The sequence below is a fragment of the Sylvia atricapilla genome, chromosome 3 (assembly GCF_009819655.1).
Source record: "Sylvia atricapilla isolate bSylAtr1 chromosome 3, bSylAtr1.pri, whole genome shotgun sequence".
Taxonomy (NCBI): Eukaryota; Metazoa; Chordata; class Aves; order Passeriformes; family Sylviidae; genus Sylvia; species Sylvia atricapilla.
This window is the reverse complement of record NC_089142.1, coordinates 44,963,714-45,107,892: the sequence shown is the minus strand read 5'-3', so window position 1 is coordinate 45,107,892 and position 144,179 is coordinate 44,963,714. Positions and strand designations below refer to the sequence as shown.

The window sequence follows — 144,179 nt, the reverse complement described above, 5'->3', positions numbered from 1 at the left end:
GAGCCCCTAAGGTAAAGACAAACCTCTTAGTCACAGCGACCTGTCCAGAGACCCACAAGCCTTCTCGGGATTTTATGTAGATCTGTTACAATTGATTGGTTCTGTACCCTTTCCCTCCGACCCTGGTGTCCCATAAAAACCCCTGGGTTTCCTCTGGTAGGCAGAGGTTCCTTGTCCCTGGATCCCTTTCGCTGGTACCCTCTCAATAAAGTACCACCTGCGGAAATTCCACACGAGATCTCTCTCACCACGGCTGGCTAAAAGAGGGGCTAACTCACAAGGGCATGAGCTAAGAGCACTGAGCTGAAATCACTGAAAGCTGAAATCACTGAGCTGAAAAATCACTGCTCTGCCCGATGCTGAGAAGCCCCTCTGCCAGCTGAGGAGCGCCCTGACCCCCCAAGGAGCTGTTTCTAGCGAGACATTCTTTGGGGTGGCTGTGGCTCTCTGGGTCCCAAGCGGCAGACCCCTCTACCAGCTGGAATAAGACATGGCAGCTGTGTGAGATAATGCTGCATAGAGACGTAAAAAACGTAGCATGTATAAAGCAAGGACCGCTCCTGAACACCATATATGAAATACAGGATGTTTAAGAAAAAAAGGAAAGCCATATATAAGGAAGGATAATGTTGGTAATCCAGAAAAGGTAGCTTTTGAACCAACAGTATGGCACAGGCTGGCATGGACATTTCCCACTGCAAATAGTGTTGACCATACTTCTCTTTTTGGAAGACAGGACGAATTAAAGTAGTGGGAATTCACGGTTTCACCATGCCAGAAGAATGCATATTTCAAGGTCAGGTTGTGAATGCTAGCCTTTTGCATACCACAGACTTTAAGATTTCCCCTGTGCCTTTTGAATCCAATTCATCTCCAACCTCAATCAGTCCTGTCTTGTGTATTTTTAGCTATGTTTCATCACTAACCCAACTCATATACTTTGAATAAATCACTGATGTGACACCATTTATTTTTATGTCATATGCTAATCCACACCCACTACAGTTCTGCAGTCATCAGTGATGCTGTTCCAAATTTTGTGCAGGACTGCCACCCAACTGATTAAAAACAGAATTCACAGATACCTTCTTAGGGCTAAGTCTGACAAAGCCCATTACTACTACTGCAGTGTCAGGAAGAAAATGCTGCTAACCTTTCTGTCCAGGGTATGGGGAGGCTGGATCCAGTAACACAAGCAGGCTTGCTGAGTGTCTGCCAAAAGAGCATTTTTCTGAATGACCTGATAGTCCGGGAGACGTTACACCTTCTTTATTCCAGATAGACACAAGAGCTAAGGAAAGGGAAAACATGTTAGCCATTTCCAAAGCAGCCATTTCCTCAGCAGCCATTTCCTCTCCTGCTTGTTTTACATAAACTGCTCTCTTAGTACTTCAGCAGCTTAATTAAAGAAAAGAGGAGTAAGGGAGGGCATTCTGTTATATTTGTATGCATTCTTATCATTGAAACATGACTAAATGCAGAGACTGAGGAAACATTTCATTTATTTGTGTTTAGTGAGTTGTATGCTCGGCTCTGCTCGGTAGAGCAGAGTGCTAGAGACTGCAGCCAAGTGCAAACAGGCTGGGAAAGAAATAGACACCAAACAAAACATATTTCTTTTTCCTTGGTAAATTTTTAATTACATGCCACCATGCTGCAAAGTACAGGTTCATGACTGAATTGATGGCAGGAAAGAGACCTTGTGGAAAGCTTTAAAGAAGAAATCCCCATGGCCTGGAAGTCTGTGATACTCTTTTTATACACCTGTACAAAGAGGAAAGGATTAAGCGTGCAAAAAAATTGAAGACTAAAGTAATTTTCTTTCATAATTTAATACACATATTTTTGCTTATTCTGCAAATTAAATCAATCTGCTGCCTTATATGATCTCTTGCACAGACACTAAACTTTCCAACATGATTGTCAATTTCTTGAATGCATATTGGTAAGTTACCTGGAAAATATCTGGAATAAAAGCAAAATTATCTATCAACAGGGAGTATGACAGAAAGAAGCCCAAGTGAGAATAAAAGGAAAATAGTAATAAATTCAGAAACACTTTTTTATTTCTTTCCCCATTTAGATTTAGAACAATAATGGAATTGGTCATTCTAGTCCTTAATATAGTGATACTAGGATGATGCTTTAGTTTTCAAAGGAGTTTTGTAAGAACAGAAATATGTTCTCACGATGTTTTGTGGTTGACTTTAGAATGATTCTTTAATGGACAAATGGAACTCCCCCAAACCTTCTTCCATTGCAAAAGCCTTATATTACCTAAAACCAAAACCACATGGATACAATTGAAAAATTAACTTTCCTTCTGCTGTAAGCAATCCATGCCCAGAAATCTACCTCCATCAGGGTCATTTCAGTGGGACATCTGCATTCAACTTAAAATATTTCTTGGCATCTGAAATGGTGTGATGGATACAAAGCAAATAATTGTACCCTGATATCTGATCGTTGCTCAGGATTGCCCATTCAATCGACACAGACAGGACTCACAAAGGGCAGCCAGTCTGTAGTGTCATAAGGGAAAATAAAGGGAAATAGGGTAACTGTTCTTATTTAGAAAGGACAGCCTTTGGCAGAGAGATTAACAGCATTATTTTAGACTAAAAACTGGGCAGAGGACTGACTGCTAGAGAGGAAGCTTAAACAGACAAGAAGAGCTCATCACATCATTACTATTAAAACAGAGATTTCATAGCTTATGAAACATTTATTCTAGATGGCCCCAGTATGACACAACCCTAACACAACCTCCCCCATCTAATGAATTATGAGAGCAGTCTATCAGCGGATGGTAAACACATGGTCTGGATGCAACCACTAGCTCAGGAAACTTCCAAAGCACCAAGTGTCAGAAGCTGAGCACTGTTCTGCTTTTAGTATTCCCTCCCTACAGATCCATCACTGCATTCCTTCAGTTGCAAGACCACAGAAATATTGATCTGGTCTCTGATGCTTCATCTCATGTAGTGTAAGATGTCAGAAAGAAAGGCTTTGACTTTTCAGTACAGAGTGCAAGGAGTAAGATATGCCCTTGCTTCCTCCTAACATCAGACTGGGGGTTTATCAGTCAAACAATCAGGTCAAAGAGAATCTATGCTGTGAGAATGTGATAAAAACACAAAGAGCACCTAGAAGACATAGCTCTTAATCTTTTAAAATCAGGTATCATTCCCTGCCTATGAAGTAAAGGAAAGAAAAGGGGAGGAGACAAAATAATACATGAAAGACACCATGTGCACGAATAAAGAATCACATGGGGCACAGCCAAAATAAACTCTAAGGTCTTAAAAAAACAGAGCTCTGTGTTATTATCATAAATGTTGCTCTCAGTTAACCAGTTTAGACATATAAAGAGCCTGTACAGAATAGCCATCAGCACACATATCAGATTATTTTTACCATGTACAAGGGGAAATAGAGAACAATAAAATATATTAAAAAGTGACTGTGTCAAACAAAACCAAGATTAAGCAAAATTCAGACTAAAGGTGCAGTTTTCTCCCAAAGGATAATTACCATTTGTAATCAAATGGTAGAAGAGGAATACTGAGAAACTGAGAATTGAGGAAACACTGAGGAACAAAGAGGAGTAATGGGGGCTGAAAGGAACAGTAAATACAATAAAAATGTGTACTTTTAACTGTAAATGACCTTTCACTCCAGGAATGGAGAGACAATCAAGTAATGGGAGTAATTCTGACAGGTCTGACAAAAGCTATTTTATGAGATAGAGGAATCTACATATTAACTACATTTAACACTGCATAACAGGAAAAGAGATCACTAACCTTTTTGCTGTTTCAGTCTGAATCTGAGCCTCTACTAGTTCATTCTGTAAAGAACTGTGAAGTTCATCACATCAAAAGAAGATGTAAAAACATCACCTCCAAGTACCACATTAAACAAGCTATATAGGTTTATATTAATGACTTACTTAACCATCTTCTCTAAAATGATGATAATTTTATGCTTACTGGTCTTACATATGCATCTGAGGCCTTGCTTTCTGTCATAACTTTCCACCCAGTTCTTGTAGTGGAAAATGACAATTTACCGCTATTTCTCAGGGATTTGTAAGTAAACCACCTCAGATAAGTATGTCCTCTTAGTCCTGTTACCCCTCAAAAAAATGCAGTCAAACATTGATCTGGACTGCCTATCTGTCTGCTCTAGATCACTTTTATAGCAATTGGTGAGTATTAATGAAATCTGATACAGAGGCTGAATTTTCAAGATACTAAGTTCCTACGGGTTTCAGGAAAAAAAAGGTAAGTGAAAAGTTTCAGTGTAATCTTACCCCCTATTAGTTACCAGGAAATATTTGTGTTTGTACATATGCATGTGCATAATTGAAGGAAAAGCTCAACCAGCAGTAGCTTAACTGTAATTTCTATTTTATGAGAAAACTGAGTACCCAAACAAGAAACAAAACTGCCAAGAAAAGAGACCTCCCTGCTTCGTGGAATTTTTGGCTGAAGAAGATTAATCTGTTTGTTAGTTTGGTCAAGAATGTTCCACATGTCAGATTATAGTTCAAAAAGTTATTATTTCAATGAAAAAGAGTTGTGACAGAAAATTATTTCCACCAAAGTAAGTTGAGAGGTCATGGCTCACACATCTTTAATATGTCCAGATTTTCAGCTGCTGAAAATAAATGCTGCTGACTTTTTGATACAGGCTCTGAATTTTTAAGAGGAAAGTTAGAGAAAGGGTTAAGACAAAAAAACCTGACTGAAATGTCATCTATCCTACACACCCAACTTTGCTATTGCAAGCAATCACATCCCACAAATCCTTTCCATAAATGAATCAAGCCTCACTTTAAAACTGTTAGTTTTTTTACTGTTTGCTCTTTCCCTTCCAGAACTTTGTTGTCTGATTCTTAGAAATCCCCTATTAATTTCAAGATTAAATTTATTCACAGTGATTAGATCCATTTGTTCTGCTGCCAAAATTGGCCTTTAGTTTAATAGCTTCCCTCCATTCTCTGTGCTTATCTTTCTGATGTACTTATGAAGAAAAATCTTATCTTCTCTCAGCCTTCATTTTTGCTAGGATAAACAATCCAATCTATTTCATTTGCTTTTGTAAAATGTGCCCCTTTCCCCCCCACCCAGCATGCCAGTATATCATTTTTGCCCCCATTCCAGGCTGAATTTATCTCACCTGAACACAAATCTCCAAATTATACTTCACAATGCAGGTAAAGCCTTACCAGAACCACATACAGACATCAATTTCCCCTCTATCTAAAAACTCATTGCCTGACTCACAGTAAGAAATAATGGCTTTCCTGCCCATCACAGTTGTGATATGTTGGCAGTTCACAATCAATCCTGTGGTTAGCTCTGCACCCAGTTTTTTCTCCTCCTCTGTTGCTTCCAAGTAATAAGCTCAAAGCCCACAGGAGAATTTTCTATTATTATGCATAACCTTAAGATTTGTGTTATTGATGCTTATCTCCTCTTTCCTGCTCTAATCCTTAGAACTGTGAGTTCTTCCTGCAAGGTATTCCATTTATTTTCCATATCAGTTTTATTTGCCAGCAGTGCAATGTCCTGGATTTAATAACACCTCCTTATGTTTTCTACTGACATCATTAATAAAAGTGTCAAGTAGTATGGAGCTGAACAAGAAGAATTTTCACCAATAACCTGCCTCCAAGACAGCAGTTCAACATTACCCTTTGCAGTCTCCCCATTACCCCAGTCCTTATCTTCTTTGTCTTCCAAATTGTCATCTCCTCCAGCTGATAACTCCATAAATGACATGACTTCCCTTGCCAATCGTATTTCATTATCATTGTAAAGATCAGCAGAGCTAGAGCAATTTTGATATTTTCCTACCTCTGGCGGTGAACAAAACTTGTACTTCTTGTGTTCCCCTTCTTATATTGCACTATCTTTCATAAAAAGGCTGTTAAAATATTTAAGTGTGTAAAACTCAGCAGAAAGAGGCATCTTTGTGGTTTTTTGATGAGTGAATTCCACCCGCTCCTTTTGACAGAATTTTGGTATTTTCACTAGGAAAGAATTTCTCCTGTCAAGTTTTGACGAGCAAGCACAACCTTAACTTTTGGAATTAAACCCATTTCCCCATCTCCACGTGCAGGCAAACAGCTCCCACAATGAAAATGCAGCCACTCTCCTTCTCTCCGCATTCTTTTCCAGTTATAGTAGGTGGCCCATTTAAAACAAGTCATCTTTTTCCCCTATAAACTGCACCTCTCTGGAATCACCACAGCAAAACAGCACTAACCTAGCTAGCCATGTCTTCTCTGTTGCCCCTTCATCAGACAACAGTGTGACAACGTGTGAGAAGGTCCAGGAGAATGGAGAAAGAATCCAGGATAAAGAACTGTTTTTCTCTGCCTGATTTTTCTCTTTGTCTGCTTCCATCTCTAATAGTGACAAAGCAATTTCTTGCTCCAACACAGGGTCTTCTATCAATACCTCAGCAAATAAGTGCTAATGAAGGGATAATAGAAAAGGAAGCAAAGAAACCATCTAGCTACAGATAACAAAGGCCTTTAAATACTTTAGGGGACCATTCAAAAATCAACCGTAAATTGTGACTGGATTTGTTTCTGACTTGCCACCCATGCAAGGCCAGAACTGTGCCCACTCTGACCTATTCTGGCCCCTAAAAATCTGCTGGCATTTTCTCTTTTGCTTTGAAGATAAAAGACACTGAATCTATAAACCTGGCTTTGCTCAAAACTTATTTTATCCATAGAAAAATGTTATTTTATCTATTTCTAAATGCAAGATATTTACCTTTTGAATCAAAATTCAGCAGGCTTTCATCTGTATATACCTCTCTAAAGTATAAATACCTCCGTATCCTAGTTCTCTTATTACTAGTTGTGTGATGAGTATTCCTCCTCCAAAGACAGTGCATATCCCAGCACATGCACCAGTATACCTATGATGCTCCCAAAACGGGGACAGCAAACACCTATGGTCTCCAGACCTGGACCCATTTTCTACTGATGATATATCTTCTAAAAGAGCAGCAACCTGAGAAAATAAAAATGATCAAAAGCTGCAGATTGTGGAAGCTGAAGAGACAATGGCCCATCATCTGTTGTGCTGTGGAAGTGGTGGCAGGAACAGCTCCTGGCTCTGTGCATGGAAAGATGTTCCTTCTCTGTGTCTGTCCCAGCCTGTACAACTGGGCCACCCTGCTCACTGCAGAGGGCAGATGTGGTCACTGCTATAGCTGAGTGGCTTCACACTTTGCTGCTTATGACCAGTGAATCACAGATCATAAGAAAATGTGAACACAGCCACACAGTTATTAGTAATAAGTGTTTAGATTTCGACACCAGCCATTCCCCACACTTTCACAACTACACTGAAAAAAGAGTTTGGAATGACAGCACCCCAAAGTTCAGTGTCAGAAGCTGTGCAACTTTATTCTATCCTCCTTACTCAGTACTTTAAAATGTGCTTTTGTAACTCTATGACTCCAGATGGGTGGGACAGGAAACTCATCTTTACACACTTCTTCACAGAGCTGCTACAAGAAGAACAGTAAAAAAACTTTCCTGTTTCCAGTGAGGACAGGAGAAGTAGCAAGCAACAACTAAGCTGACTAATTAAAAAAACCCTGACCTGCTAGAGACATCCATAGTCAGTAATTTCATTCACAATAATTAGAATTTATCAAAATTATACCCAACCAAATTTAGAGTCCTACACCAGGAAATGGTAGATAATATAGTAATGATTTGCTTCAACTATAACAATATTTGCTTTAATGTCAAGTCTTTATTTTTTCTTTGCAAACTATACACTCACACAAGCACAAAATCCAGACACTTATCATGACTTCACATCAGTATATTTTCCTTCTCATTAAGCTGATTGTTTCTACTTCCTGCCACTATGAGGTCAAGAGTACTATCTTTCTGTGGTCATTTGCAGGAAAAAAAATCTTGTTTTAAGGGTGGTTAGAACGTATCTTCACCAATCTTAAGCAGTAAATAAATAAATTAAGAATCACTTAGCTAGAATTTAACCAGGATGTGTAATTGAACTAGAAAGATCACACTGGGGCATTCTACTTGAAAGAGTTATTACTAACAAAAGCAAAATGGAACTTATGTCCCTTTGAATCCAAGAACTCTAGAAAGTTTCTGGGTTTTCCATAGTTAGCCACTTATCAACTATTAGCTGCAGTACTTATCTTTCTAGATTACCTCCTTTATTGTCTGGTTTTGGTCTGTAAATGCTGTGGAATTCTTGGTAGACACACTCAAGAGCTTTGGGGATTGAGTGCACGAAACTAAAGAGAAGGGTGAAACCCCAGCTAAATAAATATTCCTCAAAGTAGAATTTAAGAGCAACAAAGAAAGAACAAATAGGTCTCAAATAAGACTTTTATAAATTTTCTACATAAGAAACCTTGCAATAAGTTCATTTGCAAGAATAAACTGCAATGCTTTAGTGCACATCAGGCATCCAACATCAAATATGAAAATAGAACCAAAGCTGTAATCAAATGTAATTGTATTGAAACACATCTAAGTAGTCTCTTTTTTTAATGAAAACAGAAAATGTTTAACATTCTCTTTTGTTAGCTGACACGGTTTATTAACCATTATTTCACATCTACTATGATTATGCCTGCCCATCTAAACTGCCTGCACTTGGAAATAAACCCTCAGATAACCAACATGGAATCACAAGGTCTGTGGGGAGAGGAATGTGGGCAAGGGGCTCAAGATAGAAGCAGGAATGCAGAAGGGACCTGAGGCAAGGGCTCTTGGCTTGTGGGTGTGTAAGAGCTGCTCTGTGTCTGCTCTGCATAACCCACAGCATTGCACAGCTGCGGGATCGGGAGCAAGGGGCAGGCCTCTGTCCTGTAGGTGACTGTGGGTTCCATATGTGAAATCCCAGTGCAGACACATCCAGCCAGGCAGCTGTACTCAGATGAATAATGGGCTTGGCTAAAGGGCAGGGAAAATTGTACCACCAGGTCAAAATACTGGTGCAGTGACTCTTGAGGCCAAGCTAACCTCAGTAATTATTTCCATCATTACTGTTTAATATTTTGAACCTATAGGTATATTAATGCTCCAGAGCACAGCAAGATGCAATTACCAAATCCATTGTCATGAAAGGGCAGCATAAAGCTGGTGGAGGAGGAATCACTTTTTTTTTATTATTTCTGGGTAACTAAACATCATGAGACTTTTTATCTATTGCTTCATTCACCATAAGACTGCAATTTTTTCAGTCTTATGTTTGGATGCTGGATCCTAAATTTTTTAAAGTCAATGTGGTGGCTGGATGCTAGGTCCCCATGAAGCTGCTCTATCACTCCACTCCTCAGCAGAGCAGGAGAGTGAGACAATACAACAAAATTCTCATAGAGAGAGATAGGGACCAGTTTGTGACAGGCAAAAACAGACCTGACTTGGGGAAAATTAATATATTGACACTCAAAATCAGAGTACGGTAATGAACCACCCCCCTTCCACATCTTAAAACAGCTTCTTCCCACCCCTTCCTTCTTCCTAGGCTCTACTCCACTCCTGATTATCTCTACCTCCCCATACCAGCAGGGCAAGGGGACAGGGACTGGGAGCTGGAATGAGTTCATCACATGTTGTCTTTGCCACTCCTTCCTCTTCAGTGCCAGAATTTCAGTGCCAGAATGCTTTTCCCCTGAGTGGGGTACCTCCCACAGGAGACAGTCCTCCACAAACTTCTCCACCCCAAGTCCTTTCCCCAGACTGCAGCTCTTCTGCAACTGCTCCAGCCTGGGCCCTCCATGGGGTCACAAGTCCTGCCAGCAAACCCATTTCAGTGTGGGCTCCTCTCTCCATGAGGCCATAGATCCTGCCAGGAGCCTGCCCAGCACAGGCTTCCCACGGGCTCCCAGCCTCTTTCAGGCATCCACCTGCTCTGGTGTGGGGTCCCCCAGGGGCTGCAGGTGGATCTGTGCTCCACCATGGACCTCCACGGGTTGCAGAGGCACAGCTGCCTCACCATGGTCTGCACCAGGGGCTGTGGGGGAATCTCTGCTCTGGCACCTGGAGCACCTCCAGCCCCTCCTTCTCCACCAACCTTGTGTCTGCAGGGCTGCTTTTCCTCACTTTTCTCTCTGACTGTAATTGCTGTTGTACGGGGTTTTGTCTCCCTTCCTAAATCTGTTATCCCAGAGGCACTACCACTGCCACTGAGGGCCTCAGCACTGACCAGCAGTGGATCCATCTTGGAGCTGTATGACATTAGCTCTGTCGGACATGGGGGAAGCTTCTAGAAGCAAACAAGTCTTGTGGATCTATTCTTTCTTGGCCTCTACATAGAACTTACCAATAAACACAGTGACGTTAGCCAAAATTCACATATAGCTAGAAATCAAGGCAGAAATCAAGTATTCTTTTGTTAAACAGAAGCTAGAAAAAAAAAAATATATATATGTAAAATTTTCATGTCAATTATTTATGTACCTACTCTAGATGAATCATTAATACTAAAATTATTTTGAGTCTTTCGTATTGTTTCAGAACAAAATTTGAGATCCAGCGATACTGGCAACATTTTATTTTTATTGTGAGCAATGTGGAAGCAGTGGTGGCAACAGCAACAAAACAGGACCCTCGTATCAACACCCCAGCTTCTGTCTGTGGACTAGAGTCACATTACAAAGGTTCGATAATTAAGCTTCCCAACCTGCAGCCTCTGAAATGAAAGCTCAGAGAAAGGAAATACCCTGTGACAGGATACAGTGGAAAGCTGAGGCAGATTTTCAGACCTGAAGAAAAATGTGAGGACTTGAAATATTGTGCTTTAATTATTAGCCCAGGAATTCCCAGGTATCTGAAATTTTTCAAAGTGCACTACAAAGTACAAGCTTTGCTGATATTCTCTTTAAAGTCCCTTCTCTCTTACTCTAAACATGATTAGTTCCTTCTCCACTGCATTACAGAAAAAAAAATTAGATTATATTTTTTTTTTACCTTCCATGCCTCTCAAATACTATTTCTAGTTGTCTCAAACAGTAGCAGGTGGGGCTTCACCAAGACACATGAAGCTCTGCAATCTTTCCAATGCTTTGTTCCTTATGTAGAGGAAATTATAGCTTACTGCTCTTGAGCTTCAGGCCTTCTATTTACAAAACATCCATGGACTTCATTTTTGAAGTGCTGACCCACCATAACACTGTAAACCCATGGAGGCTTTGATCAAAGTTACCCATTACGGATTTTACCTACTTTCTCAAAAAGGCTACACTGTAAATTCAACCAACTTACTGGCTTACTATGTACCTCAGCAGTGGGGTGGAGTTGCAAACACATATGTTCATCTCTGTAGGTGTTAACATATATTGAAGCTCAAGATCAAACCCTGGATGTTTATGCGTGATGTAATTCATTGCTCAGGCCAAAGCGAATCTTTCCTCTGAGTCCAAACATTCCAATGAACTTCAAAGAAAAAAAAATTAAAAAGCTGAAGAGATACTCAGAAGCACATTTAGAAATGTTTATTTGCCCAAATATTCATTCTTTCTTGGGGAGAGATTTCTGAACATGGAGGTTGCTGCCTGTATCAAACTGCCAGTAACCCTGGGTAGCATCACATTTATGATACAGGATATTATTGGATACTTCATCAGAAGGCATAAGAATAGAACATAGAATAAACCACTCATGAGAGAAATTTCTTCCAAATCTTACAAAGTTAACATTTGGGGGTTTTCTACTGAAACATGAAGATTCTTATGATACACATTTTTCTTTTAAGAAGTAACAGGCAGTGTACTTACTGCTTTAAAAACACCTGCTTCTTTTCACAGCTAATCCATTTTCATATATTTGAAGAGCTCCATTTCCATCAGCCTGAAACCTGTTGACTCTTCCAAGACTTTCCATTACCACATTTGGCAATGTCTGTCACTGTTACTTTATATTTTTTGGAGAAACTCCGAATTAATTGAAGATGTACTTAAAGATGCATAAAGACAAGCCCTCTTTAGGTTCCTCTATCAAGAATGGCTGTTAAGTTCTTTCTAAATAAAAATTTTAATTACAAATGCCCACAGCTTAGAAAAAGAAATGTTCCAAGAATAACAGCACGTGTAAACTCTTGAGATAATTGTAGTACTATTTGGTCATATGGTAATTAGGAGGTTGAAAATAAAATATAGTACTCTTCCTTTTGGACATAGCAGTAATGTCACTATGCAATGATCTAGATCTGACTCTTTTGCATTAAACCTTAAATGGAAAAGCATTCACAGTACTTTCCATATTGAGACCAAAAGATTCTGCAAGAGGAAGATACAGAAAGGCTTAGGAGGTAGCCTCGTTGCTGAGAACGCAGAATTCGACACTCAGTTTTTCTGATTTAGACCTGCCTGACCTGAACTGTTTTGGGGAAGCTAAGAGAGTGCTTGAGCAATAAACCAATAGCGAGTTTTATATTGGCTAAACTAAGCTGCTGGACAAAGTGCTTTTGTTTCCTCATTCTTCTGCATGAACTCTGTCCCAGATGGAAAGAAAGCTAGCTAAAATTTCAGCTAAAAGTGAGACCTCGAGCAACATCTGTACATTTAATCCTGCCTAGATATCTGGGTTGTGAGAGCAGTTCCAGAATATATCCTTTGATGCTTTTCGAAGAGAATTATTGTATTGTTGCTGTAAAGGTTTCACTATTCTCTAGCTGGAGTTTTTCCTTTGTAAAATAAAGCAAGTTTCCTTGTGCAGAAGACCCACAATAAAAATGAAAGGGACATTCACAGAGGTAGCATAGTCATACAGAAATGGAAAGTGAAGTCTGTTGGGATGAGGGCCGAAGCTTAGTGAACGAGGCAATTAGACTTTTATATAGCTCTGTAACACCCATGAAAACGGTCGAATGGCCTTAGGAGATTTCCTAAACTACATGCTTTTTGTTTTAAAAGGTTTTCTATTTAAAGCCTCTTCAAGGGTACACAGGAGATTCCATAACACCCTCTACTATTCCTATTTTGAGAGACACCCTGTGTTGCTCCAGGACTGAGAACAAAACAGCTCAAGTGTGTGAAGATGACCTCAATTAGTGCCATTTCTCTCTGCTTCTGAAGTGGTTTATCTGCCCCTTTCTACTTCCTGACACTCACAGCATTGTCCTTGAGACTGCTGAGTCCCCTAGACAGAAATATACTTCAAGTTTCTCTGGGTCCATTCCTCTCAGCTTGTCCAATCTTCATCTTTCAACACTGAAATCATTGGGCAGAAACTCTATGGGCTATGGTATAATATAGTCACATCTCTGAATTCATAGAGAGGAAGGGGAGAGCCCTCAGGACATACAGCAGCCCTAGTGAATAACTGTAGGGGCATCCATCGATGGTAGGGAGAAGGTTCTCTTGAGACCTGAGACACTCTAGCATCAGGTGGTTTTATTGCAAGGGTCGTGGGTAAAAGGACTTTGCCTTCAGCCACCAGCCTCAGCTTGAACGGATGCCCCAAAGAGAGAGAAAGGGAGAGAGAGAGAGGAGGAGAGAGAGAGAGAGCAGGGAGCAGGAGGGTAAAAGGTAAGAGGTAGAAGCAAGAGGTAAGAGCACAAGGGTAAGAGAGGTAAGGGAGAGGTGCAAGCAAGAGAGCAAGGTCCTTGTTACAATACATTCTATCTTCTTTGGTGTTGAATATTCTAATTTACAGTAACCAACTGGCCCGAGATACAAAACCTACAAACTTTGCACACAGCCTATGAGAACTGCTATATTACCATATCGTTCTGTATTCTAAACTCTAAAGGCTACTTTCTTATCTATCTTTCCCTGATACCTTGTTGGGGCTATGCCCTTGGGTCCTTTGGTGCCCCTTTGTTTGCTGTCACTCAAGCCATCTCCAGTTAATCACAGTCTTCCTGCCTGCCATGCCTACATCTCAAAGCTAGCTTTCATTTCTATTTCACTCACAGGTTTTATATTTTTAGAATCTCTTGCCAGGCAATCATATCTGTAAGTTGTTCCTGTCTTATCTTTCCCAACAAATAACAATGCTACATGTTGCTTAATATACATTTTAGTGTTGGTTTGTTCATTGTCTTTCTTAACTACATAATAAAGCATAGCACTTTTTTCTCAGATTAAATACCAATTAAAAAAATAATTTATAGTAACTATAGAGTAAAATTTATAGAATATATATAGTTGCTGGCTCTAGCATCCTTATGTATGCACAACAGGAAATGTTGAAAGGGAATCTTACGCAACCCAAAGCAAACTGACTGCAAATCACTGTTTTCAGACCAAAAATCATCTGTACCTGACGTTTTTTCCAGGACAGCAGTTAGACAGGTCCAGAGGTCAAGCACCATAGCATATTGATCCACAGAGGCACATGCCCAGCCAAGGATTGGCTTGCTGCCACTGAATTGCTCACAAGTTACGTTGCCCAAGATGAACCAAAAAAAGGAGAAAACAAGCAGATGTCAGTATCACAGGGATTTCCACATGCCTACGGTCCCAGAGCTTGTGGCAATTCTGTTTATTTATAGCACAGGGTTGTGGTTTTTGCTTGCAGGGAACCCCAGGCCAGGAAAAGATTTCAAGTTCCATAAGTTTTGGTGCATCCCAAAGATTATTCTGCAGGGAAAGGAAAAAGTGCACCAGCCATTTGGTGCGAGCAAATCTCTTCCATCATCGTTTAACAAATATTCTTTGGGAGGTTCAAGTTTAGAAGACCCACATCAAGAAGCATAAAGTCAGAGAAAACACAAGAAATCTAGGAGAGGAAAGCAAGGAGAAGCTTAATTGTTCACAGCATCAAATCCTGTGGGTATCATCTTCACCCCTTCACCTTCACTCTCAGATCAATGAAAAGCAGCAGAGACTACTCAAAGATACATTTTACTAAGAGGTATAGCAGAACAGAGAGTAGATTAAGGGGGTAGACTTTTCAGAAAGATAAAGTACAGCTTAGTATCAGAAAAGTCAGTCTTCATAATTTAAAAATCACTGTGAATGGAGGAAAAAACAACACCACAAATGTTTCGATGCTATCAGTCCATCAGACACCCTTAAAGAACCAATGCTTTTGTTTTCTTGTTGTATTACTATTAAATTAGAGATATTTTTGACAATAAATGATAAATAAAGTAGAGTGAATCTGAGAAGTTTAGAGCTGTAGAGTTAAAAATCAGCCATGGGGTTTCCAAGCTTCTTCCTCTTTACCCATCTAGAAGTACAGCTGGTCTTATTTAGAAATCTGTAATAGTCTCACTTAACTCAGATCCCGCTGTTTAAGAAAAAGGAAGTCTGGAACATCAAATAATTTGTGGATTTTTATTTACAACTGAGAAAAGTTTTAAATAGTAGGAAGTTAAATATAGTTCTGTGGAAAAAGAAATCCAATACATTAATTAAAAGACATTCAGAAAAAAATTAACATTTTCCTTTTCCAACTCCCTGTGCCTAGAGGATGTGCTTGCTCATTGTATTACTGAATTACATCCGAAAATGTCCCTTCTCTGTTATTATTCCCTCCAGGGTGACTTTGTTGTCTATGACCCTAAAAAAGTGCAAAACTGTGACACTAACAATAAGTGACAACCAATTCCACATGTTCAGTTAGGTCTTTGTAGAGCATTAATCACCTAACTAACTGGAAGGATAAAGAAAGGTCCCAGAAATGCAGTCAGCACTTGGTCTTGCAGAAGTACAGCAACAATCCAAGTCATGGGCTTGGCCTACCTTGAAAAGAGCAAACCTAACTATCATAGGTCTTTCGGACCTGTGGATATCTTATGTTTATCTTTCTTAATATACTGGCTGGTCACAAGCAGCAGCTGCTCCCAATCTCCTTTGGGTCCTCTAAATTCACATCATATATTATGTAAAAACCTCACTGGTCTTATGTGTGAATATATCCATCCTCACCAGTGTGAGGGTTGTCATGGTTTTCCACCTCTGCAACCTCCATGAGCTGAGTGCTGTGGACTTATGGTCCAAAAAAGAGACACCCAGGAAACAGCAGCCAGCTCTGTAAAGATTTCAATTCTGTATAATTGACCTAAGAGTGGATCTGGCCTCTGAGCGCTGTGTTTCATCACTAGTAAAGAACAACTAAATAAAATATCACCAAAATATTACTTTTTTACAGGTAAGACCTACACCGTGGCTTCATTTATATTGTCACAGAGTAAGACATACTATAAGAATATTTTATTGTGGTTTTTCCTTCAGTCATACAAATTCACAAAAAGCACCAAGAAGGCATTAAAATGCAAAAGATTAGCTCTTGAACTAACATAGAACTTTTTCTTATTTTTTCTAATTTAGCTGAAGTTTGGAAAAAATGTCTTAAATTCTGATATTCAATGTCAGCATAATTTTAAAGCCTTCTTAACTAAGTTCCACTTGCAAGATTTGAAGATAAGCTCGAACAACACAAGGACTTCAGCACTAATTAAAAGGAACACTCATTGACTGGTGTCCCAAATTGCTGTAACACCAAAACTTGTCCAGTAGAATAGTTTAACAATGACCTTATTTTTCTAAAAAACCATCAGCATGTTTAAGTGAGGGCTCTCTACCTTGGCAGTGAGTCATCCGTTCAGTTGGTAACACCCCAGGCAAGAATCCAGTACTGCAGCCAGCAGAAGCCGTGTTCATTTTCAAAAGATTCTGTTCTTGACATGGAGTGCCACAAAGAGAATTACATACACACATCACTGGGTATACAATTACTGAAGTTAATCTTCCAGTATAAATGAGCACTTGTTATAGGGGTTTAACCATGGAAATTTTTTTAATGGTTCTCCATGTGAAAACCTAGCAAGCAAATGTGCAAGGTCCTGGTTTTCCACTGGTTTTGCTATTTCCTGGTGTGTAATGCACCTTTATTCTCCCTTCAGTGCCAAATAATGATGCACGATGTACTGCAGATTTCCTCTTTTCACTGCCTGTCCTAACATCTGCCTTGACAGGATCTCCCAGTGCTTCCCAAGTGCCTCAAATTCTATTCAAAGAAAGGATGGAGAAAAGAAAAAGCAATTTCCCTTAGTCATTGAAATCTTAGTAAAATTTACACATGTTGGGAAGAAGAGCTTTCCAGTTTCACAGGTCTATGCTGAATCAGAGTTTATTCTTTACCATAAAGTTTATGAGGTACCCCTGACAAATGTTCACCTAATTTGAACATCTTGTTGGATCAGCCCGGGCAGATTCCTTTCCTTTTTCTGATACAATTCTTTGCATTCTGTTCTTTCCTTATTCTTCTGAACACACTATCTGTTTCACTGCTCTTAATGAAGGGGGTGCAGAGTTTGCTAGAGGTTAAATCAAAGCCCTTTACAGAAGAATTAAATTTAACTTGATTGAGGTAAAAACTGAACAAATTCTGGGTTGACTTCACCATAGCAGATAGAAGAGGGTTTTGACTGTGTTTTTAAGCAACCTTATGGAGAACACTCACTGAAATATCTCCAATTTCAAGACCTTGACTATTTTTCTGGTGATTTTCTTGCTCTTAGTCCTAAACATTTCAGTCAAGACTACTGCACTTTTGCAAAAGGGGTGCATGACTACAAAGCTGGAGACCTTTTACAAAAAAAACCCAAAAAAAAAACAAAAGAAGAAATGATGACTTCTCCCTGTTGTGCTTGTTTAGGGAGTCATATTTTAAAGAGCCTAACCAAAACTTCTAAGTACTACTTATGACCATAAAAACTGTTAATACTCAGTTACGTATCTTGGCAGTAGATCAAATAACTGGATATTTGTGCGATTTTTTTTTTGCAAGTTTTGGGTTTTCTCCTCTTGTTCTGCTCAGCTTACTGGGCCTTAATAAATCCTTTGTGGATTATAAAGCAACACTTACGCACCAACATATATTTTATCTGTCTTCCAAGCTGAATCTCAAAGTGGAACAGAAAATGGTTTTAACGTAAAGTAATTCATTGTTTTGCAGGGCCTTCTGTCAGTGTAACTCATACCTCTGATCATCCCAAGCGGTCTGCCAGGGAGGGTACAACGTTGACTCAGTCTCAGTTTCTGATAGCCTGTGTGCTGAGTTGTCACATTGGCTCACAGCTTACAGCATGGAGGGATTCATAACACAGGTACCCCTCCAATCCTGAGCATTGAGATGATTGCGTATTTAAGAAACAATGCTATACGTTTTGTGTTTACAGCACGTGCTACCTACATGTTAGGTAGGTCTCAAGTAGGTTGCCAGTAAATTGGCTTTCCTGTTGTTCCAGTTCTTGGAAGATGGTCTGTGTAGCATATTAAAAAAACCCAAAACAAACAAAACACATTAGAGACTGTTGTTAAGGAAGTACTGTTGCATCTGCTTCTAAATTCACTGGCAAATAAATTGTAATCAGATTAGTAAATATTTATTTAAGCTTTAGTTGAAATTCAAGAGTATATATCCATATCCATGTATTAGTCCAGGGGAAAGACAGGCCCCTGTGCAATAATGTCTCTCTCGTTGTGAGAGCTCTCTGAAGTATTTCTCATCTAATCTCCAGATCAGTGATTACATACATGGAAGGTCAGAACTGATCTTTCCATCATTTCTTCTGCTACCAAAAAAAAAAAAAAAAGAGGAATGAAAACAAAGGTATATTATCTAGAATTCTGGACATTTTGTCCCAGCGCCTATTCTCTGGAAAGCTGATATTTCCCACTGAAAAACAAAAGTTTTCAAATTACTTTTTCTGACTTGAAAATTTGAAGATGCTGGAGCACTCTTTTCAACATTTATTTAGTGGAAAAATACAATTTTCTAGTTCCAAATAGCTTTCATTTAAGAGTTCTACTGAATGTATTTTTAAAGGATAAGTGTGATCATATTAGAAATAAAACTAAAGATAGCTTAAAAATATCATCAATTCCATGTCTGTCCCTCATATTTTGTTTATTTCCAAAGAAGTTTGGAAATAAGGATTCAGAAATAAGGAAAAGGATTTTTCATGTTTCCGGATGAAAGTGGTGTGGGTTATATTTTTGGTTGGTTGTTTTGATTTTTTGGTGGTTTTGTTTGTTTGGTTGGTGTTGGGTTTTTTGTTTCTTTGTTTTTTTAAAGGGGTTGCTTTGTTTTGTTTTGTTTTATTTTTTCTGGAGAGTGTATGGAATGTTTGAAGTCTTACATGAGTAAAAAATGGGGGCTGGAAGCCTACTTCCTTTTTGGTTATAGCCACAGTTCTTCTGCATTTGTGTTTACTTCTATGTGATTCTACGGAGAAAAACACACAAACAAGTTTTCAGTAAAAAAGAAATAAATATTAGTTCAAAATGCTGACAAAAACTCCTTGTAGAATACGATCATGCTTCTTCAGATTTTCTACATGAGAAGTTTTGGATGAGTATTAAGTAGCAGAAATTCTACAGCTCAAAAGACAAAATACTATATATCTTACATCAAGCCACTGATAACAGCATGAGATACTGATTAAGTTCAGGGTATTCCCCCACAAAAAATTGGAGACTCAAAGTTTGATAAGCCTAAGGAATTACATTTGTAGTTATTTTTTCAAATCCGTGAAGTAAATGTATGAATTATCTCACTTCGGTAACATACCCTCATAAGTCCTAAGGTCTACCTAAATCTAATAATACGTTTTTGAAGTCATTAGGAGTTACTTAAACAAGTATTTCCAAAAATTTTGTCAGAATGCCTTGGATTTTTCCAGAGCATTTATGCAGTATGATGAAGTCCCACACTTACAAAAGTTGTAAGCACATCAGCAGCACCTATCTAAGTGAATGTTTATCTGGCATAATGGACATTGTACTTCTATGTGCCTAAGTTTCTCAGGTTTGTTAAATACCACTGATAAATACAAGTTTTATTTTCTAAGGGCAAGACATAGGGTTGAGTGGAATTGGTTGCCCAGAATCCTTCAGATCATTCAGCAGTTGATCAGAACACAGCTGGAGAGATCCAGAGCACTGGATAGGGTACTCCTGGTGAAGAGCATGCTTTAGAAGATTCAGGTGGTACCTCACCTTGGTGTGTAGTGAGCATGTGGCTGAGAACTCAGGCCAGTGCCTCCTTTGGCATCATCTTCTGTGCTGAGATTTAGGCAGGCAGCCTTTAAGCAGCACTGATGGTCAGGCTGCTCTCCATGGATCTGAAATACATAAGGATCCTCAGGCACATTTGCTGGAACAAGTGAACAGTTGCATTTTCAGTTGGATGACAGCTCCCCTCTTAAAAAAAACTAACTCTGATCTCTGCAGAATTTTTTGTTTGTTTGTTTTTGTGGTTTTTTTTTTGTTTGTTTGTTTTTTTGTTACCATTAGCTCACAGACTCATGGGACATAAGAAAAGAAATGGACACGTAGGCCCTTCTCACCACTGCTCTGTGGGCAGTGGCTCTGATGTCTTCTAATCTGAGCAGCTGCAATCTGCCTTTATAACTATAACATAACTATAACTATAACTACCTTTTTCTAGACAGGAAAAATGTCATTACATTTTTTACTATCGAAGGAGATTTCTGAACCTCTCCAAAGCAAACAGTTTGGCTGTGTATGTTGTTTAAAAGAAGACTGGTGCTGCCTGCAGGACTGAAAGTCATGGAAACCTGCATGTATGGAATAATGGAAAAGGATGGCACTACTGCTTCTGTTAATATGTTGTTATCATTGTTTTTCCTTCTTTTGGGCTTGATTAAATATATACATACATAAATAGTTTTATGCATAGACTTTATAATAATAAGAAGAAAAGGGAAGAAAATTCCATACCAGATGAAATTCATAATCCAGACAGCAGTGAAATTATCCCAGCATATAACTCCACAATATTTGATTCCTTTTCAGTCCTTAGTGGTTTGTCCTTGGGCTGTATGAAAGCACTGTCCCTGTTTCAAAGACAGTGACAGTGACAAGGGACAAAAAAAGGAAATTTTCCAAAGAAATTCAGAACACCTGTTTCACTAAAACCTCAGAACAGCTATGGCTAGAGACATGTCTGAGCTCCTAGTTCATCCTCTTTCCTCCAGACATAAAAGCAAAACTAATTTCTGGGCTCCAAAAAGGTCATAGGAGCAGCATGAGGTAAAATCACAGTGTGAAACAAAGAAGTATCAGACTAGGCTGTAGGAAAGTTTTACTGTGACATATACATATCACCCCCAAACCAGCATATATTAAATACTCTATCCAACATTTTGTAAAATGAAATTAAATACTTGGTTTGGGGTTTTTATCTCACTTCTTTTGAGCACACTCAACACTGTAGTAAAATAATAGAAGAAGTACAACAAGCAAGAGAACACCTACACCTGCCTTGGTATCAATTCCAAGGCCTTCTCACAAACATCAGGAGTTACTCCACCAGTTGGAGTAACTGGCATTAGTTTAATTAATTAGTTTAATTAATTAGTTTAATTAATTAGTTTAATTCCAGTTGGAATTAAACTGGCATTAGTATCAATGTAAATGAGAAGATCACTGTGAGTCAGTAGTATTTATTAATTGTGGATCATTATGAACAGTGATTTACTTGGCATTGTCCATTTCATTGTCTCAGACAATCAAGTAGATAAGAAAAATTCTTATATCTTTTCTAACCAAATTTATTTGGATGGCATAAATTGAAATTCTTTTCAGTGTGCTGGAAGTTTTATAGCATTAATCTTGGCCTTGGTTTTTCTAATTACAGAAAATCCTGTTATTATATCTTTACAAATGGGTGCTTGTCAAATTTATCCTGCTCAACATGAGACATTCTAATGAAGCTTCTAATAGAAATGGCAAAGATAAACTCAGGACTACATTGGCAGTTCTGTAAATTTGTAAGTTGACATGAGTGTTATTGTCTCCAGGAATTCCTTCAAGCCAAGCAAGTCTTGACGACAAACTGTCAAGCAATGAATTCTTTACATAATCCTTGCAATGAATGATTATCTGTGAACAAAGTTCTTTGTCTTACTTAGTATGATTATCCTCACTTATCCTGTTCTCATTGATTCTAAAGGTCTAATTTCTTAAATTTGAGAAACTCTAGGTCCATCCATCTGTATTATTTAAAACAGCATGAAGTCAAATATTTTGAAAATATGTTTTCCATAATCAATAGCATTAATTGTACATCTCTGTTAAATATAATGGGAAGTATATGGACTAAGCATGATATGAAGCATTTCCCTTTAAAATTTTCACTCCAAAACAACAGACAATGCTGTCTGAAAAGCATGAGTGACACGAGGAAAAAAGTGGTGGCACATTTTTGGCTAGTAGCTAAAGTTTTGTTTTAAAAGAGAGAGACCTGGATAGCACCTTTTTTTCTTTGTGGAGAATCAAGTTCTATTGTTTCAATAACCTTGATTACTGTTTTAACGTTTAAATCAGTCACATCCCTTGCATTGCCCTCTAATAGGTACTCTTTCCCAACCCAGTTGTGGATTTAGTGTGCTTGACAAAAGATGTACATACAGTGCAAACCTGTTGCTTGCATGAGTCAGTCCAATGTTTGGAGTTTTTTCCTGAAGTTTTCATTAAATTATCAAATGTTTTCTGGTCTGGGTCTGCCTAAGGTAGGAAGACCTTCAGTATATTTTTGCATGTGGGGAATTTTCCTGAAAGAAAAATATGGTTATATTTTTTAACACAGAGTTGGTATCAGGCTTGGGACAGATTAATCAGCAGGAAACTGGGAATGTGTGAGACCAAATGGTCTCTCTCCTGCTCTGTTCCCATTCCCTTGCTCCTGTATTATCGCCATGCTTGATCCTGGCCAAGTGCATGTGGTCAAGGCCTTTTCATTAACACTTGGGCTGCCTCAGCTCCAGTAGTTGAGACCTTTCCTCTTCAAAAAACAGCAGCAAAGTGAGAAGATTTTCCAGTTTTTTCTTACCTTGCCACCAGGTCCCACTGGTGCAGGCATGAGTAGAGGGAGCCAAATGAAACATTGGGCTGTAGAAAAAAAAACTTCTGGGATGTAACCCTTCTGTGCAAAATTCAGCAGCTGTGAAGGACTAGTCAGTCCAAAGAACAATAAAGAAATAGGGAATCAAAGTCTATGTGCATCAAAAGGATAGCTTCACATTCAGAGGATTAGTCATAGAGCTTGCCTCACAGATACTGTAACTTCCCCAGATACCAGAGAAGTAGGTCCTACTTTTCATTCACTGCCCTCACCCAGAGTGAGGCCATGTGTGCTTTTCCCCCCCTCTACCAAATGTGGAGATTTCTTGCAGGTTCTGAGCCTCTGTAAGGCGATGTCCACAGATGCCACTTCCTCCTTTACAGGAGGAACTTGCTATCACACTTGCCCCCACACAAAGTAGGCATTTGCTCTCAGACCCCCAGGTGCTCAGCTGCTGGATGGCTTCTAGCAGCCAGGTCATGCCCTCATTTTTCCTCCCCTCCCTGCCATACACACATATTAACCCATTCTCTACTACCATTATCCTTCACTAAATACTAGGACACACTTCTTGTGGCCAAATCTACAACCCAGCCCTGCTACAGGCACATCCCTACATTATTTTTACAGAGGTGCAATCTCACGCTGTTTGTGCTGTACTGGGGCTGGGGAGCATAAGGAGCAGAGTACACTTTGGCATGCCACCAAACACTGCAGCTGGGAAGCTCCTGCTTAGCTGCAGAAGCAGGAGACTGAATTTTGAAAAAGGGGAAGGCTGGTGTCCAAACAGAAATCTGTTACAGAGGTCCTCTATCAAAGCTGACAACGCCAGCTAGATGTGTTAATCGTCAATTATCCATAATTTCTACCCTTCTAAGTATCTGGTGGAACTCCTCCCAGATATGATTGTAGCTCTGCTTCCAGTGGCATGAACAGAAGTGGCAGAATTTGACCACACAGGATGTGTTTCAAACACTTCTGCTGTGCATTGCTGGAGATCCTCCATCACTCTCACACCAAATACAGACAAAAGATTCACAAGCAAATGAGTCAGCACACCAGACCCCATCCTGCTGTGAGTCAAGATCAATTTAGAGCATCTGGCCTTTGCAGAACTGCTCCTGACTGCTTCTCCTTTATTTGAGAAAGTTCTCTGCTGCCCCCTCTCCAAGGTCAAAATGTGTAAGGATTTGCCTGTTACAGCATATGGAGGAAATACACCAGAATGAAAAGAATATGAAAGCGGTTTTTTTCCTAAGATTTAGGGAGGGGAGGGACTACCTCTCTCGTTTCCTGTTACCCCTCATCCTTAAGGAGTGATGATCAGAATCGAACATACTGTATTTGGTGAGCAAATCACTACAGAAAAAAACTATGAGAATGATCTTGGTTTTTTGTTGTCTCAGTGAGCAGCAAAGCCAGTTTTACTTCTGTTAGTGATGATGGCCCGTACCCAAGCTTTCCGGAAAAACTACCTGCTGTAGCAGGATTTGAAAGAATGGTTTCTTTGTGAAGTACCTGGCATGGGGAAAAGGTCTGAAAAAAGGGATCACAAAAGAAAACTTATTTCAATCCTAATTTTTTTAAAGGCCATAAACATCTAGCTTTTCTAAGACTATCATCAAAATCAAACCCATTACATTAGCTAAAATGCTGTAAAGCGAAATTCAGCTGTAAATCCTACAGATCCAGAAAATTTCTGGATTCTGAAATCCTGAATTCTGCAATTTAAGACAAGTCTTCTCTCAAATGCTTTGTGAGACTCACAAAAGGAATAGTGAATGTTAAATATTCACTATCAGTGAGAATATTAATACAATATTATATAGGGGCAGACCCTAGGTTACATAAAATTAATAGTAGCACAAAAGTAATTTAAAAACCACACATCTCACCTTGCAAGAGTTTTTTAATTGCCACCTCTATCAAAAGTATAATTTGAAGAACATAGTCATGTTTTAGCAGATATTAGCATCCACAAAATTTTCTTGATACAATTTCTAGCAAAGCATTACAGTAATTCCAAGGATATTAAGAACAGGAGTTTCCTAAGACTCTTTGTCAACTGATTTGAACAAATGGAATCTTGCTTAACACAGGAAAAAAAAATTTTAAAGGGAGGACAGGGGACCAAGAAGCCTTTAATAAAAATGTAAATTAAATATCAAACTCTATGTAAATTACATTTCTATTAATTTCCCAAGTATTTACTTTATTCTCTTTCTTACTGGTTGAGTGTCAACAATTTCTAATCCTTTACCGCTTCTCTACTAAACAGCTACCAGCCAACAAGGGTCCCAAATGAAGGCTTGCCCACAACTCAGACACATCCACAGTGTCATCTGTGGCTCTTTGACAAGCCCACTACCCCCTTTCTAGGCAGGGATTTTTCAAGCCTGAGCACAGAGATATTTGGATGAACTGCAGCAGTGGTTCTTTGGGAATAGAAACTTTGGAGGTCAGCAACATTTCTGGGCTTAAACAGCTTCACATGAGCTGGAGACACTACACGAGTAATAAAAGAAGAAAGAGAAGCACACCAAGGACTTTCCATTTGTCAAGAATGTGATTATTATATGAAAAGGGCACATAGGGGCACAATTCCTCCACAGCTTCAGAGAAGGTATTTCTTTCCAGTAAAACTGGGAGATGAGCTACAAGGTGTTCTTATTTTCATAGTGCTTCAGGCTCACCCAGGGGACGAGAGGCAGTAACCCCATGCTCTGACACCATATCAGTGTTAGTGGATGAGATATTTATATAGATCCAGCTCTACAGTAGCAGTTCACTCTTAACTGCATTAGTCTTCCTCTTGTTTTGGAGGCAGAACGCTCCTGTTATACCAGTTTTACAGATGAGGATACCAGACCTGTTCCAATTTCACTGGGAAAATGTGCCAAGGCCCCAGTACACTTGACCAGCCTGCCACACCTCGCAGCTCCTTCAAGCATCCACAGCAGGGGTGAATGAGCAGCTCTTGCTGGGTAGGTGCAGGTCAGCCCTGAAGGATACACACAGTGAATAGGATGCAATTAGGACAAATGAATGAGAGGTCTTAGAGGTGCCTCAGGCTCCCTATGGATGTAAAAGATACCTGATCTGTGAAGACACATTGCCCTTTTTCCAAGGAGGCTGGGTGGCAGGTAGCACATCCTCCAAATGTCCCAAAACAGCATTGTGCCCCACTGATTTGTACCTTATTATTAGAACATTTCTCCTTGTCTTTTGAGAAAAGGGCTGAACCTTGGTCACACTGCAAAAAGAGCTGTTCTGAGCATCCCTTTGACACAAATTCCAGGGCTGATTTCGACTTGATTTAGGTGAAATTCAGAGCTTTTGAATATGTATGCAAGTGTTTGAGCTGCCTTTTGAAATTGCTGAACTGGGAAACAGGGGAAAAATATCTCTATAGCACCTTAGCAATGAATCTGTAATGAATTTAAATGTACATACATGATATATAAACCTGAGGCAACCTTTCTCTAGAAATTTCAATTTCCCTGGAAGTGTCCAATAAATAAATTAAAATAACTTTAAATGAAATAGCTTTAATCTCTTTTATTACCTCCACAGATTCAGAATGAAGGTCCATCAGTTTATTTCGTTTTTTCTATTTCTGCAGTTTCATCAAAAGCTTTTGCTGTCAGGGATCTATTTTAGGATTGATCTGGTTGACATAAAAGTAACCACAAAACTTATAAATATTGCTATATGTTTTTATATAGGAGGCAATATATAGTAAAGCAAGAGCAACATATTCAGTTTGTGTTTCAGCAAATATAAATAGGGATTCTTGACTATGCAGAAATATTGTAGTTTGATAAGACCTGAATTATTTAAAAATCATTCCTCCATTTGTCAAAAGAAACATTTTAGGCTTTAATCACTAAATTATCTTGGTACATCCTGAAAACTAGTCGGGACTAACACAACTGAAAAAGGAAAGTTGCTCATAATTACCTTTAAATAATGAATCCTGTAGTCTCTCTTTCCAAAGTCCTGCATCTAACATCTAACATGCCCCAGCTCTCTGACTAAGAAACCTCTGCATCATAAACTAGAAATGTTCTCATCATCGGCTGCTTGCAGAAGATGCTTCTAAAGTTTTGCAGAACCTAAAGCACAAAAGGAGATGGTACTGATATCAATTTCCTAAGCTGGACATGAAATCTTAGAGTAAAGCAATACTGCACATTATCAGCCCAAAAAAAGAGGTGAAAATAAGTGGAGTGGTAAAGGGACAAAGGAGATATTCTGGTCCTGTGTTTCTTTTCTTTTCCAGCAGACTCAATGAAACTCCCTGCTGTTAATTCTGGTACCTCCAAATAGAAAACCAGGATTTTCAAAAACACTGTCTTCCAACAAAAATTAATAGCAAATTTCTTATCGGTGGCTTTGGTAAGAATAGCATTAGCCCAGAAGGTGCACTTTGAAAATCCTGTTCAAAAACTAAGAAGCCAAAAACTAAGTCAGCCTACATGGATGGCAGTGTACACCATTGCCTAGCTGGGTAAACGTGTCTGCCTGTGCTTATCTCTAATAGCTCAAATGCTAATTTAAGGAAAGTCTTACAGATCAGTTTATGCAATCAAACCTTTGTCCTTTTCAGCACAGCTGATCACCTGTGCTTATTCAAGGTGCAGTTTGAAAGGCAAGTCATGCATTTAAAAGCAGTCCGGTTTTTCTGTTTAACTGTTACACATCCCTTTTGGACCCTGGGCACACGGCGGAGATTTTAGTTTGGTTTTGCCTTTTGGATGACTATAAAAATGAAACTGAGAGTCTTCTTGCTGGTATCCCGAGAACTGTGGAGGCTGGTGAGATCCTGGGTGATGATGTGCTGCAGCCGACCTCTAGTGGAAGGACCACAGCCCAGGGATACACCAAACAAAGGCAGGAAAACTCGAGAAAAAGCACAGAAAACGCTAGTGAGAGCTGAGAGGACAAAGACACAGCCTCAGAACCCAGATACAGTAAATATGAATGTGAGCAGTTATTAGAGCTTAGGGGGTGTGAGTTGAGCCTTTCCGCTGCTTCCTGTCAAGAGCAAAAATAACACAGTCTTATTTTCTGTCATGCAAAACACTGACTTGTAATAAATGGAACTTTCTTCCATGCTTTTAAACTTTTTTTTTTTTTCTTCTACCGTTATGAAGTACATTTCGGTTACCAGGGAAAAGAGGTCCAATCCCATCAGTAAGTTATTGAGATTCTTAAGGTTATATATCAGAGTGAGACAGCAGAGGCTGGAACTGAGGTTTCAGCTCCTTGGTTTCAGTGTTGTGCCAGGGCAGAGTGAAACCATTGTGCCTGTGGTAGGACTCTGCAGAAAAACATAATCAGACCAGCTAGAGAACATCAACACTTCAAGCAACATGAGTGAAAAACGTCTGAAAGCAATGCTGTCAGTGCCCTTTACTTTTCATCCACACCATGATTTAATTCCCTGGGTTTTTTTATTCTGAAGCAAAGTCAGTCAGAGAATGAAATATGATGGCAGGGGAAACCCATGTTGTGTGGATTTTTGTTTTTTTCATATCTCTTTTAAGAAAGGGCCTTCTGCCAGACCCCCTCCAAAAAAACCAGCTGGTGGAGGTCAAGGCACCTCCAGTCCCTGGACTCCACCAGTCCTTGGAGGAGTGCCTGTCCCCTAGGGAAGGACATCAGTTAACAAATCCTTCTGCCTGAATAGAGTCCTGCTCAGGCGTGTACAACATTCTTCTCACACACACACCTCCCAAATCTTCACATGCCAGGAGAACTTCAAGTATGTTACTATTTCAGGGTTATCACTCCTCTGGTATCTGATTTTGGCATGGTGCTGCTATCACCAGCTTCTGAAACAAGGGTGTCCTGGGAATGGCTGAGCCTGGCCTGGTATCAGTGTTGAAGAGTCTGTTGGCATCATAACACCCATTTTTAGAAGAAAACTGTTTCTTCCTCCTTCTTTACATCCCTCAGGCTTGCTCAAGGCTTTGAAGGATACCAGTATCACTTCATCCTTGAAGAGCCAAAACTACTGTGTTCCTGTAAATTTTGTCATATTTTCTTCCCTTTTCTCAGCTGTTTGATGGGTATATTTAACACTGAGGGACTGGTTGCCTGGTTGCTTTTTGTTTTAGGCCAAATCATAACAACAGCAGTACTTTTTCTGCTACTACTTTTCCAGAAAGCTTTGAAGTCTACATAAGTATCAGCTGAGTCTTCTTTACGCAGTGTTGCTGAGTATTGCTTATATAGGCAATGATCCTAACAGGTAAGATAGAATTTGCTTAAGTTCAGAAAACTCTTGGGGTTTACTGGAACTACATGTAATAAAATTTTTATCTCACTGTTGCATCAATAAAGGGCCATCTGTGTTTCTGTTCCATGCTTTATTTCAGCTTTGTTTTTAATGTCTTGTCTAATCATTCTGTTGTTTCATCTATGACACTCAGATCTAGATAGCAGATGAACGACACTTATTATGGTAAGATGAAATGTTCCTCAAATATTAGATAACCAGATACTGAAGATCAAAATGAACCAGAGCACAGCTGAGTTGCTTTTAATACTAATAAGGGTCTATTCCAGAGTGACTTAGGTGAATTTTGTAATGTTTTAGGTCTTGTTCCCTTCTCGGTACATTATTAGCCCATTGTATCCAAGATCATGGATCATGTCTCCTTCTATCCTGCTCATATAAGAGAAACGTGGCAGGTTCAAGAGGCTGCATTTGGAATGAAGAGTTTAGCCCTGCTCTTCCTGCCCTGGTAGCACCATACTCCTGGGCCAGTGCTGCATTGTCACCCCAGGACCCCTTTGGACTAAGGAGTGAAAAATGGCTGCACCAGCACTGCCAGTTAGACCAGAGCTTGGTTAGACCACTAACTAAATACAACAGACCCCCAGGTAAATCTGTACCTTCCTTAGCACTGTTCCCAATTGTCACTGCTTGGGCAGTGCCACTCCAGCCAAGAGCTGTGCCTCTCTCCCTTATGCTGCTCCACAGGTACATGAGAGATTTTTGGTGGAGAAAGGAGACAGGGACAACAAGTCGCAGCATCTTTTCCTTCCTCCACCCTGGGCAGCCCACTCCTCACCTGCAAGGTCGAGGTATAGACCTGCCTAGTTCCCAGAAGAGAGGGGCTGTACTTTTTCAGAGACAATCCTGTGAACTGCTACAGTTCCACAGTGTTTCCACTCTGTGACAGCATGGGTTAAATCCTAGGTTTTAAACACTCTGCAACAGGAATGCTGCTTTGCTTGCTAAGTACCACTCACACAAGTATTTCTATGTAAACAACTCCCTCCCTTCCTTCAAAAAGAAAGAGAATTTGAGAATAACCACAAGCATATACTCCTAGATATCCAGTCCCAATAGTGAATCTTGCTGAGCAGCTAATTCTGATCATAAGCAGCCAGCTTAGAGTGAAAATCTAGAGACTCCTAGAAATGCTTCAGCATGAGTTTTTAAATGAGAGCCTTCTTCTCTTAGTTTATCCAGAAACAGGCCACCCACAAAAATATTTTAAATAATATTGTTGCAGAAAATTGGAACAGTGAATTTCATGGTTTGGCATAATTGAGACAATATCTTGGCTGCTCCATCAAGTTGATCCCACAAATATCCTTCTGAACTGCCTGTTTCTGCAATCCAAAACACAGTAAGTCCACAGGAGCAATCGCTGCAGATTCAGGGCTCTAGACTCTGGCATTTGAGCACCAGATTTCCAGGATTCCTGCTGACTTTGAAAGCCACACTCCAGATTTCTCAAGCATACAAACTAAGGATGACAACGTCTGCAGTGTTGATCTTTCTCAGAAAATACACATAAACAAATGCCTTATCTGTAGGACTGTGTTTTTAAAGGAAAGCTGATAATTCTTCGCAATTTCTTCTTAAAACTCATGAACAGGAAAGCACATCAGTATTAAAAATATCTGAATTCCTGTCTAAAGCACTTCTTAATTTTTCCCAGTTGTCTTGAAGCACATCAGGACATTTCTCATCAGCCACATTCCTTCTATGAGAAATAGGCAAGTGCTGGAGAACTGGAGTTAAGAACATATTAATTATTTTTCTTAGTAATTTAGAAAGAATATAAACTGTTCAGTAGCAAATTTAGTAACAAAATGAAACACAAAAGAGAAAAAGCAAAACTGTAGCTATCAATTATATACAATTCCAGAAGTTTATTCACTGTCAATGACACGTAGCACTGATAAAATAAAATTTTTGAAGAAATTGGATAAAATAAGTAAGTATTCAAAACTATTTTCAAAAGGTGATGATTAACCAAATATTCCCCAAGTCTGCAGGCTTCACTGATATGTCACAGTCCCTAGTAGTGTCCTGCTCTATCAAAACATCATCTAAGTGATAATACAGAAAAAAAGTCTCTCTAAGCTTTCTCCTTCTCATCCCAGATCTCTTCAAATCCAAGCAGCTCAATACTACCCACAATGCACACAGGGAGATCATTAATTACCTAAATAATTTTTATCATTGCAACATTTCCCTTCTAGTAAAATCAGTCTGCTGAAAGAATTCAAAGTCACATGTATGCAGCCCAGCTCATTGCTTATAAAGCTATAGATTTCTCACATTGAATTTGATCTTCTTCTGTTTAGTTTTTAAAATGCTTCGTAATTACACTTCACTGTTCAAAGAATGCTCATGTTACCTGGTGAAAACTACTTTCAGAGAGTGTAGGTGACATAATATAACTACTGGGTGTAAATCAATGATCTTCCTGCATCACTACATTCACTGGATTTTTCTTTCCTGTCAGGAACTTTTCTTTGCCACTGAAAACCTTGCAACCCTCTGAACTGCATTACTGTGTTGTTCCTTGATGTGACTGAATTGCTTCTGCTTACATATATAAAAGAGAGACTGTTACTTTTGCATTTCTGAATTTTCTATTCTGAATCCTAGCCTGAGAGTAATCTCGAAGGTTTATTTTCTTCCTAAGTGCTTACAAATGTTATTTCCAACCCAAAAAGGAAAAGGGAATTTCGGTCCCAATAGTGAATCTTGCTGAGCAGCTAATTCTGATCATAAATAGACAGCTGAGAGTGAAAGTCTAGAGACAAATTACCTTCAACGTCAATAGCTTTTCATTTGGGTGGGGGAAAAAGCCATTGCTGACACACTGTTTTTCATGAACAGCTGCTGTGTTAGATGTATGCATGATAGATCCTAGATTTGGTTCACTCCTGATAAAGGGGATAACACAGTCCAAAAACACTCCTGTGCATACAAAATCTCCTCCATCTTAGGTTGTGCAAATATTTACTCTGGACTAGCTGAGTAATTCTATCCACAAAAAAAAACCCCAAAAAACCACCTTGAATAAAATCAGAAATAAACAGCAAATCACACTTTCATAAACAATAGCAGCTTGACATAATAGGAACTTTAAAGAACATATATATCATCATTAACATCAGAGAGTAATATCAAAACAGCTAATCAGCCACCAAAAACCACTGTGCTATTGGACTTATCCATGAAGTGTACTTCCCTTAAGTTGACCCAGTGGAAGTATTACAGGTATAAAAAATCCAAACCAGTTTATACCAGGAAAATGGCAGAATTCAGATCACTGAACCTAGAGATCTGAAATCCACTTAAGAACTGAAAATAAAACTAACTTGCAACATAGATGTACTAGAACAGCACAAAACCATCAGGGAATTAAGACAACCTTGACACAGCCCATCTGGTCTGGCATAGATCCCTGTCTCTTCAAGAAATAGAAGAAGAGAAAAATTTCCTCTGATACAAGGGAACTGCAAATACTGGCACTTTCATGCCGGTTTTCAAGAAGGAGTTTCGTATTTGTTTTACTTTCAAATGTGCACAATGCAACCTGCTGGACCACTGAAAGCTCCTGGGTCCTCACAGTCAGCGGGAGCCTGACCTGGAGCAGCAGCAGTGCTATGGTGTGCTCCCTTCTCCGGGCTATTCCCAGCTCTCTAACTCCCTCTGCATGACAGCAGCCTGAATAACAAGGACGTTTGCTTCTGGCACATGCAAAAGGAACGTGCATTAAATACAAAAACAAACCACCCCCCCAAAAAACCAGCAATAAATAAAACAAACAAACAAAAAAAATCCCACCCCACACCTAAAGTGGTAAATAAAGAAAAATTATTAGGTATTGAATTTAATTGGGAGTTTTCACATAAATAAATGCTGCAGAACCAGGTACCACAGTACAACTCAGATGAAAGAGGGGTTATGCTGTGTTACTACAGTGAAAACAGGGCTATGACCCCTCCTATTCAGTCTTTACAGGAAGATTTCAAAAATCATGTTACTTTCTCTGGTTTTAATTTTCAGGCAAAGATCTAAGAGGTTTTTTCGAACCAGTGTCCATCTTATGTATCTGTCTGTAAGCCCTTCTTCAGTATCACCTCCCTTTCTTTTCTGAAACAAGATGCATCCTTTGGAATTCCAACAGAACAATAGGGGAAAAAATGTCCAGCAGGATGCTACACACAAGCTGGTATAATCCAAACATTTGTCAGGCTCAACACAGCTCAGACGGTAAATTTATGAGTAAGAAAGTTTAATTATATGAAAAGACTATATTAAAACAGCAGAATTTATTTAATTAGAAGACTGTTTTTGGCAAATTCTTGTCTTCCTTTTTTTTTTTTTTTTTTTTTTTTTTTTTTTTTTTTTTGTGGTCAAAGCCTTTAAAAAGTCCATCTGGATACTTGTCAATCCTATAATCACATATTACAATGCACAGCTATGCAGTGGAGTTCCTTACACAAGCATCCTTCAAAATTCTGTCACCTTCCTAGTACGCTTGTATCAGAGAAGAGGGAGCTGAGAAAACTTCTGGAGGAGAACTGGTTTTTAACTCTAATCAACACTGGTCACTAGGAAAAGAATTTTCAGCCAGAGGGTGGTCTCTCACTTGACCGAGCTCCCAGGGAAATGGTCACAGTAGCAAACCTGCCTGAGTTCAAGGAGCATCTGGAAGACACTCCTGCTCATTTGGTTTAGCTTTAGATAGCCCTGCAAGGAGCAGGGAATTAAAATCTTTGGTTCTTATGGCTCACTTAAACCCTGAGATATTCTAAGGTTCTATGATAAATATACTTACCAGAAGCATACATTACATAATTTTTATCTAGTAAAGTAAAATGAATGCATGAAAATTAAAACCACAGGTGAGAAACTGGGCCATTAAAAAAGGCCCCCTAGATCTCATCCAAAAGTAAAACATGGCAAACTGCTGGAACACTTCAGAGCCCTAAAAAGATGGGACCAGGATGGGCTTTATGATCTGTCTACTAATTTCACTGCTCTTGGGCAGGAAAAAGTAAATCTGTTCCCAAAAGGTATTTGTTTATCCTGTTCTTAAAAATGGATGGTCCTTATAGATAGTCAACAACCTCCTAGCCTAGATGTCAGTGTTTAGCTTACACTATCTGTGGAAAGCTTGAATTTTAGCCCAGTATTTTATGTCCTATTCATAAGTGCAAACAGAACTTTATTCCCTTCACCTTTACAGCAATGCCCCATGTTTCTTAAGACTTATAACCTACAGAAAACAAAGTGGAGACCTAAGTTCCTTTTTTTTCTCATGTGTCCTAGTCAAGTGCTCTTCACCTCTGCTTTTCCTCCACGTATTCTCCAAGTAGTCTACGGCTTCCTTGAAGTGTAATGCCAAACCTGGGTACATCATCTTAGCTTTCATCTCATCATTGCCAAGGACAGTCTCCTATGTAACCACTCTGCTTAAACATTGCAGCATTATGTCTGAAGCTGCTTCCTCTGTACTCCAAGGACACACTTGACCTGCCAGGAAGATCTAAAGTTTTGCTTACAATATACAACATGAAATTAATTTAGTTTATGTCTTGACATTCTTTTCCATTTCAACCATAATTCTGTGGTAAAAACACAGTGAAAAAGCTGGTATTCCTGGCTCCCATGCATGTATTCAGGTCTCAAAATCAAACAGTTGACACAATGGTCAAGAAAAAAAAAGAAAAAAAAGGTGCAGCTAACCCAAAAGTCAAGGCTGGGAAGCCCAAACTAAAGCAAAAAACACCAGCTAAATTAAAAATTGCTAAGGAAAATAAAGAGCAGGCAGTTCTTCAGCTGTATAAATAAGAAGGAAGTAAGAGAAATTATGCCACTACATAGCCAGTGGAGTTCAGATAAAAATAACACAGATAATGGCTGTAAAACTAATGACCAGGCATTTGGGGTAAGATTCATCTGATCTGCTTCAGCTGTTCCCTCAGAGTAAGACTTTCAGAAATGCTTGCTTCTCTCCTCTTATCCAAGACAGACTGTGGCACTCACATGGGAGCCCATGCAGACTTTCAGGTAAGCATCAGAGCCATGACCCAAGCAACTTGCAGAAGCTTCAACAGGCCCCAGCAGCGGATACAGTAGAGGCAGCCTCGGCCACTTCAGCACAGACAAGTAGAGGGAAACAAAACATGCTTCATCAAAAATAAGAGTGCTTTTTTTATTGTCCTCACTTCCTTGGCTTTTTTTCCTGCTATAAAATCATGATGTGTTTGTACAATATTCTTATTCTGGGAATGTATTTCAGTCCACATAAACATCTGCACTTAGTTACATTAGCCAGTATCCAAATCCAACAAGATCCTGCCCTGATTATTTAGCTCTGAGTGTTTTTGCCAACTTCCATTCCCAGAACACACTGGATTTATAGCTATGTCCAACCTCCAGCTTTGCTAGTTAGAAGATTGTAATGCACAGGCTCAACCTGAATGTCTTCTGTACTAGGAGAAAGTCCTTCCAGCAGGCTCAAGTAACAAGCCATTAAATTGTGCTAGCATACATTAGCAGCAGGAAAGTAAACTATTGTTGGCTGCAATTTGTTGGTCTGTATTTTTAATCATACTGTTTGACCTACATCTTTTGTCTGCTTTCCTTGATATCTAACCATAAAATACAGTCCTTGATTCAAATACCAATAAAACATGTTGTTTCTATTTTGCATAACTCAGCACAAAAGAATCCAGATCTCAAGTAAATAAACTGATAAGTCTTTTTTTTGGGATCACTGTGTGTTTTTGTCGGCTGCCCTGCAGAGCTAGATCCAAACCATTAATAAAAAAGAGATATATACAGTTTCATCTGAGAAGACAAACAAAAACATGCAGGATATAAATCAAAACAAGGATTTGCAAAAGAATAGAGTAAGCACTTACTAAGCCAAAAACATATTGTTCTTGTGAAGAAGCCTGCTCTGACCACTGCACTTTCTCCAAATGTACGTTTATGGAGTTCCAGGCCAGAACATTTTTGGAGCATAAAGACATGAAGCATTTAATCCCAGCAAAATTCACTGTGATCTGCCTAATTCTCATGGAGTTGAAGTTCACCACAGTTGTGCACAAGCTTACCTCCCCAGTACAGCTTCTAGACAATTATTCTCTGACGGGTATTTCTTTGAAAATTTATTTTACATGACTGGCAACTGCCTCAAACTGAATATGCTAATAGATAAATACACAACCTGACCTCCTACCCTACCCCTCTCTTCCAATCCGAAAACAAATTTTAAGCCTTTCTTCAAGCAAGAAAACTAGTTTTGGGTACACTTTCTTTGCATCTGATTTGGATCTCTCAGCTGATGCTGAAATGCATCTACTTTGCTTTGGTGTGTGAAAACACATGCACTACAGAAATAAAAGCTTAGGAAAGAAAAAGCAAAACAAGAATTATTAAAATGTATTTAAATCTTTTGAGTTGAAATATAGGTGATGTAACCAGCCAGTCAGTGTAAGCTATCGCATTATCAATTCCTATTTTCCCCTCTTAAATCCCAGCTCCTGGCTCTGAGCAAGAGCTTTTTCAGTTGCTGGCCCCACTGTGAAGCAGAGATGAGAAACGCTGAGACACCTGTAGGATCAGGGTCCTGTTTACCTTTCTCTCCAGCCACTCACCCCATAGAAAGGCAAACACAAGATTTTCTGGGACTAGACAGCCCCTGTCAGCACACACATTTTGAAGACTGACTATTCAATGCTCCCATCATTTAAAGACTGCCCCATCCAGTACCTGGTTGACAGACCCAAAGTTGTAGCCCTCCACGACAGCTCCTGCCCAAGTGTGAAGGCAGGACCCAGCTTCTCCAGCTCAAAAATAACACTCTCTCCCCAGGATTCTGTAGTCAACAAAAATACCAGGTCAAGGTACAGAGGGAGTCAGAGAGATTTATGTCCCCTATCCCTACCACTACCAGTGATTCCAGTATCCAGAAATGCACAAACCTATCTCAGAAAAGCTATCTGCACCATGAAAAAATACCATGCTTCAAATTTTATCTAAGCAGCTTTAAGCATACAACGTGCTTTCCTAAGCTAGAAGTAATCCATAAGTAAGAAGATTGGTAACAGGTACATGGCTGAAGGTCTCCTCTATGAGAGTCTCTTCCTCAGTCACTGTACTGTGCTAGAAGCAGGTTCTGTTAAAGAGAAGACAAGCATCAAGTGTTTGGCAGTGGCCCCTCCCATGCACGTATCAAGAACACTCCCATATTCTTGTGGCTAAACCAAGCCATGGGTTGTGCTTCCAGACCCCAGCTGCCCCTAATACTAAGGCTGCAAATACAGCTTATAAAGTAAGAATATTAATAATTATGAAAATATATATAAATAAAGAGACAATACCTCTTCTGCCTCATTCACAGTGATCTGAATCTTCAGTTATTAGAGAAAGGAAGACCTTTGTTTTTATTTGTACAGAAGCACTAGCACAAGTCACTCTGGAAAAGCAAGCTCTAAATATCTCCTTGGCAGCTGGGGAAAAAGATCACATACTATTTTAAGGGTAAAAAAAGTATAAAATTTTATTTGACAAGTTAACAAATAACAACATTTCATTAGTCCATTAAAACATTTTATTACAAGGAAGTGTAGTTGAGTTATAGCTACGCTACAGGAAAGCTAATTCTAAAGTGAACAAACTGACCTACTGGAGAGTAGGCAGTTTAGAATGTACATCTCTACTGTATCCAGTTTATTTTTAAAAGGTATTCTGTACAACTAAAAATTTAGTAGATGTCAGACAACTTCAAAACTTCTAACATAGCAAACTTCAGAACTATTCTTCTCAGATGACATAATCTTTTTTCAGAGATAGCTGAAGTTCCCTCACAGCTTTTAGCAGCTGAAGAGAACTTCTGCTTTTCTGCCCAGGACAAGACTTAGACATACTTTCCTCTACAGAGACTGCAATCTCCTTTGCTTCCTTTTGTTCACCACATTTTAGTTTGACATGAGTTTCCCCTTGCTTCAATTTCTGAGTTTTTCTCTTTAATTTCAGCACCTAGGGAAAAAAAAAATACTAATTAGTATGTTACATACTCCAAAGACCTATGGCTGTAGAGCTTACAGGACTTCTACTGGACTCCAAACTACAGATTACTAAGAGACATTAAAAAAAGAGAAAAGTTTAAACTTAGTAACCTTGCACAGTTGTCTCACTGTAACAGAAAACTGACCTTGCCCATACAGAAACCACCACAGAAAACTGACCTCACGCACACTCAACTGGCTGCTGAATCCATTGCTCCCTAACACACGAATGGCTTGCCTGAGAGAGCTGGAATATCATCTCTCAATAATCTATACTTACACCAGTCTCTTTCCATTTCAGATTGTACTACCCTAACAAAAAACCCAAACAACCAATAAACCTCTAAAATGTATCCTGTTAATTTTCATTTACTGGATCTGAGCAGCTTATTTTGAAGCCTCCTTAACAAAAATGGAAAACAGAATAAATAGGGTTAACTGCTAAAGAATGCTTTTTAAAATGTCAAATAATGAGTCTTGACTTGCACTTGGCATGAAAAGGTCACTTCCCAAAGATAAAATTAGGCTGGAAGAATTCCAGATGCCAGTTTACGCTTTAAGTCCATTTCTAAAAATAATTAACTTTAATTGCATTCTAGAACATATTATTAAACTGTGAAACACAGAGATTAGCATGGCACTTTTAGTATGGCAAGTTCTAGACAAAGAAATATGCATTGGAAATATTAAGATTGGCCTGTACAAAACACAAATGGAAATGTTGGTGTGCAGAAGCACCAGGAAAAAAATACAGGCCAATGAGTTAGAGGAATGGCCTGTATTGATAACCAGGGCATAACAGAGAGTAATCATACAGACACTACTATTTACAGCATGACCCTAAGGTGTGTGCTCTGACCAGGCTGTACCAGAGCATTGAGGACTTGCCAGAAGATCTGCACAGTGGTAAGAAAGAGGCAAAGGTGACAACACGGCTGCACCACATTGAATGTGCTACTCTTCATCCTCCCAAAATGAAGGCAAGCAGTGGCCATAGAGATACACAAAAGAAAGAAACAAAGGTGCAGTTGCTGTTCATAGTCTTAGGTTCCTGAGGATGAAGTCAGCAAGATTTTGAGGCAAGGAGTAACACCACAACTGTTGGGTCTTCAAGAACATAAGTTTTATCAAAGAAACCAGGTGACATTGCCAGGAGGGGCAGTGACGACTCAGCAGTCAATGCCCTTTGTCCATATTGCTAACATGCAAGTCTGACAAATCTGTTATGACATAATGCACCTCTATGCTTGCAATTACATGGACAATAAAAAGTGAGTAAAATCCATCAAAAATGAATATGAATAAAACTGGTGAGATTTAAATTAACTGCAACCTTTTCTTTTCATAAGGTCTTATGCTGAGGTTTGTTCTGTTTCCTGTATAAGCAATTTCTCAGGTATTTATCTTGGAACATAACATGAGAAAAAACAGAAAAAAATCAGACAGAACTATGGATTGAATGCCCAAATTGTATGCCCAAACCAAATTGCTACAAAAGACTTATTAGGCTGTTCAGCTACAGAAGAGGGATTTTATATGGGCATGTACAAAAAGTTCTTACCTATGGTTCTAAACTAAACACTGACAGAATGAGGATAGTTTAAGGGTTAAACAAAACTGAAAGGCTTGCCCAGCTATGATTTTGAAGAAGCTCTGGTCAACAGACCAGTTAATAAAAAATTGTCAATGTTTCAGTAATATAAAAGACACTTAATCTTGTCTGTACAGGAATTACAGCTTCCATTTTCTCGTTCCCCTGAGGGACAGGATATAAAAGAATGGAATTTCAACAGTTTGTCTTAACACGGTGAGCAGAAGTGACAGACAGTGCAACTCGGCTCTGTACTGCCGAACTGCCACGGGGCAGGAAGCTTTCCCACCAGCATATATTCCTAACTGCCAGTTGTAAGCATTTTTTCTTGATCAAATGAAGAAATTGGAGGCATAAAAATATGAGCCAATAGTCTAATTATAATCACCCATCCTGGTACATCTTCGCTTAAAACATTCCAGTGACATTCTAGCTGATGACAACAGGAGGCAGAGTTGTGGCAGCCTTTCAACAAGAATGTTAGTGCTAGAGAGTTTACATTTCATTCTTACAGTAGCCTGATGCTTTTTCAGCTTGGATATTTGTTTTCCTTTCATCTCCATTTGTTTTACAAGGCAATCCAGCTCCTGTACCAGGTCTTCACGAGTTTGGGAGTCTTGAGTATCCTGTATCTGCTTCAGAAGTTCTTGATGCTCACTATTAAAGACAAGAACAGCAATATAAGGATTCATGATATAGTCTCTAGGATTTCTTCCTGCAGGACTTCCTAGCCATTTTGTGCAGAATATAGAAATTTAGCATTATTTCCACTCTCACACAATACACATTAATCTGGAATATATTAACAGGAGAAATGGAAAAGGTTTTCCCATGAGTCTGATTTTCTCATTCCTAATTTTTAGCTCATGTCCATCTTACTTCTCCCTCTTCCCACAGGCATAACAACTAAACGTGTAATAGCATGCAAAATGAGATTTTTGAAAGTGAACAGCAACTATACAATACAACTTCCTGTCCAGTTTAGCACAGACTTTGAAGGCTTAGTGTAATACACAAAAGTATTTTTTAAACTAGTACATTCAAGTCAGAATTTTTCTGACAAATTATTCAAATTAAAATATTATACTCAAAAAGATTTACAGCAAAGTAGGCAGCTTAATTAAACTAACCAGACTAAGTAAAAGAAATTGTGTAGATCTCGATACCCAGATATCTGAAGAAGTTGAAGCCATTGACCTCCTCTTCGATAAGTAATCCCTTTACAAAGGTCAGAGCTTCTTTTCTGACTTCTGAGTAACTGCTTCTCCTTGACAGTTTAACTGAAGCAACTGGTTGTTGCTATTAAAAAAAAAACCCCAAACCTGTCCTTGAACTCCCATGAGTAAGCCAGACATTGCTTTTTGAACATGAGATCGCTTGCCAGTTTAAATTTTACCACATCAAGGATTTCAAATCAGTGTCAACATCCTAACTCTGTTCAAACCACAGCTCACTGTGTTGACATGTCTGCTACAACCAGCTACAGAGCTTTGGTCCACAGTCCCACAAGCCTGCCTTAATGGGAAAATGCCTAAGAACACAACAGGTTGTCATCCACATTTACTTGCATGGCTAGAAAGATACCTACACTCCCATCTGAAGTGTTAGCTTCTTCCACACCCTGCCCGTTTTCTGGCAGGAGACTGTCCCTCTTTCACAACCCCTTTACAGGACCAGCAAGTTCTCCTGCTATCAACAAGCAAAGGGTATGAGCACCAGACTGACTCAGCACAAAGTCTCAGCAGGTACACTGGTAAGAAAAGAGCAAAGAGTGAGTACAAAGGAACAGGAGAGTTGTTGTGACAGGACTGTTCATGTCAGAGCTGTACTAACCCATTCCACCACCCAGACTTACTGCATCCTGTGGGCCTACTCAATATCAGCACCATCTTTGCAGCCTTCCCCAGGAGAAGAAGTTTGGTTTACTCTGTACATCTCAGAATATGTTTAAAAAAGCAGAGGTTTGAAAGGCTTTTCATTTGCTGCAGCTGCTACTTCAGTAGCAGCTTGTTTAAATACAGGATGTGGAAGCAGAAAAACAAGACCAGTGAAAGACAAGGACAGAAAAGAATTTTTTGAATGAGAAAAATCCTACCAGTCAAGCCTGCTCAGGTCAGTCTGTCAACAAGTAGTGCTATAGCTAAAACAGGCTAGGCTCAGCTATAGCACCCCATCGCTTCTCAGGGCTACCGCTGAAGTCACACTCACAACACCAATGACAGGTACTCACCAGCTCATTTGGCCCAGCTCATCTTCTAAGGCCAACAGAAGGTCTGAAAAGCTTCTGGAGGCAGTGGGTGATATGGCACAAGAGGATATAGATTTTGAGAGTGCACTGTGTCCTGAAATCCCAGCTGTAGCTCCTCCTTGTCTTCGCAATGAGATACATGGATTGTGATGCTTCATGATGTGCAACACACTTTGTACGTTTGCAGCAACAGAATGGCTGGAGCTAACAGACTTAAAGAACAATTATCAGTGGCTTACAGAAGTAATTAACAACTACACAGCCTTACTCAAACTGTAGATGTCACTTCAGTGAGAAGTGGTTTTCACCTACCTTCCCAGCCACAAAAGGTAGTTCACCAGCCTTTACATGTAACTGTGAAAGCTGCGTTTTCTTCACTGCAGGATTTCTCTGCCATAAGAAAATGTAAGACAAGAAATTCCAATCTGCTGACTTAAGAGGACAAACTTTTTTTTAGTAAGTAAAATTCAGCTAAATGCATCGCCTCAGTTTTCTTCTGGTTTTTTTTTTTTTTTTTTAAATTCCCTCCTGTATGTGTAACAAGTAAAGCTTTCCAATAGCTGACACAAGTAAATTTTATTCCATATGCGTGTTGGAGATTGTTTAACAATTATACTAACATTACACGAATTGAACCTTGTTTACTTAAGTTTTCAAAACCATAATTGCAAAATTCTGACTGATATGTAATATATGTTGCAAAATAAATTCTCTTGTTTTCAGTAATCCCCCCAAAACACACCATCTTAAGATGCTGGGCTAAAACTCCTTTGGAAACTAATTTTGCCAGATAAACTGAAAAGCAGCTAAAACAGGACATAGGAGATGACAGCAAAACTTCAACAGAGGTAACCGTCAAGGGAATGTTTTTCAGTGATGTCCTACTAGCCCCAGTACCATTTTAATTAATGAAGGAAAGAAAAAAAAAAAATAAGGGAAAAGAGTTATTTAGAACTGTTTGTCACTTTAGAAGTGGAATAAAGTGCAGCAGACGAATCAAGTGCCTCTTACATCATCATTTTTCACAAATTTCAGTCTCTGTGTGGGTCAGATGCTACCAGCAACAGTATGGTAATAAAAATTTCCATATTACCTTCCTAAGTTTTTTGTTCTTCCCATTTTCCTTTTCAGGTTCATATTGAGATGTTACTGAAGACATCAAATTTCTGTTTATATCAAATCCTGTTTGAAGCTGTGGCAATAAGCAAAAAGAAAGCAGTCATTTAATGTAATATTAGAAGTATGAAATAGCAAGGTCTAATTAATTCTCTCTCTCATGCATGGATAAGAACCAATTAAGGGCACTATTAATTGTCCTGCTTGGAAGGCATAAGCAACTCTCAAAAACTGAACAGATTACTAGGAAAGCAGGGTATGAGGCAGATCTTGCAGCCCTGTCTTAGTATTCCTCGTTTTCATATTCAGCTGCAGCAGCAGCTGTATTTTTCCACTGTGACAACCAGCAACTGAGATAAGCCAATCCTGCCACATGCTGAGGATCTGATCATAAAATCCAAATTATATGAACACTTGGCTCTTACAATCTGGGCACAGAGAGAACTAAGCCTGCGTATGTTACATTGAGGTCAAACCTGCTGGACAATCCTTGTATTGCTCAGTGGTTCAAAGTTGCTATCAAGGCCCATGATAAACAGGATGATAATCATTCCCAATTAAACACAGGACAAGGACTTTGTTTTGGTACATGTGACAGTTCCAGCTAAGCAACTGGAGGTCCACCACTAAAGTGAGAATATTCCAGCTTCTACGTCATCAAGAGGAAGTGAACCACACCACACCCTGTGCTTCCCAGCCCAGATCCAATCCAATAGACCTAAATCCATCCTGCAGTGTATTAAGATGGTACTAACACTACTTTAGGACTCAGTTTACTGCATCTAAGTCCTTTCTTGAGCAAATGTTTAGACTATCTGCTCTGGAACAGGCATTCTTACCATGTTTCTCAGAAGACAAAATCTCTGTACTAGGCCTTTTGCTCTGCAACAGCAAGCACTCTAAGCAAGAAACCAAAAAAAAAACTACAGGTTTTCAACTACAGGTATCATTCTGCTGGATTCTGGAGGTGGTCAGACATCTGGGCTACAAATCTGCATGTTATTTAAAGCTTCCTGGATTGATGAAAACCCATCATCCTTGGAGGAGGTATAAGAGCTGACAGCAGTGATGAATCAGCTTGGTTTACGTTCTTCCAATATTACTCTTCAGCACTGCAGCCCCCACTCCACCCCAATGGAATTCCCCCACAACTGGCCTCTTTCAAGCTGGCTGCTACTCATGCACAAAGTGAAGTTTGGAACATGACTACCTTGCCCCTTTAACAAAAGGTTTCATCATTTTGCTCTCTTTGGCAAATACTCCTCTCTCAGATGGATGCTGGCCTAACAAACTGATTATAGCTTCACAGAATAATGAATTATACAAGATCTCATTTAATGAACAACATATCATTGATGAAAGTTTTTCCAAGTACAGCCCTATGTATTAGATTTCTACAGATCTTAACAAAAAAACACAATAACCACCCTCACTTGAAGTTCTGTATGTTACCACTTTCAAACTACTGAAAATTAGGTTAACCTAATTCAGTTACAGATTTTCTAAAAATTAATTTTCTACCTGGCTCACTTAGGACAGTGTTGATGCTGATGAACTACATCACCAATACAAACCCGAGCAGAATCTCTTTTCACTGAGATACGCAAAACACCTGGACAGCTTTCTAATATGTAGCTTATAACTAGGTAGTATTTCAGGAGTACTTCCTGGGTAATAAACATGAGGAGTTAAAATAATAAAGTAATAAAACAAGAAGGGCATTTTGAACAGAGGGAATAGCTTTCTTCAGTACTAAAAAATAAGATAAAATAAAATGCTTTCAGTCTACCTGAGCAGTTTTATCTTGTATTAGCTTACGCTGATGCTCTTCTTTACACAGCTTTTCTTCTAAGTGTTTGATCTTGTCCTGAATTTGAAGGCAAGAATGATTAGTCCCACTTCAATTTGTCATGCTGAATTGGAAGTCTGGAGGAGCTCACAGTTGTAACGTGGGGACAAAATTGGACTGTAGGAATTTTTCAAGTCCAGACTGAGAAAAGACTCATGCATTGAAGCCAAGGTGGCATTTAGTCAGGTATGCTTTAACAGAGGTAACTTTTGCAAAACTTAGTACTATTAATAGTATGCCACAAAATGACACCAAATGACTTTTGAGACTGTCATTCCATGCATGCTTACTTCAGCAATTCTCTGAGTAGCAGTAAGTTTAAGACACTCTTTTTCTAGCATTTCAAGCTTTTCAAGTTTTGCATGCAGTTCCAACCGGTTCTGATCTTCCTCCTTCTGAAGCTGAGCCTGGAAAAAATAAGCAAGAATGGAGCTGGCAACTGACTGAAATTGTTTCAGACAGCAAAAAACCACCAAACCACCCTGCGCCAGAGTAAAGGTGTTTAATTTGTTTAAATTCCATATTTTTTAAATTGCAAAGTGATGAAAAAATACCAGGCAGACAAAGACGACTTAAGCTTCCAGCAGCTTTTTTGTCTACCAAGTGTGCAAGTACTAGCATGGTTTTGCTCATTAGGAGTTCCACCCAGGGAGCTTTTCATACAATTCATTCAATGGTTGTCATCAGCCATACACTAAATTGCTTCTGTTTGCTAGCAGCTTAAGTAAAGCTGAGGAAACACAGTGGCCACAAAAGACCTCAGATCCTGCACATTTCTATACTTTTGAACTACATCATTACTTTGTTATTATGTTAAAGGGCTTCACCTGTTGTTCTAAAATCATTTTCTTTTCCAGTTCTGCACTGGAAACCATTTTTCTCATGTAATCCAGCTGTTTCTCCAGCAGGGAGCAGCGGGATTGTGCTGCATTTAACTGCATACTTGCATCTACAGAGAGAAACAAAACACTCAGAAACAAAACACAGCAAAGGGAGCTACACATTTAGCCAGACTGTCATTTCATTGGGAAATTCTCTGTCTTCAAAACAGGCAAGAACAGTTTTGTTAGTCTGAACAGGTCATGTGGTTAAAATGCATTTCATATATAAGACATGAAAATCAAAATGTTTTTTCAAAGCTAGTGCCTAATTTGAATTCCAAAGGCACAAGCACTGCAGTTACTTTGATTTGTATCAGCAGATACCTAACCATAATCTAAGAGAGGAGAATCTTCTCTTCCTCTATCTTTTCTCAAGTTAGCAGTGTTATGTAAGCAGCAGCTTGCTTATTGTAGGAGTTAAACATGCCACCTGAAACATGCTTAGTCTTTAAAATTCCTTTATGGCTTATGCAATACTCAGTTACTATATGTAAAAATATCTCAGCTTGATCCACAGTTATCAAGGTCCCATCCCTCCTCAGTTCTGAAGCAAAGAACGAAAGGGGGCTCCGATAATTAGCAGGTTTTCAAAGCAAAACACTCCCTGGAGCAACACTCCTCAGTGTTGCTGTGGCTATACCTTATCACTCAGAAGAAATACCTTTCCTCTGTTGCATCAGCTCCTGATGTGCTGTGTCCTTCTCATAGGATTTGTGCTCTAAGACCTTCTTGTACTGAGCAGCTGCTCTGGAGAGGCTGCACAGTTTATCTTCAGCCTGCGACTTCTCCAGCTCTAGACGGTGGATTTTTTCTTGCAGAGCTTTCAGGGCTGCCACTACAGCTAGTAAACAACACAACAGCTGCATCTTAAGTAATAGTATTTTAATGATGATTATCATTATTAGAAAACATTTCATGTTACAATATAATACCTTAATTATCTTCCTAGGATCACTCCTAAAATTAACTACCTTCCCCAGCTGTACACTAACATAATGTAGAACTTATATGGGAGAAAATAGACATGTTTCCTGCATAACTGAGGTATGAAGCTCTGGCCCTATGAGCAAAACTATTTTGACTCCAAATGGCAGCAAGCACAAAGGAATCATGGCTAATAGAATATAATAAACCCTGAGAACTCTCTTTAAATAGAAGCAGAGAACACAAGTATCCAAGTTTTGATGTAAGGCAACTGGTCTGGACAGATTAAAAAGAGAGAGAAACTAGATACAAAGGACAATTTAGCAAAGGATACATTGTTAAATACTTTATTGTTTCAAAAGGCAATGTTTCAATATCTAGTATCTTGTATTTGATGATTCTTTAAATCATAGAAACAAGTCTGAAAGATTTTGCTTTCAGTCTCAAATGTGTCAAATTATACCAAAAATACAAGCCGCAGTTTCAGCTACAAGAAAGTCTGCAAGCTCTCCCTAAAGCATACACACCTGTGGAAGCCTAAGACATGTTCTGTAACAAGTCAAGCTTATTTTCTGACATTTTATAACTGACAGTTTCTCTATTCCAAACTCTCTCATCAAAAGAATACCACCGAATATTGCTACCTCCTTAACGACTTTCACCATCTTATCACAGATCCATTAAAAAACCAAACCAAAACAAAAACCCAACCAAAACCACAAAAACACACCAAAAACCCCACAACTAAAAAAACCCAGTCAAACCAAACAAAACCACACAACAGCAAAAACCAAACAAACATCAAACAAACTAAAAAAAACCCAAAAAGCAAACACCAGAAAGCAGAAGGATAAAGTGGGACCACTTTTTCCATCTTTCTATTGGTATGCCAAACATTTCCTTAACCACTTAGCTACATAGCACTAAACTGATCACTCTAATCACAATCACAAAAAAAGCCCAAACTCTGTATGACATAAGATCAGTACAGAAATCACAGATTTTTCAGGTGAAGAAAAATGACCACTCATAGGCTGTGTCTGTGCAATGTAGCAAAGTTGTCCACGATAAATCCACGTATGAGTATCCTTAAGATTCCCCAGGCTCTCCAGATCTGTTAAGCCACTGAGCATTTTGCCTTGTTGAGCTCCAGGGAGCAGTCACCCATTAAGGCACATGACAACCGTATTTCATATGGACTAACTTTCATGCTAACTTTCCTGGTAGTCTGAATTGTTCAGAAGTTCTCCCAAGGAAACATACCACACAACCCTCCCCCCCCAAAAAAAACCCCAAACCAAAAAACCAACTCCTTAGAAGTGATTTTAAGCTGGAAGGAGTCAAATAGCACTATGCAAAGTCAGTTTCATGTCAGTGTACCATACTAATGATCTTTTTTTTTACTGTATTTGAAGTCATTAACTACTTCTACTGAGTTTGAAGCATTCTCCTTTGCTTTCAGAGGAAGTCTGACAATTTTAAGTTAAACAAATTTCAAAGCCAAAGTTTACAAGGATGTTAGAAGACTCACAGAGGTTTCCATTCTAGATGTATGACTTCAGGGAGACTACTCCCTCAGGACACATATACATCCTGTCTCAATGTCAGACTGATAACTGCAGCAAGTCATTGAACTCAGTCAAATAGGATGGGGAGTTTGCTCAAGAGATTTCACATGGAACAATTAGAAAGACCATTTTAAGGACATATTTTGGCTATACCTTGGTTATTTGGGAAAGAAGGCCTGTCACCAGCAGCAGCTGCCAACTTCTTTGATTTTGTATAAATAAAGGCAGCAGGAAGCATCCAATCTGGTGGCTGAAGAAAGCTTCCTATGAAACTGTTCTTTGATTCAGAATCCATAGCCTGTGGAAAGAGAGCCATTTAATGACATTATTTCTTTAACACTCTTTTTCGAAAGTACGTCGCTGGGCTGTCCCTGGCTCTGTTTACATCAAACCAGATCATGTATATCAAAACAATAATAGTAGTGATAATAACAACAACAATATTAATAATACCCACACCCCACCAGAAGAACCCTGTCTTTCAATGCAATTCCAAAGCAATGTCTTTCATAACACTAAACATAGCTTCCTTTAACCGACCAAATTTTTCAAAGGTTTTTCTAGGTGATTTCCAATAACTTATGCTGATTTTTGTCCTTTTAAAGTCCAAGTATTAAGAGCATTTTCTACTAACTGTTTTAAAGACTTCAGTGTCTTGACTTTAAGTGCTCCCTACAGAGCAAGCATTCCAGGTTTTACAGCCTGTTTCCATTTGCAGCCTCCTTAGTGCTCTTCTTGCCATCTTTTTGGACATAAACTCAAATTACATATGGTAAGTAATTTACCATTGTTACATAACAAAGATACAGTTCTCCACATTTAGTGCTGAGATAACAGGAGGATATTTAATATGCAATATCCCCAGTATTATCTCCATTATCAGGTGCATGTATTAAGTCCTGTTTCTTCACTTCCTTTCTGTTCCATCATTTCACATTCCTTGTATTATGAGAAGCACATTTGAAGACAGTTCACACCCTGTCAAATCGCAATTTTTCTGGGTACTCAAGACAGGGACAGTGAAATGTGCAGAAAGTGCTTTAGGCTAATACAACCTCTAGGAAGTTAAAGCAAGTTTGAAATCATCCTGCAGTTACCTATCAAAGTAGAATAAAGCATTTCACTTGATACATTGTAAGAAATGAAGAGCCTATACAGCTTCAGCTAATAGAAAAACAGCTTATTTGAAGGTTCAGCGATATAACAAATGATTGTGTATCACTTGTGTTTAAAATCCAAGGCATGCAACTGCAAGAGTCTTCCTGCTTGGGTAAGCCTATTTGCAGAGGTTAGACCCCAAGAAAATCAGCCAGAAGAGGTATCTGGTAACACGAGGAAGAAACAAACCAAGACTAGAGCCTGCTGATGAAGCACACCCCAGGAGAAACCATTCATACTGGGTGACAAACATTAAAAAGAGTTTTCAATAACAAAAGAAGTTTCTAGGAGCACTTACAACTCTTACAGTCTGTTCCAAAGATTCTATAAAAAACAAAAAAAAAATCATCTTCAGGCCACACTGTCTCTTCAAGGTATGCACTAAACTGAAGGCATGCAGAAATCCTTCTTTCTTCCTCCAAACTGTCATCACAGAGATGTCAACATGAGCATTTGTTCACCAGGGCTTGTTTGACTTGGGGACTCCCAACCATCACCACTTTTGTGTGCTAACACTCCCGAGGTCACAGCATTCAGAGCAGTCCCCCTGGACCCAAAGAGGAAATCTATCCCAGCTACCCTTGTGCCACAGGTCTTTTCCAAAGACTCCTCCTGCTGCCATCCTACTCAAGCCAGGCCACAAGCTCTCGGCACTGGGCTGGCAGCAGCAGACAGCCAGGTTCCCACCATCACTTGGAAGAGGTCCCATCTGGTGACCCCCACCACGTTTACGGCCACAAAAGCTGTTTACAGGCCTTTCTACCTCAGTAGGACTGGAAAAGACCATCCAGGGACACCTGACCTTAACAGCTGGCCAGGTCTATTGACCACGTCCAACAGCACAAGGGGCAATGGCAGTGAAAGGCACAAAGCAGGGAGCAGCAGAAACCTCAAAACATGGATGAGAAGGTCCTGTGGCCACAGAGGTGGTCAGGACGAAAACAAGACAGGAGTTGGTCCTGGCATGGCCTAGTGCATCAGCATGGAGTTCCAGTAATTAAGAGATAAGCAAGACTTAAAAATTTTCCAGCTGCTATTTAACGCTTTCACATTGGTGATGAAAAAGACGAGCAAAACAAGTCCATAAAGATGAGCATATGCACAGGACAGAAGTTTCCTACCACTGCTGTGAATAAAAAGCAACTCTGGAAACAGGAGAGGAAGAAGATGGTTTTTGCTCACACTATCCAACCTTCTGGCAGTCAGCGTAAGTGGAGACTCAGTTTTCCAACGTCTTCCAGTGGAACATGGCTCCCCTGCATGCCTGCACAGCTACACACCAATTACTTTCCTTATTACTTTCACATAAACAAGTTTTGCTGTTTCCAAGGAGATGGGCCTGCGGACAGTTGTAAGGAGGGCAGTGATCCGAAGCAAATAATGAATAAAAGAGGGAATAAATCAGCAGAAAATTTGAGTTTGTGGACAAGCTCAGTAATACAAAGGTGTGGGGGCATGAGGGACACCTACTTGGCAGAAAGGGAAATAAAACCCCTTTAGTTCTGCAAGTGAAACCAAAGGGAAGCGAAAGAGGCCAGCTCACCTGCCTGGGGGTGGTGATCCAGCTAATCCGGTGTGGGCTTCAGCACAAAACCCCACAACTTTGCCAGCACAGCAGGGGATAATAAACACCCTCCAGATGGAAGGGGGAGCTCCTCAAGCTGCTCCTAGAGCACAGGCTCAGCAAAGGGTGTGAAAGAAAACAGCAGAGGACCGAGACACCTGTGTTTGCAGAAACTTTGCTGCAGACACAGCTACAGACGCCTTTCTTTACCACAGCTTCCTCAGATACAGAGACTGTGTGGAGCAGCTGAGGGCATGGTTGCTATAGTGCTTTGAGGCTGTGTCAGCATTATTACTCTGGTAGAGGTGCTCTGGTGTAGCAAGTCCTAATGTCTCAGCAAGTAAATAGAGTTTATAGCAACCAAACTGTACAGGAGGAACGTCTACAACACTGCAGACCTCAGGCAAGGAGATGTGTGCCAGGAAAAGGACCAGGTCACTCAAGACCAGCAAGACATCACTAAACATCCTGGCCCCTTCCAGCCCACTGCAAAAAGAAACTTATCAGGAAATACTTAAGTAGTTTGACGTATGCTTGAACGTCAACTGCCCTACCACCAACTTTTCCCCCTCAAGTATTGAAGCTTCTATAAAACCATCAACAACCAGGTTTGCTTTTTAAAAAGTCTTATACAGCAAGCTTAAACCACTCTCTTGTTCCATGGTGCTGCTGCCATGGACACCTGGTACACAGCCCTAGTGAAGTACTTTAAAGCAGATATTGCTTCCCAAACAGCAATGTTTGTACTAATGTAACTCTACAAGGCTTAGGGGGATTCAGCACTTGAACAACACTTGTTAAAGCAGCCAGAATATCACTGTTTAGACAAGCCCTTGCTAGAGGAAAGCTGTGCACTCCTTTGAGGCTGGGCAAGAGCCAAGGGAGAAGTATGCATATTAAACAGAAGCTGACAAAATACCCTAGTTACATGCAGAGGGGAGGAGAAGAAGGAAGTGCCTGACTCCCACCCCAGCAGCCTACACTGCTGCAGTGAGCAGGGTGAAGCACTTGTGTTGTGCAGGTCATACCTGGAGTCAACACTGACCCTTTGGGTTTTTTAATGGGGAATGCCACAGCCTGTGTTGGTGGATGCAGTAGTGATGGTCAGATACTCTGTGTTATTTTACCCAGAAAATTACAAAGTAACTGCTTCCAACACTAGCTGCATCAAGCATGGGGTAACTTAGTTGTGCCCATGGCCTTACCATGGGTCACTTCCAACTCAGAATATTCTCTGATTAAACATCAGCCTGGGCAAGCTGATGTTTTTTCTCCAGATCTGAGCTAGAAGGCTCATGGGGCTCTCTGTTACACATTTGCAACCCTGTGCATGATGCCAGGCAGAGCACATTAGCTCTGTGACAGCACTGCATTAATGCAAATACTCTGCCCACCTCTTGCCTTGCTGCAGCTGGAGTGCTCAGCCCTGGAGTGTGAGCACGAGAAGGGCTGGTCCCTTCAGTGGGACCACTTCTGCCTCTTGGCTCCCCATCACATGCAGGCTAAGAGTGAGACTGCACAAAGTACACTGGGGAACAATCCCACCACCAGGTCCACTCCTGTGTATGTGATGTTCGTGCCTCAGAAGAGAGCAAGCAAACTGCAGTCTGGTACTAGGAGACAAACAGAGAATTTCCCGTTTCATCACAGTCATCTAAGTACTAATACAATTTACCTTTATATAATTTCTGTTTACTTTTGCTGAATATGGCCTGCAGTAAATGCCAGAGTACTGGATTGGGTTGCTGTAAAAATCAATTGACATTTTAGTTACTGCTGTCTGGCCCAAGCAAGTATACTAACAGTAGAGAATTACCGAACACAACTGAAATTCCAACTGACCACTTATGACTTCTTCATCATCCTCCTCTCCTTCTCTGTGTTTCTCCCCTCCAATGCAAGCCACTTCATTACAAAGTCTCAAAAAAATGTCTCCTGAAGTGAAAAGTCCAGGAACATTTTGACACACGTGCAATTATGTCTCATACTGTAAAGCAGCATATGGAAAAGCTTTTTCCACATGTAAACAATAGCAGACCCAGGGAATAATGCTCGCTTAAAAGTCTCCCAAAAGACACACCAAAAGAATAATGTGATAATGTAAGGGATACTTCCACTAAATTCTCTGATGTTTGCTATCTCACAAAGATACCAGGTCATTCAAATTGCTGTGAGATCAATCTTTCAGAACCATAGAAAGAGATGCTGTTAGAACACCTTCAAAGAGGAAAAAGAAAAAAGCAGATCAAAGCATTTTTCAGAAAGAAATACAAAGATATCTACCTTCTGGCCTGACCTACTGGGCATGCACAATTTATAGTGGGTTTTCTTTGATAACTGAAAACAAAGTCTTAGATGAACCAAAGGCTGATTCAGTGTTTATATGACATAAGAGAAGTTCTAAAGAACTGCCCCAACACAGGCTACACCGAGAAGCTCCCAAAATTCTGGCCACTGCCTTGTCTACTTGAGCCAAGCCGTGCTGGCTAATGGTTAAGCGAGAGGCCATTTCTGTGACACAGTCCAAACTGGTGTATTTTTTTCCCCTTTCACTTTCCTTTGAGAACTGGGAAAAAAGCTTGGTCAGCTGTACTAGCTATGCTGCAACACTTAGCCTTATTCCCAGCAGACAAAGAACAGCCCATCCACAGAGAAAAAAAAAGAAATAAATAATGTTGTGGGCAAACTGCATTGTTGTTTTGGGAACACCCAGTCTCCAGCATCCTGACACAACCACTTTAATCAGCCTGAAACACATGACAATGCTCAGGACATATCTAAGCAGCTGATACTCCCATGCCTCTTCTAATATAAGTGGGTTAGACATGAAATGGTGGCAGCTGCAAGACTAATAGGAAGTGAAACCTCACTGAATCAATAAAGCATTTCAGTGTGTTTTTAAAGTTTTGTGAAGTTCCACTTTAATTAAAGTTCAGAGCAAATGGCAAAAATTTATTAGAGAAATTAAGGAACCTCGGTGTGTTTTGAAAAACTGACACAGTCAAATCCGTGGGAGGCGGTTTGTTGTACAAACCGCGAGATACATACTGGCAGTCCCGGGACTGGATACAGAAAGGTTAAATTTCCAGTCTGTCCTTTGATATACTGTAGCAAAGTCCACCCCTTCCTGAATATCAAGTCTTGTGCAGAACTTTCATACAATCGTTTTACATTCTTAGAAGAAAAGGAAAAGAAATGGCATTTTCTGTTTTCTCATGACACCATATGTACTGTCAAGTAGGATAAATCCTGGCATTTTATTAAAAAAAACCAAACCAAAACAAAACAAACAAAACCCAAACCACAAACAATCCAACAAATGCCCCAAACTCCTAAGGTTTTTCACTGTGCCAGCATTTCACTTTTAAGCATTCACACTGATATTTCCCTAGATCCTGTTTGCTAGGGAAAAAAGAGAAGGGGAAAAAAAAAAAAAAAAAAAAGGAAGAAGAAAGAAAATTGAATGAGTTAAACAAGTATTTTGTGAACAAGGCAAAGAAGAAACAACCTGGTGGAGAAAAAAACCTGATTTTTTAACAACTTTTTGGGGAATAGATTCTAACATGGCAGTGCATCAAGCATGCAAACTTGGGTCAAAATGTTATTAGAGTTTTGCTGTTCTCTTCAATGAGTACAGCAGACCAAATTCCTCAACCAAAGCACATGATACACTCACAATCAACCCTTGGTGGGGAAATCAAGTTGGTGTAAATTGCTTTAACCTCTACGTGCAGATGATAACTGAACTTAGCATTTAGAGGAGAAAGACTGCAAATTCCTATCTAGTAATAATTGCTAACTAATACAGTGCTATCAAAATAATTACATTTATATATCTTCAATCAGTCCAAAGTAATTAAACAGAATCTTTTTGCAATAAGTATCCAACAAAACCCAAATACTATAAATGGTCACTAATATATTTCCTCACTTCCCCACAGTTCTGTTCCTCTTCTTTCATGTACCTTCTGTAACATCTGGGGTTTGTCCCTCATCTCCTCTCTCTTTATTGTATTTACATGATTCTGTAGCTTTGTTCCTTGCCCTTTGCCTTGCCCTGTGCCATTTGGTATTCTTTTTTTTTTTCCTACTCCCTCTTCTAGCATAAAAAGCTAGGATTTTTTCAAAGTAAAAATACCCATTTGCACCCCTATCCCCCAAGATTAACTATCAAGTTTCTTCCTTTTATACTTAAAATCCTGTTCCAAGAAATGCTGCTCGCTCATAGTACATGGACTGATGTGGAAATTGAAGGTGTTCCCCTCAGTAACTAGAAGAAGAATGTAAAAAGCTTCTTTTTCTGTCCACGGTTATTTCCTGCTGATGCCATCACACTGTCTTCCACATGTAGTTTCTTTAGTTTAGTGTGTCCTGATAGATTGGAAGGCAGGAAGAAATTACTGGCTTTGGCTAGAAACCCTTGGGAAAAAAAAAAAAAAAAAAAAAAGAAGAAGGTTTGCTGTTGTGCAAAGGGAAGGTTTTCAAGTGTAACTGACTTCAATATTAAAGACCGTATCTATGCACAGGCAGAATAATCAGATATTAGAAAGGCAGACAAAAAAAGGAAAAGGCATATTAGGGTAGGGCAGGGCAATTATAAGGGTGGGTTGAAATGGCAATCATAGTGAAGAAATGTAAGAAGGTCTCAAAATACTTAATGGTTTCATTGAAAGATGGTTTTGAACATTTCAGCTTGCCCTCTAGGCAGATGAAACACACTGATTGTGTCCCTACTGTTGCCTTGGAATTTATTTTTAAAGTAAACTTCTGTTTTTACCAATACTTTCTCAGGGAAAAGTGGAAGTCTCTTCATCCACTATCCTTTAACCTAGCCTGAAGATGGAGTAGGATTAGATTTTAGACAGATAACCACAAAAGCCTGACATGGATGAGCAGAGAAACACAAAGAGGGTAATCATTCATAGGACTTGACTCTTTCTACCAGCTACCACACCTACATTTTTTCATATATTCCTGTGCTACCGATAGCTAGAGACTTGGCAAGGAACAAAAACTCCATTCTGCATTTGTACATCAGGCAGCCTAAAAAACAGAATGAGGAAAAAAAAAGTTATCAAGGAAAAGAAGTTTCAATCCAGGCAAGAAATGACTTCCAAAATCATATTTTGTCTGAAATGGTTGTCTTTTAATATGCAGAAAAAATGAAAGCAGATCTGAGTTAGAGCAACTCCTCAATCTTATTTTGGAGACTTATTTTGTTGAAGAATGACTTTAAAAAAATATCGTCTGTTTACATGACTCAGAATAATCATAGTATTTCTAATATCCACATTGCACACCCTGAACAGGCACAATATTCTGCGTGCTAATGCCAAAAACTAGTTTGTATATCACATGGTATAATGAGTATTCAAAAATGCAGAAATGGTTTTATCAGTACTTCTGCCCTGAGTCGCCTGGGGAAACTTAAAACAGTCAAAGGCATTATTTGTTTCATATAATCTGTATATTTAAACTTACATGGCTTTGGAGATACCACAAAAAGCAAATCTGAGTACGATGCTACAAAATCCTGTGCAATGTTGCAGTAGAAAACTAACTACGATTGATGATAAAGTTTTTAATAGGCATTTCTTCCCTATTAACTACATGTAGTTTCTGAATATAAGGAAATTTAGTGCATCCCTAGGTTCTTGACTTCAATTCTTGCTGTTCCGTGTGACCTTAATAAATCAGAGGGTTGGGACTGATAAGGGACTGATGTTTCAGGATACTTGAGTCTTTCAGCCTCAGGGCTGAGTGTGGTAATGACAGGCTCACATTCCCTGCATGAAAAAGAAATGCAGGTATAGATCCAAAACAAGCAGCATGCTCCGTGAGAAGCTAACAAGAGCTCTAGTTCGGGGTAAGCAAACTCTGAAATTAGACGTGGGTGAAGTCCCACCCTGATGCTTGGCACCTTTATCTTTTTTGGACTCAGAATTTGGAATCCTCTTCTGGCAGCGAGGGCCAAAATCTGTTCTTTAAAACAATGAATAAAGAGTCCCTGTAGCTTTTCTGGTCTGTGACTTCAGTTCATGTGGCTGCTGGTCACAGCATTTTTCTTTGTGTTATTGCTGGAAAACACCAAGGTCGGTGTTAACAGCCTGCCAAAGGTGCTTAAAGGGCCTTTTGGGCTGTCAGCAGATATAAAATTCCCAATAAGCAATGCTCCTTTTCTTTCAAAGTGCAGCTGGAGGAAACAGTGTCCACCTTCACTGTGCTGGTACCCAGTGGTCAGAGCATTGGCCAGGAAGTGGGAGTTCCTGGGGAGCATTCATGCCTCATCCCTGACCACCATGCTACACTGGGAGGAGGAAGAGTAGGAAGGAAACAGGGAGTCACCACCTTTTCGTTTGAAGTTATGACCCTGTTCCAAAAAGCATGTAAGTCTTGAACAAGGACAAGGCAGCCGAGGCAAAAGACAGAGTAAAACAAGGAGATGTGTCTCTCATCTAGTTCTAACATCAAAATAGGGTCCTGGGGTTAATTTATGCATTTCTGTAGTAAGTAGTTCCTGGATAAAAACCAGCACTGGCTTGGGAAAAGTTATCAGAAACCAGGAATAAATGTCCACAGATCCTTGTGTCTCCTTCCTTCTAGTTCACACTAGTGCCATGCATCTGCCATCCCTCCCAACAGGGCATAAATTCAACAGCTGAGGTGATGAATGCTTCCCTTCCATTTTGCAATCCTCCTGAGCACCTGGGACACTCTCCCAGTAGTTAGGAGGTGTTGATGTAAATGCCTTCGAGCTAAAAGGCAATTCTTTAATCCCTGGGTTACCGTACTGAAGGTGAGCACTCTACCAAGTTCCACCAGGCACTGAAGCCATCTGTGGCTACAACAGGAGAGCTTGACTTGTTGGGCTTGGAGAGGTTCCACTCAGCAGGACCTCTCTTAGAGCTGCTCCACCTACTTCCTAGATCACAAATGGGAAAAAAGGAGAGACAGGTTCCAAGGTGCCCAGTTTGGGGCAATTCTGAACACAGAAACAGACTAACAAGAATTCAGGTGGCTGCTCAGAGGAGTTTTTCAGAACCGCACTTTTAGTTTACCCATACTGTTTTCCTAGTCCTCAGTGTTTCAGGTTACAGTTAAACAGTTAAGTGGAGTGTAGTCAGAGAGTTAGCAAAGTGCAGCAGGACTTTAAGTGGCCTGTAGTTCTGGCCTACTTCTAATTCATAGCCCAGCTCTTCTCAAAGCAACCCACTCTCCACCATAAATTATTCCACAGACATTCTGCACGGAAGATTTGGTCTCCTAAGAAGAAGCTGGTGTCTAATTTACCTAACCCTGCTGTATTTGTGACCTCCAAGGAGGCAGTGTTGCAGGGTTTGGGCACACATAATAGGGCAGAATACATTACATGTACAAACACATGCTAAAGGAGAAGAAAAAAAAAAAAAAAAAAAAAGGCCACATCTTCTCCCAAACAGAATGGTTTGGGCTTGACACCAAGCCTGAGCCTGGGTTCAAAGGCAGTAGAGGAGTAGCCTCTGGCATTTTGGTGTCTCTTTGCAAAACAGGAGTCATAGAACTTTGTTTTCTCAGAGGATAGCTGTGAAGAAAAATGCATTTTACTCTGGAGTGCCATTTATTGTGGCAGCATGCCAAAACACAGATCTAAAAAGGGAGAGTGAACTTTTTGAAGAGTCACCCCATGCTAGGTATTAAGCAATTGGAATGAAGTAAGCCTTAACAAAACCAGGTGTAAAGGAAATCAGTTGAAGGAATGTAATATAAAAAGCAGTTCCTTCTAGACTGCACAAGTTTTACTGTGGTATTATTCGCTCTCCAGTATTTGACTAAATGCATGCTGGAGTAAAGCACTCTCTTGTGACAAAGAAACCGGAATGAACGTTTAAAAGTAAATATAATATATTTTAGACCTTATATCTTAGAAAGGACATGAATACAATTACTAGATATTGTATTTTCAAAAATAATTCTGCTGTAGGATGTCATCTGCATATAGCTATAGAAGTCCTTATCTAGCTAAAAAAAAAAAGGAAGTTGATAAATCATGAAGGAAGGAAATACTGAGGTTTAAAACAGCCACAAATTTGTTTTTCTTCAGCTTATCATTTTGAAAACTCAACGGCTGTAATTCTGGATGAGTTGCCAGATTGTTTCCTTCATAATTCTGCCTCCCTCTTATCCATTCTTTAGGGATCAAAAACAAGCATATTAGCTTCAGTAAGTGAACACGCAAATCAAACAAACACATTCCCTTAACTTTGGGCTCTGATTAATTCCACTGGTAGCCTTTGACCTTGATTTCCACAATATCTTGCAGTGCATAAAGAAGCCTGACCTGGTATCAGAAAACTGCAGAGATTTGGTTTGGAAAAAAATTAAAGCCATCCTCATTGCTATTCCCTATGTGCTACATTAAAATCTATAAAACAAAGAGCTGAAATCTGAAGTTTAGGCCTTGGAGCCAGTTTCACAATCTGTTTCCTGTAGCCAGAGTTCATTTGGAGCCAGTGGAAAAAACAGCTTCTAAAAGATAAAAGGCAGTGCTGTGACTTCCAATCAGTCTTGGCATTCAGTGTGTGAATACAGTCGTACCAAAGTCTAAAACACCAAAGCTCCAGTTCTGATTCTGGTTCACTCTACTGATCTTGGATGTATGTAGACATTGTCAGAGACACCCAGCAACTCATGATGGGAAAAATAAAATCTAGCCAACTTCTGGAGATTAAAATTTAGATGGAAATAAAGCAAATAAATGTGACATGCCCATTCACAGGAAAATGGGAGACCATAATGAGCAACAACGGAATGAGATGGGAAGCTAAAGCAGTAACTAATGTAAAAACAAAACAAAACAACGTCTCCAACAACATAAAAGGCACGGACAGAACTAGTTTCTTTGAACCCATCAGTTATGGTGGGTGGAGGCCTCGAGTGCTTAGAGAAGTCAAGACTCACATTTATTACAGGTAGTGCTGATTTCAGCAGATACATTGTTCACGAGGGTGCCAAAGGCCTGGAGGAAGCAGCTGCATGAAGCAGTCCAGGCCTGTCCACCCTGCTGAACAATGGCAATGCAGAAAGGATTTTATGGGAAAAAACCAGACTGGTCTTCCTTCAAAGGTACAGGTAAATGCAAGTTTGAAAGAAACAGTTCCAGAAAACAAAGGGACGTCAGATGAAGAAATGAGATTCTTTACAAATAATAGAGCTGTCGATGGATAGTGTTGGTGAGCCAGCCCAGGCTCTGTTCCTTGATCCAGAAGTGGTTTCTGTGTCTTTCTGTGGCATAAGAGTAGCTCGTTCTGCATTTACCTTCAATTTTGACATCTGAATTTTAGAGTGGGAAATGCATATGTGAGAAGCTAAAAATAATTATGCAAGACCCTATGTAGGCCCGATGTCCTGTTTCTAATTTACTCTCAAGTATTCTTTTGCCTTTCTGTATACTCAAAATTTTAGTTTCATGACTGCTTCAATGTGACAGCTGCAAACAGTTCTGTCTTTGTTTTCTTCTGCTCTTGTCTGCCAAGAGGTGAACTGGATCAAGAAACTGACTTGGCTGAAAATTAAAATTTATCATAAACAGATTTTTTTTTCCTACAGGAAAAGCAAGGGAAACGGCAATACTAATCTCTTTAGTGGCAGATTACACTCAATCACAGAAAGGCTGAGCTTGGCAGGGACCTCTGGTGACCATCTGGTCGAAGCCCCCAATTCAAGCAGGGCCATCTAGAGACAGCTACCCCAGGCTGCCCCGTGTCCAGGCAGCTTTTGGATATCCCCAAGGATAGCAAATCCCTGGGCAACCTGTGCTAGCGCTTAGCCAGCCTTACAGTAAAAAATGTGCTTCCTGATGTTCAGAGGGAACCTCCCGTGTTTCAATTTGGGTCCCTTACCTCTGATACCGTCACTGGGCACCACCGAGAACACCCTGGCTCCATCCTCACTGCACCTTTCCTCCAGCCACATACGAGTTTAGGATATATACACGAGTGAGATTCCCACCCTCCCCCCAACCCTTCTCTTCTCCAGGTTCATCAGCCCCTACACAATTGGGATTAAAAAACAACAACAACAAAAACCCCAACACAACACCCTGGGATTAATTTGGATAAAAAAAACACCGCAGAACTGTTGCTCAGTGTGAATATTCCGGGGATTTCCCCCCGCCATCCCTCCTTTATCCCAAGTGACGACGGGACTGTGTTTCGCTAGCACCGACAGTTTTTCCCTTCCCGCTGACGCGCTCACGTAGGATACATCCCCTGCTCCGCCTCCGACACGCCTTCGCGGTCGCTTGAAATACACGCGTGCTTAAATGTTTGCCGGTACAAAACCTGAGACAAACCTGCTCGGGGACTGCTTCACCCCCGGCTGCTGCCAGCCTGCAAAATCCCCCCCAAACCCTACCAAACAGGATAACGGGAATACCGTGCGCGCAGCGGACGCTCTCCTTCCCCCTTCCCGGCAGGATCCTGGCCGTGCGCCGCGCTGCCTGCCGGGACACGTAGTCTTCCTCCACGAGGGCCGCAGGGGCGCCCTTTGACCGGACTACATATCCCCGCGGCCCCTCCCGGCACGGCCGCTCCCCTCTGCGATTGGGCCCCCCGGCCGCCAGCGCTGAAAGGCGATTGGCTGAGCGGCGTGTCTGTCATGCGGGCTCCCCATGCTGGGCAGGGCTATTTCCCCCCAACCCCGAGTAGGGGGACTGCCGGGGGTCGGTGGCGGCCCCGGCGGGGAGGGCTGAGGGGCCGCCCCGGGAGAGGCAGGGCCGGGGCCGCCCCTTCCCTCCATGCCCGGGGCAGGGAGGAGGAGCCGCCGGGGCCGCGGGGTGGTGGCCGCCCCTCTCCCCGCCGGGAAAGGCGAAGCCGCAGCGGCGCCGCTCGCTCGGCAGCCCCGGCGCGGGAGGGCGGCGGCGGCTGTCGGGGGCACGGGCCCGCGCTGCCCCCCATGCGGTGCGGGCAGCGGGCTCTGCGCTCGCCGCGGCCGCGCTCGTCGTCGTCTGTGTGGGCGGGCTGGCGGCTGCCGGGAGCCCGCCATGGGGCGGCCGCGCCGGGGCCGCTGAGGAGGAGGAGGAGGCGGCTGCGGCGGGGGAGCAGCGGCCGGGCGGCCCCATGGAGGAGCGGGAGGGCGAGGTGCGCTGGGACGGGCTGTGCAGCCGGGACGCCGCTGCCCGCGACGCCGCGCTGGACACCATCGGGCAAGCCGTGCTCCGCCGCGCAGAGAGCATCGCCTCCGGGGCGGCCGCCGACGGGCTGCCGGTGCCCGCCGCCCGCGACGGGCTGGGCGAGGCGCTGGCCCGCCTGCTCATGCTGTCCAAGAGGTGCCCCTTCCGCGACGTGAGGGAGAAGAGCCAGGCCATCCTCGGCGGGGTGCAGGTGAGCCGGGCAGACCGCCCCCTTCGCCTTTGGGACCCGGCCGGGGACTCTCCCGGCGCCGTCCCAACCAGGGCGCCTTCGGGTTTCGTCTGTGCGACGAGGTGGCCGTGTGATCCGCCCTGTCAAATTTATTCCTCCAATTAATACGTGCTAAGTGCTCTCCACCCTTACGGCTCTCTCCCCGAAGAAACATTTGGAAAAGCGTTATTAAAAGACGAGGGGGAGGGGCGGAAATATCTCACTGGAGGCGCTCAAAAAACACCTGGATGCGTTCCTGTGTCACCTGCTCTAGGTGACCCTGCTTTGGCAGTGAGGTTGGACTGGATGATTTCCAGAGGTCCCTTCCAACCCTAACTGTTCTGTGAAAAAGCACTAAGTCTTTCAGTGCAATCCAGCAGAGAGAATTTGGCAATGAATGGCTGGAAAGTTGGGGCATCCCCAAGGAAGCCCTAAAATGATAACTTTAACACTCTCGTTTCAGTCTGTATGACCAATGCTGTGGTGTTACCTGGTTAGCTTTAACAGAAAAGCGGGAAGGATTTGGGTATTAATATTAGTGTTGCCCCTTGAAAATATAAATTGGAAGTTTTGTAGCTTTTAAAAGGCGTATGAGCTTGTTGTTAAGGCAGAGCCTGTCAGAATGTTCTTCTTGTTGTTTATTGGTAAATAGTTTCTCCACTGGCATCGATAGGATCCAAACTATTTTTTTCTCATAGCTCATAGGCAGCCTAGCCAATAGAGGATTACATTTACTGACCTAATGCTAACAAAAATAAATTTTACCTTGTACTCTTCCACTCTTACAGTCTAATTATAGTTGCTTGCATTGCGATTGTCTTGCTCACCCCAGGTTTTTGCACAGGTCTTGGGATTCTGGTATCAGCGGGTCTGTCAGCACTGCTAAAAATTCTGCTTTTAGCTGCAGAGTAGGGAAAGGAAATTCGGGTATTTCTTTTAACCACAAGTGAATACATAGAGCTGTGCTTGGAGATAGCTGCCTGATCCTCACTACTGTGCCTTTTCTTCCTGGTCTTTGACAGGTTGAATATAGAGAAATCTGGGGAAACACAATAGTAATATATGAATGTATATATAATATAATAATGTATACATTATATACATAAATATGTGTAACATAAAATCCATATGTTATTATATATATAGAAACACATTCTGGGGTTTGGTTATTGGAGCTCAAAGAGTCTCTCTTTATTTTGTCTATCTTCTCGGTAGTGAGCAGTCTAATAAATACAGTGTAGCTTACTTCACCCAGTTTAGGCTGTGTGTGGAGGTTTTTCTCAAAGCTAATGGTTTCACATGGTCTAAGAGAAAAGCTTGACAGCTTGTGTTTAAAAACTGAAGCCAGTGAAACAATCAATGAGCTCAAACTTGATACTGAGTTGAAAACTTAATCTGGCATCTTCCGTGTTAAGGGTTCATATGAGGAGTGAGTCTGTTGCCAGTGAGAATGACGAGTTACTGCAACAGACTGCTAAGGGAACACTTGTTTTTGTCAGGTTCAGGATATCAGAATCTATTCAAAGGCCAAACAGATGGTGATCTCTCACCTAAATTTTGGGAGGAGGTCAGAATACAGGACCAGATGACTCCCTCCTAGGTTTTTTTTTTTTTAATTGAAGTTAGTGACCTGTTCAACTGTTAGTGGTTTAGAAACTTTATTATTAGCTTTTCTTTTAATTGAGCAAAAAAGTTCTGGCAGAAAACATCCATCTTCATACAGCAAATGCAAGTACAGATACTGTGGTCATTGCTGGCTTGATTAATCAACATTGGTGTGAAAGGTTTAATAGCTGTGAAACCAATTGTATACACACGAGGTGCAGTAAAAGTAAGTTAAGCAAAATAAAATCAAATAAAACATTATTTTAAGATGTTTTTTCAAGTTGCTTTTGTAAATTTTCCTTTTCAGGAGCATAGATCTATGAGAGAAGTATTCTGTATTTTGTGAATTTAGAGTGGTAAATCTCAGTTCTTGTGTCTGTACTCAAAAATGAAAGTTTTCATTGTAATCTTTGGATCCACATTTGTTGGAGAAATAATCCAGTGTGAGTATTCAGTTTTGGATGCTGAGGACTGTTGTCAGGCATGAAATGGTTTTCTGTTGATTAATGACCAAGAATAATATGGTTCAGATCTCTGCAGTGAAGATGGCAGATAAAGCAAACTATTAAATTAAATATTATCACCCCATAGAACTTAGGGTTTTCAGCAGTGCTTCCAAAGATAAATAACTTGGTAACATAAAAACGTGAAATCCCATTCAGAACAGGATCAGCACTTGTATTGCTTTATCTCCTTGTTTTGGGATCTGAAACAATACTAAAGTCCACAGCAATATGTACAGTTATGCTGTCTAAAGTTATTAAATTACATAGAGCCCAGGGAAAGAGGGGCAACTCTGAGCTCAATTCTCCTTTGAGCTGGGGCTCCCCTCATTCTCTCTACTTTGGAATGGTCAATCCCAGACTAGAAGTCTGAGCCTAAGCTCATATATTTCTTTTTATCCCTGCCCACCCCAGCTGCCTCAATGTGGAGAATTGTAATTTGTGCTTTATTTGTCTTTTGGATTTGCTTCCAGCATAAATTAGTGAGGAAATCAGAGATCAGAATTTTCCATGTAGTCTGGTTGCTATTTCTTTCTTTGAGTTAGTGCCCTCTTGTGTGTTGGGGCAGTCAGCAAATATTCAGGCATGAGCAATTGGTGCTCCTGGTGATTTTGCAGCTTTGTGTCTGGAGCAGGTTGGTAGAATGCATTATATGGCTGGTGTAAGCTGCAGGCTTGGCAGCAGCCTGTGTCAGCATGGCATCCCTCTATGCCTGCCTTTGTTATGTTTTGGGGTTTTTCTCCCCTGGATAAAAATTCCTCTGATACATGGTGGAATGTTAAGTATGCAGCTTTCTTCTTTGCTATTATTTATAACTAATATTGCTTGTATCAGAATCTGTAGAATTGATTATTGCTCAATCTAAATTCCCAATTTCAGGATACTGAGTTTTCTCATTGTAGGCTGTATATATTTATATATAATAACATGTACTTTTTAAACTGAGAGAATACATCTGTTTTCCCATTTAGAATAGGCAAGTTGTTTTTGTAAGGGTTATTATAAAGACAGTGTCAGCAAACTAGTCTCTTTTTTCTAATTTTTGCTTTTATTAATAAAAGAAAGTTCCTAAAGCCACCTTTGACCTCAAGAGATAATTTAAAAACTATTTAAAAGATACTTCAGTTGCAATGCTCTAACCAAGTGGAAACAGTTTCAATGTTTGCATTTGAAAATGTTTGATGAAGAGTTTTTTTAGGTAAAATCCCCAATATGTATCACAGGTTCTTGACAAATTCTTGCTCACGGAGTATTGTGCAGACATTTGTAGCATAGTGCCTGTGACCTTGCAGAGTAGTGCGTCATTCCACCCAGTGCTGGGTGTCTGCACACCAACACAAATATATTGGGAAAGACCAGCAGAGGAATGTCTAAACACATGCTCATTGAAAGTCTTCTGCCAGCCTCAGTTGGATCAATCAGATTTGTATGAGTGGAGTATAAGCACAAGGTGTCTGTCCGTAGCTGGGGAAGAATCGCTGAAAGGATGAGCTTTGATAATTAAAATCTCTTGTAGCCATTCAGTGGAGAAATCTCAGCAGAACATACTACTCTCCATGGGTGTGTAAATTTATTCTCTTCATAAACAAAGAGCATATACAGATGGAGGGCAGGTTCTGCAGGTGCAACAGGATGCTAGTCCACATAGGATAAAAGATGACAACAGAATAAAACTCATAAATGTCAAAAAGCATAGAATTTGACGTGCAGAGCTTGACTGGGCACAAATGTAAGGAAGAAAGAAACAATCTCAACCTCTTTGAGAAGCAGTCTAATGATAGCCAACACTTGCATTGAAGGGGGAAATTAATAATGAAAAAAGAACTCTGCTCTTTGTTGATCTTTTCATTGATGTAAACAAAAGAAACATATAGAAAGTGCACAAATACGTATGAATAAATCTAGGATGGTCAAAAACATAAGGAGGCGTAGCTAAAATGAATATTGGGAGAAAGCAAGAAATAAAAGATCCACAGATTAGTGGATTAACCGATAATGCTGAGGTGATTGAAATGTTTTCTGAAACAGTTAATCCGGCCTGTGTAGTCAATAGCCATGATAAAAGCATAAATAGTACCTTCCTAGGCTGGAGGATGGGGGGAAACCTGTAGGTTGCTTGGATAAGCAACAGATTCTCAATCTGGTAGGGCCTGATGAAATTAATTCCAAGGTGCTTAAAAAGGCAACTATCTAAAGCAATCTCATGTAGTGGATTGCAATTTCAAGGCAGTGGAGGGAAGTAGCAGATTCAGATTAATTGGTGCATGCTTCTTCAATGTGGGCTAAATGGGATGGGATGAAGAGGAAGCTGATGGATTTTAACTGTAACTCAAAGGAAAAATATTGCCCCAGTGTTGGAACACATTTTTAGTGCCTAGGAAAAGAAGTTGAGCAACAGCCAAAGCAGACTTAGCCAGGATAAATTCTTTTAAATCCAGCATTGCTACTCCTTCTGTGATGGAGCAACAGGCCTTGTGGTGCAGAGAGATTCTATTCTGTTATATTAATAGGTTGATATACTGGAGTCCTCAATGTTCACATGATAGCCTTATTAACAAGCTAGGGAATTGTGATCTATAAACTACATTTCAGTGAGTAAAATTAGCTGGAAAACCATCCCCAGGAGGCAAGCGAGGTCAGGTAACAAGTACTTGGTAAAGGCTCTGTAGGGTCCTGTCCAGCAAAGTCTTGATTAACAAATTTTTATGCTTTGTTGAATAGATTACAAGCTGAGAGGGAGAGTAAGAATACTGGAGAGCAGCTATATAATTTAAAGTTACTTTAGTGTGAGCTTGGATCATATCTTCTAGTCCTTGGGAGTTTTCTGTGAAGAAAGTTAGATGTACTTAGTGGTGGTGTGGTCAGCTAAAAGGACGTTTAAGGTAATATGTTCCCAGAGAAATGGGGATGAAAAGGGATGAGAAGCCTGCTGCAAAAACAAAGAAAACATGAACTAGAATGAGTGAACAACCCTCTGGATCTAAATTCCAGAAAAGCTTGGGTTGAACATTTGGAGAAAATTTCAATATTAGGATAGACTATCCAGTAATGTTCATCACTAGATCTAAACTGTTCTTAAACATCAGGCAGGAGCAAGGTGCTTATTTGATCTCTCCCTGGGAAAGGTAGAGCTGGATGATTTTTCCTTCCAGCCTCTTTTTCTGTGTTTTGTATTGGTAACTGCTTGGAGGGACTTCAAGAACCGTCTAAATCCTTTCCCTTTGATCTTCAAGACTGTATTTACCAGACAAATAGTACTCAGACCTGTGGTCTGAAACCTGTCTCATACGTAAAAGCATCAAGTGGGCTTGAGGGGGTGGTTTTGATTATGTCTTTGTTTTCTCAGGCCTCCTGCTTTAATGGAAAATGTATCAGAATTCCACAGTTTGCCAGAGGGCGTTATGGCACGGAGGAGAGGGGTCATGTCAGCGGCCAAATATATCTTCTTGTCTTAAAACCTTGAGGAGCTGATTGGGATCTAGGCCTGCTTGGCCGAGGACATGGAAGGGAATATCCTTTCTTTCCAAATCTTGGCAAAACACTTGTATAGTTTAAATTGTGGTAGGACAAATAAAGCCTCTGCCAGGGGAGGAGGTAGTAATTCTCCTGTGTACATCCATAAAGGATAAAATAGGAGTTACTTTTTTGCTTCATTGCTGTATTTGTTGTAGCAATGTGAATTCAGAAGAGAATTCACTCTTTGCTTTGTGAGTGCTCTATGTCCGACCTCTGTGGTACATGCTTTGTAAGAGTAATAAGGGTGAAAATTATGCTCATTGGGCTAAAAGGCTTATCCTTGATGAGTGGTGCTATGGAAGACTGGCTAAATTTCCAAATCTTTAATCTTATTTGGGGTTATCTTTGATAGATCACTTTATAATTTTGTCTAAAGTCTTTTTTAGCCTTCATGTACAACACAAATAGTTTTTTTAGTGAACTTTGAGATCTCTTGCTAGACAGATCTGTTAGGTTTAGGATTTTTGTCCAAGTTCATTTGACTCTGTCCTGCTGCATGATAGGGATGTTCCCCTGTGATGCTTACTGTTGGTCAGCCACCACAGAAAGGTTTCTCAGTTGAAATTTATAGTCTATTCAAGCTTAAGAATTTAAATATGGTATCTTCACTGCTGGTGGTGAATCTGATCCATCTGGAAGCTGACTAGTCCCTCTGCACAATAACAATGCCCAAATCGGTTCCTGTTTCTCATAGTGTTCCTGTATACAGTGAATTAAAACGTCCTTTTTTTGTGAGTTCTTCATAGCAAAAGCATGTTCTGTCTCTTCCAGCCATTGGATGGAATGGATTTAATTATTCATTGTAGGGTGCTCCCTTCAAAATCCACGTGTTGCTTTACCAGATCTTAAGTAAGGGGCTTTTTTGGTGGTGTTTAATACTCTTGCTTTTCTCAAATTGAGGAAGAATACTGAAGTAATGACATGATGCTTTAAAATGATTAGTCTTACTTACAGTGTCTGCTGCCTCTGCAGTATTTATTGTGAACATGTTCTTATGGTGGGTCTGTATCACATATGTGGGGTGAGGCTGGCTTGTGATGTTCATGGAGAAGAATTAATCTTGACACGTCAGGGAATCTTCTGAGCAGGGGTGTGAACATATTTTTTGAAGACTTAAATGCTCAATAACACTCAGATGGCCTTATCTGACTCTTCCCTCCTTCAGCCTATTTGCGTCCTTTCTTAAGGCTTCAGTCTGTTGAGAGAGGTGAAGGGAAATTTTCTCTTGCTGAGCTCATCAACTGCAAAATTGCCTGATCTTGGGAATGTCTTTAGTTGGGATAAGAATTTGCTTGAAAACAGTGGAGGTTCTCAAAATGATGCAAAGTGGAGCATCTAGGGGCACTTCTAATGCTGTTTCTGTGTTTGGAGCCTTTCCATCATTTTCCATGCTAGTGGTGTGCTGCTCTTTGTGTATGGAAATGAGCTTTGCTTAGTCAACTTTTTCTTACAATTGTTTGAAATTACTTGATCTGTAAATTTATGTGTTTATGTGATTCTGCTGAATTGATTCTCAGGACATGATAACTAGAATTTTTATTTTCAAAAGAAGTGAAGCATGAAGCACACATTTGGTAACATCTTGGTTGATACTTATTTTTTGTCTGCACTGAAGTGCTTTAACACTGAAGAAATCAAACACAAAGGTTACCTTATCTCTTGCTGTTTAGTAATGAGGTGAGCAATTATAGAATGTACATTTGTGGTTTAGTTAAAAGACATTTGTTTCCTTTATAGAAACCTTTTTTTGGTTTTTTTAATAGGAGCTAATACTTAGAGATCTGTAGAAACCAGAAATGCTTCAGCTTGAATGCATTTTGTAAATAGCAGCATCTGTTCTCCTGATCTAGCAGTCACTAAGTCACATGAGCTCATTTTTAGATTTTTTTTAAACTTTCTTTTGATTCTGCTTCTCTCCCTAGATGTAATTTTAGATGTTGGCTGTTTATTTCAGCTCATTCCTGGATATGGTCCTTTCCAATCTACACTCCTATTCTAGTGTCAGCTTAGGTTTCTGTCTGAAATTGTTTCTCTTTCTCTGACACTAATAGTGTATGGGTAGCAGTGATCCTTCTCCTCTTTCCACTGAACTTCCTAGGAGTTCTGCTCTAAGTTTCCAAAAAGCCAGTTTATTTGTAGTTTTTTTGCAATTTTTTGTCATGTAATTTATTTGTCCTGTTTATTATGTAAATAACTGTCTTTGTTTTGAACCGTTGGCATACATTTGGATACTTTTTGCTCACAAATGGGGTAGTTTTATGTATCTTGAAGAGATGTTCAAGCAAAAGGAAAAGCACTAAGATTTTGGAATGTTTTGTAAATTAGCATACAATATTAAGTAAAAAAAAAAGTATGGACTTCTAGGTTATGTAAAATAATGTTATTTTCTGTTAGCCTGACCAAAATATATTATCTTAAATAAAATTACATTGTCTTACTCTAACAAGTGCAAAGTGAGCACTGAAGAAATACTTGCTGTTTTGTCATCTTACACTTGACTTTTTTTTCAGGTCATGGTTTCTCCTTTAAAATAAACATAGTGGAAAAGTACTGAATATACCATTGTGGGCCAGAGAAAATAGTTTTGAAAGCTTGATTATGTTTTCCTGTGGATACTGAGTGTTTAAATTTCCAAAAATATGGTTTGCTGTCAGTACGGTTTTCTATTCCAGTAAATTGTTTACAGTTTAATGGGGATTGGAGGGTGGGAAAAGCTTAGGTCTCTCTTCAGAAATCAAGTCAAACTTGGAAATCTTCACTTGAAGCTTCATAAATGAATTAAATCCAGAAAGTTAAGTGGTGGCATTTTTTCTTGTTTGCTGCCTTCCTGATGTTTTCAGTGACTTTGACCTTTTTTTTTTTTTTTTTTTTTTTTTTTTTCTGGAAAGCTTACATTAAATTGCTGCCAAAAGTTGGTTTGGGAAGGTGAACTGGTTTAGTTCTATTTAAACCTAGTAAACAATTTACCATTTTCCTTACTTCAGCTTTATGTAGAAACCAAGCTTGTTCTTTCATGTAATTTTGGGTTAAAAGTTTCACCCAGTGTTGTGTTCTAGTGCAAGAATATTACCCAAAAATACACTGGGCTGGTGTTTTAAAAATAGAGGTGATGCTACTTATGTAATCTGATAATGTGTCCTTTCTGTGCAACTGCAAGAACTTACTTTCAATTCAGGCACTGTACTGTAGAAAAGCCCTGAAAACTGCTTCTGAAAAGACATGTTTTTGTTGTTTGTGGGTTTTTTTGTTGTTGTTGTTGTTTTGGTGGTTTTTTTTTTGTTGTTGTTTTTTTTTTTTTTCCCTGTAAATTAGTTAGAAATTGTAACCTTTTTCAGTATTCTATGCCTTCTGGAGTCAGTAATAAAGTTTTCTTGGTTTCAGGTCTTTCCTGGCAGGTTCTTTGCCTAAATAGCTGACTAGCTTTGTGGGCCTTAACTTTGAGAGTCAAAGTGTAACCACCTCTTCACCAAATTTCCCTCTCTGGAATATTCTTGGTTGCTATTGAATTGTTTTTAAGCAGTTTTCTTCTGAGAAAAATATTTTTGTCAAGGATTCCTTAACTCTTAGTGAGTAAACATGGAATAATATGACTTATTCAAAGGAGGTACAAACTTGAAAGTGCAAACTTATTTAAAGCTCTAAAGCCTTTCCTGTGTGCCTTTTGGGTTTTTTTTTTCTTTTGTTTTCTTTTTTGGGGGGGGAGAGGGATAGTGTTTGTTTTGGGAGGAGGAAAACCTCTTTTCTGAAAGATTTTTTTCCATTGCAGTTTGTTGCTGAGCCTGTTGCTGGTGTTTTGGTGCAACAAAGCTTTTAGCTTTAAATGCAGCCTGTTTGCCAACAGCACATTCCACTCGGATTAAACTGTTTTGATTTTCCATTTATTTAAATTTTAGTTCTAAACTAGTTTCACACTGATATCCATGTAGACAAAGGATTCCAGAAAGGAAAGCGTCTAAGAAAAACTCCCTGTGAATTTCAAGTCAGTGCTAAGTGCAAGCTTATGTCCCTTTAACAGTACTAAATATTTGGCAACTGCTGTGCACAAAACGTTTTCTGGAGCTCATCATGTTATAAGTCCTTACCAGGATAAGATTGCTTTTGATACTTTCTGTAACTTCCTTTGTGTCCATTCTGTGCTTCCTACTTGTGTTACAGAAAAGGTTTTGGAAACCTTATGCCTTCACCTAGATTACATTTTTTTAAGAGTTATGTTTGTAATGGTTGCTTATATTTACCTAGAAATAGATGTATAAATAGTGTTCTGTAAGAGAAGCTTAATTCTGACATTTTTATTGCTACTGTTCTGTTCCATGAGGCAGGAAAATAAACCAAATGGAAATGTTTTTGTCTGGCTTTTAAAAGGCATATTGGTATCTTGGCTTGTAGTGTTCTGCTTTTCTAGCTATTCAGAACATGGCAGCTCTGCTTGGCTGATACTGTCTATAATCTGTCAGAAGAGTGTGTGTAAATTTGGAATGTCAAATGTTGCTTCTTTTTCCTTCATTATTTGGTGTCAGGCCTTTCTGTTAAAGGATTCAAAGTTTTGAGTAAGGTTTTACTTAGCAATGAAATTTACTATATTATGAAATTTACTAATTTACTATAGCAATTAAAGCTATTTTTTAATGCAGAAGACACCATTTGTAATGCACAATGTAAAAATCTTGATTTTATAGTCTAAAGGTAGTAGTTAACTACTATGGTATGGACGTGTAGGTTATGCATTAAGTGAATGCCTGGGATTGAAGCATGGACTGTTTTGTGTTCTTTCTGCTTTTTAGGGTTTTCTGTATGTTTGTGTTCAGTGATAGAAGACTTGGGAAAGGTGCTGATTGTGTACACTCAGAATTCAGTGTGCAGATCATTCCCACTGATCAGGGAGTGGGAAATACGGCTGCTTCATGATGCAAAAATTAATTTTGTACTGGTAAGCTGTGGTGTGCTTCCCATATATGTGGCTTCCACCCATGTTCCTCCTCTCAGAGCCCAGGGTCTGTGGTGCAGTGTGTCACACATCTGCATGTTTAGGGGTCAGTACAGTACCTGGGTATCAGATCTCTGGGGTAGCGTAGCCACATGGCTCACAACTAATTCCTGGTAGCAATAAATCTTCATGCATGTGCATAAAAACATGCTAAGGCGATTGCAAAGTTCTGCTGGAAAGCTCACATGGAAGGTTCCCTGAAACAAATACTTCTAAAAAATACTTGGGAAGGTGTCCTGAGATCAAAAAAACTAAAGCATTTTGCAGAGAATAAAATCAGATTTTAATACTATCTTTTAAACCTCTTCTCAATTGTGTTGCGAAACTGAGAATTTTTCTAGATGCACACTCACGCAGACTCAGAAATTCCCTGTTTATGATGACTTCATGAATAAAAATGCCTTTTGAGGAATAAAATGTCTTAGAAGATATAATCTCAGAGTTGTCAGGGGTGCTGGTGTGGGAGGGCCAAAGCTTGAAGTTTTGGTGAAAATGTATGGCTTTAATACAAACTTATCCCAGATTATCCATTGCTAATATAACCTGTGTGGTGGTATGGTATGAGATTTTTCTTTTCTTATGTAGCTGTTTTAGACAGTTGTAAGGAGACATCTTCCTGATTCTGTAACAGAAGCAAACATATGAGTCCATCATCGTGTGTTTTCAAAACTTCAGCAGAAAAATGAATGCTAATCTTCTAAATATTTGCTCTATGGACTTGTTGAGGGTGGGGAACAAGTCCTGCTGCTGAGCCACGAGGTGCTGAAAGGAACCCCTTGCTTTCTAAACTCCTTCTCAGAGAGGGGTCCAGGTGTGGCTGGATCCAATCTTGGCCCCAGAATTCTTTCCTGCACAATATAAAAGCTAAAACTCCTGGCAGTGTATGTATAGGATAGCACAGTGCATTATTGCAAAGCAATTATATTAAAGCTGGCAAGAAGAAATAATTAGGTAGACATGGATGTAACTCACCATACCAATGCTCGTGGGCAGATCTCTCTCTTAACCTTGAGGAGTGTCCAGAAGGAATATGCCAGAGGAATCTAGCCTTATGAAAGTGGACTGGACTTTCATAGTATAAAGTTACCAGCTATATGTCCCTTGTCTGCCAGGTCAGCTTAGCAGCTTGTCTGCCAAATCTTTGCCTCACTACCAGGATACTGATTTGGGGTTAAATAGCCACACTGGTTGAGCATAGTTCAACACCCAAACCAGCACATGGCCTGAGCTCAGCCCACCACTGATAGCTTTGCAAATAGGACATTGCCCAAGTTGCTTGACCACATTCTGGGGTACAGTATTCTGCTACAGTACTTCTTGAATATTTGTTTGAAAATAAGAGTGGACAATCCAACTAACCAGGACTTGTAAAAAGCATTGAGCTTCTTTGTTGTCTAAAACTGCTAAGAAATGTAAGTGGAAATCAAATTAGAAAGGGCATGCGCTGTAAGTTTTTATTATGTATCTACAATAAAAGAGGCAATCTAACAAAGAAGGAACTCTGAATTCTTAAGCCAAGCATAATTAATTTTGAAATAGAATGAAGTGATTTTTCTAGGGATAGTATCATGTGAAATATCTTCTCCTTCAGTATGTAATAGAAGCCAGGGATAATATAATTTGATAGCCTCATTTGAGACTTGATTCCTTTATCTGGTGCAACGGTAGTTTCTGATGCTCATTGAAATCAAGCTCTCCATCTCCAAGAGACTAAGACAGGCTTCACATGGATAATAGAGTACTTTCTTTTCAAAATAACGTGATACTTCTTACATGGTTTGTGCTTCTGGATATTGGGCTCTCTTCGAGAAGTCTTGAAGCCTGAAGCTTCTAAATGGCAAGGGGAAGCTTCTTCTAAGAAGTTATTTGAGTTCTTAACAATTCTAAACATTATAGAATGATAAAGAATTGAAGCAGCATGCTGTACAATATTCTGTTGCAACAATATTCTGTTGTTGCTAATATTCTATTCTGTTGCTATAAATAGAAGAGAAACTGCTATTATGTCCTTGTGGCCATTGCTTTCCTTCACATATTGAATTAGATGGGATCATTACTCTTCACAGAGTCGGATTTGGAAATCTGGTAGCATCTGCAGGAGAGCATCCTAAAGGGAATGCTCTCATTATTGATACAAATTCTTATTTTCTAGAAGGATCTTAGAGTGATCTTCTTTATTTCTCTCTTGTAGTGGAAATGAAGTCCAGGAAATATGTGGGGCAGATTATTTCATAGAGAATGGAGTTTATTTTTTTACCGCCGGCTCTCTATTTGTATTGGGTTTGCATGGCAAGATTTTGGTTTTGGAGCAGCTACAGGGGTGACTTCAGTGAGAAGCTGCTGAAATTTCCCCTGTGTCTAATTGGCTCCAAGATGGGCCTGTCACTGTCCAAGGCTGAGCCCATCAGTGACAGTGGTGATACCTCTGGGATAATGTCTGTTAAGAAAGCGGGAAAAGCACTGGGCAATAGCAACTGCAGTGAGAGAAGGGAGGGGTATGTGAGAGAAGCAGCTCTGCAGACAAGGGCAGTGAAGAAGGAGGGAGAAGTGGTGTTTTAGGCCCTGGAGCTGAGATACCATTGCAACCCATGGTCCAGACCATGGTGAGGCAGGATGTCCCAATGGAGATCTGTGATGGAGCAAATCTCCACCTGCAGCTTGTGGAGGATCTCACACCAGAAGAGGTGGATGCCTGAGGAAGTCTGGGAGCCTGTGCTGTAGCAAGCTCCTGGCAGGACCTGTGGCCCTGTGGAGAATGGAGCTGTAGAGGGTTTGCTGGCAGGATTTGTGACCCTGAGGGGGATCCATGCTGGAGCAGTCTGTTCCTAAATGGCTGCACCCCACCGGCAGGGGCCCAAGCTGAGCAGTTCATGAAGAACTGCAGCCCTGAAGAGGGATGCACTTTGGAGAAGTTCATGGAGAACTGCCTCCAGTGGAGACAGACCCTTGGAGCAGGGGAGGAGGGAACAGCAGAGACAATGTAGTTGACCACAACCCCATTCCCTGTTCTACTGCATTGCCAGGGAGGAGGAAGTAGAAAAAATTGTGAGAGAAGTGAAGCCTGGGAAGAAGGTGGGTTGGGGGGGATAAGATGCTTGAAATTTTGGGTTTATTTCTCATTATCTTACTCTGATTTGTTTATAATTTAAATTAATTTCCCCAAATCGAGTATGTTTTGCCTGTGATGGTAACCGGTGAGTAAGTGATCTCTCCCTGTCCTCACCTTGGCCTACAAGGTTTTATGTTTTATATTTTGTATCCCTGTCTAGCTGAAGAAGGGAGGGATAGAGCAGCTTTGGTAGAGACCTGGCATGCAGCCAGGATCAACCCACCACAATATTGGAACTAGTTCTTTGGTGTATTTTCTTGAGAGTGAAATATAGAATTTGCTGGAATATTGGTGTTTATTTGGCTGTTACAAAGTTGATTGGTGTCTAAAAAACCCGTCCCTTTTTGTGAAAATGTGCTGCTTTTGACAAAGTGCTTGCAGGGCAAGGCTTCCTCAGTAATGACTGAAAGTCCCATGAAGAATAGGAAGAAAAATACACTTAGAATAGCCCAAAACTATGAGCATCCCAGTCTCTGGTTTGCCTCTCTCAGGTAAGTGACTTGTGGGCAGTTGAAGAGACAAAGTAGATCTTCTCAAGCATTAGGAGTTTCATATTTCATTTAAAGTCATAAAAAATCTTACAGCATTTGCCTTGGATGTATGAGTATTTCATTCAAGCATAAGTGGGATCTGTACTGAACTGGAGTTTGAAACTTGCTTTGCCTCATCTCAAAACTTAACTTGGCCCTAAAGGTCATTTTTATTGACAAGATGTCACATTGAGTAATAGGCACCTGAGGTCTTAAAACTTCATCAAGTTAGGAAAAACCCCACATTTTGTCCAGATCCTGTGAAATTTATTTAGCTCAATCCAACAGTGCTTTATATTAAACCCAAAGTAGTGAGGAAGCTTTGGAGGCCCTGTGAAGTTGGGGAAGGATTTAACCTGAGTAGTGGTAATCCAGTTAGATTAATGAGGCAAGTTGAACAGAAAGTTTGGTGAAGACTGAAATATGCTAAACATTAAGTATTTATCTTCTCTTTCTTTTTAGAACACTTGTAAATATGTTGACTTCAGAAACCTAGGATAAAATACATGCTTGTATGGCTTTTTAAAAGTTGAGCATCTGTGATCTTTTTTTTGAAGGGGGAAAGAGTATGTTGCTACAGAAATAGAACACTTTTTTTCGTTTTGTACCACAAGAGGAAAGCATTTTTTCTTTATTCAGATGAAACTTATTATGATAGTAAACACATCTGTTTAATTAGATTGTTGTGGTAGGATTGGGGTTTTTTTTTTCCATGATTTTTTCTGAAAATCTTAATTTTGAACGGAAGTATTTATTGTCTTAGCGGTAGTATTTTGGGCACTTACTGTCACATTTGGAGGGAACTGCTTTACTGAGGATACTTACATTAATACTATCACTTGATCTGAAAATTATAGATGAAAAATAAACGAGCAGGTACTACTTTAAAATTGTTGTGTACCACACACATTTTTCCTGAAAAAAATCACGACTGCCTGTTATTCCTGGGAGCAGCCGTATATTGCCAGAATGGCTGCTCCTGTGTGGTAGAGTGAAGCGTACATGTGCTCACAGGGTTGAGGCCCCTGTGCTGGTTGGTCTGTCCAGAAGCATCTGGAACATTGTTGCAGGATTCTATTTCAAAACTCTCTAAGTGTTTCTATTTGTAATAAACAATCACGTGTCTCTTCATCCAGGTTTCAGGTTTCCTGGAGTTTCGTGGCCCTAAGTGTGATCACTGTGCCAAGCTGACACTCGCACTTGGCTCTTAATCTGACAAGTTACACTGTGAGTGGAGGGATGCGCGAAGCAAGTTTTGGATAGGCCATGTGGAGCCTGGAAGCACAGTGTCTCTGTTTTTTTGTGGTGATGTACCTTTCAGCAGGGCCTGAGAGTTTAAATGTAATGTCATATCAATGCAGCTGCAGTATTTTCAGGACTAAATTGGCTCAGTGTGGGCTACCAGGTGTACCAGTTACCACAGCAGTAAATAGGCATTCTTCACTTGTATGTTCTTCAGAATTCCACATGGAATGAACTTAAGCTGGTGCACCTGCTCCAGGAAGATGTAATGAATTTGAAGGAACACTTGGGGGAGACTTCATGTCTCATGTTTTGTTGCCAGTTTTTTGTTTGTTTGGAGTGATATCAATATGAATTGAGATATATTACTCTAAAATTCTTGAAAAATGAAACTTTGTTCTTTTTGTCTCATTTCTGTTTGCAGAACAGTAACATGAAAACTTCTTGAGATGGGGCATATTTTTAGGTATTTTTTTGCTAGTGATGATATCTTGCTAGTTTTCTTTAGAAATAGTGTACTTGTTACTGACTTTAAGTAGTGATGATTGACAGTTATAGGAAAGGGAGAAGAAAAGCATTCATGAATAAGAAGTTTGTGATAGTAGGTGAATCAGCACTTTATATATTAATCATGAATACTCACCACTATATTCAAGTTTCATGCCTGTTTCTATTTTAATTCATGATTGTCACTATTTCAGTTTTGTAAGGCATTTTTCTGCACCTGAAACTTCCCTGATATTACCTCTGTATTGTTAATGAAGCCCTGGCATCAATGTCTTATAAAAATCAAAAAACAAAACTGAAAGAAGGAAAGAAGGCACTAACTGCAAGAAGTCACCTCTTCTGAACACAGGAGGCATACATTGCCATATATTAAAAAACATCCCAAAGCCAAAACAACAACAGAAAAAATGCCCTACCCAATTACAATGATGTTTTAATAACTGAAGGAGTTGGGGGTCAAAAAGCTGAGGTTTGTGAAGGAAATCAGTCCTGAGTATGTATGATGGTGTCTTCTGGCCATAGTTGCTAGCCATGGCATAGACTTTCCCTGATCTAACCAGAAAATACTAGTATAGGTACTAAGTGAAAATAATAGTCATAATCAGTCTATTTTCTTTTTCTGAAGGCTCCAGCAAGGGATCTATATGATGGACTTTAAGGGACATGAAATTATTAGAAAACTTTGGTGAATAACTCTTAACTTTAATTTTGAGTTTACCAGCTAAGAATTTTAAACTAGCACATGGCACCTAATCAGTTTTCTAAGAACGGATTCAACAAAAGAGTAGATTTTAGCTGAGAGGCGAGGGCTAACATTTAATTCTTTAGGACTTTTTAGTTCCTGTTAAACAAAATTAACCAATAAACAAGTTATCTCTGGAATAAAATAATATTTACTGCTGAACTGTATTATCTTGAGTAAAGTAATGTGTTGTGTGGTAGTGTTGATATTTGCCTTTTTTTTTTAATTTATTCCAAGCAGAGTAAAACTAATGCATTGTCAAGACTGAAATCTATTTAAATGCTGTCAATTGTCCACTATTATGAAGAGAGGTAGCGGAAAATAGAATGCTTTGGCAGTCCTCACTTGCTAAAATAAACTATTATGTGTTGTGTGACAGGAGTCACTGGTGTGTGCTTAAAGGGACCCTGCATGGTAAAACTTCCTGGCTGCGTTTTAGCTTTTATCCTGCTCTGTGGCAAGGCCTCATCCAGTGGGAAAGGTGCTCTACTTAATTCAGCCCTGGCTGTAGCAATGACCCAACAGACTGCTTGTGTCCCCAGAGATTGACTACCAGTGTCTAATGCATCAGAACATGTAAGAGCCTGTCAGATGGACGGGACAGCAACGAGAGGTCTCCAGAGTCCAGGGCAGCTCTGGAAACGTGCAGTTTTGCACAGGCCATGGGTGCAAGAGCTCTGCTTAAGGTGCCAGCCACAGCTCTAAGTGCGCCCGAGGAGAGAGAGCAGGAGAGAGGGAGAAAGAGCTAAGAGGGAGAGCAAAAGTGGGCTAAGTTCTTGTTATAATACATTATATCTCTTTCTGTGGTGAATATTCTAATTTACACTAATTAACTAGTACAAGACACAAATCCTATAGAATCTACATACAGCCTATAAGAACTACTACATGACCATACTGTGTTACATTTTAAACTCTAAAAGCTACTTTCTAGACTTTTCTCTTGCTGCATTGACCTTTGGATCCCTCAGCTAGTAGAAGGGTATTGTTCAATCAAGAGGGATTCTCCTTCACCTGGCTAGACCATTGTTCTTTGGTTATATAGTAACCAAGGCTCAGTATCCTACAACTCACAGCTGGCTTTCATTTCTACTTCGATTATAGGTTTCATATTTTCAGAATCTTTTGCCAAGCAATCATATTTATAAGGTTTCCCTGTTTCATCTTCCCCAACATCTCCCCCTTTCTGATGAACAATTAAGATACTAGGAATCATCCTATTTGTTATTTTTTGCACATACTGAAGTACACAGGGTATTGCTACTAAAACTACAATTATTACTATTAAAATAATCAAGCCTATTTTACAGAGTTCCTTTAGCCAAGGTGCAAAGCCTCAAACCATCAAACACATTGTCTAGCCAGGATGGGTTATCTGTTGTAATTTGGTTAGCCAAATCTCTTAAGTTTTGTAACAGTTTATGAATAGAAACAGAATGATCAAACAAGTTCATACAGCATAACATTATCAAAACCTTCTAGAAGAGGTGCTTCAACTGAACAGGTTGAAAAGGGTTTGTCAGGGCTCGTGTTGGATAAACAGATGGTGTCAGAGCCTGCAGACTTGGCTAAAGCAACCCAGATATTTGTCTTTGGTTGATCTACAGGTAAAGCTTCACTACAAAAACTAAAACAGAAGGGTAAAAACAACATGCATTCACGCAAATAAAAAAACTCCATTCTTTTCTTGAGCTGTTTCCGGTGGGCCATTTTCTCCTGCTGATTCTGCGCAGTTCAGATCTGGGTGTTTGTTTCCTGGCTTCCACTCGCAGGGTCGCTGGCTGGTGTGGAGCTTTGATGTATGATATGGCTTCACATTCTTTGCTGGAACCTGCTTGAGTCCTCCACTTGTGGAAACACATGAAAACTCTTTCCTCCATGTAATAAGGTTATATGGTCCTTCTATCTGTCCTGATTCTAAGTTTTTAATTAAAACTGTGGGGGGTGCTCTTTCAGTTTTGCCTTTTTGTTGTTCAAGAAATGTCTCTAAATGGGGGGATCAGGCTCTTCTGCAGAGCTGTTAAAAATTATAAACATACAAGGCTTTATTCAACCTTCTTTGAGGTGTAGCCTGAGCTTTTCCCGCTTTCTGATGATCTAAAATGCGTTTGAGTTTGATGTGTTCTTTCTGTCATTCCTTGACTCGTGGGAGAATAGAGAATGCCAAATGTGTGGTGAACACCCCAGTCATTTAAAAATGCAGCTAATTCTTGTGAAACATATGAAGGACCATTATCAGTTTTAATTTCTTGGCTAATCAGATTATAAGTTTTTTTCTCTTTCATCTTCCCCAACAAGATAGGTGGTATTTTTAGCGAAAGAAGGGGACTGGAGCTTGTGGTGTCCTAGATGCAAATACTCTTCAAATTCACTCCCTTATTACATGTATGCAACTGAAAGAGTTAGCTTGTATCTTGGAGGTATTTTCAAGTGCAATGCTCTACTGTTTTTTATACTTTGTTACTACAGTTCCTTACTGTTTCTTACAGCCTCCTACAGGGAAATGGTAGCTCAGCCACTTGGGATACATTTAGGTCCTGATTGCGACAGAGTTTACTATGCAGTATTTTCATTGACAGGTTTGTCCCTGCTTTATCATTGATATATCATTCACAATAAAAATAAAAGAGGTGGGGTTCTGCAACAGATGACACTATAGGAAAAGGTAACCCTAACAGGAAAATGTTCTCCCTACAGCAGAATGAAAACTTAAAAATGGAAATAATCTGAGTAGACTCAACTTCTGGTAGTTGCTGGCATCAGAAAGCTTTGCTTTTCAAACCTAATGTTTTTATAGTACAGCTGGTTGGGGTTTTTGGTTTGGTTTTTTTGCTTGGTTGGCTTTTGGGGGTTTGCTTGCTTGTTTTGTTTTAAATGGAATGAGATACCTTCAGATTTCTGCACTTACAGCCACCAACATGGGGGTTCCTCTGTCCTGTATTATACCTATTTGTCAAGACAAAGGTTCTGGTTTTCACTAAGTCACTGAAAGACAACAATGCAGTCTAAAGACAGGAGCTGAGTTCAGGAAGCTGGTGTTTATGATCCAACTCAGAGCTTCAAAACTCAGGATCCTTCTAACCCTGTAACTGAAGTCAGTGAGCATCTGGGCAGAACTTCATCATATATTCAGCCTTACTTAAGGGTGTTTCAGGTCAGGAAGTGGGCAGTAGTTCCACGCCTGTGCTCAAGTAAGCTCACTCTAGATCCAGAAGTTAAATGTTTCCTTCTTTCTCCTCTCAGGGCTTGCAGAACATGGTGTTCTTGGAGCATGTTTACTGAAGACCTATCAGATGGGCTTTGCACAAAACAAACTAGAGTTACCCCTCCCACAGCCAAGTAATAGCTTAGTGGTTAGAGCATTCCCGAAGAGTGAGGACTCTGGGTTCAGCACCTTTTTTCCCTGAGGTGGTTCAAAGTCATGCCCTTTACATGCCTGGGCTCCCAAGATGAGACAATTGAACTAGCTTTTGCTCTCATTTCTGGGCCTGTGAGCAACTTAAGAATTGCATGTAAAGCAGGACTAATGCAGTTAGAAGTGCTGGCTGTGTTGCCATCATTAAACATCTTAACTTTTTTAGAGAGGCGGTGAAATCACCTTGGTCCCATTTATGACTTGGACTTGGCCTCTATCTTGTTTAAGTGATCTTGCTGCTGAGGTGAGAGTACCAGTCTCTGGGCTTGAGGTTGTGGTCATGAATAGATGTAGTTGCCTTTTTGTGGTGGGCAGAAAGCTCTAGCACAGTGAGATGAGACTGATAAGGCACTCCTGTCCTTGGTGCTTCCTGTTGGTTAACTTAGGTGACTTCCAACTTGACCTACACGTTTTGTGTATGCTAGTTAAGGTGCATTACCCTCCTCAGTTTCTGTATAACTGTGGAAAAAATAACTTTTGTGTTCCTGGGTAATAGAGTGAAATGTGATCTTTGCTAAGAGATTCAGACACTTGAAGAGTGTTGTCTTCAACATCGTTGGACTTGTCTGCACAGTATTTGTTGTATTTGTAAATTTGACCTTCCACTAAAGTGGTACTTCCCTGAAATACTATTTAGAGGCTTCTACACTAGATAATTAAACTGTCTTTGTTATGTTCCTGTGGTGAGAATGCATGTGAAACTTCCAGCTCACAAGCATCTGAAAAGGCAGTTGAAAGGGGAGATGTTTTGTCATTTATTTCTTACACACATTTATGGCACACCGTCTGTCCTAATGCATAAGGACAATTATCCCCTTGTGCTGGTAAGCATAATTTTCTTCAATGAGGGTTCTTCCTGAAGGCTTGAGGATGTTTCTCTCACTTCCTAGATCTCCAGACTTGTTCTAATTCATATGCCCTCACACTCGAGGGCACTGTAGGTTCATTCTTCCTTTATAACTGACTGGTGCTAGAAGCTCTTGGTGGAGGTTTGAAGCAAAACTGGGTGTCTCTTGGTATTTTTTATGAGTTTTCTATTTATCTTAAGTTTTGGAGAAAAATGTTCTCATCTAGAAGTTTCCATTAAGGGAAAGGAAGAACAGTTCTTTAAAATACCAATGGGTGTTTGTATAAGACTTCATAGAACAGTTTGGCACCTAGAAAGGAAATAATTGGTCTCTAGTGGATTTGCAATTTGCTTTCAAAATCCAAGTGCGGTGAGATGTGAGTAATCTGCACTACTGCAGCTAAGTGGCTGAAATAGGGTTACAGAACCAGCAGGACAGTCTGGTGGAAGAGCAAAACTGATGTCAACAAGTATTGTACACTGGGTTGAGTTTAACAGAGAGTGAAGCTGAAGTTCTTGAAGAGAGCTGTGTATTCTTGTTGCTATTTAAGTTTTCCCATGTCAAGGTTTTTTATTTGACTGTATTATGCAGGAACTAGATCATTAGCATTAAAAGAACCTGAAGTTCTTCCAAGTTTATATTCAGGCCAAATGAAGTAAGCCTCAAGCAAACATGCAACTAGATGACATAATAGCGTATATTAAATGTGCAGAGGCCTTTTTATTTCCCCATCTCCTAATTATATCGAACAATAGGAGATGAAATACATGTCTCTTTAGTGACACTGTGCTTCAACTTTTTTCAAACATAGGTATATGTGTGAATCTTGCTCCTAGTGGATGGCCATGAGCATTTTGAAATGCCAGAGGTTTCATGAACAGTACCATGAAAATCTGCAACCTGAAGAGCATCTGAGTGTTTATTTGTGACTGAACTCACAGAGTATACACTAACACTTCCCTTCACACTCAGGCCTTCTGATTTTAGGGTAACTTCCCATGATTGCACGTGAACTAAATTACCGTTAACTTTGGAGTAGCTCATTCATAAAAACCGACTTGTGTGACTTGCTGTGTAAAACACATTAAAGGGGAGCATGCTGTCAGTGGCAGTGGCTGAAGTGACAAGATTTAACTCACAAGATGGTGGTAAAGTGATTGCAGTTGTATGAACATATTAGGATAAAAGCTCTTATTAATGTTTACTTTTCCTTCTGTGTTAAAGCATGCCTGCATGCTAAAACATATAGTCCAGGATCTTCAAAACGTCTTCTTAAAGAATTTTGGAAAGGAAGGAAATGTAGCAAATGCCAAACATCAAGTGGTGCTGTAGACAATTACTGGTTTAATCTATTGGCAGTAGATTAAAGAAGGTGGCTGATGATGGTTAGTTCTTCCTTGTTTTCCCACAAGACTGGGTTAATAGTTTTCCCCCTACCTTCCCCAAGTGACATGAATTAGTTATACGATACCTGGGGTGACTGTTTAGTGACCTCCTAGTTGTAAAAACTTCCATGAACATCAGAAGCCTAGAGTTATAAATATGGAACTTCAAAATAGCTCTGTGGAGTTTTCTTTGTTTGGTTCACTGTTGTTTCTGGAATAGCTAGCATAAAACCAAAGGCAGGCCCATTGTCAGGTTAACAGACTTCCTTTTTGGCGATTCCTTCCCTCTTCTGTGAAGTTTTAATCTTCAGAATATCAAACAGAGAAACAAGCAACAAAACCGAAGGAAAACAAAACCCAGATAGTTTTCCTTTTAACATTAAGTTATCAATGGCCTTGAAAAGATGGAGTCAGCCCTTTTATTGTAGATCATTACACTTTGGGTGTGGAACCAGGGAAAGTAGCAGTTTGTGCAAAATGGAAGCTGGTAAGGCTTGTGTAATGGTCTGCTTGATTTCTCCCTGCTGGAAATCTGTGAATGCCCCCAGCCTGAAAGGTGGGCATTTATTAATTTAATCTATCCCACAGTGACTTAATTCTTGTGGATTCCTTATGCATTACTAGACCCAGCTGGTTTGGAAAGGGGTGATTTATAGAGGCTTTAATGAGTGTAGTTACATCTGTACCTGGATGAGAGTTCAGGAATAGCACTGAGCTCCTACAGTTTACATTGTCCAGCTGCTAGTTTGTGAGTTTTACTTTTTACTTTTTAGAAGAACCACTCTTAAGCTGAAGGGAGAAACAAGTGCTGAACTCTGGCATTAGGCTTTCATGGAATGAGGACACAGTCCAAGCTCAAATAATACCATTTCTTCTAGTGATTTCTTGCTTCTTGGAGTAGAAGAATTTAAGATGTGGTTTTCAGCAGATTACAGTCTAGCAGGTTGCACATCTGGCTCAAGGTATCTTGGAGGACAGGCTTTTGGGCTCACTGCTTCAGGTGAGTTTGGTGAAAGGCAGAGCCTTGTGTAGCAGTGCTGGGAGCAGAGCAGGGGTTGTAATGGCTGCTGCTTGCTTGCTTCTCTGGAGACAGAGCTGAAACAAGAGATGGAGTCTAGTTAGTGTTTCTGGGGTGGGAAAGAGAGAAGTACAGGTTAGTGAGGGACAGCAACACAGTTGCTTGTGAAGTTAGGAAGACTTTTCTGATGCATGTTCAGTGTTATCTCCCATTCACTGTTACCCTCTGGAAAAGGAAAATTCTGTGATCCATGAAGGTTCTGAGAAAATAAAGCTTTGAGAATATTTTCAAAGCAAAGCAGCATTTTTCAGTAAGAGCTATGTGTGAGTGTTTATATGAGGCAGTAGGAAGAAGTATTAGGAGAAAGCATAGCTAATAGTAACACAAAAAATATTGCTTTGGAATGCATGCACCTCTGGCTGATTGTTTAGTGGTCTTGTCCTTGAAAAGTGCCCTGTGAAATACGAAGATTTCTGTAGAAAGAGTTTTAGAAACTTTTTTGCCTGTTTTAACCTTCCAACAGTCTAATTACCAAATGGCAGGGAGATAAAAGTTCATTGAGCATCAGACTATTGAGACAACCAAGTACTGAATCATAACCCTAATGCCTGTTTTGTGCCAACTGCCAAATAAAATCATGTTATTGGAATGAAGTGCCTATATCCTGCTAGGGCACAAGAATACTTGGCAGTTAGCAGCCAGTCACTTCGCTAAACTCTACAGGCCAGGGATTGTAAGGAAAGAGCGGAACTTGCAAATATTAGATTGGCAGAATTTTCAAATTAAAGCAACATGAATGGTAAAATACATTCAATAGATGTCTTTAGTCCCAGGCTAATAAAGATTTTTGACTCTAATGTTTTTGTGGAAATTCTCTATGTTCATGTTAATTAAATGTGCAGGGTATTATTGTTGTAGCTCTTATTACACTTACTCTGCATTATCAAACTCATCCCTGTTTTCCCTATTAATTTCCTTTGAGGTGGACCATCTCTGGTCTCTGAACTTCAGATTCCATTTTCAGTCTCAGCTGTCTGGGCATAGATCATATTCATGTCTGATGACTGTAATTCAGTTAGTGTATCCTAAACTGAACTCCTTTCAGCTTTTCCCTTCCCTGTTCTGTCATCGTCATCTCATTGCTCTTGCTTCCTACTTTGCCACCATCTTACTCTTTTCCGATAGTGTCACAAGATGCCAACTTTCCTGTTGCGTTGTGAAATTAAAAATTTGTTTTTAAAGACCTGTTCATTTCCACTGGTGCTTACTACATGAAGGTATTGATTTCTGTATTGACTGTACAGACAGGACCTGCCCAACTTTGTGTGCCCGTAAGGCACATACCTTGCTGGGACTGTATCAATAACAGCCCTTCCAGATTGCACATTCTTGCATCATGCAGCGTGCGGGGCTGCAGGACGCATCCCGCTGACGCACGGCCGCATAACAGAAGAAGGTACTGCTGGGGCAGGACATGGGGGTGGGGAGGTGAGGAAATAAAGCAAATTAACTTCAACTGTTTGAAATCCCAAATGAAAGAAAAACTGTCAGCTTGGAGGAGGTCACAATTGAGTGTTGCAGCTCCTTGACAGAGTGCGACAGTTTAGGATTATCTGCATAAATCTAAGATGCTGCTGAAAGCAGGTAAGTGAAGTAGAATCTTTCCGCTTTGTTTGGGGTTTGTTTTCATTACTTTAACATGTTTTTTTCATGCTAGTTGTGCAGAGGCTTTTTTGCACTATTTTTCCAGTTCTTACTGGTGAACCTAAAGAAAATGCCTTGGTAGCATGACTTAACCGTATGTTGTGTTACCATTTGGATAATATTCAACATGTCTACTTTAGGTCTGTGACTACTGAAAATTACAATTCCTGTCCTGAAATCCTTCTTAAAGGTGTTAAGTGTCCCTAATAGCCCTAAAACTTATTTAAATATTAAAATCTTCTTTAAAATGAAACTTATGAAATAATAGAAACTGTACAGAGAGTTCTCAAATAATGTTGATTTCTTCCTAAGAGATTAACACTGGGATTGTGGCTATTTTGTTGTTTGGTCATTTCATTTGCGAAGTTTTACGTGGACTCTATAGACTTGTCAGCTTTAAAATCTGCTAATCAAAAGATATTGTAGTTAGCCTTTAAGATAAAATCTTAACTTCTGAAGCCTTTGCCTACTTGGTGTCATATTCACATTCATGTGTCCTGCTGTTGAAAGGCACTTTCAACAAGTTGTCTTATTGCAAGGAGAGGACAGAAATATAATCGAGACTTTGATCTCTCAAGAACTTGGCTCATGAGTGTTCTCTCTGACTCCTTACTAAGAAATCTTCCTCTGGCATTTCTCCTCAAAAGGTACCTTCTGCTGCTTTAGCAATATTGGAATGGGTTTAAGAGTTCTAGGATAATGGCCTGGGAGATGAGTTCTGTTCCTGGCCTTGCCACTCTCTGATTTGCTGTGTGATCTTGGATGAGTTATAGCCTCATTTCAGTTTGCTTATCTGTAAAATGTAAATAATGCTCATTGAACTTCACAATAGTTTTGAGTTATGTGAAAAGCTGATAAAATGAATTTATAGAAGGATATTTAGTTGAAGTTGAAATGCTTTCTGCTAACATTTATATACCATTGCACTTTAGAAAACTTCAATGGCATGACATATTAATGTGAAGAAAATCATCCATAGACAGAGTATGGTGGAAATTATTTAAGAGACATTGTCATTTCTTGTGAGACTTGACAAGGCAACCTAGAGTGCTGCTATTTGCAATTTCATTTTATTGCTATTTCACTTCAATTTTCATTTACTTTAATTCAAAAGTGGCTAAACATGTTCAGACTTCCAAAGAAACTGAATTTAAGGTGGGGGAGAGAAACAGTAATAGGAAAAGAACCATGTTATGATCTTTGCATCTACACGTGTTAGCATTCTCCTTCCTTATAATCTTAAAACATTTCGGTTTGGGGGTAGGGTAGACATTTTTATCAAGACATGAAACTTTGTTTTGCTGGCATTTGAAATGTAGCTAGCTTTGGAAAGTGAGGAAGCTGTTCACCAGAACACAGCAGTGCTGCACGGTGTGTCAGGAGACAAAGAACAACAGAGTGAAAGTATAAGTGAAAGCAGCATTTGGCCGCACCAGAATCTGACCAGTCAAGAAGGGTGTTTATAACCAAAGGAAAAAACACCTCAAACCATGGCTTGTCTTAGTGTGTTTACCCAGTCTTTTTAGCTTAAAACCAGTAATGGGGTTTATTGAAAACATTCCTTTAAAACCGTGCCAGGCTGGATTTGCATTCCTTGCATTAGTGCAACCTCAGCACAGTTACAAGATAAGTAAGGCTTACAGGTTCGGCTTTTGTATATTTGAGTTGCATATTCTAATAAACATTCTCTGTTTGCATATTACTGCTGCCATCTTACAAGTTGTATTGCAAAGTGGAGCTAGGCAGGAGGACAGAATGTGGAGAACACCATCATCTTGAAACCAGTTATGGCTGCAAAGTAGACCTTGTAAAAACTGTAAGATTGAACTATGGTTGTACCATATCTTTTCTGGAAGACAGATACAAAATAATAGTAAATTTCTGCCACCTTTTGCAGAAGTTGCAGTGTTCAGTTTGAGAAAGGTTTGTCCTCCCTAGCTCATGTTTTCACTTATAGAAATGTTTTTCTTATGAAATTCACATGTACTTAATGTAGGGTGCCAGGATGATCACTGCAGCGGTTTAAAATAGAAAAGCAGATGGAACAAATAGGAAGATTTACCGCACAGCTTGATCTCTTCCCCTGAAGCAGCCATTCATCATCAGCGCCGCCGAGACAAACTGCCAAACGAGTTTCCCTTCAAGGCTGTGATTGGGCTCGGAGAGGTGGCAGAGCTGCACGACAGCCTCGGGATTGGCTGGGCGGGAACACACCTCTGGAATCTGTTTCTTTCCGAAAAATAAGATAAAATCTTTTACATTTCGCCTAGAGATCTTTTATCTTGCATTTAATATCCAAATAAGCTAGAACAAACACGGTTAACCTCTTTGGAACAGATGCAGTACTTTAGATGGGTGCAATGAATTCAAGTTTTTGGGGTTTTATTTGGTGGTGTTTTTTTGATTTGTTCCTCATTTTGTCCTGAGAAAATTATGCCTCTGTGAGTTGTCTAGATCTGTTGTTTGCATTTTTCTGGGTGACTGTATATCATATTCGAGAACTTTCTTGCATTTTAACTAGAGCTGAAAGTTATTTTCACATTTTATAATGTATTGACTTCAGCTTATACTGAAGGCAGTTATTCTTTTAAAGCTGTTTTTATGTCTGCACAGTAAAATGTTTACACTTGCAGTACTGTCTTTCATTATTTTTGTAAATAACAAGTTGCTATCATATTTTAGTCTGATCATATTTTAGTGAGCTGTGGCTTCTTTTTTATTATGTTAATCAGTTTAAACAGATCTGGAATTTTCTTGGATTTTTTTTTAAGTTAAAGACTTTAACTATTTTGATGCCCTATGTAAAATAACTCCAGATCACAACTGAATGAGAGATTTGATCATCTGGAGTGAATGTTCCAGCTGAGTAAGTATCTGGCATAACTGAATACATTAGAACTCATTAACCTACTTCCTCTCTCTCTCAAAAAAAAAAAAAAAAAAAAAAAAAAAGTAGAAAATTAAATGGAAAACACATATGACTTTTGTTGTAGTTCAACTGGGATGCATACAGAAGCAGAAGGCTGTGAAAGGCTAGTTTGTGAAGCAGGAACTTGTGGTTGTTATCAAGTAACGACGATTTGGAGAAGCACCAAACACAGGAATATTGACTGTAGGAGTTATTGCCTTCAGAAGAAGAGGCAAAGGAGAATGAGAATGGAAATGGATGAGAGGGAAGATTAAAGGCAAGAGAGGCTGGCTTCCAGAAAGCTCTTAAAACCCATGTTCAGTTTTTTTCCTCCTCCCTGAATAATTGATTTTGCTTCTGTTATATTTAAATATGGATAAAGGCAGTAGTTAGTAATATTTAAATTGCCAATCAGCTTTTGAAAAAGCATTTATTTTCCTGATCTATACAGAATTAACTGTTGAGATTTTTGAAAGACTAGCTGTGATATCTTACTGATGTTGCTTAACTAATATTAAACATTGCCTTCTTAAATCTTTGCCTCCTCAATGATGGTTTTATAAGCTTTCAAATTATCCTATTAAAATTCCTTGCTCTTTGGAGCAAAGTGAGGAGGAAATAACACGTGCACTTACAGAGGAAGTACCAGCAAAAAATACTTGAAATTCCCCAATACACAAGTCTCTTCAATTGTTTGTTTAAAACCTTAACCCAGAAAAGTGACTGAGAAAAGCTTTCCTCAGAAGCTTAAAAAAAGAAAAATATGGAATTCAACAGCTGCAAATGGAGGAGTGGGACGGTAATGGTATTGTTGTTTACTAATGTTTTTTGTTAGTTACCAGCTAGATAGCAAGCAAAAGTAACTTCTTCTCTAAAGAAAACTCTCTTCCTGTTGGATAGGAATGGGAGAGCTAGTAGCCTCATTCCTTTTATGCTCACTTTCTATCTGTTAATCAGAATATTTTCAAATTAGGGTAATTAATGGAGCTGTGTGAAGGAGAGAATCTTGTTCAGTGCTGCAGAGATTTTTGAAGACTTGCTTTAAGAAAGAGCTGCTCTGGCTGCTTCCCTTTTGTAAGCTGTAGGAAGTCCTGAAAATAACCTTTTATATTTGTGCCTTAGGGCTGATACAACAGTTTAGGGTTTCTTTGGCTTACCAGATTATGTTTGCATATCCTGAGACTTGTGAGACTGAAGGATGAACCTATGCTTTCAGATCTAAATTTGAAAGGGACTTTCATTATTATATTAATATAGTCTTCTGTATTGCATATGAAAATGTTGAACTGTGCTCTCCCCTTTACATAAATGTTGTTGCTGTTTAGTCACTTTACTGGAACAAAAGATGCATCTCTTCCCTTTCTCCATAGGCGTAAAAGAGCTAGCAAGGCAATTCTGAGTTCTTGTTTTGTTATCTTAATTGACAGTCTCTTAACCTCCTTAAAATATTTGCTGAGACTAAGTTGGTTAGCAAAATGGAGAGCTGGTAGCAGAGCGCTTCAAAAAGTGTGATTGGATAGCAGATGACATTTCAGACTGACAACTGCAAGATATGCAAGTAAGGGAAGCAAATTATCATTTTACGGGCTGTGCTCTGTGTGCTTACTATTCAGAAAACAATGAAATTACAACAGAGTTGTCTGTTCATATTAGAAAATTTTAATTTCTATTAGAGAATGGGAGCAGTATTTTGCTGTTTCCCCCTTACATGAAAGAATAAAAGGCTTTCAATGTCCTTGTTGGGTGGTAGTTTGCAAGCAAAATGAGATTACTTATTTTTTAATTATTTTTCTTAAGTAAGAGACAGCTAACCTTTGAAACTTTGTTTCTGTAGGCTAGTATGTCTCCCAGTAGCTTATACTGGTTCAGACAACTACACTGAAACTGGGAGAGGTTTTTGGAAGGGTGTTAAAATGCTCTGCCCAATTCTGGCTCTCTCTGGGTGGCAGGTTGCTGGAGGCAGGCAAGGAGTGCCTTAAAAAGGCAAGTGGGCTGTGAGACTTCTACCTTACCCTCTTTTCTGGACCTCTGGTATGGTTGCTGTCATTGTTAGCACTAACCAAAGGGATGACTTTGTCCCAAAACCAGGAGTATCCTTCCCTCAAAGACACAGTGTGCCATACTGTTGGGAGAGGATTGCACTTGCAAGTAGAAAGAAGGCAGCCAAGTGTCCAAGATGTAAATGAGGAGACAGAGTGAGGCACCTGTGTCACAGGCTGCACCTTGCTGAAGGTGTCCCCAGGAGGGTTGTTAGTGGCCATGTGCTTTTTCTGTCTTCTGCTCAATACATGAAATGAGAAATGGGCAACAAAAAGCAAACTCTGGGGTGGCTGGGATAGCTGTGGCTGTTCAGGAGAAGTGTTTCCCCCCGTGTTTTGAGTCCTCATGTGTGGAGGACTATAAATAAAAAGAGGAAGGGTGAAGTAAAAAATGTCAAAATTATATTTTAAGGAATTGATAGGAGATTTGGCTTCTGTTTCCCTCTCAAATCCAGAAAGTCTGGACCAGTATGTGTCTGCAGAGGTGAATATGTTACTCAAATAACATTTTACAATTCTTGGAAAAATCAGTAAAGTAAGAAGTTAGTTTTAGCAATTTAGAAACAGTGAGTGATAGATATCTGGAGATACTGATCGGAAAGAGTTCAGCATTGGTGTGTTTGTTGTTTATTCAGAGAGCTTGTCACCTCACAGTGACCTAAAGAGTGTCACATCTCTTGTTTTGACAACTAAACTTTGTAATTTTTTTTCTTTTCAATTTGTAGAGTAGTCCTGGATTTTGTCAGATCACCAGTTGTTTCCAATACTTAAAAGAAGCATCAGGCTTAGCATTGTAAAAGGAGTCCTTAGATGGCAAAAGACTGAAACCCCAAGGCTGTGATTGAAAACATAGTGGGGTCTTTGGAAGCATAATGTTATTTACTTTGCAGGTGAGTGTTTCTGGATTATGAATTAAGTGTCCATGGGGAAACAAGTATGTTCAAAGACATTCCCAACTGTTCTCTTCTCCTGTAAGTGTAAAAAAACCACACTGAGCTTGCTCCTTCTAATTTGATAAGTAAATCGAAAGTTAGAAGAAAGTATTACACATCGTAGTATTCCTCTTCCTGGAAGAAGAGTTAGAGAGGAATATGAATTCCTATTAAGTCAATTTCATGATACTTTGCATACTGCTGTAAGGTACTGTGCTGGTAATGGCCAAAGAGGATCCTACACAAAGCATAACTGAAAGTCTGTGCAGAAGTGGTTTAACATCATTGTGTGAGTCAAGTCAATATGGAATTAACTGTTGGCATGAGATTTATAGTTCCAGTTGCTCACCATTCCAATAATAACAAAAAGTTCCCAAGAAATACGCTTCTGAGTTTGCTCATGTATGTATGTTAGTTGCAAGGAAATCAGGAATTATTTAATTTTTTTTTACTGTAGCTTAAGAAAATTATTTTAGGTCATTTATTTTAATGTAGATCAAGATGATAAAATGGTGGGGTGGTTTGGTTTTGAAGCTGCTGAGTCTGCAGCTGGGGAAGTTCTGTTCCTCAGTCTGATCTGCAGATCCATTCTTGGCTCCTAGCAACTCGCAAAACAGCGAGACTTACAGAAATAGACTGCAGGTTTTGTTTACTGCCCTTAGGCTCTTCGGCCTGTAAGATCCATGTACTACAGATCTGGTTTATTTTTCATTTAAGATTCTTACCTTTAAAGGTTTGTATAACCTGGGCAATACATATATGACTAAAATGCGTCATGAATTGACAACTTCTGTAGCATCTCATGACACTAACTTTATTAAATATAATGGAAATGGCCTATTGTGTAACACTGCACCCAGGCAAAGCCAAGTAAATGTTTAACAGTAGTTACAGTGGTTTTTAGGAATGTGTTTGTGTTGCTTTTAAATGGCCTTATTCCTATTCTGCTTTAAAACAAGTGTTTATATGTGTACATACATACATACATACGTACATACATACATACATAAATACATATATGTATGAGAAGCCTTGTGCTCTTGTCTTGCCTTTGCATTTGTCTTTTTATTTTTTCATAGAATAATCTTGGAAAAACTAGCATGGAGAGTTACTGAGAATAAAGCAAAATAAATTTCTTTTAGAGCAAAGGAGATGAGCTTTTGCTAGTGGTGTTCCTTCTTATCACCTCAGGTTAGTGAAGAGGAAAGATGGAATGATAGAAGAGACAGAAGGCAACCTCATTCAGGAGAGCACCAATCTATTGTTTAGTGAAACCTAAAAGGAAGTTGCTGCAATTGAGGTGGTAAACTAACTCAACAAGAACAGCAGATGGGGGAAGGCAAGTACAGATGTTTGGCTAGGAAAATGGAAAAGCTCAGAGAAGAACTGATTAATTCCTTGTGCTAAGAGGATGCAGGAGTTTACAAACAGTAAAGATAAATTTTAGAGGAAAAATTTCAAAATCCCCCTGTGTATAAGTTTCTTCTTTTAGTTCTTAAAGAAAAACATGAAGTTGGTTTGGTGTGTGTTTTTGGGTTTTTTTGGGGGTTTTTTTTTGTTTTTGTTTGTTTGGTTGGTTGGTTGATTGGCTTTTTTTTGGTTTTTGTTTTGTTTTGTTTGTTTGTTTGTTGGTTTGTTTTTTTTTAATTTAGATTTATTTTGGATGATAAAGGTCAAAATTTTATTCTTGAATGCTGGAAATGTTTAACTTCAATTATGCTTACTTGTCCAGGATCTTTCATCATGCAGCCCAGGGAATAGGCAGAGCACAAACATTTAATGAATTCTGGAATTTACTTACATGTTTCCTGGAGGAAGTAGGAACATCTCTCTTGTGTTGACAAAAAAAAATCAAATCTTGAAGTAGTGACTTCAGACTTACTGTGAACTTTGTACCAATTTCAAAGCTCAACCAAAGTAATACCTCCATCAGCTGGTGCTAGTTGTTTCTCACAATGAAAAATCTTAATTTATGAAATGAAGGTAAAAGCATTCACTTGTTCAGACTGTATTTTGTAACAGCATGTGCACACCTCTGAGCAGGTGAGACCTGACAGTAGAAATGTGGCAGTTTAGTAGTGTGGTGTGAAGTGTTCATATAAGCATAGGTACGGGCTTGTGTGCAAATACAGCTGGTGGTAATCTCTGCTGTTATGTGTCAGTTATTCATAATACTGTGGACAGTCTGACTGAGGGGGATGAGCAGGGGGCAGTAATTCCTGAACACATCAGCAGTCTGTACAATGCTGTGACTATATGTGCCTTAACAGTGGTTGCTTTGGCAGGAGAATCTTCAGCATTAGAAACTGGCTTGGTGGCTATTAGAATTAAATTCCCTTTATTGTGGGGCACTTCCATGATATCCTTTTATCTTGTGCTTCTTGTTAAAATAAATTATAAGCCTGCTGTGATAAATGGCTTAGCAGGAAACACCTTGGTACCCTCAGTGCTTTAAAATAAGAGGTGAAAAATTTCTTTGCCAAAAGGAAGCCGATAAATAATTGCCTTCCCACACAGAGGGATTGGACTGAGTTATACCATTCTGTTTCAAGTGGAAACTAAGGCAAAACTTGCCTTGAACAGTTTGTTCAATCATTGTAAAAGCTCTAGATATTGTGGCTGAATCTCCCTCCTCTCTGTCTTTACTTCTGAAGACAGGTGTCTATAATCTCTATCCAACAACTGAAGGAAAAGAATGAACTGCCACAAAGTAAATGTACTTAAGAGTGACTAATTTAATGTTTGAGGTAGTAAGTCAAAGCTGGATAGGACACTGAATATGGTTTGGTTTGGGAGGAAGATGTGCATGGGTCAGTAGTTTGGTTTGTTGGTTTATAGATCAAATGAGATATGGAAATCACATCAAGATGAGTTTAAGTATTTTTGGACCTCCTACAACTTTTATTTTTTTCTGTTCCATAATGCTACTTCTCAGAAATATTTGTCAGTCTAAAATTTCCACAGTAGAAACTATTCTTCATTTTATCCACAGCTATAAACTGTAGCAATAGAAGTGCTTTTGTGTTGTCATTACTATGACTTAATTTAAGAGTTTTATAGCTATACCCTACCCATATATCTTTCTAAACTAGTATTGGTTTGTATTACTGAGACATTACCATGTGTAAAACCTCCATATATATGCTCTAACTTTTCCTTAGAAAGAGTTGTTAGGACCTTTTCTTTGAGAGAGTCTATCCATTTTTTTGCAGCAGATCTTCTGATATTTGACAGGAGAACTTGAACTACACAGGAGGTATTTTCTTTTTTCCCATGGCTATCACTCAGATTTGTCAAGCCTATAAGTGTTAAAAAGAAAGACTTGCTTTTGTGCAGTTACAAGCATCTGAAAACTTTGCAGCAGTTGCAGGCATTGCTTAGGAGTTGAAGGAAGCTCTCAGATCAGTAGTGAGAGTGGAGGTGTAAGAGTAAAACTAGGCTCTGTCCTCAAATCTGCAGTCTAGTCCTGCAGACATGGTAGATTTTCCCTTTCTTTGAAGTTGCAGGGGCACTGTGGGGGAAATAGAACTGTTGCTGTTCACTGGAATTTCTGGACTCCCAACAGTCTGCTAAGTGTAAAGAAACTTCAACCTGTGTGTGAAGTTACCCCCGTACCCTGGGGCACCAGCAGCATTATGCCACAGTGCCAAAGTTTGCAGGCTTGAAGCTTAGTGGAAGTTTATGCAGGTGCTGTTTGTGTTCAAAATCATTCATGCAACCTGCATTCTTCCCCCAAGTGTTGACATTCTTTTCAATTGCATAGAAAATGCAATCCTTACCACAGTCACTGGCCAGTTCTTAAAATATAAACTCAAAATTCAGTCAAATTTACCACTTTCCCATGTCCAACTTTATATCATCTAAACTTTTTGATATAGGATATTCTGTGAATCAGGGACTACCAAGAGTTGAAAAAGGGAAGTTCTTGTGTTTGGAACACATTGTCTCAGATCTCTGGTGGAGCTCTGTTTCATTGTTGTAGTCTCTTTATGCTTTCCTCTTAAGTTCTGGAAATGCTGAAACTGCAGAAGGCAACAGTGTGGTTCTGAGCAACTGTACAGCAAGTTCTATTTTAATCACTTTCATCAACTTTATCCTACAGTGAAACCTCTGTACTGTGGTCTTGTCATCATGGGGGGAGGAGGGGCAATTTAATTTGTAATTAAGCCCTATTCTAATGCCTAATTTACATATGGAAATCATAAAAATAAAGACGTTAATTATTTCCTAGGACTTTCAGAGCCTTATGAATCAATAAATACTTTAGTGAATAGTTTTGTACCAGCAATTAAAATACAAGTTTATTAGTACTGTTTCTTTGCCCATGGGTTTAGGGCATGGAGAAAAATACAGAAAATGTTAGTTTGGTTCCCAGAATAACAGCATCACAATATGAATTTGATGTTTGAAGTAGAAAATTCAAACCTGATTCTGGAGGACTGAGTATTTAATCTCCCAGGAATTTTTCCACTGGCTAGTTAAGGTAGTTTGACTAAGAAATAAGTATACAGTGTTGGCATTGGTAAAAAAATAAACCTATATCCTGTGTGTTTTGCCAAGTTGAGAGTTGTTTTTCCTAGGTGGGTGCACATGTTCTTAGCTTTCATGTGGAAATTAAGTATTTCAAAAACACTGTTGACTGAAACAGACACCTCCTGGTTTGCTTGTTCAGCTGACAGATGCCTTCCTTTAATACATGTACAGTCTGGCTCACTATGGAGGTACTGCTAATGTGTCCCTTGGGTAATAAATAAGAAAGAATTTCAGATTTCATTTCTGGCTTAAAGACAAACAAAAATGTTTGCAACATTTAATTTGAGCTCAATAAATATGCAATAATATTAAATATCTACATTAAATGCGGTTCTTCAAAATAGAGAATGCTTCTGTTTTAATGTAATGGGCTGTACTGTCCTTTAGGCTTTTGCTTTAGTCATACTGTATTGTTCTTCTGCATAGGAAGTACTGTTTATAAGATATATGATGTGTAATTCCAGTGTTTTGAACGTTTAAATTTGTATTTTTAGATGTTTTGATAATCTTGGAAGTTTTAGAAGATCATAATATTAACTGGCCAGATGTTTAAGTGGCTATAAAGTACCCAACATTGCAAGGAGGAGCCAAACCTACCTTACAATGCAGAAAAAAAATCCCCCATCTCCTAAACAAACAGTTTGTCTCAGTACACTTTGTGGAGCATTTTATCTCTCAAAATGTTTCCCGTGTTTGTTAGATGGCTCAGCTCCAGAAGAGCTTTAACATAGTCAGCCTGCCCTTTCCTTGTATGCTTTGCCGATGATGTTTTCCTGCTCATCATTATTCAGGTCTGTAATGGGTGGCATATTAAAATTACTTCTTCCCTGCATATCCCTGATACATGTATTTTTTTCTTCCTATATCTCAGTTCTTTCATGTTCTGTTGCTTCCATATCATGTAGAACAAGGCTTTATCTTTCTGTCCCAGGAACTCAAAATTGCATTCAGACAGAAATAGGACTTTGGGACTGAGCTGCTCTAGAACTGTTTTTTAAGGGGCACCTTTCGGTATCACCCTCTATTCCATGGGTGCCTGGACATACTATTCAATCAAGCATTCCTTGATTCATAATAATCTGAAAGTCCTAGGAAATGTTTAACATACTTACTTATTTAATATACTGATCTGAGGATATAGAGTATGAGTGTATCCTGTATTTCTTTTAACTTAACATTCTGACATGTCTTCCAACACGGCAAAAATGTCTTAAGGTTCTCCTGTTCTGAGTGAGTATCTTGGTTTGGCTCCTCTGGAATCCTGTATGTGTCAGTACATAATAAATCTATATCATTATTAATTTTTTAAGAATCCTTTCTACATTAATGTCTTAATAAAAAACAAACAAACAAAACCCAAAAACCCAAACAACAACAACAACCAAAAAAAACAAACAAACAAAAAAAGAAAACAAAACCTACAACAACAAAAAAACCCAACAGAAAACCCAACTGATTATATTTAACTTAGGTTCTGTTTTCCAACCACTTTATAATTTACTCTGACATACAAAAATTCATGATTACTATTTATTTGGGACAACATTGTGATGGAAAGATTGAGACCTTAAGCCTGGGAATTGTAAGTTATAAACATGTCAAATATGCTATTTTGCTATTACAGAAAAGATCTGGCCTGAACTGGCAGTATTAAATTTTCTTCAGCAGACAGGTAGCATGAATTAGTTACATTGCTGAAGTCTTCTGCTGAGCATCCAGTAGCAGCCTTGACAGTATTTTGGAGTGAGCCTTGATGCATTGCTGGCCAAAGGGAGAATTTGTTCTAGCAATGGTTGTTAAGATGGACTGGAGGTTAAATTGTTATGACAGTTACCACACTCGGAAACATAATCTATTATTGGAAATTTTTTTTCCTGGTTGTTACTGTAGGGAAGCAAAAGATTCCTGGAACAACTTTAATAAAATGTAAACAAAGATTGTATGTAATGTACAGGGTAGGTTTAAACATGGATTAATCAGTACAGCAATAACAATAAAACGCTTGCTTTTCATAATGTCCCAGACTTTGGAACTGCTTTGTCAGGCAAGTCTGAGCCTGGAGGGACAGCAGGAAGCCTGAGGTACAATTAACTTGAAACATGTCAGGTGGCCCAGGCTATGGGAGCAGATGAGTTTTATTTCTCTGTGCATATATTTCAAGCCCAGAGCCTTTTCAAGAGGCAACTCACCGTTTCTTCCCTGATGGATAACAGTCATCTCCCTTCTGATACGTTGATTTTTTTTCTCCTTGTATCTTTCCTTTCCCTAGAGCTCTTTGAGTTTTCTACTTGCCAAGTTTTAAAGCTCCTTTCTTCCTTTATGGAATTCAAGGAGTTATTTTTCTATGGCTGTTGCCTTTGAGGTACCTGAAAGAGTATTCTTTTTGCCTGTTATTGCATCAGGTCACTTTTGTGTTCAGTCCCTTCTGCTGCAAAATGCACAGACTAGCAGGCATCTCATAGAAGCTGAGAGAAGGAAGTGTTCAGACTTCCAGGCCAGGATAGAGAATCATGATAATCAGTCTTGTGTGTGTAGGTCAGAGAATTTTGTTTCTCTCCCAGAAGCTGAATATAAGGTAAATTTATGAAAAGATATCTAAATTTGCTTAAAAATTGAAGCAATGATGTCCATTTCTTGTGGTAAAAGCTTTTAGAGTAATTTTCTTGCTGCTAGGAAGTGATCGTCTGTAAGACACATTTGTGTCGTGTCCATTTCTACTCATTGCAGTTTTCTGTGAGTTAATTTATGAATCTGTAAAAAAAATCTTATTTTTGTCCCAATCTTTTTTTCATCTTAGACATCTTAATGAGTCTTAAAGGTGTGTATATAAAAAAATATATATGTGTATATGCAAAAATATCGAGTAATCTCTCAACTTCTGTTAATTTGCCTAAAGTGAGGTTTTAAGGTGTGTACTAATAGGCTTGTTTTCTTTACCAAATCAACAGGAGCCTTAAAAATCCTTCCAGTATTTTCAAGTAAATTCTGACACTGGGAAAGTCATCATAAACAATCAGATTGCCATAGTGTATGCAGGAAAGGGGGTTGTTTGTTTTACCTGGTATTTCTGCTTTTATGTATTTTAGCTCAAATTAGCCTGCTAGGCAGCTGAACCACAGTAACAAATACACAGTGGAGCCCAAGCTGCAGTTCCCAATGTTCTTTCTGGAGACAGTGCTTTCCAAATTACTTTCCCAAGTGTGCATGTTGATTATTTTCTTTGTCCTTATGTGTGGGACAGCTAAGTTAAAAATGTGTTTTCACAGAACCACAGAATGGGGAAGGTAGGGAAGGTGCTTAAGAGAGCTGTTGGGTCTGTTGAGATGCCCCAGGGAAGAAACAATTACTGTATCTAGGCTGTGTATGAGAATTTTATCTGACTGTTTTAAAGACTACCAGCAGCATGAGCCTTCCCTTGTTCAAACTTATGATCTGTTGGGGAAGGCAAGATAGAAAAGTTTCAGGATCTGTCCTCTATATGCACGTCAAACTGATTTTTGCTTTTTACCTCATTGCATATTATTGTCTAGACACCTACAAATTGACGAAGCAATTTCACCCCCCCTTTTTTTTTTTTTTTTTTTAGGAATTGAAATTCAGCTGGCTGAACTGGTTCCTTTTTTGTTTCCTTCTTTAAATGAAAGCATTGTTTCTTGTTTCTCTAGTTTTTGGTACTTTGCCCATCCTCCATAAAATCTTGAAAACAACACTAGCCATTTCAGTCAATTCTGTATATATTTAAGGTGAAATGTAAGTAATTTTTTAATTGGCGAAGCTTCCTTCTCTCTAGACTGACTTTCTGTCTTCTGTGTTGATGTTGAGCTTTGAGGGTTAAAAAAAAGAAATTCAGATGCTTTTGTATGAGTTATGTTGCCTTTTTGTTATTTTCCATTCACTTATTATCTCATCCCAGAATTTCAAAATTTTTGGTATTAATAGATTTGCGAGGTTTTGACAACTTTTTCAAATTCAGGACCATGAAAGTCTGTGTTCCATGATGTAGCCATATGACCTTCTTTGCTTGTGTTACAACAACCTATTAGGTCTTAATTGCATATGCTAGTGGAAATAAAAGCTGTAAAATAATTCAAGTTATTTGTGATCATTAACAAAACAGACAAAATACAATAAGCAAGCAAGAATAATGTTGCTTCTAAGTGGAATATGAACAGAAGATCCAGACAAGGCTTTCTAAGAAAATTTTAGATTACCTTTACCTTCATAGTTGAACTCTTTAACTGGATATCAGATGGGTTGTACTAATGTTTTTCTGGAGGAGCAGAAATGTCCACACTTCTTTTTTATTTACCTTGACTTATTATTTAGGTCCAATGAAAGAGCAGGAAGTCAGCCATGGCCATAGGTGTGTCCGGTTTCCTTGTCAGGAAAATCCTTTTATTTAAAAAATACATGTTATGTTCACACATGCTCACAGATTTCATTATGGTTAGCACAAAAACTTAAAAGACTTAAAAATCTTAAAAGATTTCTGAAATGCAAGCTTTTTAGACACTCTTATAAAAGAAAGTATTGTCAATTTATGACTGGCATTTAAATAAGGTAGCGGTCCCTTTATTTATTAAATAGCATTGAATTATTTCCTAAAGCAATTTTTACAATCAGAATAATTATAGAAATATTTCAAGATAATTAATGATTTAGATTTTTTTTGTTTATTCAGGCACATTTAAGAAGGTGAATCCTGAAATTTCAGGTTTTGAAAATCAGCTTTTCTTGGTAATGGATTTTGACATTTTTTGTCTATTAAGCTGAAAATGAATGTTGAAAGTGAGTATAAAAGTTCCATTATAAAGGAATGATTGCATCATGTTAATTTAAACTATCAATAAAACTGTATATATATTTAACTCTCTGAGGTATGACTATATTTTGCCTGTAATCTTTGCAATGTACTTCTATTTATTAAGTAAAAAAGAACATATCTTTTCCTAACAAAAGACGAGTGAAGCCTTAAACACTGAGGAAGTGTTTCCTTCCTCACTCATTTTCTGTAAATCCCCTTCTCAGCCAGAATTAGATCCTTTTACAGATAGTCTTTATTGTAATTTTCTCCTTTTGCTTGCCCAGATGAGTATTATTCTCTAGTATTATTCTCTAGTGTGGCCTAACACTGGCCCAGAGGACCAAAGAGTCTGGAGGAAAGTGCCCATCAACAAGGCTGACACGTAAGCTGGGGACACTTGTACTCACATGCCTTTGACACAGCTGGGTACACCTGGTCTGGGGAGGCAGGACCTGAGCAAAAACAAAAGCCTGGAATTCTGCTTGTGATCGTTAGGCAGGTTTGCAAAAAAGATGATATTCCTGGAAACAGGCTGATGAGCAGGGCCTGTCAGATGTTAAAGCACAGTTGCAAAAGGAATGAGTCATGCCTGCTGGGCTGTATCCACTGTAATTTATGGCCAGAGCTGAACTTGCTGAAAATTGCAGTGGAGCTGTGCTAGTTCTCTAGAGTCTCGGGTAAACAAACCTGAATTTCTAAGCCTGTCAAATAAAACTTCCTTTACCTCTCCCATTTTTTTTTTTGAAGAGGGAAGAGCAGCACATCACACAGGCTTTCTTGGCTCCTTTAAAGACTACTGCAGGTTTATTTAAACTTCTGTGCTAGACTCTTTGAGCAATGAAGCATATGTTTTTACAATAACATAACCAATGTCTCCATTGGTTGTTTTGAATTGATTACCTCCAACTGAGATTTTGAAAAAGTATATGCATTAAAGTATTCTTAGTAGATAAGTATTTGTCATAGGAGGTATATCCAAAGATTAATTACAGAGTATACCAAAATTTACTGGTTTGTGCTCTTATCACACAGACTGTACAACAAGAAGGTTTCTTTGTTTTTGAGGTTTACAATTTGTCAGTTCTGTAACTTCCTCATTGTACTTGAAGATACCTGAAGCAGAGAGAGCCATTTCCCCTTCATGCTTTTATTATATATCTCTTTAAAACTATATTACTACAGTTCAGGTAAAAATTCTGGTTTAGAAGGTGTATTACCATATTTGAGAAATAAAGGAAGCTGTTTCTTCAATATATAGACTTTTTGGATGTCCAGATAACAGCTGAGTGAGTGATTCTTAGGGAAGGACAGAAAAGAAACTAATTTATATTCTTTGTTTGAAATTAGCATTTCAACAATAAATTGACATCAGTAATCCAGCAGAATCTTTGGGGTCCAGTTACACAAAACTGTATGCTAATTTTGAATTACAAGTAAACAACATGCAGATATTGGGATTATGCATATTTAAATTTGCTGTTTTGGAAGCTAAGCTTTTCATAAGTTTCTTTTCTGAAGCAGAAAAGGGACAGAGTTTGAAGCCTTGCTTGATTCAGCTAGAATTGATAGCATCAAGTGCAACTACTTAAGCTTCAAACCTGTAGTTTTTATGTTTAAAGCCCAGATTTACCTGCACCTATGTCATATAGGGCTTTTGTTACCCTAGTGAATTTATGAGGATGAAGGACTGGAACTGAAATTCTGTCTTTATTACAATATACTCCTACACTCTCTTATCAGATCATAAAGTGCTTAGACTTTCACAAGGAAACCACAGCAGTAGGTGTTCCCAAGCTGATTTGACAGTACAGCAAGAACAATGTTTGCATAGTTTTGTCAGTAGTCTGTTTTGCAAATGCTGTTCCATACATAACCATCAGTAAAGTGTAAGCTGGTTTGAGTCCTGGTGTAAATAAATGTACCCTGGATTATACATCTTCTTTTTCATTTGGTTTTATCTCTTTCTTGTTTAAGCAATTTATAAACAGTGTTTAAATAGGTATGGACATATCTTGTGGCAGTTAAACCAAACCCATTTTAAATAATCAGTAGCAGTTTACCTACAAATACTGCATACAACAAAGACCATGGAAAGACTGCTCTCTCAACAGATCTTGTCTCCTCTCACAGTACAGCTATCTGCTAAGCATATCTGCAGGCATATTCACTGCTTTTGAATCCTGTTGGGTCAGTGAACTCTCCAGCAGAGTAAGAATGAATTGTCCAGGATTGAGCAGCATCAGCAAAGCCATTTTAGCTGCTTGAAATCTGATACCACTTCTAGTTTTGTATGCTTGTTAATGATGTGAACAGAGTGAAATTACAGGTATGCATCTGGGATATAACTTGAACTTCATTATAGTTGAATGTCTTCCAGGAAGTATTAGACCTGTTTCTCATTTTAAGAGGCTGAGTTTATTAGCTCTGAAATGGTGAAAACAGTATCACAGTTATATGGTTTCTGCACTGAAGCTGGCTTGTGTTCAGACACCTGCTTGCACTGATGGTCTGTAGAGGTGCACTTTAGACTTTTGGACCTGGATGAATTTGCATGCTCAGCTGTACAACTGTAGAAAACTGGTTTTAAAAAAGCTTTGTTTATGGACTAAGTATATTTTCTATGGAATCATTCAGATATAGTGTAAGGGCAAACAAATAATGCAGATGGAACCCAACTAGATTTTTAAGCAGAAAAGAACTCTTTGAGTCAGTTCTAGGAAAATAATTGCCTCTTTTAATGGTAAGGTAAGCTTTCAGTTTCAGATAAGTACAGTGCTTGAGTAAATAAGATCAATGTATTTAAAGATGACAATAACCAATAATAAGTATCAGGTATTTGTAGAGAGGGATTTCACATTGAATTTGATCACATATGTAGGCTCTTTCTCCTTCATGGACTGGTATACTAATGCATATTTTAATTCAATAAGCAATGGGTCTTAGTCTTTTTCCACAGATATTAATTTATTGTTATTATGTTGTGGCAGTTCTCAGACATCATAATCATTGACTGTTTCCACTGCAGTAACTGTTGTAGCAGGATGTTTTCTTTTTGCTGCTGTCCAATGAGATTGTAAATTTTAAAGCAGGAGAAAGTGTCTAAGACTTTTCATAGGAAATTATTCCATACAGACTGAAGTGCCTGATTGTTGCCTCAAACTGAGCCATAATGCTGACTAAGAAGCCAGTTTAACAGAGAAGAAAACCTAGCACTGATTGACAAATGAAGAAATAGACATTGACAAATATAGAAATGGGGCTGGTGTGCATGACTACAGGCAAAATATTTTTCTTTATGGAGTTCTTGAAAGGAGACCAGGAGTCTTAGGTTACATGTAGGATAAAAGAAAAGGGGGATTGGGTGTTGAGACCTACAGTTTTCCAGCCATCTTCTTTCCCTGTCTGTACTGTGCCATTGTATACACCCATATGCAAATGTTCACAAATTAGGGTAGTCCAAAGCTCCAGTGGAGGGAAAGGTGCTCCTTGCAGCTACAGCACTGTCTTTCAGAGCTGCACTCAGCATTGCTTCCTCCTTTTTTTCCTGTAGGATTGATTTTTGTAGTCGCATACATTTAAAGTGTCCTCGAGCCGTTTTCCCTTCTGTCCTGAATTTCCTTTGTTGTAGCATTAGAAATACCCTTTCACATTGACTTAGTAAAACTCCTGCAAAATCCTACTGTTATCAATCTATTACCTACATCTTACACTGGCTGGGGTCTTGGAGTTCTGTACTTCTATTTCACCTCTACCCATGAAAATTTGAAAAGAGCTTCCATACATTCCTTCTTTTTATCACCTCTGACTAGATTTTTTGAAATCTGACCATCATGCACTTGAGGGAAGTTTCGTGTGGAGACCCATTGGTCCTGCTTTGGTGTGAATTTTTGTAAGTATACCAAGGGTTCTCAAACAAGACTTACTAAACCGCTGTGTGTTTTTGTTTGCCTTTATGTGGGCCTTGAGAGGCTTGCTGATAATCATCACTGTTCTTTGATGTGATGACATCTGTTGCGTGAGGAAGAAAAAATATATGGGCCTTCCAGGATGTAGGACAGGATTGCTTTCTGTTGGCAGAGTTCATGTGAGCAGGGAATGGATATATAATTGTAGTAAATTACCAGTGAAAGAAACAAGAGGAGAGTGCAGGTGGAAAGTTCTGTCAGAGCTTAAGCCACTGCCAAGGAAGGCCAGAGAGGGACCTGCCACTGGGCCAGCCAGGTAATGGAGAGGATTGTCCCCCTTCACTCTGGGCTGGTGCAGCCTCACCTCGAGTCCTGTGTGCAGTTTTGGGCACCACAATACAAGAAGGCTATAAAGCTATTAGAGAGCATCCAGAGGAGGGCCATGAGGGTGGTGAAGGATCTGGAGGGGAAGCCTTATGAGGAACTGAGATCACTTGGCTTGTTCAGTATGGAGGAGACAGCAGTACATCAGCAACTACTTGTTTTCTTCAGTAACAAGGGTTGCACAGAACAAGTAGAAAATTTTGTGCCTATCTTCTGAGGCAAAGATGAAGTAACAAACTTGCTGTCCAAGGTCATTACTCATCTTGTCTCTGAAGAACCTCTCCCTGATAGAGTAACAAATAGTGAGGCTGCTGGAGAAGAACAAATAGTTCTTAAAAATTAGCAAGATCTGGTGTTAAAGTGGGGTTGAATATAGACGGCATCTAAGCCTTTTGAACCACCCTTGCCAATGGTTTACTGCAACCTGTTTTATTATAGAGTAGGAATAGACCTCTCTTAATCCCCAATCCTCTGCAAATCATTGTTTTAAGGTGCAGTAAGATTGTGTACTACTACTCTTCCTGGAAGCTTCATTCTTCTGCTCTGAAAAGTGTATCACAAAACAGTTTTTCTTGAGAAATTTTCAATCACCCTATTCTTTATCCTTGTCCCTCAGTCACAAATCCACTGTAGCCATAAAAGAATTGAGAACAACAAAGAACAACGATGCTTTGAGCCACACTTAAGTTAAAATACCTGCTGTCACTTCTGTTCTGTCATGCACTATATTTGATGCTGTGTGCTTCTTGAGTTTGTTTTGCTTTATATCTGTATGAAAAGACAATTAAGTACTTGAGTCACACTGCAAGAACATAATAAAAGTCTTTCTTAGCAATACGTTCTTTCAGAACTGGTGGTGTGTTAAATTATTCAGCAGTAAAAGAAGATAAATTATTTTTTCTGTAACACTGAAGAGTCATTCTATGTTCACAGATTCATTCAGATAATGGTACCAGGTAAAATATAGTTCTTAATAATAAGGTTACTTGAGCACTCCTTTACTTAAGGACTCATGACACTTCTGTCAGGTTAGGTAAACATTTGTCAGGATGGCAAAGCTCCAGTTGATTCTGCTGAAACAGGAGGTTGGTCTTGAATAGGCTTTCAGGGGTCCCATCTGTCCTTTTTCCACAGCTGGCATACTTTCATAATTTCCTTGTGACTGTTTCTGAAGTGTTCTGCATGGTGTGCTGTACAAATTTCTTTCAGATTTCAAGGTATGTTTCTCTTAGTGGTCATGAAGATTAAAACATTGAGGAATATGTAATAATTTTCTGCCATTTGTCCATCAGCTTATGCACACATCAGGTAAGCCAGGCAGAGTTCAATAACTATATATTGAAAATAAATAGCTACTCATTTTACAAAGTTGCATCAAAAAAGGTCAAAGCTGTTGGCTAAACCTCTTTATCATACCATTTTTCTTTGAAATTCCACTTAATGCAGAGTATATATCTCTAAAATATGTTGTCTAACCACTGTTTCTTCTCCTGGTCTGATAATTGTAGCAGTGGAGGCTTTAAGGAAAGAATTATTTGCTGTTTTAATGGTGAGGAAAAAAACAACTAAAACCATTTAGCAAACATTTTAAACTTGTTCTGTCTTTTTTGGATAAAAATAGTGTTGTAGCTGTTATAACAGCAAATGAGACTTGTGGGGAGAGATGCTTGCTTTTCTTAGATGAGCTCATACAATTGATAAAAGTAGATAAGCTTCTAAGCCTGATCTGAAGTAGGGCTTGCCCCCTGTAGTTTTCCAACTGCTTTAGTTGATATAATGAAATACATTATATAAAAATAGACTTTATTTTCTTAGAAGATTCTTTGGCAAATATTTTGCAAACCAGAGATTTCATGTAGAGTGACCTTCATATTTACTCTGATGGAATTTCTATTCTTTAACACTGCTCCATATAAAATAGAATTCTGTTTTTAAGTATTAATAATGGAAGATGTAGTATAGAGGAGATTAAATGCTGGTAAATAGGATTTACCCTTTTCTAATCTGGACATAACTGAGGTTTAGCTGTTTCTCCATGAGACAGTTGAATCTCCCCATTCTTGGTTTTTAATGGTAGACCTTGTGAATAACCAAAGACTTTATTTTCCTACCAGTTTGCCAACAAGTAAGTAACATCTGTTGATTTAAGGAAGAAGATAACGGATATTTATAGCTTCTTTCAAAGAGTTTGGACTTTTATCTTTCAATATTTAAAATCAGTTTCACTGTCATGTCCAGGAAGCTCTAAAAAGTACTTTTCCAAAATGCATTAATGGGGAGAAGTGGTCTTAATTCCACAAATGCATTGTGCATGTTCTCAAACAGGCCACTGGAAGTGCCATCAGTTCTTGAGTATAACAGCAGAATATTTCCTAATGGTAGTAGATGTTCAGAAAGGAAGATTGCTGGATTTGGAAAGGAAGATTTGCTGTTTAGAAAAGTTAATCTTCAGAATATGGTATGCTAAATTACCACAATAGCAAACCCCACTTCTTTGAAGGAATTCTTGGTCTAATTTTTCTTCATGAAAAATTGGGGAAAGGAACTTCCAAAAGCCCTATTTATGTGTTTCCAGGTAACAGACTAAAAACTCTTCATGTAATAACCTTAAGCATGCTCAGAAGCCTGTCATATTTCTGTGGCTGAGCCATGTTTACACAAGCTGCCTAGGTGAGATCACTTGCTTTGCAGTGTGATTGGTACGTGCCATGTTGTTAGCAGCTCTGGCTATTCATAAATGCCCAAATAACATCATGAGGTTACAATGAAGGAGCCAAACTGCACGTTTTTAGCTCATAATCCTCTTAAGTACGTGCATTGAGGCAGGGGACCTGTGACTGATACTGCTGATGTTTTAATGAGGCAGCTGCCTGACTACATTCAGATGCAAGGTGGTTTTTCAGTTTTTTAAGGATCACCTCATCTTTCACAGCCCTTACAGACTGTCAATCCAGTCCTTTTTAGTGTCATACTAAGATGGTAGGAACCCTAACAAATAGGGAGACTTGGCTATCTTACCTATTCTGACTTTGCAGCCCAAAAAGAAGAAAGCACCAAGAAGCCCTCCTTTTTTTTTTTTTTTTTCAGTAGAAACTACATAAAAGGGTGATGAGCTTTAAGGAGGAATTGGTGTTAGTAAGTTTATTTCTGTATCCTAAATGAGGGTTCCTTGGGTATGTCACCCAGAGGAAGGACTGGCCCATGAAAACATGGCTGCAAAATGAATAGTCACAAATGTATTTTGAATGACAATGTACTTCTTACTCTTAAGGATATAAAACCATGCTTATTAAATGAAAAAGTGTATTGCCTACAGGATTTTTACACAAGTTTATACAAACACGGCTGATTGAATAAAAGCTCATCGAATCTCCCTAAGGCAATTGTATATTGATGTTCTTCATTTCCACCCTAGATTTGCATGGAGGCAATGTATTTACAAGTATTTGTGGCTTGTTTGTTTGTTTCTTAAATATTACTTCTCAGTGGAATAGCTTTCCCCTTCTGCAAGTAATATTCTGGTTATGTTTATGTAATGGTTTTTGTGATGCCTTGGAAAAAACCAGGCTGATATATATTACAGATAAGTAATTGGAATATGTTTACATCATGTTTTGTGGTGCAGCATTGGACACACCTGAACTAGCTCTGACAGGCTGGTACAATGAGGTGAAGGACTGTGCCAGGAGATAACCTCAGGTCCCAGAAGCTGCCCAGCTTTGCTCGCAAGCACTGCACTCCTTTTAAGAGCCCTGCACTGAAAGGGCAATGCTGCTTCCAGAGCTGGCGTGTTGAGCAGCTCTCTTTGGTGCTGTGTCATGGCTAAATAGTCCTTGTTCAAATCAATGGCCCGGATTCTTACAGAGCTTTTTCATAAAGCTCTTATTGTATCCTGGACAAGACCAAAGGAAGCAAATCAAATGTTAGGCTATGTTACAGGCAAGAGAAACCAAGACAAGACGTGGCATTGTACATTTTCACCTTAAATGCTCTTTGGCTTTGGCCGTTTTTCAAAAGGCGCGTCAGAAATAGGCAACTTACGTTACCAGAATAGGCTGGATTCTGGATAGGATGAGAAGATGAGAAAGGATAGGGGAGGGATTAAGGACTGAAAAGAGCTAGTTTTGTGTTCCTTTCTGTAGTCGTATTCTAAGAAGTGATACATAAATGAAAAGCCATAGTAAGTCTTGGGTAAAGCAGAATATTGTAGGATATTCTGGAGGCAAGAGGAAAAAACTCTTAAAAACAAGTTCTCATCTCCTTCCTCCTCCTCCCAGAAATCCCCACTTGCCAGTCTCCATTGTCAATATTTACACTGGTTTATACTGAAGATGTACAGTTATAGAAGTCTTAACAGAGAATAGCAAGATCAATTACATGAAGGAAGGAAAGACCTAATCATTATAGCATGCCTGGACAGACTCTTGCAATTTATGTGTCTCTTTGGTCTCTGCTAAATGTAACTGGTTGGATGGTAAGAGATGATTTTGAGTATACAGTTTGGAAAAACAGAGAGGAGGAGAGTGAAGGGACAGTAGAGCTCAAAGCACTGTACAAGCATTAAATAGCCCTAATGCAAAGCCCACCTCACCAGCATAAGGCAGCCTGTTTTACCCCTGCTGAGTGCCAGGAGACTGAGATAAGGTTAATCACTATGTACAGAATTCAAGGGCACAGTTTCTTTTTGCTTTCTTATCTGTATAGAGTTTTCAATTGACTTTTAATCCTTCTTACACAAGCTTTTTAAATCCCATCAACACTGTTTATAAATGGAGATTTCTTTAATAACTCAGCCTTACCCAAGCAGACAGTTTTCAAATTGCTGCTGAATGCTGTTGTATTCATTAAATCTCTTGCCAGCTGGCCACTGTTTCTTGTCATCTGAAAGGCTTTGAATCCCTCTTTGCTTTGGAACTTGACTGGTTTTGTTAAACTGTGTTAACAGGTACTCTTGCATCATTTTCACTGGCCTGTAGTGTTAATTACAAAGTCGATGATAATTTGATGTCTCTGAAAATCTGTGTGATAATTAAATGCTCTGTGGAACTCTGATTTATTGAATTTGCTCTGAAGATGAAAAATAAAAGCATCTCAATTTTCTTTTTCAGATGCTACAGATTTAATAACATACAAGGTTGTCGTTAATGCTGCAGATTTTAGAAGGAAATTGTAATAAAGTCCATAGAGTAATATGAAGGCTAGTTTTTGTCTGTAACTACTGCTGTATAAACTGCTGATGTAACCAGCTGGAATTGTCCCAAGTTTGGGTAAGTGTTTGTCCAGAGAGAGAAAACAAATACAGTAACCACAGTGGAAGGGATAGATAGGCTACCATTTTATTTTCACATCAGATTTGTGTGTTTCTCTTTGCTAGCAGCTGTGCTTAATAATAAAACTTGGAAGTTCAATTCTACAAATTGAATCCATCTGAACAGATTATACAGTAAAGTCCTCAGACCATTGGGAAGGATTTAGTTGCATTTTGGTCAGAGACTCAGGTAAACTCATGTTTTCCATAAAGTCCCTGCCCTATCTTAAACTTCCACAGTTTGAAACTTAAATGAAGTTGAATAACATCAAATCTCACCCCCTAAAAGCTGCTTTTAGCCTTTTAATCTTTAGAGAGATGTTTTCCACTAGTTGCTGATGGACTACCCAGCAATTTGCAAGGCTGCTATCCTGGGTGAGGCCCCATACTAAGGGGGGCTGTCCCTAACCCCAGCAAGTAGAGGGATGCCTTTCCCTAGGAGTCCTTGGTTCTGGATGCTCGTTCTTGCTCTCTCCACCTAAGCCTCTGGTTTGCCATCCTTCATGTCCACAAACTGCCTTTTCTGGCTTTGCTCTCCCCCTGTCCTTAATGATCAGTGGATCCAGCTGTCAGGCACTGGGGAGGAGTGCAGCCAACATGTTTTCTTCTACTTTTACCTGTGTACATGGAGAGTTTTCAACCTCTACCTTCCTAGTTCTTCCAAGGCAGAAGTAGGTTGTGGTGTGATGCTAGCTGAGACAAAACCTGTATTTATTGAACTTGTGCAAGTTTCAGCTTCATAACAAGCTCAAATTTAGATAAATTCTCCTGGACTTTGTTATTCCTGGGGCAGACCAGACATTTTCAATGTTCAAGTGACTTTGCTAAAGACACATCAGCAAAGTAGTAACGAGCTCTTGCAGAGCTAGAATTTTTTTTATTTTTTTTTTAATAGCAGCAACCTGCAACAGATCAGAGATGACTCTTCCATAACGTGAAAGAAAGTCTTTGCAGGTGGAAGTTTAGTGGAAAACTGGGGGGCTGCTTTGGTTTTGGGGCATTGTCCTGACACCTTAGTACTTTGCTTTATCTCCTTCTAGTTCTCATGTCGTTGAAAATCTGAGCTACTTTGGGAAGCTGTAAGGTCAGGAGAGACTGAAAACTATAAAAGCAGCAGAAAACTGGCTTTTGTGTTCTGAAGCCTCATTTTGTTGAAGGGGCCACCTATCAGGGAAGAACATGATGTACAAGCCTTACTGCCATGTAAGAGAGCCACACACAGGTCGATATCATCTCAATGTGAAGAGTTCTTATATCTACATTAGAATAATATTTAAATGGATTTCCATTATACAAAATAGGTCACCAACCCAGGGTTCTGTTGAAATGTCTTTCACTGTGCACTCTTCTGAGTTGCCTAGCTGTGCTTGGCTGTACTAGTCAGTTTGGAAAAATACTGGGCAAAGGAAACAGTTGGAGAACTATTTCACAGTATGGAACAGACGTGCCGATTCTTGGAAATGCCACTTAGAAGTTAATTGAAAACCTTTGAAGCTTTTTTTCCTGGGTCTTTCTCCACCTACTTTTCACATAATTGCAACTCTGCTTTAATAAGTTTTCAAGTTGGTTCAAGGGCATCTAAAATGGAACATTTGGATTGATGTAAACTGTTGTTTGTAAGCAGCAAACTGTGGAGGTCAAGCACCCTTCTACCACAGGAACCATAGGCTTTCCAGGGTGATGTACAAATACACTTCTGTAATGGCTGAGGTTGTTACCAGAATAAAAATATGTGCTGTCTCTTCAGGCACTTTGCTTAAAATCTTCAAAACTAATTTGTTGATTCTTGTCCTCTTCATGTTCCTTTCACAATGTTCTGTTAGTTACAAGCTTTCTGAGCAGCTGCCCACTCCCTTTGCCCCCTGAGACTACTGGGAACATGGGCTAAAGGTTGTAGACAGTCTGATGAGGAAGTTCATATTAGAGTCAAACGCAGCTGGGGAGCTTCTCCAACAGTTGGTGGAAGTTTTGTATGGTGAGAGGAAGAAAATATTTAGGGAGACACTGGTATAAAACATACGGGAAAAATGGGTGCAGCTGTATTCCTTCAGATCTGATGGTGACCAAAATAGCAGGATAAATGCCAATAACATTTAGTTGGTACTTTTCTAGTCAACAGAGGAGACAGGAAATAAATTGGCTTTTAGAGGCTTTATTTACTATTTGAAAACTATAATGTAAGTGTTGTTGCTCTAGTCTGTCAACAAACTTGATGAAAAAACCAGTTACTATCTTGTATTTTATAAAAACCTTTTAACCATACTTAGTTAAGAATTTAATGGGATACTTAAATGCAAAATTCAATTCCTTTAAAATAGACAACTTCGATCAAGGAAGTTGTCTTCCAACTTCTAAAAAGGAGTGGAAAAGGCATTTACTTGCCAAGTTCAGACTTCTGTTTCTACCGCAGCTTTTTGATATTCTTGACTTTTAAATAGACTGCAGTCTTTCCCATGCTCTAGGTGCTTGGAATTGAATGTTTTTAGCTACTGTTGACTGAGGATTGTTAGCCAGTAACTCTCAATGTGAGGCTGATTGCTTTAAGACTGGCTTGGATACCTCTGTGTCCAATGTTCCTTAACATTGTACTTTTACAAAAAAGTTTTGCATAGTGACTTGTTTGTGGTTGTTCTCTCTTTTTTTAATAGCCACATAAATGTCAAGAAGCTGGCACGCAAGGCAGCATAGCAGGGTTGTAGGATAACTGTGTCCAGTACCTTTCTGTCATTCTTGTACCCAGATACCTTCTTAACTTAAACTCTCTCTTGGCCAGTATTCTTATGATTCCTCTATACTCAGACCTGGGTTTGTGCCATCTATCCCATACATGCTGGTTACTTATTACCGGGCAGGCCTGTCAGTGCCTGAGGATGTAGTGTCACTCTCTTGGGAAACTTGTGGCTGCTAAGGCTTTTTCAAAACAAAGGATCATTTGTTGATATGCAGAGCAACAATTCAGAGTCAAGAATATTGAGCCAAAAATCTAAATGTGTGTTTTGTTTTATGTGAACCTCTGTCTTGTTATGAGGCAGAGCAGGCAGTTGTGGGTTGGCTTTTTTCATCAGTGAGTACCCATGCAGAGAGCTAGTCTGTTTTTAGGACTTCATAAATAGGGCTGCCATCACCCACACACATTCCTGTCCCTTCTACCCCTGCCATCCCCTCCCCTCCTAGAAGGTGGCATAGACAAGGGAAAAAAGGAATTTGGTCATTTGGGGCTTCTGGTAGCTGGTTACAGTCTGTAAAATGATGGCTGCATGCATACGCACAAGTGTCTGATGTTTTTGGAGCAGGTTCAGACGTGTTACACAAATGATACTTAGGAGATCACTGGCAGTACCCGCTGAACTAAGATGGTTTTGGATGCACTGCAGTTACGTTTCATGTTTTTTGCAAAATTTGTTGATTTAATATCATTTATGCTGCCCACCTGGGCTGTGCCTACATTGCCATGCAGAAACATGCTAACCCTATCCTGTAATTTCTTTTATGGAGTTTCTCCCTGAGAACCAGCTCCCCAGCTTGCCTCTAACTAATTTCTTCTTCCCTCTGCTTTCAGAGTGTTTGAGGTTCAGAGCCGTTAGGAGAATTTGTCCAGTTGCTGTATCATGAGAAACCGGGCAAAGTCCTTCACTCCTAACATACTTGCTGTACAGGGGTTATCTTTCTTTCCTGTTCAGGTCAGCTTAGGTGTGGTCAGATGATTAATTTTGGTACAAGACCATTTCCCTCAGCCAGGGCAATGTGTTGCCAGAAACAACCTGAAATCTCAAGTGACTCCAGTTTAAAACATTCCCTCCCAGCAATGTCTTGACTGTATTTCAACAAAATAATTAGAGCAGGACAGCTATTAAGAAAGTGCCTGTCTGTGTATGTGTAATGCTGCATTATCTCTATAGCCGTGAGAAAGAATTCGTTGTAGAAAATGCAGCCCTTGCACATGGAAGAAAGAATATAGAATATATTGCAGTGTGAATTCAGGTATACAGGGTTTTATTTCTATATTCTTTCAGAGCAAAGAATCAGCCTCTTGTTGTTACATGAGGGGACTTAGGGAGCTCTCTCATTTGCCACAATTGAATAATTGAATCTCCCTTTCTGGATCCTGGTTAGTCCAAGTTTTCTACACTTCAGCTGCTGGCTGTAGATATGCAAACACCTTGCCTTAGCAATATGACTCCTACTAGGCTTAAGTTTAAATCTCTCTGATTCCCTAGCCCAAAATCCGAATTCTGCCCTGCTGGTCATTGCTGGTGCAAATCCTAGCTAATTTGCTGATCCTGACTCTGGTTTCTCTGTGAACCCCTGGTCTAGGCTCACCAAAATGATTTCTCTTGGACTCATCTCAGTCTTGTATGTTTTAGCCATTGTGCAGTGATCCTTGACATCTCCAGACCTATGCTTTGCCAGGTAATTCCTTATTTGCTGCAGCTCTGAAGAGTTGGCCCCTGGCCCTTGTTTGCTAGAATCCAAATTTGGTTTAGTCTCACCTTACCAGCTTCAGAGGAGTATGATGGGACATGCAAATTTCTTTGAAGTCACATTTCACATTAAGGTTTAATTTGTTACTTGAATGAAATTTACATTTGCATAAATAATAAAATGAATTATTTTTTGTGATAATCTCTCTCAAGAGAAGGACTTCTTAGGAGGATGACAGACGCACCCTGATAAAGTCATCCTCTGTGCTGTTGTCAGTAATATAGGCAAGTTAGAAAATGAACCAGAGTCTTTTGCTAACATTTTAGTTTAGAGGCTTCAATGATCATTGTTGCCTCTTCATCAGTAGTAAAAATGTGGTCCAGTTCTGCCTGAGTTTTCTGCTCTGTTTTGCTGATTTGGAATCCTTGCTGAGTGTCCAGAGGGAACTTGTCACGCTGATGAGGAGCAGAGGGACAGGTATGGATTTGTAACTTTACTGACAAAATGAGAAGATGTTTGAACACTTCTAGCTTCATATCCAGATTTATCAGCTCCTGTTTTAATCCTTAGTAAAATTGTGTATGTTTAGTATGGTACATGTGCATTTTCATTTACTTACTTGTACTTTATGTACTTACTTTACATTTGAAAATTGCTATTAATCAGGCTTCAATGGTAGCTTGATTACAAGATACTGATTCTGATAAGGAAATCTGAGAGCATTGTGTCTCCTACAGCACATCTGCTGTATGTATTTTGTGTGTGGTTTCACCATGTGTGAGTCCGAGGGGCTACACAGTTGGTGCTGGCCTTTTCCAGGACTTTGGCAGAATCTATCATGGGTTTAAAATGCTGTATAGGAAGTGGGTGGGTAGGCAGTGGTAGATGCCCTTTCCTCTCTCACAACAGCAAGTGATTGATTTAAAATTATGATTGTAACAAACAGTGGATTTAAGGCTAAGTTCCAATACTGTGGTTAACTTAAAAAAAAAAAAATATATATATATATACACGTTACAGTATTTGAACAGAAAGTGCTAGCATTGGTTTCAAGCCTGTTTTGACTTAGTTGCCCTAGAAAATATGCTGTTTGAGAAGCTAGACGGAGGAAGGTATTAACAGTTGCATGGTTTAGATGAGACTGTTGCAGACAGCAGTGTTAAAAAGTCCAGAGTATGTGGGTTTATTCAGATCCTGAGCAGCTCAGTTGCAGAAATCTGCTGTGACTTTACAGTTGTCCTGCGGGGACCCAAAGCCTTTTGTGGCCAGTGGAAAAGTGCCAAGGTGGCAGTGGCAGTAGGAGGATGATGGTCCTGCAGGAGCTTGGTGCCAGGCCAGTTTGTCCCAGGGCCCTTGAGGAGCTCTCCAAGCTCTGAAGTTACTCAGGATTTAGAAGGATGCAGAAGTTGTGCTGTGTTAAACAGGCGCACGTGTACCATGTCCTTGAAGCACGTGTTGGCAGGGGCACTGCAGTTTGCTGGGCTCATCAGAGCGGGTGTTGGCTGGCCCTGGTCACAGGGCAGGGGTGGCTTCTGCTCCCTGCTGTGTACCCCAGCGATGTCAGTGACCTCTTAACTCACTGTAAGAGGAAGAAACGGTATATTGCTGCAAGTGGCTACATAGTAAGACCCACTGTAGGAAATTATATGGATTCCTGACTAGGAGACAGGCCAGATCTTTTAGGGTTTGTATCAGCAGGAAAGCAGTGCTTTTCTCAGCTCTTCTGATTTAGAAAGCAAAGGCCAAAAAAAATCGTTTGTTTCAAAAATCGTAGCCATATCCTCTGAAAATGGGAAGAATGAAGGTCACAGTGCTGTCTGAATTTAAGCGTAACACCAATAAAAATTGCCAAAAATGACAGGAAATACATGATTCGTCTGGGTATTTTTTTATGGTTCTCCTCATGCAGAGGTCTTAATGGGTTTGTCTCTGAGTACAAAAGCCAAAAGAAACATCTGATATGAAAATGACAGATGTGGTGTTATCTCCTTAACTTACAGCAATCGGTTGTTGAATAGTACCTAGAGGATGATCTGTTTTCTTAATGACTATCATTAAATCAATGATGTGGGTTACTCTTCTATGATGATGCTGTTTACTTTTATACTTAACTTTTTGCCAAGATACTGTTCTAAGAGAGCTGATAAATCCTATATGATAGTATTTACTTGGCTCCATATATTGGTAAATAAGGAGAGAGATTCAGTAGAGGAACTGGCAACCCTCCTGACAAGATAGGTCATTATAGCCAATACAAGGGGAATACAGCTTTATGGTTATTTGGATTTTTTTCCTAATAAAAACACTGTGATGTTTTTCCAAAATTAACAGACTCCAAAAAACAATGTATATTATGTGGGACACAGCTAGACTGTGAAAACTGAAAATAAAAGAACTGTTTTTTCTCTTTTTTTGTCCCCTGGCTGCTGCTCTTAGGTACTCTGAGCATGTGTGCCTAAGTGAGCATTTCTGCCTGCAAGTGGCAAGTGCAAGAAGAAGGCCCCAAAACAGTTCCCTACAGTGCAGTTACTGACAGAAGGGTTCCTGAATCTCTAGTAGTAATTCACATTATTAGTTTAGTACTATTTAGCTTCATTGGTCTCATTGTAAAATCAAACTACTGATAAATAGCTGGGTCTTGAGGTACACTAAATGGCATGACATTTTGTCATATTCCATTCTTGCTACTTGTGGTTTTGTGGGGGAAACCATCGAATTCATTTAAAAAGCAAAAACAAAACACACCAAAAAAAAAAAAAAAAAAAAAAAAAAAAAAAAAAAAAAAAAAAAAGAGGTAGTTTTTGAATGCAGTGTGAATATATATGATTAAGGGTTGACTTGACTTCTTGACAAAGCATTTTATAGATTTTTAGTATGTTCCTTGGTGAAGGCTCTGCAAAAGTTACCTTTTTGTATGTTGTAACTGTAGAATCAAGTCAGGCATGAGCCTCAGGTCAGAGTAAGAAGCAATCTTCTAGAAACACACTTGAGCCCATAGGAGTCAAGATGGCAAAAAGCTTCTGGTAAGATGCACTTCTAGGTTACATGTTTGTATGCTCCAGAATATGAGAGCAGGTTTTAGATGCAACTTTTTTACAGGACACTTGCACAGCATTTCCTGCACACTTGCTGTAACCTCAGAGCAGTGCAGCTCTGGGTCACTTGCTGCCATGGTCTCAGCCAGTTCCAGTAAGCCAAGTGTAACACTCCAGTACTCCTAAAGGCCTTTTCTTTTTCCCCATGTATTTGCTGTTGTGTCTTATTTCTGTCTGAAGCTAGCAATGAGATGCATTTTGCTGATTTTTCTTCTATTTTCATATAGAGACTATTTCTGAGGTTAAATGCAGTTAAAAGAAACCAAAATAGAAGCTATCAACTCATAGAGATGATTCAGCTGGCCTTCTCTTGCTTTGAAGACATATGTTTGCATTGTGTAAAATGTTTGTTGGCAGTTGATTGCTCAGTGAGTGATAGGGACATTTCCATCCATGCAGGACAGGCCCTCCAAGAGCATCTTTACATGATAGTGGTGAGGCAGGGTCAGACAGCATTCCAGGCAGCATAGCAAGTAAGGTACTGAAGTGTCTCATTGCTCTTCACTGAATCAGTCATGAGGATTAGGAGTTGCAGGAAGTTCCCAAGGGTGAATTTTCACTCAGTGGACACATGATATTCATCCCTTTTCAGTATTCATCTTGGGGAGAAGGGACACCAGTATAAGATGGTAGAATGTATACCAGCTCCAAGGAACTGTGAAGTATGTTTGGCATTGGTGTGACCCAGCAGTTTGCTACTAAAGGAAAGAGAGGTGACCTATTTAGACCAAACCAGTTCTAGACAGCTGTGAGCTAAGTTTTATTTTTCTTGTCTGAACTCCAAATACACTCTTTTATTAAGGTTAAACTAGTTTTGTTTAACCTTAATGCTTATTTATTAGTAGAGACTGCAGTGTGGCTGGCAGGCCGCAGATGTTCCATTCCCCAGGGAGTGGTGACAATCTGCAGCTGAATGGCCAATCCCCTCCCTATAGACCCTCTAGCCATCAAAAGTTCAGAAGTTACCTATGAGATACCAAGGTCAGCTTTGAAACCTGTTGCGACAGACTTTGATTTTGGAGAGCTGGGCCTGAGGGGACTTGTTAAACCTGAGGATTCTTCTGTGGTGCGTGAGTCTGGAGCCATCTCAGAACAGCAGCAGAAGAACTCACAGCAGCCAGACAAACAACTTCTGTAGTTCAGCTGCTCTCTATCAGGCTAGGAAGAGCTGCATACCCTCATAAAAAAGGGGAAGGATAATCTGGTAAGACACTCTTTCAATCTTCTAAGCTTTAGATATGCATCTTTAATCTACCTATTTGCAGTAGTCTTAGAAACCATACTTCTGTTTTCATGTCCTCGCCAAAGCATGAATAATCTCAAGATCTAAACTTCTTATAGCTCCCTAAATTAAACTTTGTACTTCTGCTACCTAATAACTGCAGAACAGAATGTTAAATTTGGACAAGCCATGCTAACATTAAAAACAAAACAACTTGTGGTTTAGAGGTGGGAGTGAGCTGTAGAAATCTTAAAGGCAGAAAATACCAGAAGGAGGACTCCTTGGGGGCAATAAGAGTCCTAAGTGATGAACCAAATAGTTCAGGAAACAAAATCAGTGGAGTTCTTGCAGCTTGGTGAGTTAAAGTCAATTGTGAGAACAGCTCAGGTGAAGAAAAGGAGTCTCACAGCCTCCTCCAGCTCTGAGAGAAAAGATGGTGTCTTTGGTGGGAAATATGGTGGGCTAGGAATGATCTGATTTATAATTGCTCGCAAACCAGCATGATCACTTGCAATTCATTTGCCCATTTGCTGAAGATGTGGCCATTAAAAAAGCAGTATTTAAGCAGGGTCTAGAAATAGAAAAACAGCATTTCAAGGAGAGATAAGGTTTGAAGAAAAGACAATAAATCTAATGTATGAATAGGGTAAAATGTTCAGCCTTAGCTAACCTTACAGTCCTAAAGACTACAAAAGGAAATCTTCTGGCCAATTGTAAGCTCTCCATTCTAATAAACAACTTGTTTTTGTTATTATTATAAAAGTGTCAGGCACAGTGACATTCCTAAAGGGTTGGTCCTTTTTGACACATACAGCAAGAATTTAGATTGTATGAAGGATACAGTTTATTCTCCTCCCTAGAACTGTGTACCAATTCTAATATTAGAATGATTTTTTGAAGCCTGGCAATCAGATTAAGGTTAAATCAAGAGGAATGCTTTCAAATACTTGCCTTATTTTTTTTTACTTGCATGCTACAATGGTTCTTCTATTTAATTTAAATTCTTTCATCACTGTAATGAATGGTTTGATTGCTGTGCCATATTGTGTTATCATGATAAAGATTTTTGCTGTTTGAGAAATAGCAAATGTATAATCAAGGGATATAAGAGATTAATAGACAGATATGAAATTTGTTATGAAAAGGGTAGTGGCTGTGGACAGCAAGGAATGAGAGGAATCCACAGGGAAATGTTCATAGTAGCCAGTGTGGGGCTGCTTAGTGGTTGCAGAAACACCTGGTGACTTCATTAAGGCACCATATTAGGTGGAGCTAAAACTAATACAAATCAGCTTAGAGCCCCAAAGAATTATCTGGTTTTACTTGTAAATGTTCCTGGGAAAGAATCATCTGATCATCCTCTGAGATACTAATTTGATGTCCAGGGCATTGCAGTAACAGGCATTTCAAGGACTCCTGTCTGGATGCCTTTTCTGTGGAAAGAATTTAAGATCTAGGTTTGCCAGTTCTTTGGAGTCATCTGTTTGTGCTGAACTTAACTCAAAAAGTTGCCCTATTGGACTGAAATGGAACTGTTTCAACTTATAGCAGCAAAGTGCAGACATTTTTGTTTGCAGGATCAGGCTGGTTGGTCTCATTTTAGCTTCCCCAGCACTTTTCTTTAAATGTAGCAATAAGGAAAAATTGCCTTTCTGATAACTTAGAGTGCACAGATGTTAACTGCCAACTTCTGTGGATGTGCTTGCTATGAAGAAATATGCTTCCATGCTTTAGGTGGTGTTTACTTTGAGTATATCTCATGCACTCTTTCTGGGTGAAAGGAACTCACTATCTATCGATATTTTCATGTTAAACATCTGTCGTTGTGTTTTCCCATAGGAGCATTTCACTAGATCTCTGTTTTCTTGCATCAATACATGGTCAAACACACTGTTGTGTTTCCCCAGGGGAACTCTCCAGTTATGCAAACCAAACCATGGATCTGTCCCCATGTTCCCTGGCTGTGCTGTGGTCTGCACTCAGCAGTACCCAAGTGAGCTCTGTGCCGTATTCTATTACGAAATTGTTCGTGTAATTGGTCACACTAGCTGACAAATAAGAATAATTTCAGTCTGCAATTGAGTACTGATTTATAGACGAGCAGGGGGGTCAGGTTTGTGGGGGCTCTTTAGTTTGGAGGAGTTGCTCTTTGGAAATACTTGTGTGAGGGCTGGGGTGGAGAAAGGGCTTGCAGCAAACTGGGGTGATGGGATTCTGCTAAGGCAGAGGCATACCTGGGGCCTGAGCAAGGCTTGTGTACTCTAGCCATATGGGAGAGCTTTTAAGTCCATTATTACTTGTTTGCTGTGGCTGTGCAACTTCCTCTTCCCCTTTGTACACAGTTTTTCTGACATGCTGTCACTGCCTCCATCTCTCCTGACAGACAAAAGCGAAGAACACGATAGTTTCCTATCTTCTGTTGTTGAGTTGGTTGTTTAAAGAATTTCCCTTGGATGATGCCAGAAAAGAATCTGTATCTGCCAAGGTTCTTTGTATAGGAACAACTGTTAATATTAACAGGCTTCCTCACAAATACCCAGGCAGTACAAACGACCACAGTGGACAAAACCCCCACCCCTTCTTCCAAGGGTATTAAGAAATTCATTGAAGGGGATGACCATTCGTCTGTTATCCAGGGAGACTTCTTATGGTGAGGCATCTTCTTGCCTTTCAGCTTTCAGGTAATTACTCTCCCTTTCAATAGTCTTTCTGAGCACAAGCCAGTTCTTTGCCTGTGTTGAAAGAGGAGCCTGCCACCTTTTTGTTATACCTTGGCCTGAAGTAAGGAAGTAAGCAGTGGGAATTAAACACTGTTCTTCATCAGTTTATTTTATTAGCTCACAAAACGTCTTCCTTGCTAGTATTGCATTATTCTTTCTCCGTGCTTCTGTTGAGCATTTTATTAAGTCCAAGTAGGTAAGGACTCACAGTTTCTTCTGGAGAAACTTAACAGCTTCAAGCCAAGGCCCCAAATAAGGATGGGGCTGTGGTACTTGGGCATCTCTAGGTAATTTAACCTTACAACTCCTGCTAAGCCTTCAGCAGAGTATCCCCTGGTTCTCCAGCATTAATTGCATGTCCCAGAGGTGTGGTGGTATTTGAAAACTGAAGAGGAAAGAAAGCCTTTAAGGCTCAACAATTAGAGATGTGCAGAACTGCTGCCTTGCGTCATGCTGCCATGTTCCCCTGACAGCACTGTCCTCAGTGTTTTCTGCATTTAGCTACTAGGTTTGGTAACAGGAACAGTCTGTGAGCGATTTTGCAGTGTTCAGTTTTACATTCAACAGAAGTGTAAAGTTCAGTGTCATGGAATTTCCCTGCCTGTTTGTTAAGATAACTTGGTACAGCTCAAAACCGCACAGCCTGAATTGTAGGCAGAAGCCTTCCTCCCCCAGGTGAGTATGTTTAGGGGTTCAAAGCTGTCCTGGCCCTTCTCCCATGAAAACTGCAATAGAAGATCTCTTCTTAGGGTCTACCATATTTTATTTTAATTCAAATTATTGGACGGAAAACTGTCTAACAAAATGTAGCTTTATAGGTCTTATATTGCTGTGAAAGAGAAAAGAAGTAAAAATCACGTGGGCCAGCTCAGAGACTTGTTTCTTTTGAAATAATTGATGACATAAAATCCCAGACCGAAAGAAGTGGGAGATGCAAGGCATCTGGCACAGTTTACAGCCCTGGGGGGTCGGCAGGCGCAGCACAGCCTGCTGCAAACAAAGGCCGAGTGTTTTGCTGATACGATTGCAAAACATATGTTTGCCCAGGATTGTTATGATCTTGGGAATAGGCAGGAGGCCAGATTTCTGCAGCAGCAGCATACTTAGTCACACAAATATCTGCAAAATGTGAACCTCCTGCGATTTCTCGGTTTAAAAGCCGTAATTATTTTGTCGCTTAAAAAGAAGGTAGAAACTCTTGCATAAGGAACCAGGAGAGGGGGGCGGGAAGCATTGTCCAAGGAGCGTCTCTGTGCCGGGGAAGAGAGCGGAGGGCAGCCAAGGGGTCCGGGGCTCGAGGCTGTCCTGCCGGGCCGTGGTTGCACTGGACGGGGGGCCCGGGGCGTGTGACGCCGCTCGGGCACAGGGAGCAGCCGCCGGAGCCCGGCGAGACAGCGGCCGGCCGCCGCTCCGCCCTGCGCCGGGCGGGCGGGACGGGGCTGGGACCGCCCCGGCGGTGTGGGGCAGAGCCCAGCGGGGCTGCCCGAGCGGAGCCGGCCCGGCCCCACAGCGCTGTCCGGACGGTGGCGAGCCCGGGCCGGCAGCACCAGGTACTCGCGGGGGGCCGGGGGTGCCTTCGGGGCGCGGGTCTCTCCCCGGCCGCGTCCCCCAGAGAAATCCCTGCTGCAAGGAGGGGCGGGGGTCGGGGCTGCCCCCTGCGGATCGTCCGCGGGGCTGCGGAGGCAGGAGCGGCGTTTCCCTGCGGGCTCCTTGCTGGCTGGGTGTCGTTCGGGCTTTCGCAGGTCCTGTTCAGCCGCTGTCTGCGGTGACAGTGCGGGATAAGCAGCCGCTGCCACCGGTGACAGTGCAGATGCTGTCGCTATCCGCGACGCCCCTGGTCCCAGGAGGGCTGTGTTCCGCTGGGGTGTGTGGTAACCGGGTGCCTCTGCAGAGTTCTCGGGCTCGTCCAGGTGGTTTTTCCCTCGGAACTGCCCGGCGTTTACGTCGTTCTCGCATAGATTTGGATTATCATTTTGAAACAGTAAGGCTGCTTTTGTGTTTCTCATGGAGAAGAGCGGGCTGTAATTATAAACAAATGCAAGTCAAGGGCGTTATTTTGGGCAGGAATAAACCCGCTGATTTGGATTTCTCGTGTAAATTTCTTAGTGTTACCACGTTAAGATTCTTCTTTTAAAGGAAATTTTTAAATCCTTAGAACTGATGTAGGTCGCCGCAGAACTTTGTTTTGTTTTTTTCTGATTTAGAGTAATCCAGTACTTCATGGATACGTATGGATACGTGTATATGGATATATGCTTTGCTTTGACGTAATCCAGCAGTACAGTCTACGTAATGCAAAAGGTTCCTGTCATATTTAGACTGTTTCCTTCTGTGTCACCGATTTATTGGTATTGAAGTAGTGTTTAAAGCAGGGAGATCGCGGGCATTCATTTGAAATCCTTTGCCCTTTAATGCTTTCTGTTTCATTACAAAAGTGCCGTGTAAAAAAAAAAGCAAGGCACTAATCATTGAAACTCAGCCTCAGTTTCAGTGAGCTCATATCAAAAGTAAATTGGGTTGTGGAGTCTAGGCAGTTGTGTCACAAAACCACTTCAGGAAGAGCTGTTAATGCTGAAGAAGAGTAGGTAGCACATTGGCAGGCACCTTGAGACTGCGGCAGCTGGACCTGCTTGTACCACTCAGTTGCAGAAAATGACCAGAGAAGAGGTGCTAGAGATGGAGACAGAGGAGTCTGGGCTTTGCTTTTATTCCTGCCATTGTGAACAAGGAGTGTGATCTTAGACACGCTCTCACTTGCCTTGATTTCTGTCTTGAATCAAGTCACATAAACTAGATGGGGATGTTTTTGAAATCAGATATTTCAAAGGACCTTTAGACATTCAGAGAAGTGATAATGAAATTAAAGTAATTTATGTCTTTAAATTCATGTAAGAACAACATATTCTATATGAAAGAGGAGCAGTTCAGCATTTGCCATGCTCTAATTCCAGTGAAGAGTGGTAGGCCTGTGTAACAAAGTGCTTTGTAACAGAGGGGGAGTACTTGCTCTCACTTCTTTGAATCTGTACAAGTAGAGACATGTCTGTTACTTCAGCTGAATGACAGTCTGACATACCCAGCAAATGGAACCAGGGCAAAAATTTAAACTGCTAGGATAATTTTTTTTCTGTCATTTTAAGGTGAATCGTTGTTTGTTTGGGAAAGCCACAGCAATTGCAGCTACTTTGGGATTAAGTAAACAAATAAAAAAGGAAAAAACAGCTCTGCATAGCCCGGCATTTAGAAAAGATGTAGGATTTCTCTGTGTGTACAAAAAGAACTGTATTTAATCATCACTCTTTGTTCTTAATTCCCTCTTTCCTAAAAGTTTTTTGTCTGCTATGAAAAACTACAGTAGCTGCTGCAATTAGCAGAACTGAAAATGCAGTTTTTAGGCTTAGTATGTATCAGCTTGGAGACAGCTTGTCCTGTCCTGTCCAATTGTGCCAGCCGTGGTTGTTAACTTCTTAAATGTGCAAACTCCATTTGTAGTCTCAGTGTCACCACCAGTGAGGTTTTGCTCGGTGGCCTTTAAAAGGGAAGTGGAAACCAGACAGTTCACAGTGAGCACAGCAGCAGCAGCATGAAGCCTCTTAGACTGGTAAGTGCCAAGTCTCCCTTGGAAATGCTGCACAACCTTCTTGGATACTTACAAGCTTAGGGGCATTTCATCCTGTAAGCTTATAAAGCCCTAAATGGGTATTTTTAATGCCCATGCTTCAAATGCTCATCATATACTAAGCTGAATTTTCATCACTGGCATGCTAGTGGAGTTAATTCTGCTCCTTGTAGTAGAATTAGTTGAGTACTAGAGATTGTGTTGAATAGTTTTTAACTCAAAGCTCATTGTGCCTTTCTTAACCCTAAGATTGGGTAAGAAAGCCCTTAGATAACATGAAATGATGACTGGTTGTCTAGGAAAATGTTACCTCCGAAAACTTCACCTCAATCTCATTTCCTTTCTCTGGTTCATTACATTAGATGGTTTTATATTGTATTATGGGGTGTGATTTTCATATAATTTTGTTTAAACCTAGCAGCATTTAGTGCTTAATCAGGACATAGATGATTCAGATAAAGACATTAATTTAAATTTAGTTTAGTGAAGTAAATTGATAATTATAATTTTACTTCGCCTGTAGCTTGTCTATGATAAAATGTTCCCTTTGCCATTTAGAGAAGGACTAAGTAAATATGTAATAAGTAAGTCTTTCTGGTAGATACAAATGTGGTAGACTTGATAGTGTTACTGATTGTGCTTGAGGGGAGCAAAATGACTCTGTCCTAACACCAGGGAAGCAGTCTAAGTGAGCATTGTGGATTGTAGCTCATCAGTCCTGAATGACTGAAAATTAGCAGTTTGGTAACAGTCTCCACATTCACTGGACAAAACTACCACTGAGTTTTGGGAGAGGTTTTGTGATAAGGGACAGAGCTCTAGCTGCAAGGAGCCAATAGTGAGGAACCAACAAGGATCTGAAAAAGCATTTTAGGCGTACAATGGAGGAAGAACTGTAGCTTAGGTTAGATATCTGTTTCTTTTACAGAGGCTCTGTGACCTGGCTTGTAGCTTAGTTCTGTTTTCAGTGTTCTGAGGTGAAATTTCTGATACTGGGTGTCTGCTTATACTGTGACTTTTTTTATTTTTTTTTTTAACATACATTTTAAAGAGATTCAGAACCAAAGAGGATGATGTTCTATTACAGGCAGAGGTAATGTGTGTTGTACTTTAAATATTTACAAACCTCTTCTACACAATTGCAGTTCAATTTTTTATCTCAGCCTTTTACATAAATTTGACAGGAATTATGTTCCTTTAAAAAGCTACCTAAAAATTGGGCTGGATTGACAGCTGTAAGAGACAGAAAAGCTCTAAGTTGTGTGAATTTACACATGTTTGAGGCTTTATCGGGGTCTTCCCTGAGCATGTATGGGCAGGCAGTACAGACTTTTGGTCTGGTTGTCCTTATGCAGTTGGATGTGCTAAATGAGGCAGACTGGTCAGAGTGAGTGGTAACTGGGAAGTGTATAATTAAGCTTGCAGACATGTCTCATTAACTTTTCTGTCTCAGCTCTGCAGTGCTGTTTCTTGGTGTAAATTTGCATAAAGCATTTCCTGGCTGAGAAGTCTCTGAACAGGCACACAGTCTGATGGTTAGGGGCATTAGCCTGTGACATGAGAGATCTCAGCTTCAAGCCACCAGTCTTCCATAGCAACTTCTCTAAGATGTGTAGCTTTTCTATTTCTCAGAGATTTTTTTTCTTCTAGATGGGAGATAATGTACTTGTCCTACCTCACAGGAATCTTGCATTATCTAAATGCATGAGATGTGATGCTGGGCTGATACAGCAGTGGTGAGGGATGTGTAGATTGAGAAATGATAGGTGCCTGGTGAGCATAGTTCCCGTGGAAATAATAATGGTGGCTGTACCACCATTAGTTACATACATGTACATTATATATGTACATATAATATAAGTTACATTACATAAGGGAGAAGAGAAGGCTTTTCTGTGTTTTTTGAGGTTGTCTCTGTCAACACAGCAATACAGCATTTAGTTGGCTAAAGTCTTGCTTTTTTGTTTGGTATATTTGGAGGGTGAGCAGTGGAGTCAATTGCCACCCAGCCAGGCCTATCTCCTTCCATTAGCTTGAGCTTCTGGGTGTTGAGGGTGAAATCCTGGTGCTCAGCTTTGCAGCCACCTGAGTTTTATGTTCTGGCTTTGAAGATGGAGTGAGTCTGATGCATCAGCATCATTATTGTTATTATTGTTATTATTGTTATTGTTATTATTTATTTTCACCTAAAGCCTCAGTTGTGGTTGGCTTTCTGCTGAGCTTTGAGCTGTATTCAGAGCAGAGTTTCTAGACTGAATGAAAGTGGTATGGTGAGGCTGACAAACAAGAGGAAAGGAACCAGGAGAAGTTTGATGCAGAGAATGTGTAACTAAGTAGGTCACTTTGGTGTGCAATTCTGTGGCCTGGAATTGCATGCAAGTTGCTTATAATTTAGGAATAACCAAAGGGAATACAGGCTTTTTTTCCAGCGGCTGCTTGTCCTAGACACAGCTGCTTCACCAAGTGCTTGTTGGTGCTTCATGTGAGATGGTGCTTTAAGAGAAACGTGCAGAAGAGAGACGTAGTGGTGTGTCTGGTCAGGATGCAGGTCTTGCCTTGGAGAGGGAGAGTGTTACTCCATGAGCTGAGTGTATTTGAATGATGGACGTTTAGAGAAGGATATCATGAAGCATAGAAATACATTCAGGACAAAGGAGAAATTCACTAGTTCTGTTTTGAGAATTATTACTGTGTTATCGAGTACTTGAAATGCTGGGATGCTGGAAGCACACAGCCGTTTCTGAAGTACTAAGAGAACTTGATTAAATGCTGCTTCTGGAAAAAAGAGGAAAATAGTTTTTAAAAGATCTGCCATAGCTTGTAACTGAAGAACAAGTTTTCAAAAGGCTTCTAATGGGTCAGAATTTACACAACTCTCATGACTGTGTTAAGCATGCCCCTCATGGCAAGTTGCTTCTGTTCTCAGCGCCCTCTGGAAGAAGCCCCCATTTTGCAGCTGGGAAACAGGCTCATCTTCACAAATCCTTTGTTACAGTGAGGGTTTGGATAGTTGAGTAATGTGACCTGTTATGTGCTGTGTAATTGTAAGTTTGACCTCTGTATGCTTTAAAAACCAGAAATATATTGATTGTGATGTATTTTAGATTGTGAAGCAAGATACGTTAGCAGTCTGCTGATCTCAGGTTCTTAAATCTAGGTTTGTTTCTTTATTTTCTTCCTCTAACTGTTCTGGGAAAAGGAAAGACTGAAAAACACTTGTTCAAGAATTAAACTTCAAGGTATTTGTCTTGGAGTCTTCATCTGGCAAACTGCAGACATCTGCTAAATTAAATGCTGCTTACAGTTTAAATGATCTCTCTTTTTGTTTGCTGTTGTTCGGCTATAAGATGTTTCTCTAATGTAGTTATAGCCAAGATAAGAAGCTCTGCTGAAGTTTTAAAGAGAGATGATGATAAATTCCATCCTACAAGTGGCATTGCTTGGCTGACAGGCAAAATTTGCTGGTGTGTCTTGGGACCCATAGCAGGAAATAAGCTACACTGAGGGGGAAAAGTGAAAAAACTGTTTGGAAGAGGTGCCCTTTGATCTTACTTCATCCAAGTAGGACTTGAGAAATGAAGACGTCTGACTTTAGGATTTAAGGAGACTCTCAGAGTCTGAAGAGTTTGGTAGTTGCCACTTAGGCCTGCACTCATTGTTTCCAGCTCTCTGAAGCTGTTTTTTAGTCTTAGGGGAAAGTTCAGGAAACAGTAACTGATTAATAAAATTGCTTCTCATACAGTGAACTCTGTACTGCAGATAGAAACCTCAGCTAAAGAGAGAAAAAGTGCAGTAGTGAGTGCAGCCAGTATTGCATGTTTATAACATCCTTTACCTACATGGGGAAAATGTGGTGAAGTTAACAACTGCATTTGGCAGGCAGCTCTTGGGGCATCATCTGCTCTCAAGGTCTAAAACAGCTGAAGGTGTCCCTCTGCTCTGTGTGGCCTCAGCTGGTTCATTGCATGGTATTTATTCATCTAAACCTGCTTGAGAACCTGGACGAAGTTGGTTTAGTCACAAAATGGATGAGTTTGGCTGTGGAACAGAGGCTGTGGATATGTTCTAAAAGATGGTTGGGAAGGAGGGTACAGGTAAGGAGCCCAAACCATTTGTTTATATAATACCTAGTGTTTAGCCCTCAGGTTTAATCCCAGGTCTCCCTCCATCTGTAAGAGTGTCATGCCATCAGCTGGCAGGGCTCCTGTCCTTCCTGGAGAAACCAAGCTGCTCACTGGGGAGTAATCCCCTCAGGAGAGCTGGTTTGCAGTGAGTGCCACACACACGGCAGAGGGAACCTCTGCAGTGATGGCATGGGGGATGTGTGAAAGTGTGAGGTGAGGCCACGGCCTGCTTTGGTACCTCATCCCCTGGAACCTGCAGTGCCTTGTCACGGAGATGCTCTGTGCTAAATAGAGACGGCCCTGGAACACACAGCTCCTATCTTCAGAGGGAACAGTGTTAATAGGCAGGACACAAATGCACCCAAATCTTCTATGTATTTGCTCCTTGGCTGCAGAAAAGGCCAGGGTGCCGTAGGCCTGTTAGAAAACTTCATCCAGCTGAAGGAGAGAGGACAAGTAGTGAACTGCCAGGGTTGTCCAGCCTCCACCTTACCTGCAAGACAACACATCCACGCAAGCCGATGCAAGGGCATAGCTGCTGCTGCTCTGATGGAACAAATTCCCCTCCCTCCCTCCTTCCCTGCAAATGTGAATAGCTTTTTATCCTATCTTGAAAAGAAAGCAGATGCAAATGTACATCAGGTACTTTCAGCAGTTTAAGTGCTCTTTGAGGTTGGGAAGAAGAAATCTGATTAGGGTTACAGCTGTTTCATTTCCTGACAGATGCACAGGGTGTTGTGTGCTGGCGAACTGCGGATGTACACACACACAGCAGCTTCGTTTTGTATCAGTGGCATAACCACACAGCAGCCGGCATGTTCAGAACTCCTTGTCCTGGACACCCTGCCAAAATATGCTTTATGCAGAATTTTCTGTGAACCAGGCTGTAGTGTGTTTGTGTGTGTGTGTGTGCATGCATATAAATTTCTGTGTGTTTTCTTTGGTCGACAGGGCCTTTGTTGTTGAACTTTTTGTTGCTGGAGTGGGACAGTGTGCTGTAAACAAGCTCAGCTAATTATAAAGTACTTGTATAAAAAAATTATTTGCATTTGTACAAACAGTACTAGTAAAAGTCCCCGTGCAAGAGTACCACAAGTACCCAAATAAGCCCAGGTCTGAATGGAGAACTCTTTTCTTTCTAGCAACCACAGCTAAAAAGCTGTTTATAACTAAATGCTGAGGTGGTGTAATTTTCTTTTCTAGGAACTTGGAATAAGAATTCCTAGACCACTGGGACACGGACCAAGCAGATTCATCCCTGAGAAGGAGGTGTGGTAGTGTTTTCAAGTACATAGTGAACTTTATGCTTTTAAGGAACATAATTTTAGTAGTAGCCCACACTGGTTTCAGGACAGCTGCTGATCTGCAAAACATTTTCAGTAGTGATCACATTCAGTCCTGAGACTTTGGCCACAGTACTAGTGTACAGAACAGTCAGAGCCTTGGGGAGCTTTGGAATAGTTATAACCCCTCCCATGCTGCTATCTAGCATGAGAGAAACCCAATACCGTTTCCTTGTGAACATCCGGATGTAATTTCCTACTGGTCCACAAGGTACCTGCCCCTCTGCTCTGGGATTGCTTTTTCTTGAGCTGCCTCTAGTACTCTGAAGATTCTAAGGAGCTTCAGAGTGCTGTGGATGAGCATTTCTGCTGCTTCTCCCCTGATCGTCTGGTAAGAGAATTTGGAGCAGAGGAAAAGTTAGTAATGTGCCTGTGGTTTTGTAGGAATTTTAGTCTTTTTCAATTTCCCTTTTTTCTTTCTTGTCACCTTAGCTAGCTTTTTACTTCTTTCATTTATTTTTCACTTAGTAGAAGTGATGATTTGATTAGCTTTTTGTTATAATAAATTAAGATCAGCGTGGGGTATTCGAGAAAGTGAAGGTGAGACAGTTAAAAATGAGAAGCCAGTCTTCTATTAGAGAGAGACTAAAGCAAAAAATCTCCTTTTGCTGATATAACCACTTGTGATCTCCTAAATGAGAGGTATTACAGGGATTTTATGTGCCTTATGTGCACTGATTTAACGCCATTAATAGATTTATAGTATAATTCCTTTCACTTGGGGCCTCTGGGTGCTGTCATAATATATTTATTTGCTATTTTGTTGGTGGTACTTGGACAATATTGCTCATTGCTTTCTCTCCCATCAGACAATTCAGGTGGGAAAGGAGGACGCCACAATGCACACACTGTTTGCAGAGTCTTTTGCCACGCTGGGCCGACTGGACAACGTCACCTTGGTGATGGTTTTCCACCCGCAGTATCTGGAAAGCTTTCTAAAAACTCAGCACTATCTCCTGCAGATGGACGGCCCGCTCCCGCTCCATTACCGGCACTACATCGGGATAATGGTACGCGCCAGGCTGAAAGCGCCGCGCTGCCCGCGCCTCGAATCCTGTCTGAGAGCAGCTGTCACCGTGTTTTGTGCTTTCTAGCTGAAAGGCATTTCACCAGCAGCTAAGGGAAGAGCAGAGTAGGTTTGCTGGTGTCTGCTTTACAGATGGTTTCAGAAGAGCAGCACTTTATGTGCATAGATTTGGTAGGGCTGTGAGAAAAAGGGGAAAAGCATGCTGTAGAAATAAGACAAATTATTTGCTTCCCTAGTATATTAGAAACTATTTCTCAGGAAAGCTTGTTTTTTTGTGTATGTCCTGTCACATACACCCCTCTCTAACTCAGTAGTTGGCCCCATCATGGATTTCTGAGTATGTAAATTCTAAGCAAATTTTCTGCCAAAAGTGGTTGATTTCTAATTTTTAATTTGCCAGTTCAATGATCTTTGCTTGCTGAAGTGGAATTAAAGTTTTAGGCTGTGTCTTAATTTGATGTAGAAAGTGTGGGAGTAAGTGATACTGAGGTTTGTTTTTTTTTGCTGAGAAGCTGTCCGTAGTCTTTCTTGCCATATGCAATCTAAAACCTGCTTTTGATTGTTAGTGGTAAAGATGCAGCTAGAGACAGCTTCTTCCCCCTGGGGACTACGATGCAGTATGGATTACTTGCTTCAGGAAATGTAATAAATACATGCCTGTATTTCTCCCTGGATATAGGCATGTTGCACCTGTAGCCAGCATAATGATGGTGTGTATGAACAAGCGATACTTATGTTGTGAGAACAATAATCAACAAGCTGATGTGTTAATCTCAGAAATCTTTTCTTACTTGAGTCTTTGTTCAGTGCAAGTCTTCTTATTGGATGTTTTGAGGAAATGATGACTTACGGTATTTGTCATAAAGTACTAACTTTCTCTAATTGTTTTCTGTACCACACTGTTTTCCTTTCTAGGCTGCAGCACGGCATCAGTGCTCTTACCTTGTTAACCTCCATGTGAATGACTTCCTTCATGTTGGTGGAGACCCTAAATGGTTGAATGGTCTGGAAAATGCACCTCAAAAATTGCAAAATTTAGGAGAATTGAACAAAATGTTGGCTCACCGACCCTGGCTTATCACCAAGGAACATATCGAGGTAGGTCTTTCATAGAGTAATATGAATGTCCCTTGTTTTGATAAAGCAATCACAAATTCTTGGGGTTCAGAGCCAGACAGGATGAAAGGTGTTCTGTGGTAATGACTTTGATTTCAGGGCTACATCACTGCATGATATAGTATCACTTGTGCCCTGTTACATAAAACTAACAGGACCATAACTGCTCTTAACTGAGTAACAAATTTAGTGTGCAACACGCTGGAACTTCCCAGTCGTGTTGGAATTCTGTTGGTGCAATGACAGTGTGCTCAGGTGTGCACCTCCCTCCTCAAGCTGTGTGCTTTCAGTAGCCATTACCCCCAGGTGCTTCTGAGATGCTGCCAGAAGTCAGGCAGAACACCAGCCACCACATTTCTGTCTGGCTTGCTGCCAGTTCAAATGCTGAGTTTTCAGGCTGGGATGGAGGGAGCAGGTGGGCAGAGCTGCCCAGGAGAGTGGTGGTGGTACAGGACAGCCAGGACTGCAGCACCAACAAACCACCAAGGGGCTGCTTCTTCCACCCCTTCTGCTCTCCTCTGTGGCTGTAGGCAGGAGCAGTCCCCAGCTGGGTGCTGGGACTTCCTAGGTGCTGCCCGGCCTGGTGAGAGGTGGTGGCAGGTCCAGCTGGGGCAGGACGCTGCGCTGGCGGGGAGGGTGCACGCTCTGCCAGAAGGCCCCAAACCTCCCACACTTTCCTGCCTGAAGGGGAAGTTGGGGTTTGAAGCTTCTGGTTGAATCTAGAGCATTCCACCCACAGGGATGAGATGGAGGGAGCCTGGCCCTGGTGCTAGGGTTTTGCACAGCTGATCTGCAAGGAGTTGCCTGGGTTTTCTGATGCTGTGAAGCCCATTTGAACAAACACGCAACAGTTGTGGTTTCATCTTCCTTAGAAGTGTGAAATTTCAATGCAAGTCAGTATGGCCATGACAGAAACCACATGGTGCAGAAGAGAAACCCCAGCTTATTCAATTGCCCAGGGACAGAGAGAGAAGTTGTGTCCTTTGTGGCTTAACCATGCAGATCTATGTCTGGCAGGTCACCTGGTAACAGGTCACTGAGCATACTAATGGAAACAGAGAGTTAGGAAGCACGTTTGGATGGTGGAAAAATAATCTTACCTGGCAAAGAAATGTGTTGATAAAACTGCATTCAGATGGGGTCAAATTAATTACTTTAACACTTTTGTCTTGCATTATTTTTAAAGCAACTTTTGAAGACTGAAGAGAACAGCTGGTCCCTGGCAGAGCTGATCCATGCAGTCGTTCTCCTTACACACTACCACTCCCTTGCTTCCTTCACATTTGGCTGTGGGATCAGCCCAGAGATCGACTGTGAAGGGGGTCACACATTCAGGCCCCCCTCTGTCAGTAACTATTGCATATGTGATATAACAAACGGTTACCACGGGGTGGATGAAATCCATGGCAGCCCAGCTGGAATTATTCCAGTAAGTGTGTGTCTAAACAAACAACCTCTTCCAATAGATTGTTTAGATAGTAGTCCAATAGTATTGTCTTTGTAAACTTAATATGTGGAGGGTGCCTGTCTCTTTTCTTTCTTTGAGAATGGGATTGATGAGCCTAATCCAGATGTGGGTATTGAAAAAATGCATTTAGGAGGAGCTGAAATGATATTGGAAAGCTACCAAAGGGAGAAACAGGCACAATCTCTGTTGTCTTTTTTTTCTGCCTGTTATTCATAAAGGTGAACTGAGATGAGTCCCAGCCTCAGCTAGTTCATGACATGTGTCCTGAGCAGCAGTGGCCAGGAATGCATTTTTCATCGGTGCAATGGAAAGTTGGCTCTTCCTTTAATTCCAGGCTCTGACTTTTTTGCCCTAAGGTGTTTGTCATGCATCACACAACAGATCATTCTTAACAGATCATTCACAACTTTGTGAATCTCTTTAAAACACTCTCTCCTGCCTGCAGCAGTTGTGCTGATCTGGGCTTGTTTTCCCTTGGTGAAAAGCATGATGTGAACTAAGTGTTGGTTTAAGAACAGCCACGAGGGTGTTCTCACTGCAAGATTCTTACCAGTGATATTTTACTGCAGTGGTGTGGGTGGCATTTAAATTAGTTTGATGGAGCTTGCTGGCTCTCTGAAGGGGCAGACTGCAAAAGGCAGGGAGGAAAGGGGAAGAACTGTATAAATTAAAGATTCTTTTACTTTACTTTGGTGCTGATGAAGGTTTACAAGATCAATTACTGAATTCTTGTGGTGTTACAAAAACTGTTGTGAAAGACGATTATCTTGCACTGACTTTCTTTTGAGGCTTGGTTAAATCTGCATTTGTACTCACCCTTCCTTTTTCCTTCAATGTTTCTTCTCTGTGAGCAGAGGCGGGGAAAAATACAGTTGGGGGGTAAATTGTTGTTACTTCCTCTACCAGAATTTCTGTTACAGCTCCTTGTTTTTTTGTTGCTGAACATTTAGACTATGAGAAACTAATTTTAGTGTGAGAACAACTAGTTCCAAAGTGCTGTGATTTTTAAATCCTGCTAAAAATACCAGGGATTTAATTGGGAAAAGATGATGACTAAATGTAAACCATTGGGTCAGGTTTCTTTCAAAAACTGTGTTCCTTGAAAAATCTGTATTTAAAGATGTAAAGGACTTCAGCTGTATTTAAACTTTCTGGCTTGGCAATTTCTGCTATCATTGTCAGTTCCTGTTGCATGAAGATGAAACATCTTTCTCTTCTTTTTAGTCTACAGAGTCTGTCTGTGAAGTTGAAGCTCTTATGGAGAAAATGAAGCAGCTGCAGGAGTGCAGAGATGAAGAGGAAGCCAGCCAAGAAGAGATGGCCACACGTTTTGAAAGAGAGAAGAGAGAAAGCATGTTCGTGTGCTCTTCAGGTAGCACAGATGTAGTCTGTATATGTATTTATTAAGACTTTTTCAAATTATCTAAAGAAATACTCCTGTGAAAGGGGAAAGAAGTGCTATTAGATGTCTCACAAACATTGTAATTTCTTTGAAGGAATCAAGATTAGGGATACCTTGTTTTCTTCCAGGATCACTTGAAAGCAAAGTAGTGTCGAGATTTGTGGCTGCTCGCTGACAGACCATAACACTCTCTCACCAATATTGTGCTTAATAGAAATCTCCAGAAGAAATGGAATCTCTCTTGAGAGTTTTAGAAGTTTCACAGGAGATTTAAGCATCTTGCAAGACACTAAAAAAAACAAGACACTTGATATGCTTTGCTGTTTAAGTGTATGAAACATTACTTTTCAGATGACTGAGAGACAATACTTAATTTATTACAAGTTTAGGGTTGCGACGGGCTCTTCAGTACAGTTTCCTCTAAGACAAACTTGGCATAGAAGTCTCTTTTTTAATGAGTTCTCTGTTTCAAACCAGGTTTCTCCCCTGATATTTTTACTGACCTCTTGAGTTAGGGGGGGAAATGTCCCTTAGATTCAGGGGATAGGCTGAAGACTGCAGTACAACAGAAGGGAGAAAAAGATGTTTGCCTGTAAGAAACAACCGGAGTGTTTTTCATGGAGTTGCCTCTGAGCACCATAGCTGCAGAGAATCTGTACCAGAGAATCCTTCACTGTAGTCCAGTGAAAATGTGTTTGATTAAAAAGCAGGGAGACCCTTTCTTTTGCAAGAGTTCTGCTTATACACTTCCAATTTGTTCTTTCCAAATTGTTTGAAATTCTGTTTGACTTTAACAGAAGATGAAGAATCTGCAGCCACAAGAGATGTGTCTCGTCACTTTGAGGATACCAGCTATGGTTACAAAGACTTCTCCAGACACGGAATGCACGTGCCCACCTTTCGTGTTCAGGTAAAAGGCTGGGGGCTGCCATCAGGAGGCCTGGGGAACAACCTACTCATTGTGCCAGACACCAAACCTGGAAATGGCTGTGCTCTCACTGCCCCATGGGTGAGGCTTAAAGCCAGCCAGTGAACAACCCCCACCCCCAGTGGATTATCTGCCCTTGGATCTATAATTGTATTAACGCTCTGGGTCTTCACACGTTCATTTCTGAAATGCTCCATTCTGCATTTTTACTTATTCTAAGGATTATTCCTGGGAAGACCATGGCTATTCCTTAGTTAATCGTCTTTATCCAGATGTGGGACAACTACTTGATGAGAAGTTTCATATTGCTTATAATCTGACTTACAACACAATGGCCATGCACAAAGATGTGGATACCTCAATGCTAAGACGAGCTATTTGGAACTATATTCATTGTATGTTTGGAATAAGGTCAGTTCTACTGTTTTTGTTCTAAACACATTGGCTTTTCTTTCTTGGGTTGAACCAGAACTATTTATTAAGCAAACATGCATCTATTTTTAAACATATTTTTGTTTATGGGGAGGGCCACTAGTGCTACACTTACCCAATAATTTGTTTTGCCATAGGAACGTAGAAACAATGCAAGTGAAATAACTGCTGCTTGAAAATGAAAGTGTTTTTTTCTTTCAATTCCAAACAGATATGATGATTATGACTATGGTGAAATTAATCAGTTGCTGGACCGCAGCTTTAAAGTTTATATCAAGACTGTGGTTTGCACTCCTGAAAAGACCACAAAAAGAATGTATGATAGCTTCTGGAGACAGTTTGAACACTCTGAGAAGGTACAGTTTGTGTGCATGCTGAGGGACAGCCATGGGCCCCAGATCAGTGTCTCCCTGACAGCCACAGCCACACAGTTTAACCTTTAGCTGATGCTCCTGGGGTTCTGCTCACAGTGAAGTCACTGGGAAGTGTTGTGTTCCCAGGCTGAAATAATCTCCCTTTCCTCCTGCCTGTGTGCTGGCTAACAGCTGACATGGACTCAGCAAGCTCTGAGCAGTACAGGGGGTTAGACATGAGAATGGCACACCTTCACCTCATCTGCAGTCAGTACGGCCTGTATCCCAGAGAGGCAAGTGGTGCAAGATCCATGCATCCCTTGGCAGCAGACCTGGAACAGCTCTCTGGCTGGCCCAGGGTCTTTCCGGTACCTTGGTCCTTTTGGCATGCGCAGCCCCAAAGCAGTTTCTTTGCTAAAGCCTAAAAGCTCTGCTGCTGGGTTACAGTCTGAATTGCACTCCCAGTCACATTTCCTGCTGTTAACTCCCAGATATTGAATCCATTAATACTTCAGTTTTGCTTTGGAAGGGTATTTCTTGGCCTCATTTAAAGTCAATGCTGAAACAGAAAGATGCAGAAATCAATAATGCTCATATCACTAGAGGCTCTAGTTCTTGATAAACCCCTTAAAGCAGGGTCCCATAACTACAGTGATTTAAGATTGTTCAAGAAAAATAACTGCCTATGTTTTGGTTAGACTAACTGTGGTAGATAAGGTTTCCAAGCACACAAATCTTTCTTTAAAGCCCAAAACTTTGCATCTCCATAGCCATCAAAATCCAAGGCTCGTTCACATGCATGTCACTGAATACAATAACCATACATCCTCATGGATATCATGCAAGTGAAACCACACACAATCCTTACATGCTAGAGCAAACTCACAGCAACCTGCTGTCAGTGAGAAAATACTCTTACACCCTCCCCACCCTCTCCCCCCCAGATTTCTGATCTCATTGTCAAAGAAATGCAGTAAAGGCATTGAGGAGATGATCTGGGGAACTAAAATTCTCACTTCCAGTAGCTACTGAGCACCTGTGTCTCAGTAGAGAAAGCAGGTTTAATGACACTTGGGGAGTTTTTCTGGTGCTTCACATTGGCCAACCACTCTGTTGTTCAGGAGGTAGCTGCCTGAGTGTTTCTCTCTCAGTCCCCCAGAGGCTAATGTCCTTACCACCTCTGCCTTTGTTAGCACCCCTCTCTGCTCCACAGGTACTTACTGCCCTTCTGCCTTTAATCATTAGCCTCATTAAAACTGAACAAGCTGTGCATATTGTGCTGCTGACGAAGGGCTTGTGTGCTTGAAAGCTTGTCTGTTTTTTCCAGCTAAACCAGCTGGTGTGCTAAGGGATGATTTCCTCTTCCTATGGCCCTGGCGCTGCCTAAGCGTGCCCATGAGCCAGTGCCACACTGTGCCACAGTACCAGGTGCGGCATTGGTTCCTCTGCCGCCCTCAGTAAGCTCCACAGCAGGGTCTTGGTGGTGACAGAGACAGTGCTCCCCTGCTGCTGCACCAACACAACACCCACAGCCCCGAGGCTTCCTTGGGCTGCAGCGGGTGGTGATGAGCACAGTGCTAAAGCCTAACTTCTCTCTCCTGAAGGTCCATGTAAATTTGCTTCTGGTAGAAGCTCGGATGCAAGCCGAACTACTTTATGCTCTGAGAGCTATTACTCGCTATATGACCTGATGTCTCTGGCTGCCTGTCGACGTTGGAATGTTCTGCAGCTGCAGTATGGCAGAGGAAGATACGAAGCCTCAGGACCAACAGTAGCTCTAAGTTAAGATGCCCATTGTGCCATAACTCCTTTAGTTTCAGCTATTTCCATGTTTGGAATATCATTGCTGCCACTGGGCAGCGAACGCTTGGCAGTTGACAGACAGGGTTGTGCAGAAGTGCTGCCTGCTCATGGTATTTTGGCTTTAGACAGCCCGGGACGTTCTCTGACCTTGTGGCAATATAGCAAACCATAGATACATAGATCTTGTGTTAAGGCAAATACTGCAGGAGTCAGAGCGCAAAAAGAACTGGGACTTGATGAATTTTGCTTTCCCTACAAGAATAATTTTAGAAAATCTTGATGCTGCTATTTGTGCAGGTGGAGTGAACAGACCCAGGCTGTTCCAGTTGAGCTAGAAGTGAAAGTGAGCACTGCTATTGTCTGAGCCTTTATTGTGTGTGGTTTCCAAAAAGCCTTGTTATTTAGATTCCCTGTTTAATCAGAACTAAACCTCTTCTGTCCACACTGATAATTTGAAAGATAGCAGTCAATTTTCTCAACTAGTTTAGCCTTAAAAACAGGATGTTTGTTCAGCATTATTTTGTGAGCTCCAAAGTGCAATGGTTTTCCTATGGAAAGAAGGGGACTGGAGTCCTCAGAGCTTCTTAGAGATCTACTTACATAAAGTGTTGAGTAGCTTCTTGTCCTCCTTTTCACGGATGAACCAAAAAGGAGCTAGGACAAGGTGTGGGAATGTTGTTCTAGACTGCCAAACAGTCCTACTGTATTACATGCCCAACGCTGGTCTTAATGATTTTTGCAGTTGCTTAAATAACTAGTCTAAAAAACATCTATTTTTAGTAAATCAAAATGTGATTAAAATGCTGACATTTAATACACAGTGGTTTTGGAGAACACATGAATACTTTTGTATGAGTGTGAATTGCTTTTTAAATTTGTCAGTATTACTGGTATTTTTGAAATAAAGGTAACAACTTTTTCTCTTGGTGTTTCTGTGTGGTTTAACTTTAAGCTTCTGTTCTTACTGGTTCTAAGACCATTTAAAATTTTTGGAAGAGTAACTGAGCAAACATAGCTAAAATCATGAGCCGTGAATTTTTTAACTGAGTCTAAAATGGTGGGAGGAAAAGTTTAAAAACAGAGCTAGAGCTTCACTAACTGTATGGGGAACACCTCTTCTGTACTGCTGATATTTTCACCCATTTGGACAAAACTCTCGGGCACAAGGTGTGGTTCCTGGGGTGTCTTGTGCAGGGCCAGGAGTTGGACTCGATGATGCTAATGGGTCCTTTCCAACTCACCTGATCCTGTGCTTTTCTGTGACTCTGGGAAACAGATTTTCCCAAGCCCACAAGCAGCATCAGTTTAATTTCTGTCCTCTGGTCTGGGTCTCAGCTCAGACTGGTTTCTCTTTATACAGAACCTTCTGAGAACAGTTTTAAGTTTACAATCTAAGAAGCTGAAATATCTAAAAGGATCTAGGGGAGAAAGATTAATAAACTGTCAAAAATTGTGACTAACAGGAAGCATCTGGTGCTTCCTCTTAACTGAAAATACAGGATTTTTAATGTTCCAAAAACAGTGCAAAACTTTCCTGTCTTAAGGGCATTGTATAGCTGAGCTGTTCCTTTCCAGTCTGTGAATGGTTTCTGCAGCGTTTGAGTCTCCAGGTGCTTTCTGAGGTCAAAGGTAGACAGGAATTTTTCCAAGAAACCTAAACTGGCCGTTTCCATCCTCTGCTCCTGCTCTCCAGCCACATCCAAATGCCCTCTTGCTTTTCAAGCAGTAAACACTGCAGCGTATCTGTGTGTGAGTGGCTTCATCTGGTCACAGCTGCCATCAGAGCACAAGCCACAACCTGCACAAGTACAATGCCAACTCCCTGCCCAGTACTCCGGGACAGCTCCAGCAGAGCCCCAGCTCACGGCTGGGAAGTGCAGCAGCCTCTCAGTGCCTCAGCTGCAGGGCTGGCAGCTCTCCCCAAGGGAGAACAGGAATGGGCTCCTGGACACGGGAGAGCTCCTGCAATTGGTCTGTGGCAGAGATACCCACATGGTAAATTATTTAAGAACATACTTGAAATCCAGCATTCTGAGGCTGCTTCTTGCTACTCCCAGCTTTTTCTCCAGAGAAAGACAGAGGCTGGTGTAGCTCGATTGGAGGGGAGCTGAAGAGTCCTGTGTTACCCTCTCTTCTCACTCCAGCTCCTCTGAACATGCTTCTTCCTGCACAAAGGCCAGAGCTCACACACGCTGGCTGCCCCCAGGATCCCCAGCTCTGCCCTGTGCTGCAGACACAGCACTTTGGGCTCTTGGTTACAGTTTGATCAGTAACAACTGACATAATTAGTGTTGTATTTGAACAAATCTTAATTGCCCAAGCATCACCTTGACTTGAGCCAGACATAAGTTTTAGCTGCCTTCTGACAGAGATTCGGCCCTTGTCAATTCTGATCAGTCCTGGTGACAGGGCTTGGCCACAGGGGCCTTTTCCAGTGCCCCCACCCTGCCCTGCACCGCTGGGTGTTTGCCTGCCTTGCTGTGACACAAATGCCAGGAACAAATGCCTCCAGCTTCTTCCCCACAGGGACTACTTAGCCATCATCCTTTCTTTAATACTTTGTAAAAGCAAAGCCATTAGTTTCTCCCAGAAACAAATGGGACATTGAAGCCATTTATCTTCTCCTCAGCTAAAATTAAAATGGCAAAAGAAGGGATAATAATTGAGGTATTTTTGAGCTGAGCAGAGCTGTGTTGGAGCCAAACCACACAGTGTT

The 144,179-nt window shown here is 40.0% G+C and overlaps 2 protein-coding genes across 6 annotated transcripts; one reads left to right on the top strand and one right to left on the bottom strand.

Moving 5' to 3' along the window:
• Window positions 1–37,667: 37,667 nt before the first annotated feature.
• On the bottom strand, window positions 37,668–48,734 carry CEP57L1 (centrosomal protein 57 like 1). Its single transcript, XM_066315227.1, has 10 exons — window positions 48,522–48,734; window positions 46,538–46,717; window positions 45,823–45,944; window positions 45,286–45,402; window positions 44,936–45,013; window positions 43,124–43,222; window positions 42,343–42,420; window positions 42,013–42,242; window positions 40,295–40,439; window positions 37,668–38,162 (listed from the first exon to the last, which is right to left on the bottom strand). Exons 1-10 carry the CDS (start codon window positions 48,682–48,684, stop codon window positions 37,947–37,949), a joined length of 1,428 nt encoding a protein of 475 aa, XP_066171324.1. The 5' UTR covers window positions 48,685–48,734; the 3' UTR covers window positions 37,668–37,946.
• A 13,358-nt stretch (window positions 48,735–62,092) lies between these two features.
• Window positions 62,093–142,382, top strand: SESN1 (sestrin 1). 5 transcript variants are annotated; one of them, XM_066315228.1, is made up of 10 exons: window positions 62,093–62,450; window positions 132,795–132,860; window positions 133,744–133,944; window positions 134,877–135,059; window positions 136,264–136,506; window positions 137,770–137,917; window positions 138,745–138,857; window positions 139,096–139,286; window positions 139,519–139,663; window positions 141,265–142,382. In XM_066315228.1, exons 1-10 carry the CDS (start codon window positions 62,187–62,189, stop codon window positions 141,349–141,351), a joined length of 1,641 nt encoding a protein of 546 aa, XP_066171325.1. In that variant the 5' UTR covers window positions 62,093–62,186; the 3' UTR covers window positions 141,352–142,382. The 5 variants fall into 5 exon arrangements, with proteins under 5 accessions (XP_066171325.1, XP_066171329.1, XP_066171328.1 ...); XM_066315232.1 differs by lacking the exon at window positions 62,093–62,450 and adding an exon at window positions 87,378–87,516; XM_066315231.1 differs by lacking the exon at window positions 62,093–62,450 and adding an exon at window positions 125,352–125,398.
• The last annotated feature ends 1,797 nt before the right edge of the window (window positions 142,383–144,179 follow it).

Excerpts from the sequence above, each read along its gene's own strand:
- CEP57L1 (XM_066315227.1), bottom strand. The coding sequence starts at position 48,684 with ATGGCTCTCTTTCCACAGGCTATGGATTCTGAATCAAAGAACAGTTTC. Across the intron at positions 42,243-42,342 it reads TACCTTTTGTGGCTGGGAAG|TCTGTTAGCTCCAGCCATTC; the intron begins GTAGGTGAAAAC and ends TTGTTCTTTAAG. Across the intron at positions 38,163-40,294 it reads TGAAAAAGCATCAGGCTACT|GTGCTGAAATTAAAGAGAAA; the intron begins GTAAGAATGAAA and ends TTTTTTCCCTAG.
- SESN1 (XM_066315228.1), top strand. The coding sequence starts at position 62,187 with ATGGAGGAGCGGGAGGGCGAGGTGCGCTGGGACGGGCTGTGCAGCCGG. Across the intron at positions 138,858-139,095 it reads TGCCCACCTTTCGTGTTCAG|GATTATTCCTGGGAAGACCA; the intron begins GTAAAAGGCTGG and ends ACTTATTCTAAG. Across the intron at positions 139,287-139,518 it reads CATTGTATGTTTGGAATAAG|ATATGATGATTATGACTATG; the intron begins GTCAGTTCTACT and ends AATTCCAAACAG.